We start from the raw sequence: 144,179 nt of genomic DNA, 5'->3' as shown, positions 1-144,179 counted from the left end.
CGTAAATAAAGAAAGCAATCCTTAGTCAGTCAGGAATCAGCGCTCGACTAAGAGCCCCTGCAAGAGTTTAAGAATATTAAAAATTATATCGAAGTCCCGAGAATCGTTATTTCTTACGATCTTTTATTCATTGGAATACTATTGGAATAATATTGGAATACCACTGGAATCCTATTGGATAAGGAAAATATATTGGACCTGCTTATTGAATTAATTCGAAACCAGTGATAAACTATTAAAACGAACCTAACAATACCAAGGACCTAGAGAACAGAGTGAGTACTTTTGAGCTCTATCCCCGATAAGTTGAATTCTCTTCCTTATCGTTACTTTATAATCTCTCTCTCTCTCCGCTCTTATACTACTAAGCATAATCAAGGTTGCCTCTTGGGCGAATCCACGTGATTGTGTACCGGGACCAAGTGTTTAAGCGCCACTCGCCGCGCGAATATTTATTTAATAAACCGTAAAGCACGGAATAATATTACTAGAAGTGTCATTAGACGTATTAAAATATATATAAATATATAAACCTATATAACACGCCGGTGTAAGTTCATTTAAGAAAACCGCCGAAGCCCCTTCCCTTTTGCTTACTCAATTACTCCTGCTGTCCCCTCGCGAGCTCGAAGTTCGGATATTATCAGAAAAGACGCTATCCATTCGGTGACACGGTCGGGGTACCGTATCGAAGGTCTAGTCCACCGAGTCAGGACCACTCGGAGCTAAAAACGGTCTAGCACGTGCCCATTTTGAAAGGATATCAAAATTAGCACGTAACACCTCCTGTGCACCGAGAATTTATATTGGAGAAAATTAAAAAACGCTTAAGGGAAGGAATAATCGAAGAATCTAACTCATCTTATAACTCGCCGCTCTAGATTGTCCCTAAAAGCCCGGCAAGTGATGGTACACCAAAGTGGAGGATGGTCATCGACTTTAGAGAATTAAATAAAAAGACTATTGGTGATGCCTACCCTTTACCTAATATTGCTGATATTCTAGATTAGTTGGGAGGTTCGATGTATTTCTCGACATTTGATTTAATCAGTGGATTTCAACAAATTCCCTTAAGAGTTGAGGACAGGGAGAAGACGGCATTTTCAACTTTTGATGGACATTTTCATTATATCAGAATGCCGGAAGGACTAATGAACGCTCCAGCGACCTTTCAACGAATGATGAATGCGTTGCTGCGAGGACTGTTGAACGTAGAAATGTTAGTGTATTTGGATGACGTGATAGTTTACGCTAAGAATTTACACGAACATGAAGTTACCGACGCAGGATTAGTCTTACAACCGGACAAGGTAAATTTCCTACGTCGAGAAGTAAAATTCTTGGGACACATTGTTAGTGCGCAAGGAGTTCACCCGATTGATTGAAGCCGTAAAGAAATTTCCAACGCCCAATGGAGTGAAAAGTGTCAGATCTTTTCTTAGACTCTCCGGATATTACCGTCGCTTTATCCAGGACTACTCGAAGATAGCCAAGCCTCTCAGTGATTTAACGAAAAAAGACCAAGCACATAACTGGGGACTGACACAGGAAGAGGCTTACGAAAAGCTGAAGCGGATGCTTTGTGAGGCTTCTATACTAGCTTTTCCTGATTTTGAGAAGACCTTTAGCTTAACCACAGATGCTTCGGATTACGCAATAGGAGCGGTTTTCTCACAAGAAGTGGATGGTCATGAAAGGCCTGTAGTATATCTTTCAAGGTTGTTGAATAAAGCGGAAAGAAACTATACTACCACGGAAAAGGAGTGTGTTGTAATTTTATACACAATGAATCAGTTTAGACACTATCTCTTATGCAAGAAATTTACCCTAATTGCTGATCATGAACCTTTAAACTTTATGCATAATCGCAAGGACCCAGGACAAAGGCTAATGAGGTAGATGTTTAAATTCACAAACTACCAATATACATTCAAATATAAACCCGGAAAATTAAATTGCAACGCAGATGCACTCTAAAGGAACCCGATTAACTTGAAAGAGTATTTAGATGAAAAAGGTTCAGAAAGAAAAGGAGCTGAATGAAAATATCCTGAAGATTCAGGTAATGATGCTAAAGCGTAAGATTGGAGGAAAAGAAACAGATGAGAAAGAGAAAGTAGAGCCATGGGAATCGATTGGTAAACGAAAGAGGGCTCATACTATTTCGAATGAACCAAGGACGAAAGGAAGGCCTATTGGGGCCAAGACGAATAAAGAGAAACCAAATTTAGATCACAGTACCATTGCTGAAAGAACTCGAAGCAAGAAGTCTGTGAAAACCACAGGAAAAACTCTCCGACTACCGAATGAACCCAGACCCGGCACATCTAAACTTAAATTGGAGGTTGAAAAAGGGACCAAATTAGACAAGGATAAACCCTTACCCAAGAGGTTAAAAGCGTTACGAAAAACTACATCGGATGCGGCAATAGATGATTCCGGATTGAAAACTAGTAAATCGGACAAGGAAACTTCGCCTAAAGTACGGATGACAGACCCCCGCTAGAAGATCCGCGACATAGTAGGCTGAGAAAGGAAACCGAAACTGAAGGGGACAAGCGATGAAGTTCAGAGTGATAAATCGGAATTTACTGACCGAATAGAGCTAGAAGTTAGTGGACCTCAAACCAGCAAGAACTCTGGAGAAGACGATGAATTAACAGAAAATGGAAGTTCTACTAAAAGATGCGAAGAACGAGCCCCGGCACAGAGGACTAGTTTCTCGGCAAACGAAGTGTGGGAATCGGCAGAAAAATTCGAAGCCAGGTTGCGAAGACATAAAAGTTTAAATAATGAATCGTACTATTGGGACGACATGGGCCTTGCGCGAGACAACCGAACCATAGAAATGCCTTCTCATTTCTCAGATGGAGACGACCCCCCCCCCCCACCCCTGCCCCCGAAGAACTACAAGAGACACTATGGAGGCTTGAACCATATGATGAAATAAATGATTCTGATGAGGTAATGACGAATAGAATAACGAAGCTAGTGGAAGATTCGCAAAAATTAATGGAAACTCACCTAGAACACGACAGTGGCTCGGACACAGATCGCTCGGATGAAGATGAAAATCGATGTCTATCGGATAGGACTAAAAAAGAAAGTCCCGAAAGAATTAAGGAAGCTGAAGAAACCTTAAGGCAGCCACGATATCGAGAGATATCAGTAACCCCAACTATTAAAACAGGAATACCGGGAGCCAGAAGTACTCCTATGGTTAAAGGACCTCGACTTATGGTAAGATTCGAAGGGCTTGAGGACATACCCGAAGAGTCAGATCCTAGAAACAAGAGCCCTGTAGAATTACACTTTTCAAAAACACCCATAGATGATGAATTATTCTTCTTATTACCGCCGACAGGACCATTTAACCAATATCGAAGCCTGGAAGACTATGAGAACCTAAGCTCAAGCAGTGAAACCGGGAGTAGAAATTCTTCAATAGGACCTGCAAAATATATCTTACAAAATAATGTAAGCACGAGCCAACAATGTTTAACCTATCGACGAGATAATATTGTACATTTTATATCACGAGATATATATGTAATGACCAAACTGCTATTTTGAAATTATTAAGTGAAATTGGGGCTATAGACCTACGCAATATGAAATCTTTGAAACCTAAGGTCGGATAAATACTAACAACCAAATATAAAAACCATAATATTTTCTCTATAGTTATAAAAGACAGATATAATGACTCCATTACTATAGAGGCTATAAAAGTCGGACTTATAAATTTGAAGAAGATACTGATTAAAAGAAATATAGTAAGTTTCCGGATTGCTAGACGAGGGGACTATACTGATGACCTTGGACCTAGATTACTAACAGAAATATTAATAAGAATTTTTGAGAAGAGTCCTATAAAAGTAATTGTTTGTTATGGAAACATGGTTCTCCCACCGGCAAACCAGCGGACGGAAATAATTATAACACTACATGACAGCCTAGTGGGTGGCCATAAGGGTATATCCAGACATACCAAAAAATTCGATTAAGATATTATTGGCCAGGACTACGAAAGGACATTAAATTACGTACGGAAATGTCCGAGTTCTCTTGAGAAGAAAATTGATCGTCACAAGACTAGGGAACCGATGCTGATTACGGACACACCAATTGAGGCGTTCGACAAGGTATCGATAGACACCGTAGGAAAATTACGAACCACTCCTAGTAGAAATTCTCACCTGTTGACCATGCAATGCAATCTGACCAAATACTTAATTGTAGTGCCAATAAAGGACCTTAGAGCAACCACTATCGCTGACGCATTAGACAGACACTTAATATGCCAATTCGGTGCCCCTAGAGCAATATTGTCAGATCGCGGGACAAGCTTTCTTTCGGAGATTGTAGAATCACTATTACACTTATTCAAAATTCATCATTTAACAACTTCCGGATATAGACCTCAGACTAATGGGTCTCTTGAGAGAAGCCATGTACCATTAATAGATTTCTTACGGATATATTCGAAGCGTTTTGACGACTGGGATTGGTTAACCCCCTTTACGGTTTTTACGTATAATACAAGTATACATAATGGAACAGGTTACACCTTCTTTGAACTAGTTTACGGACGAATCGCTCGTTTCCCCATGAAGATACCTAAGGAGGAAAAATTAGGGACCTACGAGGGTGGTCCGATAAGTACTTAGCCTCACCGCCCGATGGCGCCACTCTCGCAAAAGAAATATTCTATCACGTAGTACAACCTTCTCGATGGTTACTGTCAAGATTTCAGCCGGATCGGAGTTGTAGTTTATTTTTGAGAGCGTGTGAAAGCAAGTGTGTCCGTTGATTTTTGAAAAATGGAAAAAGAGCAGTATCGGTCGGTTATTCGATTCTTGTTTTTGGAAGGGAAATTGCGCAGCGAAATCAAAAAGCGCTTGAATGCTGTGTACGGTGATTCTTCTTCTTCGATGGCGACCGTCAAAAATTGGTTTAACGAGTTTCAACGTGGTCGCACGTCGATTTTTGAAGAGCCACGTCCAGGTGCTCCGAAAACGGCTACCACGGAGGATAACGTGACAAAAATTCACGATCTCATATTGGCAGATCAACGACTGAAGGTGCGCGAGATAGCTAAGATCGTAGGCATCTCAAAAGACCGCGTGGGTCATATCCTGCATGAAATTTTGGGCATGAGAAAACTGTCGGCGCGATGGGTGCCGCGTTTGCTCACTCTGGACAACAAGCGCAACCGTGAGACAACTTCAGAGCAATGTCTGACGCTGTTTAAGCGCAATCCAAAGGAGTTTCTGCGTCGTTTCGTGACAGTCGACGAAACATGGATCCACTGGTATACACCAGAGACCAAGGAACAGTCGAAACAGTGGACTTTACCCGGTGAAAGTGCTCCGAAGAAGGCGAAGACTGCCCCATTGGACGGAAAGGTGATGGCCACCGTTTTCTGGGATTCACAAGGTGTGATCTAAATCGACTACCTGGAGAGGGGCAAAACGGTCACAGGGCTATACTATGCCGAATTATTGGGCCGATTCGACGTCGAATTGCAGAAAAAACGGCCCCATTTGGCGAAGAAAAAAGTGCTCTTCCACCATGACAACGCACCGGCTCATACCTCCGCCGTCGCCATGGCCAAATTGGTCGAATTAGGCTACGAACTGCTGCCCCATCTAGCGTATTTTCTAGATTTATCCCAGTGCGACTTCTTTTTGTTTCCAAACTTGAAAAAGTCACTCGCCGGGCAGAAATTTGAGTCGAATAAATTATTATTAATTATTAATTGACCTCGAGGAAACGTATTTTTCAGGCGGGTTAAAGAAGTTGGAGCATCGCTGGGCCAAGTGTATCGAACTAAAAGCAGACTATGTTGCAAAATAAAACGCCACTTTTCCAAAATTTTTGTTTTTCTTTTGTACGCTAAGTACGAGCATTGTAATGTTTACCTATATAATTAATGGCGCACCTTCAGTCGTTGATCTGTCAATACGAGATCGTGAATTTTTGTCACGTTATCCTCCGTGGTAGCCGTTTTCGGACCACCCTCGTATAATCAATACCTAGGCGATCTAGTCTTACGTTTGATAGAACTAAAGATAGCGGCGGGTGATAATCAAATTCGTGAAAAGGAAAAATCTAAAAACCAATATGATAAACATGCTAGACCCTTTAAAGGGAAAGTCGGTGATTACGCCTGGATATTAAACGAACCTCGGGTAGGAAAAGCCAATAGTTATTATAAAAAAACCCCTAAAAATCGTCGAAATTTTAAATCATAAAAACGTTTTATTAGAATTACCCAATCGAAAAACAATACGGAAGCATATGTATAAACTTAAACTTCAGGCGTAGCTTTATAAATTCAATTACTCACTTATTTTATCTGTTCTCTATTCTTCGTCTATACTATTTACTTTGTTCTGTTCTTTCAGGTACTATTTCTTTTAATATATTTCCTTTCATTTAATATGTATCTAATCTTACTTTCTTTTCTCTCCTTATTCGCCCCGTCTATTATGGACCCCCAAGCTTATTCTATAGAAAAGTTAGACAACAACCCAGGAATTTACTACGAAAGAATAGATCCAATGAGAATAAAGAGGGCAGATTGGAAAGTATACATATCCATCGACTTCAATTTGTTCCTGGCGAAGACCACTGCTATAATTGACCTGCGGTCACTACTACAAAATTGTACTGGGCATCTCAATGAGGAAACTTGCAGTAATATAATCGGCAAGGATCAAATTGATCTGAAGACAATCGTTCTTAAACAAATACGAATGAAGATACAAGGAGCTATTGAAAGCATAGAACATATTCAGCTACCCGATTTCCAAGGACCTAAAAATATCAGGTCAAAGAGATTGTCGTACCTTTTGGAGGCATAGGAAGACTGAGTAATAGTTCATTTGGATTAGTGACCATTGACGACACTGATAAAATAGAAACCAACATAAATCAATTATATGCAGACCAAAAAGATATCATTAAACTCTTTAATGATAGGACCCATATAATTACCACAGGAATGGATAAACTATATAAAAAGATGGATGTCCACGGGGACAGAATTTATAATTTAAACCTCCAAGTGCGACAAAAATTCAGGAAATTAAAAAATGAAAATGCCCGACTGGAATACATGTTTTCAGTACATTCACTTGGAAGAATGCTAGAGGCAAAATTAGATCATTTTATCAAAAGCTCGGAAAAACTTCTTGAAATTATTCATGCGCTAAAAAGGGGCAAAATACATCCGGACCTTATAGATTCTAATATGTTGCACCAGATAGCAAACGATATAAAATTCATGGTAACGGACCTTAATTTCCCAATTCCAACTGAACACCTCCGAATTGAAGAAATTATTAAAATTTTCAGCATTAACGCGATTCAACGAGAAAGGAAGACATATATTGTTATTCATTTACCTCTAGTTGACAGAAATTACTATAATCTATACCGTCTGCACTCAGTATTGATACCGCAATCACCAAGCTCAACTGGAAAATCTGCATACATTAGACACGAATACCCGTACTTGGCATTAAATTCGGATGAAAAACAGTATATACAGATGGACCACCATTCATTGCAAAGTTGTGCGTAATCTAAATAGTAAATGCGAACTAGGACTGCTACTACAACCATCCAGTCATGAACTATACCATTGTGACATAGTTCTGAGAATACAACAAATTACCAGTTGGAATTATATATTAACGGATGGGTCATGGATATACTCAGCCAACCAACAAGATACAGTCCGAATTGTCTGCCCGAACTAAATGGACCAAAAAACCGAAATACAAGGGGTAGGAATATTAAGAATTACCCCGGGGTGCATCAGTTATACCAAGGATGCGACCTTGTTTACGGAAGTGGGCAAAGACAATACAAATGTTTACCTATATCAACCAAACTTAACCCTTAACCTAACGAATCTTTACCCGACACTAACCTACTTATCTGAAACAGATATTAAATTGGAAGAATGGACCCCACAAGCTGAAATCTGGACCAGCCAAGAAAAAACATTAAGCGACATCATGGAAAAGACGCAAATGGATAAGAAATCATAAAAAAATCACAACAACGCAATCAGGACTGATTTATGGAGGATTCAGTATTAATATCCTAATCATAATAATTATCAGTATAATTTATAGATGTTGCATCGTACGCACAAAAGCGTTAAATAATACCATAGTACACGAATCGGCTCACGTGCATACACCGGATCCTCGACACAGATCAATTCTTCATAGCCTCGGACTGATTACGAATAAGCACACGCCTGCTCGAATATCTGAAGAACGATCTAAGAAACAAGCTCAAATTGAAACCGTTCACATTCAACTCTCGAAGAAACCGAAACCCTCCGCGACTATACCTAATCCGTTGATAAAATCCGAAAATTCTTCGGGTTTACAAATCCAGACAGCGGAGTCTAAATGAATTTTTTTTTAATCAATAAATTATTGATCATTTGTTTCAGTACCCAATATCGTCATGAGTGACATGTCCGACCACTTGATAATAGACCTGACTTGCATCAAGATACGGTACTTAAAGCATAAGCCGCTGAGCGAACTCTTGACACAATTAGAGAGTATCGGACACATAGAGGAGTTTCATTCACTACAAAATCTCATAAACGACAGTACAAGAATTATTCTCTGCAAATTTACTAGGATTAAATCTGCAGTTGAAGCAAGAAAAATGAAAAATTGGAACATAAGCGCGATAAATCGTGCCCGTATTGGAAAACCGAAACCATTACGAACAAACGATTCTAGGCCCACGGAGAAAACCCGACTATTTTGTCGACTTCCCTGCACAATTAAAGAGAGTTATAGGGAAATCTCATTTTTCCAACACTTCGTACAATTCGGACCCTTAGTGTATCATAAAGTGGTGCGAGATAACAAAGGAGCCCTTGCTATAGGCTACGCTCAGTATTACAAAGCTGCTGATGCCGCAACAGCCTTAAAAGAATGCGACCCTATTTACGGCGCTAGATATGCTGACATAAGGAAAAGAAGATGGGACCACAGTGATGAAACTAGGCACCACTGGCTTTGCGACGAATGGATAGACGCATCAATCTATGAGGAACACGATACCACCTGCAAGTGGCAGCACCAAAATAAACTCAGGGAAGGAAAAATGAAAAAACAATACCCTAAATCAGAAGTGAGAAGAGTGTATAAGGTGAATTCTACCGAAACAAGCCGACCTAACATAGGATTAGACAAAAATGAACCCTCTAGAGATCTTGTTACGCTCACGGAAATTAAATTAATGGACTACTCCTAATCCACGGGCAACCTTACAAAAAGCCCGACGAATTGACCTAACGGAAGAAGACGTGATAACAGGAATTGACCCTGAAGATAGAAGATACTTCGAATCAGCTGTATAAATTATAAGTCATAGGATAAAAAAATTATTGAACCATTCAATTATATTATTATTATTTTACTTAACGGACCCATAACTCTTTAATCTTTGACCTATTTCTTTACTCGTATTTATGTCTAGTCTTAAATCTTTGTACATTTTCTCTTCTCTCGACCACGCAACTAACTGGACCATACTTCTACCTTAGGATGAAAGAAATTAACGGAATTCGCCTCCGAGCTATGGCACCAGTAGATGACTCCTCCACTGCAATTCGAGTCAAATTTGATGTCCCTCAACAAGAAGCTGCGGTCACCAAATTATTTAGTACTGTGGGGACCATACGCTCTACTACAACAATAGCAGCCCCATTCTCCTCACATTATGGAGAAATCATTATAGAATTTCTTCTAAAGGATGATTACCTTGCGGCAATATTAAGATTCTTCCCGTGTACCGTAGGGGAATGGTCACCTTACACTTCAAATGAGCACTCTTCGGAAAACGAAGACGAGGAAACAACGGACCCAATTGGGTTCACGCCGCGATCGACTACACCAGCCTATGCGAAGGAGGATGACGCCGACCGACGATTGCATTTCCTCATACCGCACCGCGATGAACAGGGTAAACCATGGCCAGAACAGCGGGTCCATGACGACTTCATGCAATTTGGACCAGTAGATTATATTAAAACATAGCAAAGCTCTTGCGAGCCTATGAGAGTAATCAAATATGTATTTAGTTGGAGTGTTACTTCGGCATTAAGCAACTTAAATAAACGTTATAAGGCGAAACATTCGCCACCTCGACATCTGACAGTCAAACTCCGGAACAGGTCCATGTACGTTTATCATGGTGCTTGCAGACACTATGTTACCAAGACAGAATTGGAAGCACATAGGACCATTTGCCAATACCAAAACAGAAATGTGCTGAGAACGCATTGGTTCTGTGGAAGGGCAGTGTATCTTTCCGATTGGGACCAACATTTACAAGACTGTAATCTAGAGACCTACGATTACAACGAGTCCCCCTTTGATAGTATAAACAAGCTGACCTTGTTTTTGCAAATTCCCTCAGCCAAACGAAAGGACCAAATTTTGTTACTCCAGGACCAAACTTCCTGTCTACAAGACTTAGAGGGGCTAGATCTAACAACCGGACAGGATAACCGCCAACTTGCGTTGCGCAAATAAAGATTGGACCAAATTGACGAGCTTTTGCCTCCTTCTATTAACTATTTTACGTGTATATCAATAAAGAGGACCATTTATATTATTTTACTATTATTATTTATCATTATTATGTATATTATTATTTTCTTCTTGTACTACCCTAGTTGGACCCAAAACGTCGAGGACGGCAACGATTCTAAGGGGAGAGGGATGTTACGTGACGTTCCATTATGTTATAATTATATTTTACGATTAAGATTTCGCTCTCGAGAATTCCGTTCGGACATAGTAATAAAACACTATAGCTAGCAGTATTCGTGTGCGCGACTCGGTGGGAATGAGCGGCAGAGGCTGATTCACGCTGCTGCAGCATGCTGCAGTCAGCGTGCTTAGCTAGGTAATACGAGCCGATACGAGAAGTGTAAACGTCTAAAGCATATGTGCGAGAGAGAGATGGAATGCGAGTGACAAAGAATATATAATAAACCGGTGAAAACAATGAAGAGAGATTAGTCAGTCAGGACTGAGCGCTAGAGCAACTAGGCCGCTATATATCCGAATTCAAGGTTTATATTGCCAATTGAAATTTAAATTTAGTTTGATTTGTCCGAGTTATCCGGTATTATTCTTTTACTTAATTAAAAGTTGAGTTCAGTTTGAGTGTTAATAAAAGGCAAAGAAACACAGCAACCATACAGGCAACTTGTTCACGCCGCTAGGGCCAAGGAAATATATATTAATCCACAGTATTATTTGGACATATACAAGTATACGTGTACATTTGACGGACCTTACAATCCGTTTAAAAAGAAACAGAAAGGAGAGAGGACCAGTAAAAAGAAAATAATATATAAGGGACCGATTGTCAATAACTGTATTTAAAAAATAAGTGAGTACCATATTGTTTATAGATAATAGACAACGCGAGGTGAAGAACACGCGTCTATATATATATATATATATATATATATATATATATATATATATATATATATATTTATTTATTTATTTATTTATTTTCGCTCTATCATTTATTCATATACTTGAGCTTTATAAAATAAATTTTATAAGTACTATTAAACGCGCTTGAGTATATCCATATGCTTCCCCGTTATTGTTTATTTTATATATAACCGATTACGGATTGATATACACGAATACGTCCGATCGAATATCTCACGATCGCGGTATCGGGAGCCCGGATTCAAATCTACGAAGATTTCGTTATTGACGTGCGAACGGGACGGGGTGCCCGAGAGCCTGATTGCCGCCCGAGTCAAAGGTCGCTCGGCTGTTGAAAAGCCTTCGTACGGGACAAACTCGCCTCGCGCGAGTTGTCACCCATCATAAGGGTTGAACTGAATAAATATTATATCTAAAAAAGATGCGCGTTATGGTAAGATGGTTATTAGAACAATCACTATTTGATTTCCTATAATAATAACTTACAAAATCGATTAAAACCTATTTAATATTACGGATATTCTCTTAATGTTTTCTTCATTTTCTGACTAAAATGGTTTTTAGAATAAGAATTCGATTATAGGTTTCAGGAAGCTATAATTATCTATTAATAATTGAAATAAGAAAAATTTCCGATTCTCAATAATTTTATTTTATTCGATTTCAATGGTAAATTTTTATGTTTCTTAGAAAGAGAAAACTTATTAGGGAAAAAAATAGATTGTATTTTTATGGCCCTTCCTCTTATCAGCGTGATAGCGCTTCAAGATGTATACGCCATGATCGTAGAATCCTGTCAACGCATGCGAGTGGGACAAAGTAGGATAGAGCAGTGATTGTAAGGTCGGGTACGCAGGCTTATACCACTATCAAGTTTTATATAAATACCTTATTTTCGATGTGTTTTCATCATGGGAAATCTTAACTGCGACTTTCAATCCTGCTCTTTATATACTATCTTGAAGGTTCTCATTATGTTTTTTTTTTTTTAATTTTTATTTACTCCTAAGGTATTTTACAATTAGTCTACACGAAGACAATAAGTAAATTTTTAGAACTGTATGATTAATTTACATGGATACACAAGATTACCCCAGTGAGTATTCTTACTAGTTTTTAACATTATCGAGAGACATTGTACAATAATCTGTTTAAACTTTCATTATTTTATGTTTCTTGAGTCTGATGTTTTGATTGAATCTTTGAGAAGTTTGCTGATAAGTTCGTTTTTGTGGTTTTGAAGTCTAGTATTGTATTTTGCATAGAAATTTTTAACTTCTTCTTTTACTGTTGGAATCTTTAGATCATTTTGAATGATATCGTTTGGGACAAACCAAGGCTTGCGTACAATATTACGAAGTACTTTCTATTGGAATATTTCCAGAATTTCAACGTTCGAATTTGAAGAAGCACCCCACAATTGAATGCCATATGTCCATACTGGTATGAGTATAGCTGTGTATAGTAAAAGTTTGTTTTCGATTGTCAGCTCCGATTTTTCTCCTATGAGCCAGTATATTTTCTTTCATTTTAATCCTAACTATTTTCTTTTTGTAAATATGTGCTCTTTCCATGTTAACCTTCGATCCAAGTTGCTGTTATAATGCTTGGGGACTTTAGTAGATCGGACGTGTATAGCAGGTATAGTGTTGGGCCTAAAACACTTCCCTGTGGCACTCTCGCTTTTATTGCTTGACGTCACGATACCTTATTATTTATTTTAACTTGGAATGACGTGTTATGAAGATATTTATTTATTTATTTATTTATTTATGTCCAGAGTAAATATACATTAATAATAATTAATGATATACAAATACATTACATTACATGTAATCCAGCAGAGGAATTTCTTCCTGTACGCTGGTCTGGCATGTTTAATAAACTAAAACTAATACTTAAAACTAATTAATAATTTGTATAAAGATATTCCTAATTTGTTGTTCTAATCCCATGTTCTGTTTAGCATCTGTCTAGCTGTAGTGAAATATCCTGGTGTTGCATTCTTGGTTCTTCTGTAGATGACACGTTCTGTGCTTGTTAATCTTGCTGGACATGTTAGTCCTATTGCGCAAGTTTCTCTATAGTGTGGAAAAATTTCTTTGTGTTGTTTGCTCGAGACACTTTTGCAAGTTGAGGTGAACACTATGTCATCGACAACTACAATGTCTAGGTATTGAGGTTGATATTTTAGAGGTGATGCTGAGTTCCTGAAAATTTGTGTTCCTTGAATACCTCTGTCAAAGTTTAACAGGGCTTTATTGTTGCCTAGATAGTTTATGTCTCCATAGGTCATTCTGATACAATTTGGTTGTTCTATCAGTTTTCCAGGGGCTGGCATCGGTTTTCTTGACAGTGCTCTATAGTTATTTTCATATGCCATCTCATCAATGGCATCGAAAACTGTTTCTATGGACATTTTGTTATTACTGTTTATGTTATGTTCTTCGAGTGTGGACTTGGTAAATTTTATTCTGTTAATTTGTGTAGCTGTCGTTGTTTTCATATTATTCAAGAGGCTGTTAGCTAGCTTTGTGATCCTGTTGATGTCTTGTGTTGATCCTTTCAGCATTTTTTCATAGTTATACTGAGTGATTCTTTTGTGTGATCTTATATGAGATAAATTGCAATTATTATTTGCACAAATAAATGTTCTAATATCTAGTATTAATTTGTTATGGTCTACTGCATCCTCATGGACTTCCGATGTCGGATACAGAGTACCATAGAGATCAATTAATTGTTTTATATTTTTGCAGTTTAATCTATTTGCCATATTGGGTTTCCTTTGATCCATTTTTTAAGTTTGTTTTTCCTTGTTGTCGTGTTGCTAATTGTTTTTAAGTCATTAGGTAGTTTATTGTATAACATAATTGCTCTTACATAACTGTTTTTTATGCTGATAGTTAGTGTTCTTTTTGGGTGTTGGATTGAGGCGAATCTTGTTTTTCTTTCTTTTCCAATATATTTGTCCTTAAAAGTATCATAGTGGAATAGTAGAGATTCCAACGAAAAGCATTGATCTAAGTTAAGTGGGTATTCATGTGTCACAAATTGGTTTTTATAGATTATTTTTAGTAATTTGTTTTGTAAGTTTTGTATTACTTTAATTCGACCTGTGTACGCTCCTCCCCATGCTATAATTCCATAGGTCATTATGCTGTGAAAGAGTGCGTAATAGATCATTTTTAATGTACTAGTATTCATTATTTTTGATAGCTTATATAGGACAAAAGTTAGATATTTTGTTTTTTGGTATAGGATTTGTAGATGTAAATCCCATTTCATATTACTGTCAAAAGTAACTCCAAGATATTTTATGTTTTCGACTCGGTGTATTGGATGTCCTAAGATTTCAATTTTCAGATTTTTTGGCGTACTGTCATGATAATTTCCAAATTCCATGTACGATGTCTTGTCTATATTCAAAGATAGTTTATTAAGAGCAAGCCAAATTCCCACTTTTTTTAGATAACTGTTCATATCAGTTTCAGCTTTTTTCCAATTCTTACCTTTAGCTATGATTGCTGTATCATCTGCAAAAGATAGTATGGATTTTTCTGGTAGAATCGTTAGTAGATCATTTATGTATAGCAGGAAGAGTAGCGGACCCAGTATAGTTCCTTGTGGAACACCCATTTTTACTATTTGTTTATCGCTACTTGCATTATTTACCTTCACACATTGTTTTCTATTTGTTAGATAGCTTTTGATAAGGTTATAGGCACTACCCCTAATACCATAGTTGTATAATTTTTGTAACAGTATCTTGTGATCAACTGTGTCGAAGGCTTTGGCAAGATCCAGAAAAGTTATTGCTATAGGTTTACTTGCATCTAATTGTTCATAAATGTTGTTTGAAATATAATTTAGTGCATGTTTTGTGCTTCTGTTTTTTCGAAAGCCAAATTGATTTGTGGAAAGCAAATTACAGTTGTCAATGAAAGATTGAATTCTTCTATGTATTATTTTTTCAAAGATTTTAGCTATGTTGGAGATTAGAGAAATAGGTCTGTAGTTATTTACTAAATGTTTTTCTTTTGATTTGTGGATTGGTATAATATCCGCTTCTTTCAATGCATCAGGCCAAGTTTCATTAATAATGCACTTATTTATAGCAAGTGCAAGTGGTTTAGATACGTAGTGGATTAATGATTTTAATAATAATGAATTAATTCCATCAACTCCTCCTTTTTTGTTTTTTAGTCTGCCAATTATTTTTTTTACTTCTTGTTCATTTGTATAATTTAAAAATATTGTTTTCGGGTTTATTTTTGGAAGGTTGAGCGTTGCATTTCGCGGTTGTATTATATTATTGCTAAGTTCCGTTCCGATTTCACAAAAAAATGTGTTCATTTTGTTTGCAATTTCTTCTGGGTTGGTGATTCTATTATTTTTGTCCGTGATGTAATCAATAGTTTTGTTATTCTGAGTATTTCTCCCTAGTTTGTTGTTGACAACTGACCATAATTTCTTAGGATCATGTTGCACCATTTCTATGATTTTTTTATCGTATTTTTCTTTTGCTATTGCAATTATCTTATCTAAAATTTTGATAAAATGTTTATAATTATTTTTTTTTAATTGTATCGTGAGGATTATTTTTCCATTCAATATATAGGTTTTCTTTAGTTTTACATGAGTTTATTATGCCTTTGGTGATCCATTTTTTTCTTGGCTTCAAGCTATTAATAGTTTTGCTTTTGACATTTTTCTTTTCTGCCTGTTTAAGGCAATATTGAATTTTCATGATTAAGTTATTGATAGATTTATTTGTATCATTAGTTTCACTATTTTCATTCCAGTTTATAGTTTGAGCTATATGTTGAAGTTTTCGGTAATTAATTTGTTTTTTATTATGTGAGTGATTTATGCTTTTTGTTTTGTTCTGCAACGCCATTATTAGAGGATAATGGTCATTGAACGGGGTGTTGACGTTGAAAGTTTTGTATGCGTGATTTTCCATTTTTATAAAAAAATTATCTATGCATGTTCCACTGTTGTTGTTGTCCAGCGAAGGTCTGGTAATTGTATTAAATCCTGGATGGTGTCCTTTTTCCATTAACATTTGCAAGAATTCTTGATCCCAAGGGTCTTGACTTAAAATGTCGCAGTTGAAATCGCCTATTAGTATTGAATTTTTTTTTTTATGTGTTGAGTTATGTATGTTTTGATTGATTGTATGAATTGTGGTTTGTGTAGGTCATGTGATCTGTATATAGCCGCTAACAGTATAGTTTTTTCATTTTCTAACTGTATTGTAGTTTGTAAAATTTTTAAATTTTGTATTTGAATTATTTCTGTTGATTCAATTATGTCGTCTCTGATGTAGGTCACAACGCCATCAGCCTTGTTAATACTACTATTGTTATAGTACATACTGTATCCTTCAATATTGAAGACTAGGAAATGTTGTAAATTCCATGTTTCAGTACATATTATAACACTTGGTTTTTTTTGTAGGTTGTTTATAAATGTTAGAAGTTTGGTGTAATTGGCATTCAAACTTCTGATATTGACACAGATAATAATTTCCTTTTCTGTTATTATGTGCTCATTTAATTCGTCAGTGTTATTAATAATAATTTCGTTGCTAATATTTTCATCGATGCGATGCATTTTTATTTGTATTTCGTATTGTTGTTACCATGTAAGTTGAGCGAGGATATGGAGGCTAATGACGCTAATGATGCGCCGCTTGATAGAGCAGGACGCGCGTTAATTGTTGGTTTTTCTGCAGCCGAGCGTTCTATTTTTCCGAAGTAGCGTTGGTGTGTTGGCATTATCGGATAGTCTGTCATTTCAATGTATTTGTTTATTTTTGTTTTTAAAATTTCACAAGATTGGCTGTCAATTGCACTGTGTTGAGTATCAAATTTAGTTTTGTATTTAGTATTGTGGTATGTGCAATTAGGACATGTTTGTGTTTTATTATTACATTGACTACCAGTGTGATTACCGCCGCATTTGTAACACGTGGCTTCATTTTTACATCGGCTTCCACTATGTCCAAACCTAGCACAGTTATAACAAGGGCTTGTATTTATAATGTCATAGACTTTGCAGTTTTGGCAACCAACAAAAAGTCTGCTTTTATTCTCTCTAATGTGTTTGTACAAATTAGCTGATACCTCCATTATAACTGTCATAGTTTGCAATTTCTCATTAGTGTATGAGTGTATTACTTTACCTTTGTCATCATAATTGTGGAAATTTCTTTGGTTTATATCTGACTCAATGTCTCGCATATTTTGAGTGAAAGATTTGCTGATGCCAGTAATTTTAACAGTTGGTTTCCTAATTTGCTCTTTTTCAATTTTAGCAAACGTGTGTATTTTTTTGTGTAATGTTTTTTCTATATTGTTAATACTCTCTTCATTCATGCAGTTAATTATGATAGTATCATTATTTACTATTTTAATTTTTTTTGTTTGTATTGTTTTATCTTTGATCAGATAATGAGCTACGGTATTTTCTAAATTAGTGGTATCATTTTTATTAGTTCGTTTGATAATAAGTCTTGGTACTTTTTTTGGCTTAGGCTTTGGTAAACTCAATGTTTCAGCATATGAATTTTTAAATATGTTATTTGGTTTATTTTTCTTTTCTTTTGTTAATAACTCATTCCTATTTTGCTTTTCTTTGATGAGTAATTCATTTAGTAATTCATTTTTTTCCTTTGTTTCTTTGTAGAGTTCTTTTAATAAGTTATTTTCAGCTTTTAGTTGTTGTATTTCATCTAATTCACTTACTTGTGTTAAATCCATATGTTCATCGTTATCATTCATTATTTGTTTCTCATGCACGAGTTCATTTAGTATTTCTTGTTTTATTTCCTCTCTGCTTACAAGTTTGAACTGTGCTATGAAAGCACTTGCTTGTTCACTCAAGTTACCATATGGTAAGTTTGAAGTTAGTGCAAAATTTGGATGTTCCTGGCATATTATGAACGAACTATTTATCAATTTAATTGCATTTCCTGCATTGATTTTTGTTACTATTTCACTCGTATGATAGAAATTTCCACATACTAGACACACAACTGCTCCTACTTTTGTATTTGGGTGACACTTGAAATGCTTATGTAGCGATGATGCGTCAGGCGGTTGCACCTCCGCACCGCTTGACGGCGACATCGCGACTGATATGCTTTTAATAACTTATAGTGACGTTCAGAAAACATTCCCTTGAGTTTACACAGAAGCTCATTGTGCCAGACTTTGTCAAACGCTTGGGCGACATCGAGAAATATCCCTGTGCAGTACTGTTTGTCTTCAATGGTTTTTCTCGCAACGTTAAAATTCTGTTAACTTGTTCGATCATTGAATGATTGTATCTAAATCCGAACTGATGATCTGGTATAAGTTTTTTATTAACAAGAATTAATTGATACTAGTTAGGATTAATTTTTCGAAGACTTTTGCGAGTATTCGTAATAGACTGATAGACTGTCTATATGAAGTAACAAGTGTCACTTTTTTACCGGGTTTAGGTATTAATACAATCTCTGCTATTTCCCATTGAGATGGAAAATAGCAAAGGCGGAAACATGCATTTAAAACTATTGTTATATATCTTATTGTTATTAAGGATAGTTTTTTTGAACATTTTTCCTGTAATTTTATCATATCCGGGAGTTTGTTTAGCAATTGATATTGTTGATTATTTGTAATACTTCCTTTAATTTCACTGTTTTTAATGGAATATCTTCTTGAATATCTGAGTTTTCTAATAGAATTTTTTCTTCTTGTTCAGTGATTTACCTTTGATTAGGTTTAAAGACTGAGTTTTGCGAACATTTCTGTTTTTTCCTCGTCAGATCTATCCCAATTACCACAGTTTTTTCTGATAGGTGGTATAAATAAGGTTGGTCTCTAAAGTCGTTTAGTTACTTTCCATAATGAGTAATCCGTTATTTCTGTTGGACTGAGAGCTTTTAGACTATTTTGCACATGTTTATTTTTGTCTTCGTATAACATTTTCTTTAAATCTTTAATTGCTATGTTTAGTTTCTTTTTGTCTTGAGTCGATCTTGTTATTTGGTACCTTTTTCTGAGTGATCTCTTTTCTTTTATTTTTTTAGCAATATTTTTCGGTATGATTTGCTGTATTTTTTCACTATTTGTAGCAGTGGAGCACAAATAGCTTCAGTTAAGATTGATTTTAAAGTTGTAATACTGCTTTCTATGTCAGTAGCTGTTTTAAATGGAACATTGCATGTTAGACGTTTCTCAATAAAGAGAGTGTAGTTATTCCAGTCAGTTATTGTGAAGTTGTTTTTATTTTTATTTACTTGCAAGTGGAGAGTGATTAATACTGGAGAGTGATCTGATGTTAAGTTTAAGTATGAAGATGTTTCAAAATATTTTTTATTTATACCTTTTACTATATTATATACTTATTTAAAGTCAATTAAGTCCGGTAGCTTGTTGATATCGGTTGGCCAGTATGTTGGTTGATATTGGATTGATATTGGAAAACAGTTGCTTTTTGTATAGCATCGTAAAGTATTCTGCCTCTATATGTAGGAGTTGATGATCTGGATCGCTACCACGGGTGCTTTGCATTGTAGTCACCTCCAGCAATAAAGTGATTTCCTAATGTTTTGAAAAAGTCTGCCCAGTTTTCTTTTGTTATTGCTTTATTGGGAGGACAGTATATAGCTGATACTGTTAAGGGGCCATTGCTGTCGCGTATGATGATACTAGTTGCTTGAAGATAAATTTCATTTGAGTGTGCGTGAACAAAATGTTTTATTTTCGTTTCAATTAATATCGCTGTTTCTCCATGAGCTTTGTCGAGTGAATGATTTGTGTTATGTACAGTGTAATTTCGAATATGTAGGTAGTGTTTGTTGGTAAAATGTGTTTCTGTTATTAACATGATGCCAATATCTTCGTAGATTAAAAATGCTTTTAATTCTAGAAATCTCTGCATTAATCCGTTTGCGTTCCAGATACTTATTTTCAGTGAATTCATTAAGCTAATTTACTCACTAATGTTATTAACAGATTTAACATAGTGTCCATCTTTTGCATTAGTTATTCCATCATGTGTTCGAATTTATTTGTATATTCTTCTTTTATGTGATTATTTGTTTCTGACTGATTGTCTGTTTGATTTGATTCCTCTGTCGTATTCTGTTTATTTTGATTTGCCGTTACTTGGGCATATGATATGTTTGATTTCACTTTATTTTGGTTTGTATTAAAATTAGGCTAAGCTTGGCTAATGTTTTTTGTAACCGTTTTTACTCTTAATCTGGGAAATAATTTTTGTTGTAACTCTTTACGAATTGGATTTCCTATGTATGTTGCTGATTGGTTACCTTTACAATATACACATATTACTTCTTTAATTTTTTCTTTGATTGAATAATCCTTTGTTTTGTGATTTTGTGCACATTTAACGAAACCGCTCTTTTATAGCAGTAATTTTTTGTGTACCCGAATTCTTGGCAGTTTTGACATTGAGGATGTCTCTTTTTACGTTTGGTGGTTCAAATTTAATCACTGAATTTAATAATCTGTTAATTTTATATATTTCTTGGCTATTGTGGTTATGTTCAATTTTAATAGTAAATAATGGCATCGGAAGTTTTGTAACTCGGTATAGCATATTGCGAATACTTATCACTTTATGTCCGTATTCTTTAATAGCTTTTTTAATGTCATCAACATCGACTGATGGGTGCATACTTTTCAAGATGACTCTGAAACCTTTGTCCTTTTTGCACCGATAGGTGTAGAATTGAGTATTTTTCTCTTTTAATGCGTTCACGGACGTCGTCGGTTGTATTTTGACTTTGTTGTTTGTTAACTCTTTCAAAGTGTAACTGTCCTTAGCTACCGTGTTAAGAACGTTTTCTAGCGGATGTATGTTCTCTACGTAATAGATAAAGATCGAGGGTGCTTTGTTTTGTGTGATGTTATCTTCCTTGAATTTTGCACGATTCTCTCCCTGACTTTGATTTTCATTGTCAATTTGATGCAGTACAGAAAATTTATTTATAGATTGGCTTAAGCAGTAATCTATTAATTGCGTTTATTTTTTATTGAGAGTTTGTTCTCCTGAGCTGGTACATAGCCTTTTATAATTTCCGCGTATCCATTTTTCCGTTAGGTTCGTTGTTGGCGTAGACATATCATCCCCTGGTTTTTTTTACATTTTTGACTGTTATGCCCCTTTATTATGAGGTTAGCGGTTTGTGTAGTCTCTACACTTAATTTGCAAACTATCACTTCATTTAGTTGGCTTATAAGTTTACTTTCAAGAGAGCAAAGCGCAAATAACACGTTTGGCCTCCTTAAGGTTCAAACGTAAACTGATTCTGTTTAATATTAATTTCTATTAATTAATTAGGATTAAAAAAACTAAATTATGGCCTGACGTCACAATTGATAACAATAGTAACGAAATTGCTATCAATAAAACGAATTCTTACTTATATTTCTAAGATTCTTTTCTCTAGCTCAGATCTGCTTTATTTCAATAATTAATATTTGCAAAGTTATAAATAAGTAAAGTTCATATATTAAAATTCAATAATATTCAAGGATTTAAAGTATTTGAGAACATGATAATATTAATCCATGTTCTAAAATTTACATAAAAAATATTTTGGTTCATTGAAATTAGTAATAATAATGCATTTTCATTGAATAATAAAAATTGGCATATCTGTAAAGTGTGATGTCACGCTCCTTATATGGTTATGAAATTTGATTCTCACTCTAATACAATCATATAATACGTGAGGTAGTACCGTTCTATATGCTAATTGATAGATATAGATTTGCGAGTGGAGCGGGTTGCCGTAATACGGGGGTAGTCCGATAAGTACTTAGCCTCACCACCTGATATCGCCACTCTCGCAAGAGAAATATACTACCATGTAGTACAACCTTGTAAATGGTTACTGTAAAAATTTCAGCCGAATCGGACTCATAGTTCTGTTGTGACCGTATGTGGAAGCGTGCGTGTTAAAAATGGAAAAAGAGCAGTATCGGTTGGTGATTCAAATGTGTGATCTTTGTAGCCTGTAGATGTGAACTAAAGAGCCTTAAACCCTAAACCTCTAAACAATAAATAGGCTAGATGCCTGTGCTTTTCAACCAAGCCACCTCAATTTCCTAAATTTGTAAACAAGAAAATTCTGTGTGTGAAGCAGTTTTATAATTTCCGTAGATATTGTTATCAGAATGTTATTGAAATTCCTTTATTGTAAATTTAACTTATAATGTATTTTTGTTTATAATATTAGAGTAGAACAATAATAATCTACAATCTTTTATCTATTGCCATAGTGGATTTTTTGTATTGAGCATAAAATATATTATTTTATGAAGTTTTTACAATAATGGTAGTCCTCATAAAAGTGTTTAAAGCACAATACTTTTTTGCACCAACCACATCATACAATTGTAATGTTTCTGCACCCTTCTATTTCACAATGTGTTGCACAAGACTTTCCAAAACTGAAATTTATAGGATTATCAAATTTATCTAGTTTTTTATTCAAGCAAAAATACAAAAGTTTATTTATTCATTTTATATGAAATGTAATAATTACTGAAAAGATGTTCAAAAAGTGAATAAAATACTTACGTATTTTTAAAATAATCACTTTTAAACTAATTATTTTTAACTTTTAAAATTTATAGAAACTTTTATTCACTTTGAAATTGAATAATGTAAATCTATATAAATTCATTAAAGAAAATTTTTTACAACTGTATAATACCACTGACAAACAAAAAAACGTACTATTCGTACTTTCCGGCATCGAACTAGAATACCCACAAAACTCACTCACTGCCGAAAAAATAACACAGGCTGCTGAAGTAAACACTCGATGAAAACAATCTAAAAAAAGAATATAATGATTCGCACATATTGTCAACAACTTTTATTAATGAAAGGCATTTATCTGTGGAATTATCATTGAATGTATGATAACATTCATTAAACTAATGAATGTATATACAATTCCCTTTCAATAACAACATATTCTTTAAATGCAAGTGAAGTTCGAGTATTAATATATTTTTATGTATTTTTACCAATAACAAAAATTATCATAGTAATATAATAATAATAATAATATGACCTTCTGGCCTCACATACAGAAGACAGCCCGAAAAGCGGCAGAGAGGATAGCATCCTTGAGCCGCCTGATGGCAAATACGACAGAACCGAGACCAGGAAAGCGGCGACTGGTAATGGCGACAGCTCACTCGATCTTTCTATACGGCGCGGAAATATGGGCAGATTCCCTGAAGACAAAGAAGTACTGTAAGACAATGACGATGGTACAGAGACAGGGCGCTCTGCGAATCGCTTGCTCCTACCGAACAGTCTCTGCGCAGGCTGTTTTGGTGGTGGCTGGCGTAATAACCGTAAATCTTCTGGCCTTTGAACGCAAAAGGATCTACGAGAGCAGCGCGGACATAAGACGAAAAAACGCGGCAATCGCTAAGCGCGACATTTGGCAAAGCCGATAGACAGAGGAACGAGGTGGTAACTGGACGAGACGATTGATACGGGACTTGAAGCTGTGGCTCGGAAGGAAATTTAGTGATGTGAATTTCTACGTCACTCAGCTCTTGACGGGCCACGGGTACTTCCGACGGTACCTTTACAATATGAACAGACTATGAACATCCGACTGTAAGTACTGTGGACACGAACGGAACACACGTTTTTCGCGTGTGACCGCTCGACATGACTCGGACGGGAACTGGAAGAAACGGTCGGCAGCATCACCCCCGATAACATCGTGGCTCTGATGCTACGTGAACCCGAATGGTGGCGCTTAGTCGCTACCTATATGGAAACTATGCTGAGACGTAAGAACGCGGACGGCTGCCTGACAAATGACTCAGCAGATGAAGTGACGCTACGTAACGAGATACGGAGGAACGACACGTACGGACGAACACAGACAGAACCTCCAGTCAGACGTAATATCAACATAGTCCCTGGCTGGGAGAAGGACACCAAGGAGATGGCGGTTTAGTGGGTAGGCCTATTTTTTTTTCTCGGGGAGTCCTACATAACCCCTTAGTCAGAAAGACTAAGGGGAATCCGCAAAAAGGATTCCGCAACTCCTTGTAAAAAAAAAAATAATAATAATAAGAATAAGCATAATTGCAATAGCAATAATAACAGTAATACTGATAATAGCAATGATTATGAAAAATAATAATAATAATGAGAATAATATTTATTATTGAATTTAGATTTTTTGATAAATTCATTAAATCATATCAAATAGTATTATTATGGAATTCTAGACTGTAAATATTTTATTATAGATAGAATAATCATTACTTCGAGAATTTATCTAAAAAACTTTTGGCTTAAGAAATAATTGTAACAATGAAAAACTCCTAAGTTTGAAAACATTAAAATTTATTACAAAACGCAAAAGAGGTTGATAAACTAATTTTATTAACCTATGTTTTTTCTTTTTCAAAAAAGTGTGGACTTTTTGAATTTATAAAATTATGAAATTTATGAAATACTTTATAATTTATGAAATTACTTTTGAAATTATGTTAATTTATAAAAGCAGAAAAATAAATAATCTTTGATTGAAACATAAAACGAGACGTTATTTGGCACATACAAAATGATTGAATAAAATATCCATAATATGTCTATACTCGTGTCTACGGGAAAGTATAGGCCTTCGGCCTGTCTGGAGGTTAGGGGTTTGGAGTCGTTTGGTTAAAAAGGACAACTATTTAGCCTATTTGTTGTTTAGGGGTTTAGGGTTTAAGGCTCTTTAGTTCACATGTACAGGCTACATAGATCACACATTTGTAAACAAGTTGTTATGAAAGTTAAAATTTTTTTTCGACATTTTCGTCCACCACATTAGTTCCGCCATTTTTAATTTTTAAAATCTGATATCAGATTTGTAAAGAGCGATCTCGAAAACCCCTATATACAAACCTTCTACAAAATATTATGGATTGAAGTATACTTATAGTTATTTTGTGTTAGGGGTGGTTTACCCCCCTTAGGTTAAAGGAACCCTTTATTTATTAAAACACCGAAAGACGTTACCTAAATTTTGTTATTATGGATATTTAAACATTTTTTCCAATTTTATTTTAGTCGGTTTAAATTTTTTCAATATAAAATTATGCCAAAAAATATATGTTTTTAACCCCTAAAATATAGGAGATGCTACCTTTACTCTTCGAATCACCATGAGATATTTGCTTCTTTTGTAAGAAATAACCTCCAATTTTTTTCACTGAAAAATATTAATTTTAAGCCGAGATATTAAAAAAAAACGCTTTTTGGGGGTTATCTTTGGGGGAGGTTTTTAACCCTTAAAAGTGTAAATTAGCCGATAAAAAAAAACACGTGTCTCTTATTTTTTTATGTTCTATAATATGTATCAAAATAATCAAAATCGGTGAGATTGGGTTGGGTACCTTTTCTTGTTAGAGGGATTGGACAAACGTTATGAACAAATTAAAAATTGTGAGTTTCTAATAGAAGAGATTCAGAAAGGTATAGAATTTTTATATAATAACACATATTTTGTGTTCAACAAAATTTATTATAAACAAATATTTGGAAGCCCGATGGGCTCACCTATCTCTCCTTTACTGGCTGATATTGCTATGGAAGACTTAGAGAAACATTGCCTGAGCGTGTTGCGGAATGAATATCAAATTAATCCTGTTTTCTATTACAGACATGTTGATGATACTTTGATGTGCGTTCCGAAAGATAAAATTGATTTAGTTATCGAGACGTTCCATTCTTATCATAATAGACTACAATTTACATTTGAAATTGAAATGAATAATTTTATTCCATTTCTGGACTTAAAACTGATCAGAAATAATAATAAATTAGAATTTTACTGGTTTAGAAAAACAACATAAAACTGACAGAATTTTAAATTTTAACTCAGAACATACAATTCATCAAAAAGTTAATATAGTTTCAAATTTAATTGACCGGGTGTTTTTACTTGCTGACAAAAAATTTCATTCCAACAATTTAAAAATGATTACTAATATTCTGAAAAAGAATAATTCTCCATCTCTATTTATCAAAAAGCATATACAACAACGTATCAATAAATACAAAAAAGGGAATAACAATTTAAAAAAATTAGAAAATAAAAAATTACCTACAGTCTCTATTCCTAATAATTGCAACATCTTGATAAAATGTTCATCTGTGTTAGAGAAACATAACATTATGCCTATCCCGTTATTACAAAAACCATTACAAGAGTTTATCCGTTTAGGAAAAGACAAATCTGATTTATTAGACAAAGATCCTCCATTAAATAAGTCGGAGAGATCAATCACCACACGCTGAGTTGTAACGCTAGATTTTGCTTGAAGATAAAATGCCTGAAATTCTCCTTGACAAATTCAAAACTAACTGATTCAATTTGTTAGTCGTTCCGGCCGAGATCCTCCGGCTCATGGCTCGTCTACGGCCGGAGATACTTCTCGACGTGCTTGACGACAGGAACGTTCAGCGACCGGTGGAAAGAGGCAAGGCTCGTTCTTACTCCAAAAGGTAGGAGCGATCCTGGCACGCTTTCGGCCTACCGACCGTTGAGTTTACTTGATACGACTGGTAAACTCTGATAAATTACCGAGACCGAGACTGATGGACGTGATACAGGCCGGAGGGGGTTTCTCAGGCTTGTAGTTAGGTTTCAGGAGGGGTCGATCGACGATTGGAGCGATCCAAAAGGTTATCGACTCTTTCCTGGAACTGGACAGTCAGGGGTCGATACTAGGACCTGACTTCTGGAATGGTTTATACGATAGCTTGCTTTGGCTTGGGATGCCGCTAGGAGTGACCCTCGTCGCCTAAACTGATGACGTGATAGTGATCACGGAGAGTTCCCCCGAGCTGGCGCAGCTGACGTTGAACCAGACCATGAGTTGCGAACTGCAACTCGCAACAGAAAAGACGGAACTGACGTTTCTCACGAAAAGACGCATAAAGATGATACAACACATAAGGGTGGAGACGTAGGAGATGGAGACCAATAGGGAAGTAAAGTACCTTGGGGTAATCCTCGATACAAAGATGACCTTCTAACCTCATATACATAAGACAATCCAAAAAGCGGCAGAGAGGATAGCACCCTTGAGTAGCCTGATGGCAAACACGATGGGACCGCGATCGGGGAAATGGCGACTGTTAATGATGACAGCTTACTCGATCCTCCTATATAGCGCGGAAATATGGGCAGTCATCCTAAAGACAAAGGAATACTGTAAGACGATGATGGTACAGATACAGGGCGCACTGCGAATCGCTTGCTCCTACCCAACAGTTTCTGTGCAGACTGTTTTGGTGGTGACTGGCGTAATACCAGTGGATCTTCTGGTCTTTGAATGCAAAAGGATCTATGGGAATAGCGCGAACATAGGACGAAAGAACGCGGCAATTGCCGAGCGTGACAGGTCAATTGACATGTGGCAAGGCCGATGGATAGAAGAACGACGTAGTAACTGGACAAGACGACCGATATGGGACTTGAGGCTGTAGCTCGGAAGAAAATTTGGCGATGTAAATTTTTACGTCAGCCAGCTTTGACGGGTCACAGATACTTCCGGCAGTACCATAATATGAACAGAGTACGAACACACAATTGTAAGTACTGTGGACACGAACGAGATGAGACGGAACACGCGTTTTTCGCTTGTGGTCGCTGGACAAGACTCAGATGAGAACTTGAGACAACGGTCAGCAGCACCCCCTTAGTCAGCAAGACTAATATAAGGGGAATTTGCAAAAAGAATTCCGTAACTCCTTGTAAAAAAAAGAATAATTTCTTAATCAATTACTTATACAAAACAATAATTTAGACTTTATCGGATCACAAAAACTTAATAATAATAAGAAATTATTAAATTAATTAGAATTCATTACAACTTATATATGAAAACTCTCCATCATAAGATAAAATATAGAAGGAAAGATTAAAGTAAAACTAAACAGAAGTAACGAATTAATTTTTTTATAAGTGTACATGTAATTATTAATAGATATTGTAAAGGAATTGGGATTTTGCGAATAAACGTTAACATTAAAATCAATTTGAGATATATTTCGAAATTTATTAATAAGTGTAATTTAAGGCCATTCTAAATCAATGTCCATCACGTCTAAGGCTATTATGTCGATTTTATGACCAAGAATAGTACAAAGATTAGGAAACGACCTTCCGAAATCCCCATGAATAAATTCTTTAATATATGTTCCAGCTTGTGATTTTATATCAAGCAATAAGAATGTTAAATTTTCAGGTATGTGATATAGTTTCTTGCGAAAATTTTTTATCTCTGATTCAGTAAGATGTCGCCCTCGTATTTCGTGTATAATGCGTTTTCTTGGAGATAAAGCCCGTCTATGAAGAACCCTTAAGGGCGTATTTTGAATAATTATTAAATTTCGAATGCATTCCAATTTTTTAGTTACATTAACATCAATTTTCCGTTCAGAAATACAAAGTGCTCGATATGTTTTTATTTTCATTTCCTCCCCTTCTTTTAACCTTCGTAGATTACTCTTCTTTAGAATTTTTAAATTTTCTTGTATTTGAATAACATCAACACTATTATTGATAGAATAATATAAATCACTTAGTTGGTTCTGTGATAGTTTGGTAACCTTCGGATTAACAAGTTCCACGGCAAATGGTCTTCCAGTTCCTAACATTCTGACATCTACATCTTCTCTTCCCGATGATAAAAATTTTGATGCTAAAAAATTAGTTTGTAATAAAATATGAATATAGAAGAAGATTAAGAAAATGTATTACTACTTACAATCACTCTGAGTGGATTCAATGATACGTGAACATACTAACTCTTGAACGGAATTTTTTAATTTGAATTCACCTTCAATAAGCCAAGGAGTTTGGCACAGGCGGCGTGACAGCTTGATATATCTTCCTGTGAAATTTGCAATATTCAAAGTTATTTACTTGAACCGTAAATATTAATTAACATATTAAGATTTTTCAATTTCATACACAAAATGGAATATATTGAGTCTACAAGAATAGTTGTTAACTTGTTTAATATTAATAATGTAAATTATTTGATACAAATAATATGTGAATTTCGATTGGATATATTCATTTGAATGTAACAAAATTATTGTTCAGTAAACTATTGTGTAGAATAAAATTGAATTACGCTTTCTTGTTATATTTTTACGTGGCACTAGACAATTACATTTTTGTTTTGCAGATTGTAATACGGCTACGATCGTCTAATTAATTTCCTATTAAGATACATTCTACTTGTCACAGGGAGTTCAATTAATAACCCAGCCCGACGTAAAACATGCTTAACATACTGTCTTGATTCCCTTATAGTTTTCTTAAATGATAAAATTTGTAATAATGGAAAGAAGGAAAATAGTGAGAGCTGGAAATTTACTTAATTTTTAATTATATTCAGCAAAGTTTTGTCAGCACATTTGCTGATCTCTTCAGGCTTTATTAACAGAAAAACAACAAATTATCAACAGTATAGTTTCAATGTAATTTTAATGGCATATAATTATATGTACATGTCGCGATGTCACCGTCAAGCGGTGCGGAAGTGCAACCGCCTGACGCATCATCGCTACATAAGCATTTCAAGTGTCATCCAAATACAAAAGTAGGAGCAGTTGTGTGTTTAGTATGTGGAAATTTCTATCATACGAGTGAAATAGTAGCAAAAATCAATGCAGGAAATGCAATCAAACTAATAAACAGCTCATTCATAATATGCCAGGAGCATCCAAATTTTGCACTAACATCAAACTTGCCATATGGGGACTTAAGTGAACAAGCTAGTGCTTTCATAACACAATTCAAACTTGTAAGCAGAGAGGAAATAAAACAAGAAATACTAAATGAGCTCGTGCATGAGAAACAAATAATGAATGAAAACGATGAACATATGGATTTAACACAAGTAAGTGAATTAAATGAAATACAACAACTAAAAGCTGAAAATAACTTATTGAAAGAACTCTACAAAGAAACAAAGGAAAAAAATGAATTACTAAATGAATTACTCATCAAAGAAAAGCAAAATAGGAATAAGTTATTAGCAAAAGAAAAGAAAAATAAACCAAATAACATATTTAAAAATTCATATGCAGAAACATTGAGTTTACCAAAGCCTAAGCCAAAAAAGGTACCAAGACTTATTATCAAACGAACTAATAAAAATGATACCACTAATTTAGAAAATACCGTAGCTCATTATCTTATCAAAGATAAAACAATACAAACAAAAAAAATTAAAACAGTAAATAACGATACTATCATAATTAACTGCATGAATGAAGAGAGTATTAACACTATAGAAAAAACATTACATAAAAAATACACACGTTTGCTAAAATTGAAAAAGAGCAAATTAGGAAACCAGCAGTTAAAGTTACTGGCATCAGCAAATCTTTCACACAAAATATGCGAGACATTGAGTCAGATATAAACCAAAGAAATTTCCACAATTATGATGACAAAGGTAAAGTAATACAGACATACACTAATGAGAAATTGCAAACTATGACAGTTATAATGGAGGTATCAGCTAATTTGTACAAACACATTAGAGAGAATAAAAGTAGACTTTTTGTTGGTTGCCAAAACTCCAAAGTCTATGACATTATAAATACAAGCCCTTGTTATAACTGTGCTAGGTTTGGACATAGTGGGAGCAAATGTAAAAATGAAGCCACGTGTTACAAATGCGGCGGTAATCACACTGGTAGTCAATGCAACAATAAAACACAAACATGTCCTAATTGCACATACAACAATACTAAATACAAAACTAAATTTGATACTAAACACAGTGCAATTGACAGCCAATCTTGTGAAATTTTAAAAACAAAAATAAACAAATACATTGAAATGTCGGACTACCCCATAATGCCAACACACCAACGCTACTTCGGAAAAATAGAACACCCGGCTGCAGAAAAACCAACAATTAACGCGCGTCCTGCTCTATCAAGCGGCGCATCATTAGCGTCATTAGCCTCCATATCCTCGCTCAACTTACATGGTAACAATAATACGAAATACAAATAAAAATGCATCCCATCGATGAAAATATTAGCAACGAAATTATTATTAATAACACTGATGAATTAAATGAGCACATAATAACAGAAAAGGAAATTATTATCTGTGTTAATATCAGAAGTTTGAATGCCAATTACACCAAACTTCTAACATTTATAAACAACCTACAAAAAAACCAAGTGTTATAATATGTACTGAAACATGGAATTTACAACATTTCCTAGTCTTCAATATTAAAGGATACAGTATGTACTATAACAATAGTAGTATTAATAAGGCTGATGGCGTGGTGATCTATATCAGAGACGACATAATTGAATCAACAGAAATAATTCAAATACAAAATTTAAAAATTTTACAAACTACAATACAGTTAGGAAATGAAAAAACTATACTGTTAGCAGCTATATACAGATCACATGACCTACACAAACCACAATTCATACAATCGATCAAAACATACATAACTCAACACATAAAGAAAAAAAATTCAATATTAATAGGCGATTTCAACTGCGGCATTTTAAGCCAAGATCCTTGGGATCAAGAATTCTTGCAAATGTTAATGGAAAAAGGACACCATTCAGGATTTAATACGATTACCAGACCTTCGCTGGACAACAACAACAGTGGAACATGCATTGATAATTTTTTTATAAAAATGGAAAATAACGCATACAAAACTTTCAACGTCAACACCCCGTTCAATGACCATTATCCACTAATAATGGCGTTGCAGAACCAAACAAAAAGCATAAATCACTCACATAATAAAAAACAAATTAATTACCGAAAACTTCAACATATAGCTCAAACTATAAATTGGAATGAAAATAGTGAAACTAATGATACAAATCAATCTATCAATAACTTAATCATGAAAATACAATATTGCCTTAAACAGGCAGAAAAGAAAAATGTTACAAACAAAACTATTAATAGCTTGAAGCCAAGAAAAAAATGGATCACCAAAGGCATAATAAACTCATGTAAAACTAAAGAAAACCTATATATTGAATGGAAATATAATCCTCACGATACAACAAAAAAAAACTATAACAATTTTATCAAAATTTTAGATAAGATAATTACAATAGCAAAAGAAAATTACGATAAAAAAATCATAGAAATGGTGCAACATGATCCTAAGAAATTATGGTCAGTTGTCAACAACAAACTAGGGAGAAATACTCAAAATAACAAAACTATTGATTACATCACGGACAAAAATAATAGAATCACCAATCCAGAAAAAATTGCAAACAAAATGAACACATTTTTTTGTGAAATCGGAACGGAACTTAGCAATAATATAATATAACCGCTCAACCTCCCAAAAATAAACCCGAAAACAATATTTTTAAATTTTACAAATGAACAAGAAGTAAAGAAAATAATTGGCAGACTAAAAAACAAAAAAGGAGGAGTTGATGGAATTAATTCATTATTATTAAAATCATTAATCCACTACGTATCTGAACCACTTGCACTTGCTATAAATAAGTGCATTATTAATGAAACTTGGCCTGATGCTTTAAAAGAAGCGGATATTATACCAATCCACAAATCAAAAGAAAAACATTTAGCAAATAACTACAGACCTATTTCTCTAATCTCCAACATAGCTAAAATCTTTGAAAAAATAATACATAGAAGAATTCAATCTTTCATTGTCAACTGTAATTTACTTTCCACAAATCAATTTGGCTTTCGAAAAAACAGATGCACAAAACATGCACTAAATTATATTTCAAACAACATTTATGAACAATTAGATGCAAGTAAACCTATAGCAATAACTTTTCTGGATCTTGCCAAAGCCTTCGACACAGTTGATCACAAGATACTGTTACAAAAATTATACAACTATGGTATTAGGGGTAGTGCCTATAACCTTATCAAAAGCTATCTAACAAATAGAAAACAATGTGTGAAGGTAAATAATGCAAGTAGCGATAAACAAATAGTAAAAATGGGTGTTCCACAAGGAACTATACTGGGTCCGCTACTTTTCCTACTATACATAAATGATCTACTAACGATACTACCAGAAAAATCCATACTATCTTTTGCAGACGATACAGCAATCATAGCAAAAGGTAAGAATTGGAAAGAAGCTGAAACTAATATGAACAGATATCTAAAAATAGTGGGAATTTGGCTTGCTCTTAATAAACTATCTTTGAATATAGACAAGACATCGTACATGGAATTTGGAAATTATCATGACAGTACGCCAAAAAATCTGAAAATTGAAATCTTAGGACATCCAATACACCGAGTCGAAAACATAAAATATCTTGGAGTTACTTTTGACAGTAATATGAAATGGGATTTACATCTACAAATTCTATACCAAAAAACAAAATATCTAACTTTTGTCCTATATAAGCTATCAAAAATAATGAATACCAGTACATTAAAAATGATCTACTATGCACTCTTTCACAGCATAATGACCTATGGAATTATAGCTTGGGGAGGAGCGTACACAGGTCGAATTAAAGTAATACAAAACTTGCAAAACAGACTACTAAAAATAATCTATAAAAACTAATTTGTGACACATGAATACCCACTTAACTTAGATCAATGCTTTTCATTGGAATCTCTATTATTCCACTACGATACTTTTAAGGACAAATATATTGGAAAAGAAAGAAAAACAAGATTCGCCTCAATCCAACACCCAAAAAGAACACTAACTATCAGCATAAAAAACAGTTATGTAAGAGCAATTATGTTATACAATAAACTACCAAATGACTTGAAAACAATTAACAACACGACAACTAGGAAAAACAAACTTAAAAAATGGATCAAAGGAAACCCAATATGGCAAATAGATTAAACTGCAAAAATATAAAACAATTAATTGATCTCTATGGTACTCTGTATCCGACACCGGAAGTCCATGAGGATGCAGTAAACCAGAACAAATTAATACTAGATATTAGAACATTTATTTGTGCAAATAACAATTGCAATTTATCTCCAGCAAGATTAACAAACATAGAACGTGTCATCTACAAAAGAACCATGAATGCAACAACAGGATATTTCACTACAGCCAGACAGATGCTAAATAGAACATTGGATTAAAATAACAAATCATAAATATCTTTATACAAATTATTAATTAGTTTTAAGTATTAGTATTAGTTTATTAAACATGCCAGACCAGCGCACAGGAAGAAATTCCTCTGCTGGATTACATGTAATGTAATGTAATTGTATATTATTAATCATTATTAATGTATATTTACTCTGGACTTAAATAAATAAATAAAATAAATGTGTGTACCTGATTTCTCTCGTGGTCAAATTATTATAGGCTAAAACGAATAGCTCGTAGTCAGTCATGTTACAATAAGTAAGAAATCAAGTATTTCAACACACATATATATTATATATATTCTTCATCTATTGTCCCTTCCTCATCGATCTTAATAAAGGCTTATAGGTTTGACTAAGATATTGTATATCCTCTTTTCTATTTAACGTATTTTTATGTAAGCCAATGTGTAACATTTCGGATATTCTTCGTTTCTTATAATTCTTTTCATAATCCAATATCTTAGCTTTTTTCCAGTCAAATTCATGTGAGAACGTTCTTCTATGTGTAGCTACTACTGTATCTGAATCAATGTTTTTTTTGTGTTCGTTTAATCTACTTTTTAATGAACGTTTACTTTCACGTATATAGATCGCTGAACATTGTTTGCAGTTAAAACTGTAGACAATAACAGTGTTGCCTAATAAATTAGATTTGTCTTTTCCTAAACGGATAAACTCTTGTAATGACTTTTGTAATAAAGAGATTGGAGTAATGTCAAATTTTTAACACACATTGTTTTTCTGTTAATAAAGCCTGAAGAGATACAGTAGTCGCTGCACATAGAAGAACTCTCTCACGCGAATTTGACTAGGACAAAACTAAGATATTGGATTATGAAAAGAATTATAGGAAACGCAGAATATCCGAAATGTTACACATCGGCTTACATAAAATCACTTTAAATAGAAAAGATGATATAAAATATCTTAGTCATATCTATAAGCCTCTATTAAGATCGATGAGGAAGGGATGATAGATGAAGAATATATATGGGTAATTCCATAGAATTTTTAACATTCGCAATTCCGGGGGGTCACCGATCCTGCCCGAGGCCTTGATTTGTTGTTGTACATGCAAAAAAAGAACTTTTGGCTATCTCAGTTTTTTTTAAAATATATATAGCCAGTTATGTATATAAATAGGTAAAAAAAGAGCCTTTTTTTAGCCATTTTTGAAGGATCGTAACTCCGCGAGTTTTTAAGATACCGGGACAGGCGACCTCGCATTCGATTCGTCTTTTCACGTACTTCTCCAAACATTACGGTCCAAAACCTGCAAGAACAGTTCCCTAAGCGCCCGCTCAATGTAAACGAATGGTATCCGGCTACGGTAATGGTCATATTCAAGGACCCGTAGCTCCGTCAATTTTGATTTTTTCGAAAAACGGCAACGGACTTTTCTGTTCGTCTTGAAAAGACCTTTAACTTGCGATCCCGCCCATTTCGCTAGCTTCATTTAGATCAGAAATACAGCTATTTGAAATTGGCTATTTTTCCAAAAATAGCAAAAATTCAAATTTTCAAAGTGGATTAAAAAAAAACCTATTTAATTTTTCGTATATATTTTTTTTAAATTTATAGTGCATAGTACGTAGAACGTCCTCCTAAAATTTGGCGAGGGTACTTTGCTTTATTTTCGAGAAAAAAATGTTTGAAAATCTCACTTTTTTAATTATCGAAAAAAACACCATTTTCCAGCCCACTCATCTCTGGTTCTAAAACGCCCAACAAAAGTCTGAACAACGAAATTGAAACTCTTATGAAAGCCAAAGAACTTCTACTAACTTCATTCAGAAAGACTCAAATACAAATAACTTACATGCATTGAAAGTTGTTTCCAAAATTATGTGATTCTGGCCGTCTATCGAATCTTCTCGTAACTAGATCAGGCATCATGTCATATCATACACAAGACTATTTGTTTTCGAGTTTAATTTAATTAGATTTATAATAGTTTCGATTGAGCGAGAAATCACATCTAAGACTAAAAAGAGAATTTTTCAATATGCGTCAGCGTTGTCACTGAATAGATGATAGACAATGTCAGATAATTTTTTATAATTATTTTGAAGTTATCAATGACAATGACTGATAAATACAATAAATACAATTATTTATGTACACTATATTTTTTTATGTATTTGAATTATTTTGACATTTACGAAAGCCTAATATAATATTCGCGATCGAAAAGTTGACTGCAGCACTGAATGCTTTCGATAGCAGCGGATGGTTAAAACTACTTCAACAGCATGTTTGCTGCTGTTAAATTCAGTCATTTTCCCATGTTAATTGAATGGGCTGGCGAACGAAGCGCCCCCTCGATTTCATTGCGATCGCGAATAGGACTCCATCTTGGTAGTTACATGACTTGTCAACAAGACTGTGTATATTGTGTAGTAGCCAGGAAAGTTTTTGTCAATTACACACATTAAAAGATAGCGCACAAAAACGTCTAATGAATTTTTGAAGTAGAAGATTAAAAGCACTATTGAATGGTGCAAATGGTTTTTCAAATATTCAATTTTATTGATTTTGAGGTACTGACATCAGAAGTCCTTTTTCCACCTTGTAAAGTAGACCCGTTTAGTTGTTGTTGCCGCTGTTGCTAAGTAGCTAATAAGTATTAGTCATAACAAAAAACTGTATTAAAACATGAAATATGAAATACCACAAAAGTAATTGACGAACGATTGTTAGAAAATATGTCAGTACATACTACGCCTTTTTTAACTTTTTAAATGTTCGGTTTATATGTTGATATAGACTTTTGGTGTGACATGATAATCCGCTTGTGGGTAACTTGAAAGTATAATTCTGGAATATCATTCTGAATTTGCATATAGCATTAAGGTATAAATAAATTTATCGTTATATAGTCAGCAAATATATTACATTTTATGAAAACACATTTTTCTTCATTTTTATAGAAAAACATCTCTACACATTTTAAAAAAAATATTTCTGTAAAGATAGATATTATATATTTATTCTTTAATTTTTAGAAAAATATTAATGTAATTCGAAAAAATATATCTATGTCATATATTGTCTGTCTTGTAATTTGAATACTATTTCATGATCTATTATGTTTATTTATGAAAATTATCATTTTGTATTTGACTTTATTTGGATGGTGATTATGCTCAAAAAAACTTTCTCATTATTACTAAATAATTGTCGGATCTGACAAATACTACAGCTCTGACTGTTCATGTTATCAAAAATTTATTCAAACCACCAAGACAATTAAATTCCTTTGAATATTATACGTTTAAGGGATCTAGCCATTGTTAAATCTGAAATTCGACAACAGTTAAACGAAAAAAATAACAAAATTTTCTAAATTTCTTTAAAATTTATAGACATTTTTAGATTCTCAGTAATGTAGCAATACGGTTATGAATAATCCTTGAAAATTTTGCCAAACGCTTATTTGTATAAATTTTATTAAAACCAACAATTTCATATCTCTCGGCATGTTTTTTGAAAAACTTCAGTACTTTGTTCAGTTTATTCTTATTGAAATTCTCTTACTTGAAACCTGTCAAGTGTCAGATAAAATTTATGAAAAATCACAATTTAATAATAGCATTATAAAAAATATTAGAGATACTTATTCAAAAAAAGATAGGATGTTTTTTTATTGAATTTCTTTTCTTGTCCACTTACTCTTTTATTTAAGGTTTCAACAAAACAGAAATATCACTCATATACAATCGGTATCAAGTTTACACAGAACTGAAGATAACAATAAGTATCAAAAACCAACAACCTTTATTGGTACTGTCATTCACTGTGTCATGACATTTGATTTACACTAAATACTTTTATACAAGTCAAATCAGATATGAGATTATTTTGTATTTAGTCTTTGTCGCTCAAACATAATTTTATTTTTGTTATCATAATACTTTTTTAATAATATGTTATTTTCTTAGTACAAATATATAAAATGTAAAGTTTAGTTTCAAATGGTTGTAAAAAGTTAAAGAATAAATAATTGTAACCAAACAATGAAAAATCTTTTACAACATGAGTTAATACTTTTAGAAAATAAAAGTAGCTTACTATTTGATGACAAAAATGTTTATGAGCCAAAGAGAAGTGAAAGTTGGTATTTTACAAAAAATAGCGTAAGAAACTGTTCTACAATGATGCGTATAACTGAAGCACTGGCTGGTCCTCAATATAATTCTGCGTTTATTACAATTTTTTACATTAAATTTACAAAAAATATGATGATATGTTCAAATTCCAGGTTTTATTTTTGAAAGTATAAGAATCTTACGACTATTCAAGAATTTGTCATTTTTATTCAACATGGATAATGAAAGATGCTTAGTAGGACGTTTATTAGATACTAAATGTGGAAATAATTTATTTATAAAAGAATCAGTTAATCTGAAAGACTTGTGCGAGGAGGATTTAAAAGCTCTTCAATATCGAGTGCCAAACTTTCCACCAAATCCAAGTGGAGTAATTTGTCCTTTGCACAATAATTATATGCTAAAAAATTATGCTATGTACCAGAAGAAATGTTTTGATCCTTATGAAAAACATAAAGCTATCATTAAAACTTGTTTGAAAGAAATTTCTCTAGAAAAATGTGAAGATTTTTATAAAGCCAGTAACATTTTAATACCACCTGGCAACAAAGTGTGTGCAAAATGCGGAATATTAATTTCAGAAGCAATTACAAAGTGGGAAAACGAACAAAATGAACTCATAGATAAAGATGAATCTGTCTCTTTTACTTGTACTGAAAGTGAGCCGGATTCACAAGTTATTTCGGCAATAAGTAGTGTAGGTGATAATAGCAACTCGACTAATACGCTGACTAGTACACCGTCTACATCTGGAGGCAGCTTAGGATTTCAACCTGAAAGCCAAGAGCAAATGCAAAAAGAGCAAAATCTAAAAAGAATTCTTGATGCTGTAGAGTTACCTTTGCCAAAACGACAAAAATTATCCGATGTAAGTCGAGAAAACTTGACTCTGGAAATGGCTCATAGTGTTTGTGAGCGGGTTGTAGATCAAATGAATGGTGTTTTTGGTACAAATGTAGAAATTCCAGAATTATCAAAGTTGCAAAAAGATAGTAAGTCGCTTGAATCAATATTAGAAAATATAAAAGATGCTTATGATAAACAAACTGCAAGTCGGGAAAGAATAAGAATTTTAACTTTATTCCCAAAAAATTGGACTCATGATCAAGTTCAACAACATGTTGATTGCTCTAGTTATATGATCAGAAAAGCTAATATAGTACGAGAAGAAAATGGTAATTTTTTTTACTAGTAAACGTTTATAATTTATAAAGATTGTTAACTCTTACTTGACACACTTCTGTAAATTCCCGATATCGTGCAAAAATTTTTATAACAAATCACCGATTGCGTATTTTCAAAAATACAACTTATACAATTAAAAATGAAGACTTATGTACAGTGACAAAATCAAAATATGTATAAAAAAATGAGTAAACCATATTTTTTATAAAAAAATTGAAACTTTCCTGGTTTCTAGTGTGATGTCTATAGTTTGAAAGGGCAATGGATTTTTTTAAACTTAAGTGCTTAGATTAACTGGAAACATGGCTTTCAAACCTTGGGTTGATTAAAGTTGAACGGTTGATTACCCTAGTGTGTCAAACAGGGGTTGATATGTATTCACCTATTGATGTAAAAATTGATAAATTAATTAATGCACGAATACATTTCTTTGCTTGAACACTAAATAAGATTGTTATTTTTTAAATTTCGACTAAGTATTGATTTAAATATATTTGAAGGTGTGCTTGGAGATCCTGGGCGTAAAAAACCTTGTCATTATTCTGATGAATTGATAGATTCTATTCAAGATTTTTATAGAACAAATAGTAGAATGTGTGCTGGTGCTAAAAAATATGTCTCTATTTTGAACGAAAAAACTAATAAGAAAGAAAAAGTACAGAAAAAGCTTCTTTATACCATTAAAGAATTATATGACAAGTGGATTAACGACAATAAGGACGACCTTCAAAAATATCCTGGATTTTCATATTTCGCTAGTTTGAGGCCTAAGGACTGTAAAACAGCAGGTGAGCCTGGTACTCACTCTATTTGTGTTTGTGGTGAGCACCAGAATGTAAAATTAAAATGTAGAGCATGTTCAATTACTTTGAAATACAGAGTATTAATGGCATTGTCAGTATGTTCTGTTGAAAATGAAAGATGTATGCTTCATGATTGCCCAAACTGCCTAGGTCCAGATGCCATTCGAGAGTATTTAGAAGAAAACAATTTAATCAAAATTAGTGGCTCAGTAAAGTATTATACTTGGTTGTCAGTTGATATTAATAACAAAAGGGACACAAAGTAACAGTCGCGTAACACTGCAATCAGTGACTGAAGATGCAGATACATTTTATGATAACTTGATTATGGATGTATGGAACTTGAGGAAGCACCATTTTGTTAATGAATGCCAGAAAAATTATTTTGAATACACAAAGAACAATTTAGAATATGACACAGGTCTTATTATAATGGATTTCGCAGAGAACTACACTTTCATAGCTCAAGATTCCACCCAGGCATTTTACTATAATAATAGCCAAGCAACATTGCATCCATTTTTGTTGTACTACAGAGATAGCGATGATAAACTATAACATGCAAGTTTTTATGTCGTTAGCGACTATTTAAAACATAATGCTTATGTTGTTCATCTTTTCCAACAAAAAGTCATGGAAATTTTAAAAGAAAATTTTCCGTGGATTAAAAAGCTCATATACTTCTCTGACGGAGCTCCAACGCAATACAAGAACAAGTATGTAATTTTCTTGATAGAATTTGAAATAAATGAATTTATTTGAAAAAAATTTTGGTAATGTTAAATAATCTCAAATGTTACAGAAATAATTTCGCCAATACTTGTACACATGTCAAAGATTTTGGTATTGAAGTTGTGTCATACAACTTTTTCCCCACGGCCCATGGAAAAGGACCATGTGACGGCACTGGAGCTGTAGCTTCTTTGAGGCTGCCGCCTGAACAACAAATTGTCACTCCCCTGAGCCATGTATGAATTTTTGAGCGAGAACATGATTTCAACAAGGTAAGTAAAAATAATTATGATATTCATACACTGTTGAAATTAACATACTTCGAATTATCACAGATTTCTATGGGTCAATAATACAGAATGTGAACAAAGGGAACGAAAATTGAAAAAACGTTTTGACTCAGCATGCACAGTCGAAGGTACTAGAACATATCACTGCATGAGGCCAATTGATGAGAAACACACAGAGTTCAAAATTACCTCACTATCTGAAACATCAAAAGTCGAAACTGTTACGAAATAATTAAAATTTTACTTTGAGTTTCTTTTTTAATGTTCAAAGATTTGTTAAATAATAGTGACAGTAATAAAATTTTAATAAAATAGAATTTTTGAATTATCCAAACCTACGTTTGAAAAATAACTTTACAACAAATAGTACAACAATATTCCCTATTTTGGTGCGAAAGTTACCTTTGAGAACATGTAGCTTTATTGTTTTCAAATTTAATTAAATGATGCTTGATCCAGTTACAAGAAGATTTGATGCTTTATCTAGAGGTAGTTACGAGAAGATTCGATAGACGGCCAGAATCACATAATTTTGGAAACAACTTTCAATGCATGTAAGTTATTTGTATTTGAGTCTTTCTGAATGAAGTTAGTAGAAGTTCTTTGGCTTTCATAAGAGTTTCAATTTCGTTGTTCAGACTTTTGTTGGGCGTTTTAGAACCAGAGATGAGTGGGCTGGAAAATGGTGTTTTTTTCGATAATTAAAAAAGTGAGATTTTCAAACATTTTTTTCTCGAAAATAAAGCAAAGTACCCTCACCAAATTTTAGGAGGACGTTCTACGTACTATGCACTATAAATTTAAAAAAAATATATACGAAAAATTAAATAGGTTTTTTTTAAATCCACTTTGAAAATTTGAATTTTTGCTATTTTTGGAAAAATAGCCAATTTCAAATAGCTGTATTTCTGATCTAAATGAAGCTAGCGGAATGGGCGGGATCGCAAATTAAAGGTCTTTTCAAGACGAACAGAAAAGTCCCTTGCCGTTTTTCGAAAAAATCAAAATTGACGGAGCTACGGGTCCTTGAATATGACCATTACCGTAGCCGGATACCATTCGTTTACATTGAGCGGGCGCTTAGGGAACTGTTCTTGCAGGTTTTGGACCGTAATGTTTGGAGAAGTACGTGAAAAGACGAATCGAATGCGAGGTCGCCTGTCCCAGTATCTTAAAAACTCGCGGAGTTACGATCCTTCAAAAATGGCCAAAAAAAGGCTCTTTTTTTACCTATTTATATACATAACTGGCTATATATATTTAAAAAAAAAACTGAGATAGCCAAAAGTTCTTTTTTTGCATGTACAACAACAAATCAAGGCCTCGGGCAGGATCGGTGACCCCCCGGAATTGCGAATGTTAAAAATTCTATGGAATTACCCATATATATATATATGTGTGTAGAAATACTTGATTTCTCACAGTATTGTAACGTGACTCACTAGTGGAGAAGACACCACTAAATGGACGGTCTTGAAACAGATGCTGTATGGCGTTCTGATTCTGAGGCCTAGATGAACTATCGGTGGACATACTTGAGAACTGGAATTTTAGATTTCAGGTGGGGGTCGGAAAGATTATCTTCAAAGTACTATGCCAATCTCAGATCAAGGAGGCTGAAGAAAAAGTCGAGGCGGAAGTGCAGTAGCGGGTGGATAATAAATATGATTCTTACCTAGATACGCTTTTTTTCAGATAAATTTGTATCATTCCAAAAGCGCCTCTGCAATTTTAGCAAGTAGCATGGAAAAGGTGCAGACATATATAGCACTAATACAGGAACCATGGGTATAGCGGGGCCATATTAGGAGGCGGATGACATAAAAGCAAGAACTGTTTGTTTGAAGTAATGACGGGAGTACGCGAACATGCATTTGTATCAAGAGTATAGTATATTATTTTCTGATACAGAAATTAAGTTCCAGAGACTGCCCAACCATCAAGATTGAGCTACAAGATAACGAAATATTAACAAATAGGATAAAAAAGGTGATCTAATACTGTCGTCATAAGAATCTTGACCTGGTAATTGGGTGTGATGTCAACGAACATCATGCGGTATGGGGAAGCTTCGATATCAATGGAAGGGGCGCAAACTTACTGAAATAACTTCAAGAAATACAATTAGACATAGAAAACAGAGAAATATAATTAGACATTGAAAACAGAGGAACCAACTTTTATTAATTCAATTAGAAGCAAAGTTCTAGACTTTACTGTAGTTTCAATAAATATTAGAAAAAATACTCATAGATGAAGAGTGGAAAACGAACCATCCATGTCAAATCATAGGACCATAACTTTCAGGATTAAGGTTCTAAGGTCCATCAGGGTACCTAGGAGGGAACCCAAGAATACAAACTAGGAAGAATACAGGATAGAGCTAGGAAATAAACTAGCTCATTTAAAGGATAAATATGGCAATAGAACGGATCTGGACGAGACTGTGGAATTTGTTCAAGATACCATGGTAAAAGCGTATAAGAACAACCGTTCATTTAAAACAATTACACAGGCTGGTGATACGCCATAGTGGAAAAAATACATTGAAATAGCAAGAAGAGAGGCTCGGAAAGTATTTAATAGGACAAAAAAGGTTAAATACTTTTGAAGGATGGAAAGTATACAGAGAAACTTGTGGCAAGAAAAACCGCTTAGTAGCGATTACCCTGTCGTCTTTCTTCTCTCGTTGTCTATCGTTGTCTTGCTATCGTTAAGCTGGGCATCGATGTGATTGCATTATCGCAATACCCAGTTTATATAATTTAAGGTGTGGATTAGCGACTTAGGGCGGATGAGCTGCGCAATTTCTAGCAGGCTATGAAGACGAAGAGGCGCGAGGGGCAGGAGAGGAGAGAAAATATAAGAGAGCGAGAAAGGAGATAAAGAGCAAGTTGGATAACCGAATTCTATTCGGAAAGAGGGCGGTGGTACTAAGAGAACGGCGAGTATTCAACTATGCGTTTTCATTTTGTTGGCTATTGGTCTGGAAAGCAAGGTCGTCCCCGGCTACTGCAGCAAATTCGTCGACGTTTGTATCATCGCCACCGACACCCGAATTTACAATGAGAGAAGCTGCACCAACTGGGCATGAATAGCGACAATGTGAGTTTTTTTTTCTCTCTTGCCATTTCTTTCCATTCAACACTAATGCGCACATGACGATGGCGATGTCGTGGGCTCTGGACAATCTGATACTCCGCGATGAGCAAAAATGCAACCACTAAGTGACCTTTAATTGTCCTAGTTCGTCAGAGAGGCTCACCACTACATGTTGTTATTCGATTTATAGTTCTTTTCCATAGTCATATGTCATACACGTGTACTCGTCGCACACGCGATCTGAGCGCAGTACTAATAAAAAATATAAGATACGAGGGTGGTCCGATAAGTACTTAGCCTACAAAAGAAAAAAGAAAATTTTGGAAAAGTGGCGTTTTATTTTTCAACATAGTCTCCTTTTAGTTCGATACACTTGGCTCAGCGATGCTCCAACTTCTTTAACCCGTCTGAAAAATACGTTTTCTCGAGGTCAATTAATAATTAATAATAATTTATTCGACTCAAATTTCTGGAGAATACGATGGATGGTGCAGCAGTTCGTAGCATAATTCGACCAATTTGGCCATGGCGACGGTGGAGGTGTGAACCGGTGCGTTGTCATGGTAGAAGAGCACGTTTTTCTTCGCCAAATGGGGCCGTTTTTTCTGCAATTCGACGTCGAATCGGACCAATAATTCAGCATAGTACAGCCCTGTGACCGTTTTGCCCCTCTCCAGGTAGTCGATGTAGATCACACCTTGTGAATCCCAGAAAACGGTGGCCATCACCTTTCCGGCCGATGGGGCAGTCTTCGCCTTCTTCGGAACACTTGCGCCGGGTAAAGTCCACTGTTTCGACTGTTCCTTGGTCTCTGGTGTATACCAGTGAATCCATGTTTCGTCGACTGTCACGAAACGACGCAGAAACTCCTTCGGATTGCGCTTAAACAGCGTCAGACATTGCTCTGAAGTTGTCTCACGGTTGCGCTTGTTGTTCGGAGTGAGCAAACGCGGCACCTATCGCGCCGACAGCTTTCTCATGCCAAAAATTTCATGCAGGACATGACCCACGCGGTCTTTTGAGATGCCTACGATCTTAGCTATCTCGCGCACATTCAATTGTCGATCTGCCAATACGAGATCGTGAATTTTTGTCACGTTATCCTCCGTGGTAGCCGTTTTCGGAGTACCTGGACGTGGCTCTTCAAAAATCGACGTGCGACCACGTTGAAACTCATTAAACCAATTTTTGACCAATTTTTGACGAGTCACCGTACACAGCATCCAAGCGCTTTTTGAGTTCGCTGCGCGATGTCCCTTCCAAAAACAAGAATCGAATCACCGACTGATACTGCACCTTTTCCATTTTTCAAAAATCAACGGACACACTTGCTTTCATACGCTCTCAAAAATAAACTACAACTCCGGTCCGGCTAAAATCTGAACAGTAACCATCGAGAAGGTTGTATTACGTGATAGAATATTTCTTTTGCGAGAGTGGCGCCATCGGGCGGTGAGGTTAAGTACTTATCGGACCACCCTCGTACACCGAAATAAACAAACCACATGTACGTGGAACATATACACTAGGCCGAAGATGAAATAGAGCATAGATGCGTAGAGATAACCGCTACCCTAAATAAATAATTAAGCTACACGCATCTCTCGGTTCCCAGGACACACTTGCTCTTAAAGGAAGTGATAAGTACATCTCTTCTAGCACTGACGGCAAGTTTGTGAGACCCCGAGAGGGACAAGCGTAGGCAGTCTTGTACATGATTTCGCCATGTAAAGATAACTTTCCGGAGTTCTGCCATTTCATAATAAGAACCGCGAGACTATAATTCTCTACTATCTTATCCCGGACTATAATTAGTACGATGGGGGTGCTGATAGGATTCCTGGACCGACAGGCGCCACATTGTGGTCAATAGGTTCAAAACCATTTAGATGCCAGAAATCTTGTTCAAACTTTATAATTTTTGGTGATGATCTTTTTTAAACTATATGGAAGAGAGCTACGAAGCCTATTCTCCAAACTCACAAACCCAAAACCTCAAACCCACAAACACCAAGCCTCAAACCCACAAATACAAAACCCCAAACCCAATACTCCAAACCCACAAACCCAAACCCCCAAACCCCAAACCCTCAAACCCACAAACCCAATACTTAGTTTTAGTTTTCTGCGCATCTTCAAAATGAAATTATCTTCTGCATTTTACAAAGAAAATGTATTTAGAAATAAAAATTGCCAGTGGTTATCAGAAAATGGTATTATTGATCTTAAAGAGGATGCCCCAAGTGGTGGCAGACCATCATTAGATAATTACGAAGGTAATTCTAAATCTACTAAGCGCAGAAAAATACTACTTCTGTCTGAAAGTTATTCAGAAGAAGAAATAAAACAGGCTTTTTATAAAAACTTAAGAGATTCTGGAAAGAAACATTTGATACATATTATTGAATGCCTTTTAAACAATGAAGAATGCAACTTACTTACATCCATCTTACTTACATCTTACAACTTACTTACTTACCGAAACTGAATCATTAGCTCTTATTGAGGATACAAAGTTATCTCGGTGGCAGTATGATACGATTCGAAAACGATCTAAAGAAAAGAATGCAGATATTTTTATACCTTATTAAAAGCTTGCAGAAGCAAAAGCAGAATGCTATCCTGTACCTTCAAGTATATTAATAACTGAGAAACACGTTTCCATTGATTTGCAAGCTTTATTAGATCATACATGTAAGCGGTTACTACAAATACCTACTGTTATTTCTCTCATACCTAAAAATGTAATTGAAGTATCTCTTATAATGACTTGTAAATGGGGATGTGATGGTGCATCTGATCAGAGTGAATATAAATAAAAATTTACTGATGGCACTACATCAGACAGTAGTATTTTTATGATCTCTAGGGTACCGCTTACATTAGAAGAAAATATACCAAATTTAAGAAAAAAAATTTGGTCTAATCCACAATCTGGCTCGACTAGATATTGCCGAGTTATCAGTTTCGAATATATCAAAGAAACACCAGAGAACACTCGTGATAAAGTAGCTCGAATAAAATCTGAAATCAACGCTCTATCACCAACGTCACTAGAGATTGCTAGTATAAAAATTCATGTAAAGCACTCGCTGCATCTAACTATGATAGATGGAAAAGTCGTACAGACATTAACAGATACACCTTCATCCGCATCTTGTGTAATATGTAAAGCAACACCATCACAAATGAATAATTTGAATGAGTTATCGAAAAAAACTGAGATACTTTATAATTTTAAATATGGCTTATCAAGTTTGCATGCATGGATACGATTTATGGAATGTATTCTTCATATAGCATGTAGATTAGATTTCTGCAAGTGGGCTGCAAAATCGATTGAAGAAAAAGAACAAATGAAATTAGTTAAAACTAGGATCCAAAAAATGTTCAAAGATACAACATGTTTACTTATAGATTACCCAAAACAAGGGACAGGATCTTCCAATGACGGTAATACTGCAAGAAGATTTTTTCGTGATCCTGACTTGGCATCCCAAATAACAGGTGTCGACAAACAATTAATCGTTAGATTTGGAATCATATTACAAACTATTGCATGTGGTATAAAAATTGACACCATGAAATTCAAGTTTTATGCGAAAGAAACTTTACAATTATATATAAATTTATATAATTGGTACTATATGCTAGCATCTGTGCATAAGATACTTTATCATGGAAATAAAATCATTGACCATTTTGCACTAATTCCAATAGGTTTATTATCTGAAGAATCTCAGGAATCTCGATACAAGGACGTGAAGCATTACCGAAAGTTCAATACAAGAAAGTATAGTAGAATCGCTACTAATACCGATTTGATTCATAAATTACTTATTTCATCTGATCCATACATCTCTAGTTTGAGATACAAAATGAAAAACACTAAACTTGAAATAGATAAGGCTACAAAAAATATGTTAATATTGAAATAATAGTAAATTATGATTACAAGAAGAACCTTTTTAGTTTTAATCAAGCACCCCAAACAGTGAGAGGCAAGGGGACTCACTTTAATCAAGCACCCCAAAGGAAACAGTCCTTACTACGTCCACGTCGTTGTTTCTAGGTAGCGCTAAAAGTAAGATTAGCTCATTTAAAGCAACAGCTTCTGAGCACTTGTGAAAAATGAAATTTTAAAGTACAATTTCAGACTTAAAATTTCTCGCTCTTTTCGAATTCGGTGTCAAAATAGAGGTTTTCTATTAAAAAATTCTAACATTCAAATGACCTTGAAAATTATTCTAAAGTCAAATATATTTGCATTGACAGATGAGTCTGATTATCCTAAATTTATTTTGCCTAAAACATGTTCTGGAACCATGCTTAGGAACGGATATGAAGTGGACATATATATGTTCGACTATATAGCTAAGGGGTTATGGATTTGGGGTTTAGAATTCATGGTTTTAGGGCTTAAGGTTTATGATTTACAAAAATAACGCTTCGTAGATCTCTGACGAATTGCATTACCAATAATCTCGTTCAAGAAATTTTTAATTCCATCAAATATTGTTTCATCTAGGTGGTTTTGAACCAACCCGCCTCTATAGCTCCAATGTAGGGCGGTGCCACCGGATCCGTCAAGACATACGCCCACAGAGGATCCAGTTCGGAATGGGGAACCCTCGTTCCGAGATGTGACTGCAGACCTTCAATCACCCCATACCGCGATGCCATCAGCACCAGCTGGAATTGAGGCACCGCGATCTTGAGAGCATCATAACTAGATGACTCGTGAGTGAGCGTGAGTTTGCAGATACGCAGTGGGACGGAGGAGTGCACCAAATTCTCTAACTGAAGGATATTAGACTGATAAGGGAAGGCGGGGAGGTGTCCGTCACCGATTTTCTTTAAACTTTGCATACGATTAGAGTATCGAAAAATATTGGACACATATTTTTTTGTAGCGGCCCATACGGTAATTTAGGTGGTAAAAACAGGGTTGCCAATTCTAATTATCTACATACGCTTGAAGTGCATAAGTTGGTGAGACGCTAAATTCAAATTATCATATCTCGGTGAAAGAAAAAGATATCTGAACGATTCAAAATTCATTTTGAAGGGAAATACACTTACTTTAAGATATATTAATTAGTTTAACCGAAAAAAAATTATCTTATAATCTTACATAACCTCAGTTATGTATAAAAGTCGTGTTTTTTGCATTTGAAAAGATTTATAGTGTTTCTTTTGTAATGTTTTTCGTTTTTTCAAATGGGAAACTCAGTTTTTTGGTTCCAATTCCAAGAATTGGCCCAAATCTGGCTCAACTTAAAAATTTCAAATGGAAACTACTGTTGCTTATGGCAGATTCGAATTATGGGGGAAATTACACGTTCAAACGTGATATCAAATTTTACCGAAAAAATTAGTATTTTGAGTCCCAAAGTGGCAATGAAAAAACATTTTATTATATATTTTGTTTGTTATAAATATTATTTATTTTTTTTTAATAATTACATTCATATACATATTAACATATATAAAATGCAACTTTCTATTTATCTCGTACATATGTTTGATATTTTTGTAACGGTGCCGGTGGATTTTACCTGCACCGTGTGTCTCCTATCTCTCTCTACCATCGGCGTGGACTCATGGCAGACCTATAGCGCATAATTTTCGTGCCTGATGCCTGCCTTTTATGTTTTCAGCATCGCCACCGCAACGAGTAAGGAGAAGGAAGATAGAGAGAGAGGCAGTGGCATTGGTCGACAAGAGCGCCTGTTACTATGCGCTCTTGTAAGAGAGAAAGAGAGAGAGTGAGAGAAAGAGAGAGATAAGAAAGAAAGAAAGAACACGATTAGTGCAGGGAGGCGCGTGACACTAGCCGCACTTGGCGGTGCCGCGTGCCGCCGATTAGGCAAGTGAGTGGGGAGAGCGTGAGAAGCAGTCTCTCACGCACTCGGAAGTGTACTCCCGGCGGGCAGTACAGAGTGGCCATTAGCAGAGAGAGGTGCACGGACCCCCTGCAGTCAACCATAAAGAAAGATAAGAGGAAACTGAGACGGCATCAGTATCGGCCCGGATCTAGCCTATCTTTTGCTGAGTTCTTCCGACCACGGACAGATTTGCCTGCAATTAGACGCCATTACCATCTTCGGCGAGGCCCTGCATCGAAGATCTTCAATCGTCAGGTCAATTTCTAATCTCTCTCTCTAATTCTCACTCTACGGCTACTTACGGCTTGTGCGCTGTGCCAGGCTCTCACGGGCCGGCACGGCTGGTTCGGTTATTAGCATAAGTTGGATTGTATCGAGTCGGTATCGAGATGGCAAGGCGCTAACGTGCCGGCCATCTCTTTTAGCGATCGTAGATTGTAGTATAGATAAGTAAGGCGCGCGATTGAATGTCCGAACTGTATGCTCAGGGTAGCATGGTGTAATAAAGGGATTTATTAATATAAGAGGAATGATTATTGCGTCCACCTTTCTCTTTACCTTGTCAGGAGCAATATACCGCCTCCCTTACCTTCCCCCTTCTAAATAATTGGTAATAGCGATAGATTCATCGGCGTTGTAAGTCGACTCTATTACATTTTTGAGAATTATTTTATATAATTATAGTATATAATTCTTACAATATTGATACTCTGTAAAAAAATGATTGAAGCATAACTTTGTTTTACACCAACTACAAATTATAATTGCAATGTTATCTTCGTAGGTACATACAGGTTCTTCTTTTATAGCAAAGCAAAATTCAACGAGATTATCAAATTTTGGAGGTCTATCAATATAACCACTTTTGAAACATGCATACTTAAAAGTATTATGATACCTCGGAGAAGATAACTGATTATGTACGAAAGATTGTATTTTTATGATAAAATTTCTTTCGTGTAAATTGATATTGTATCGCATTAAAATAATAAAATCAGATAGCTTTCTTATAAAATTCTTCCAGAATCGAAAACCATAAACATCCAAAGGCTGAATTTTACTTGTAGTGCCAGGCGGTATTGTCATTACCATTAAACTTACTTGTTCCGGTACAACTTCTTGTACGGTATTATTACATTGCCCACTCCAAGAGTCTAAACGTAAGACCGATGAATTCCCAGTATTTTTTAAAAATACTTCTTGCATCCACGTCTGAAGCAGATGCTTAGAAAGCTTTCCAGATGTAGAAGCTCGTATTAATACATTTTCTGGTGTAATAATGTGTGTCTAACTCGAGGCCCAAAGTCTCCACTTGCTTCTTTCAATACTAAAAATAAAGGTGAAAGCAAATTACCCTCTGCTGATATAATAGGTTGAATAGTGTAGCTGTGTGTTAAGGAAGACAGTGATTGTGCTATGCTCTGAATTTCTTTCAGTCCTCTATAATTTAATGTTCTACCACTGTTAATCTCCAAATTAAATCCGCTCTGATCAGAATTATATACATTGTTTGCACCGTATCTTGTAAGCAATTGTTTAATTTCAACTCTAAAAGTTTCACATTGATTTTCAATTTCATCAATATTTTTCAATGAATCTGTTGTAACAAATTTAGTGATTTTTCGAGATACTATATTATGTATTTTTTTAAATTGCCAGATCCACCAATTCGATGCTTTGAACAAAGGCATAGCTATTTCAGCTTTTTTTTGTAAAGCCCATTTTTTCAAATCAATATCATGTACAGTCATCTTCGATATCATAGCTTCATTAAAATTATTAAAAACATTCTGATATCTTGAATAATTTATCATATCTACTGCCTCCTGATCAACTTGCTGTTTCCACCGTCGTAACTGTCGCTCGCTAGTTACTTGTTTGTATTTGTGCTTTACAATATTAAATGAATAAGGCTTACCTTTTCCACTTAACCAAAACTTTACTGCTTCTTCTTTATATTTAAAGTCAATTTTTTCTTGCTCACATGGATTATTTAATTCTTCTAGAAAATCCTCAGATTATTCGTTTTCCATGTAATCAATAGCTTCTGGATAAATTTCATTGAAGATTGATCTGAAAAGTGCATACCTACAGGTAACTCTAGCAGCGGAGAGCAGGAAGTATATAAGTTTCGGTGCTCCAGAGTGTGGCTTGTTGAAATCAGATGATTTCCAGTTTAGTGAATGCACCTACAATCTTTATGGGGTTAATGGATACGTTATTTGATCTTGAATTCGAGCCGCACGTGTTTAAATACTTCGATGACATGATAGTGGTAACCGAGACGTTCGAGAAACACCTAGTTTGGTTGAAAAAGGCTCTGCGGCGTATGGTGAATACTAGTTTGGAGATTAACGTCGCTAAGAGCAAATTTGGATGTTTCAGGGTTACGTTCTTGGATTATCAGCTGGGTAATGAAGGTTTGCGCCCAGACTCCGATCGTGTGAAGCCAGTTTTGAAGCTCCTCGTTCCTAGGAATGTTAAGCTACTCCGTCGTTTTTTGAGCATGTGCGGGTGGCACGCTCACTTTATTGAGCACGAATCTGAATTATAGGTGTCACTAACGATGCTCCTGTATAAGCACTATCTGAAAATGGAGTCAGAAGGAACAACGAGCATTCGAGCTTTTAAAAGTTGCGTTAACGAAGGCCTCAGTCTTAGCTCAACCGGACTTTAGGCCTCCACTGCGATGCATCATCTTATGCGCTGGGCGATTGTTTAATGAAGCAAGACGACGAGGGCCATAATCACCCAGTATGCTATGCTAACCGCATGCTAAATTAGCATGAACGGAATTATTCTGTTTCAAACTTGGAATGCCTAGGGTTGTTATTTGGAATTAAGAAAATTTCGACAATCCGATGAAGGAGCTTATTTCATAGTGGTTACTGGTTATACTGCGCTGACTTGTCTCCATAGCAAGAGAGAACTAACGGGGCACCTTGCACGTTGGGTGCTCGAGTTTTAACAGTGAAATTTCAAACTTGTACATCGAAAGAGTGCGTTGCATCATGTTCCCAATGCTTTGTCTCGGGGATTTGAGGGAATGGAGGAAGTTGCGACAATTGAACTCATTGCAGACCGCTGGTATTTGCAACAATGGCAGAAGATAATTGCAATCGAAATTCTAAAATCGGAGGATTGAAGATGGGATGCCGTACTGCTATTGTCGTGACAAACTTTTGGACCTGGTAACGCACCCGGAGAAATGCTGGCGCTTGGTAATCGCGCTGGAGCATCGCGAGTGCGTGATACGTTATGCGCACCTGGAACCTTCAAGCGGATATTATAGTCGGGAGAAGATTATGATAGAACTTATGATAGAATAACTCGTGAGTACTTGTGGTATGAAATGTGGTATGACGTGCAAGAATTTGTGGTCATGTGCGCAATGCCAGTAGTATAAACAGGAGTAGCATGCGCCGCAGGGTTTGATGAGTAAACGCTTGGTTGAGTGATCGTGGGCAGTTACTCCGACGGATATAATCGAACTGCCGTGCAGTAAAAGCCGATTCAAGTATGTCATTGTTTTTTAAGATGTTTATGAAGTAGGTGGAATTAAAACCTTTCGTATCGGCGATTGGGCAGGCAATAGCACGGGCATGAAAGGAGTTGATCTTATTTCGATAGAAAGTTCCGGATCACCTGGTGAGTGACAATGAAAAGTATTATTGTAGAGTGGAATTCACCCAGGTATTGAAGGAATACGAGATCTAGTACGTCCTTTGCCCACCATACAATCAACAGACGGATTTTTGTAAGCATACGATCGAAACTCTAAAAACGGTGATAGTGATCTTTGTGGATTATGATCATCGTGACTGGGATAAGCAGCTTCATGAGCTCCACCATGCAATAAACATCACAACCCAGTCAGGTACCCTCGTTCCTGAACTTTGGTCGTGAGTCACAACCCGCCAAGAACTTGCGCCGTGAACTTGAGAAGTAAAGCCCTATGCTTCAACTTTCGCCTGAGGTATAGAAAGATCGATGCAGTGGCTTAACGCTTAACGTGACTTGGTGGTTTGCCACATCGAGCAGGTGCAAGAGATGCAGAAACGCCATTATGACAAGGGTCGACGCTACATTCAGTTCCAAGAGGGTGACCTTGTGTTGCGATAGTCGCATTCGTTGCCAAACACTGCGGTAGGTAGGAATTCAAAACTTGATTCCATGTATATCGCCAATATAAGATTCTGAAGGTGATTTCTCTGGAAATCTACATTTTAACGACCGATAACAAGAAACAAGTTGCCCATGTCCACATAAAGGAAGTGAAACGATATGTATCTTTGCACAATGGATGGATGGGGGATCGCTTTATGTGACCAAGGAGCGCGTTAGTAGATTAATGTGGTGGTTGGTTCGTGATCATGATATCTAGATGATGATTTTGGTTAAAATTCTGGAATTTATTCTGCCTATTTTATCTTGTTTTTTTTAATGTTATCTGTTATTTATTTTATTTATAGACCGGTTTGCGATGGCGTTCGGGGCAGTTGAAGGGAGGTCAAGCTCCACTCCTGTTATTAAAGAATCGAATGCTTGCGGAAAGTGTGGCGGGGAAAATCGTTTAGTAGTGATTTCCCTATCGTCCCTGGCCTTTAGCTGACTGCGCACGCTATTGTTAAACCAGGCATCGATATAATTGCGTTAGCGTATTACTAATGCCCGGTTTGTTGAGGTGCAGATTAGCGGCTTAGGAAATTGAGGATGGGTAAGCTGCGTGACTTAATGCAAAGAGGCGCGTGGGAAGGAAACAGGGAAGAGAGAATAAAAGAGAGCGAAAAAAGAGGAAATAGCACAGTTTTCGCAAAGTTTTTGAATAGTTTTGATGCAAAGATTCGGCTCGGTCAATCATCGATGGTAGCAGCAGGAGTGGTATCGCTGGATTCTGTTCGAAGATACATTGAAGGTACGCCGAGGATGACGATTTCTCAGCGCCGCTGATTGCTGCAGAAAATCGAAGAAAAAAGAAGATGCGCTATAATCGTGATATATAACAATGTGGGAAATCAGAAGGAAAATAGAATTCTAATGATAGAGGATTTCAGCGCCAGGGTTAAAGAAGACAACGAGAGAGAAGAACATGGATATTCAAGAAGGTCAGAAAACAAGAAGAGGAGCAAAGGAGAGAAGTTTTTAGATCTATGCAAGGAGATAGGAGTGAGGATAAAGAACGGAAGAACGGAAAGGGAATGGAAAGGAAACATAACGTATATATGAGAGGAATGCAACTCGACACCAAATTTCATAATTGAGAGACAGGACGAAAGAGCATGATAAGGGTTGAGAATAAGCCGGTATCGGACTATCTACCGGTATATTTTGAGATTGAAACAGAAGAGGAGTCAAAATCTGCAAAAAGAGAGGCTGACGACAAGAGCTGGAAGGGGGTCATAGAAGAGTACGTGATCAAGAAAAGATAGAAGTTTTTAGGGAATAACTGGAAATACTGGAAGATAAGAGATCAGAAAATAGATAGAAAAGAATGAGAAAGACACTGGTAAACGTTGGAGAGAAAATAAAAATGATAAAAATGGTAGGAAGAAAGCAAGAAAGGACATAAGCAGACAAGGAGTGGAACGACAGGGAATATAAAGAACAGAGTAAACTAGTATGGAAGAGGTTGAACAGCTATTTGATAACGAAGAGAGAGAAAAAAGGGATAGATAGAGAGAAGAGAAAAAAAGGATCAAAGAATTGGAAAAAAGAAAAAGAGAGAAATCGCTACAGAAAAGTGGTCAAGAATAGAGAGAAGCAAGAAAGGGACCGAGTTTTGGAAGACATTGAAAAGCTTTAGAAGGAAAAAAGAAAGGTACGGGTTTCAAAGGAGAAATGACTGAAACACTTCTACCCCAAAGATAGATAAAACAGAGAAAAAACGCCGGGACAGACAGAGGAATGAATGAGAGAAATCAGGCAAGGAAAAGAAGTAGAGGAGAAAGAAGAGAATACTAAGAATTAATAGTTAAGCGAGCAGAACGTAATGAGCAAGGTCTTAAGCAGAGGGGAAATAGACGAAGTAATCGACAGAATAAAAAAGAAGAAGCCAGCTGAACAGAATAGAATTTAACTAAAGGGTAACTCGAACGAGAGGCAGAAAATTAAGGCAGAAAATTACAGAGTAATATCGGGATTAGAGGTATAACGAACAGCTTTATCTTAACGAGAGGAGTGAAGCAAGGATGCTCCCTATGCCCAACGCTTCTCAACCTATACCCGATTGATCGGGATAAAATATCAGAGAAGAAGAATGAAGGAGGCACAGGAAATGAAGTACATAAAATGCACGATCTGAAATTTGTAGACGACATAGTGTTGACTGCGGACAAACCGAAGGAGATGCAGAAAATAGTATGGAGAAATATAATAAAAGGAACGCGGTGGTGCTAAATGTGAAAAAACCAAGGTAATAGTGATAAGGAGAGGAGGCAGGTTAGAGAGAAGAGCTGTCTAGTTCTAGGGGAAAGAAAAGTTGGAAGTAGTAAGCGAATGTAAGTATTTAGGATTTTGGTTCACGACGAGAGGGGTTACGAAACTCACATTAGAAGAATGCAGCAGACAGGGCAGAGAGTGATAAATTGCATGCGGAGGTTGTTGAAAAGGGTGAGAATCAGCACGCTAAGCAGAAGACTAATCATACTGGACGCAATCGTGAGGACAGGATACTTATACGGAACGAAAATATGGGGGTGATCATGACAAGAAGAAATAGAAAATGGAGGTAGAATTGGAGAATTTGAACATAGAAACAATCAAAAGAGCGAAAAAGTACTTAGGAGAGGTCATGGAAATGAAAAACGACAGACTAACCAAGATATGCATAAAAAAGGAACTAAGAGGGCTGAATAATAATATTCCAATTAAGTAGGGAGAGGAATGGAGGAGAACTGTTCAATTATCAGGTAATGGCGAGTTAAGAGAGATGTGAAAAGATCAACAAGGACAAACTACGAGAGACAATGGAAAAGATACTAACGACCTGAAAGGAGCAGGACATACAGACAAGATGGTGTAGGACAGATAGAACGAAGTATTGGAAACTCTAGAAAAACTGAAAGGAAATTTACGAAGAGAATAATACTGGGAATATAAAATAAACGACGAGCTACTGAAATAAAAATAGACAAGAATTAGATGTGACAGTATTAGCATTGAGAGAGAGAGAGAGAGAGAGAGAGAGAGAGAGAGCAGAAGCATGGAGTGCAGAGTATGCAGAGAAGAAGAAGAAAATTTACAACATATTAGGACTTGTGAGCAAGAAGATCTACCAAGAAGGAGTGGTGTTAAACGGTGGACAAATGAAGAACTGCTGGTTGACAAATTAGGAAACGTTTTAAAGGGGAAAATGGATACAGCAACATGTTATGTTAGAGCATTAGAGAAGTTAGTTTCGCGGGTGCAAAACAGAGGAGGAGAGGGAAATGGAGGAGGCAAGAATACACAGGAAAAGAGAAGAAAGAAGATTGTAGATTTTTTGCACATATGACATAGGTGTACTCAAAGGAGAATATCAAAGAACGTATCGAAAGCCCGGTGACTTGACGATTTTGCGCGATATACCTAGGTTTGGGTTAGTCACACGTTTAGTATGGGACCCGTTACATCTTCTATATGTTGATAATCAAAAAAAATCTGCTTTTATCAATAAAATATCCATCAACTAAATTATACGACAAACAGTAAGCTCCTACATCTGCACGGCTACATGCAATAAGTATGGAAATATCAACAATTTCGTCAATTTTTATTGTAACTCGGCCCTGTCGTATTAAAAGATATCGTGAGTGACGAAATATATTAAAATTTTATATTTTTACACACAAGTGTTACGATGCTTAACGATATGGATTATTAGATGATTTTAGCGTAGTTCGCAAGTTTAAACAGTTCGCAATGTGCATCCCTCAAAACTCTTTCTCTAAACTCAAGCAGTACCACCACGCGTCAACAGTCCTTGCGATTAATCACCGGATCAAGCAGGTGATCTCGTATGTATCGGATCAAATTTCTTTGGTCTTTGGAGAACGTCATTAACACGTTGAAGATACCATTTATCCTGAATCTTATCAATGCACATTTCTTCAGCTCATCCTTGAATTCTCGCGAATGTGCATCCGGTACATGTGTAATAGCGTTGGCCGTCCTTAGCCGATAATCCTTTCCCGCTATCACCAAATTCTTTAAGGGGGAGGTAAGGGACGTGGTGTATCGCTCCCAGCAAGGTAGAAGAGGAAAGGCGATCGCAATAAACATTCAAACTTTTTACTAACCAAATACATTTATTATAAAATCGCTACCTTGAGCTATGACGAACTAAACAATCTATCAAACCTTAACCTAATATACAATAACTTATTACCACTAAATGAGATGACCGGCACGTGAGCGCCTTGCCATCTCACACCCGACTCGATACACAATAAAGAAAAAAAACTTGATCACTAATTCAGCTGTGCCGGGGGTTGAAAAAGGGATGAAACCCATTAAGGAAGAGAAACGAGAGGAGAGAGTATGACCTGTTAATTGGCGAAGTCCTCTGGGCTGGCGAGTTGATCGTCTTTCCGCCGGCTGGTGACCTCCTTGGTTATGGCGTGACTGGTTTACAAAGGACTGCTCTCGAGAATACTTTGCTGGTGCGTTAGCTGGTATGCTCTCGCTCACGGGATCACTTCCTTAATGCTCGCGAGAAGCGACGCAATAGTGCGTGAAAGACTGCTTTTCACGCCCTCCCCACTCACTTACCTAATCAACGGCACGCGGCACCGCCAAGCGTGGCCAGTGTCGTGCGCCTAGCCGCACTATAGTTTCACTATAGCAACACTCTCTCTCACTCTCTTTTCTCTCTCTCTCTCACTCCCCTTTTCTCTCTCTCTCTCACTCTCTTTTCTCTCTCTCTCTCACTCTCTTTTCTCTCTCTCTCTCACTCTCTTTTCTCTCTCTCTCCTCACTCTCTTTTCTCTCTCTCACTCTCTTTTCTCTCTCTCTCTCACTCTCTTTTCTCTCTCTCTCTCACTCTCTTTTCTCTCTCTCACTCTCTTTTCTCTCTCTCTCACTCTCTTTTCTCTCTCTCTCTCACTCTCTTTTCTCTCTCTCTCTCTCTCACACTCTCATCTCTCTCTCTCTCTCTCACACTCTCATCTCTCTCTCTCTCTCTCTCTCTCTCTCTCGGTGAGTAACGACACACTGGTCTTTGAGGCTCTCTTCTTTAATAATCATTTTCTCAATTTTGCCACTTCCTCAAGCGGCATATTTTTGCAGTTGAGTTCGTCCAGCTGGCCACTGCGCTTCCTGCTAAAAATTCTTGGCTCTCAGTCAATTTTTTGGCCAGTGGATGAATAAACCGCCTGCCTGGTTACAACATAACCTTCATCAAATCTCCAATTTTGACGTGTTTTGATCTATACACTTCTACAAACAACACAAACAACAACACAGCCTCCACTCCAAGATCGCTACACCCTACACACTACACACTACACATCTCACCGAATGCAACACTTCCAACATTTTTGCTGCTAAGTACCAGTGTCAACTATTTTTACCGTTATCCACATATTTGAATCTTCTCGGAGAGACTCCTCATAGCCGGTGCTATTTCCTAGCCGCATCACTACTCTTCACTTAATTTGTTCTTGCGCTTAGTCATCGCGATGGCTATTTTAATTTTAAGCTTATTTTAATTTATATTTATTTTACAACATCTTGTTTTGTTTTATTTAGTTTAATACTGTTGTATTTTCATTTTTAATCTTAATTTTAATTTTATTCTATCGACTGTGTCAAATCGCGTTTACTTTCTTACTTTTTCACGTAATTTGCAATGTAATTTTTCTGCGTTCGCTTCATCAATCATTTTCTCTCATTTCATTCTTGTGTCTAAGTTACTTATTTATTTTTGCGTTTTAATCATCTCTAGGTTAATTTGCGAATTCCCTTACCGTCTCTTGTAAATGGCATCATTTTACTCCCGTGTCTCCCGCCAATTTTTGATCCTTAACTAACTGAGCTGGTGCCACTGAGGCGCCAATTTTCAAATCTTTTAAATCCAGACTTTTCACAACTACCGTTTATGACTGGTCAGTGACTCAAATTTTCGCGCGAAATTCAAACTGCTCAATTTGTCGTGTCGATCGGTCCTTTAAACTATCTTACTTGTTACAGTTTCTTGCGTAGTTTTGAGATCCGGAGAGGAGATATGGTTAACTTTTTGACACAATCTATGAATTTTTATTTTTTGTTTTAACTAGTTTTTAAATTTTCAAACCTTTCACTTTTATCAAATGGTCTTGTCTTCATGCGCCGAGTGTGGTGAAGCGCTGAGTTATCTGGGTGCTAATATCTTGCAGTGCGAGTCCTGTGACAGATCTTTCCATCGTCACTGTTTCCATATAACCTCAAATCCTGATCTTGCGACCTTTACTTGTCGTGCCTGCTCTTTTCAGTCCGCGGTTTTAGCCAACTCTCGTTAGTCCGGTGGCGTTTTTTTGGAATCCCCTTCTTCCACACAATTTGACTCTGCTTTTTGCTGGTACTTTGCCTTTTATCGAAACCTCAGACCGTAAGAGACAGGCATCTCCTTACGAGCTTTTCCCATCGAAGACGTCGAGAGTGGAATCCCAGAGTGACTTCTATGGTGCTGACCGATCGGCCGTCCTTCCCACTATTTTTCCCTCCAGTGCGGACCAAACCCACCTGTTAGATAGTATGGCATTTACCACGGGAGACAAATCACCAGCATGGTTTTCTGGCTTCGTGAATAATGAATTCACTGAATTTCGGAACGAGATCAGAGCCACCCAGACCTCCATTCTGACCAAAGTCAATCGTGTTGCCGACGAGGTGAAGAGCCTCAAGTCCGTGGTGGGTCTCAAGGATCGTTCCGAGCTCCTTATTTTGGGCCTACCGCAGGGGTTCCGGGGTTCGCTGGAGGATGCCGCCAGGATGCTTTTTGAGGCGATTGGCTGCCCAAACGCTGGTGGTCGCATAGTAGCCACCAGAAGATGGACTGCCACTCGTTCTCGTCCAAATCCTACCGATACTACGTCCACTTTCGTCGTGCATATCGACTCAACGGTGTTGCGTGATGTCATACTGGAGCGCTCGGGCAAGCTCGCTGGGAAGACGGCGAGGGACATTTTTAAGTGCGGTCACGGAAATCCCGTCTTCATCGGCCAGCTGTTACCGCAGCCGATCCACAATCTCTTTGCTAATGGCACTCGCGCGCAGTCGTGAGCTGGGTTTCGCGCGCCCTTTCGTCTCGGGTATGGTCGTCCATATGCGGGAGAACACACGTTCCACCCCGATCCCAATTACGTCGGAGAGTGACCTTGACACCTGCGCGCCGTTGCCTCCTGGTCAGCCTCCTGCCCAGGCCGCTCCGCGCTCTGGTGCCATGTCAGTGGCTGCCACTCCGATCGGCACTCGCAGACATGCACCACTCAACCTTAACTTCGCGCCCCAGGTTGTCAAATCGCGACCTACTGCCTCCATCCCAATAAACCCGGCTCCGCAACTTAGCAAAACAGACGGTTGTTTCAGCCCGACAGTGTCTGTCTTTCCGGCCCAGCTATCTCAAACCATCCCAACTTCATCTCCTCCAGTTTCTGGTCCATGATGCCAACTAATCCGGGACCATACCCCGCCCTCTGCTTCCTTCGTTGTCGGCCACATCAATATTAACAGACTAAATTCCCCCTGTCACTTTGCTCTTCTCGAAGCACAAGCCTTTCTACACATTTTGATGTCATAGCCATTACTGAAACTTTCCTCTCACCTGATATCTCTGACTCCCACCTCTCTCTCTCCGATTTCAATTTTTTCAGGCTTGACCGAATTGGAAATTAGGGTGGCGGTGTTGATCTGTACGTCAGTTCTCACCTTAAATTCAGTTTCCTTGCCACTTCAGATCCAGTTTTTGATAACACGCCTGAATTCATCCTAGGTGAAATAAAGTCCGACAACACAAAGCTTTTGATGGCGGTGGTATACAGACGTCCCTCTGCTTGCTCTCCCACACACTTTTTCAACTGCTTGGCCACTTACCTCCCTCTGTACGGAAATGTCATCATTACCGGTGACTTTAACGCGGACCTAGGTTCCAGCTTCCTGTCAGACGCTCGAGCTTTGAAATCTCTCGTTGACTTGCACAACCTCCACTTCGTATCCACTGCTCCCACACATCACTGTCTTGATACAAATCCCCCTTCCCATACTACTCTTGACCTCTTCATAGTGAAAGACCCAAATGCTATCCAGGCATTTGGAAAGTCTGGTACTCCTTTTATTGCTGGCCATGATTTCATCTCGCTCACCTATCGCTTCACTTCTAACAAGCATATCACCAGAGTCATTAGGTCCCGCGGTTTGAATCGGGTGGACGAAGCGGCCTTAAATGGGACCCTCAGCGGCCTTCTCTCGTGTCTGGTTGACAAATCTTCAACACGACTGCAGCACTCTTTTGACCCCTCGATCGAAGCCGACGTGCATTGCCTTGACAACTTGGTGCACTCTTTCACTGAAGTCCTCATAAAATCCTTTAACGAGGTAGCCCCTCTCAGGTGCATCAGGTTGTCTTCTAGGCGTCAACCCTGGGTGACTCCAAGCATTCTTGCTCTTATGAAAAAGCGTGACGCTGCCTATGAACTGGCACCCTCCTCCCGCTCGGGCAGTGACGTCGCTGGGTATCGAAGACTACGCAATGATGTCTCAAATGCCCTCGACTCTGCAAAAAATTCGTGCATTTCAGGCAGACTGTCTTCCGCAGCCACCAGCAAGGCCAGATGGAGAGAGTTACGAAACTTGGGAGTCACAAGGCGCGCTCTTCCATCCCTGTTTCAATTTTTTTCCCCAGCCGTACTAAACACCCACTTTGCCAACATAGTCAACTCGTCCCCTCCATTGACACGTGACTTTTTGGACGCCCTTTTAGCGAGTCCCTCAAACGCTCCTCACGTCCACTCCCCATTCAATTTTCGTGAGGTCACTTGCCGGGAGGTCATGGATGCACTAAACTCGTCCACATCCAGAACATTCGGTCCTGATGGTTTGTCTGTCAAGATGCTTAAACTCGTCTCCTCTTCTTGTCTCTCATCTCTCACGCATCTTGTCAACAAATCATTACTGTGCGGCGTCTTCCCGACCTCCTGGAAACGGTCTCTCATCGCCCCTCTTGCCAAAGTACCTTCGCCCGCTCTTTTATCGGACATCAGACCGATAGCAAGGTTATCTGAGGTATCAAAGGTGCTTGAGAGGCTCGTTTCATTTACAACTCTCGTCTTACCTGGACCGCCGCAAGCTGCGTGATCCACGGCAGGCGGGTTTCGTGCGGTTTCACAGCACCCAGACTGCTCTCCTGGGTGTCCTGGATGACGTCCGCAGGGCTATTGAGGAGCGTAAAATTACAATCCTCGTCCTTCTGGATTTCTCCAGGGCTTTCGACGTTATCCCCCATGGTCGTCTGATGGTCAAGCTCAGGGACCTATGCCTGTCTGACACTGTCTTGGGATGGTTCTTCAGCTATCTTCTTCTGCGCCATCTGCATCGCTCCAGTCGTTAGCTTAGCCCGTGTTCAGGACCTCATAAATAAAAGGTCCAAGCGTGAGTGTGTGTACCAAACGCACACACTCTCAGCCTGGCGCGGCGCACGGACATTTGCGAGAGCCAAACGGACGAGATCGGCTTAGCCGAGATTCTCCGTCACAAAATTCAAATCTTGAGTTGGTGCTTTAGCAGTAAATGGAGCACAGAGCCAAGCTTGAACGTAAACTTTTATAATAAATATGCATAGATCTCTACATTTTTTTTCATCAACCTTGTTATTGAGAAAAATTTGTTCTCGGAAAAGAAACATTTTCAAACAGTAAAGAACTTTTGACATAAATCGTGCATGATAGATTGCACCAGGTGGGTGAAAATCTACATCATATGGTAATTGTCCTCCAAGAAAAATGATCACGAGTTCTAAAAATTCTCACCTCTAATCAAGTCCTTATTCAGAAATTCTAAACAGAAATCTATAATTTTTTCCTTCACATCTTGAAGAGATTCACTAACGAAACTATCTTTGATACCTTCCTCATATTGTGTGTGATCGAAAGATTTCCACAAGTCACTAAAGTTTTTAAATATTTTCACTTTAGGACCAGTAGAGCTTTCAAACTTTATTTCAAAGGTACCATTATAGTAATTTCGTATACATGGTGTCTGCAAATTAACCAGAGCAGTTCTCTTCTAATTAATTTTTCCAATAAAATACATGCACCATTTTTGCAACCAGTGTTGCTAGATGTTGAATCACACCCGAGAGCTTCAAAGGTATCTACTAGAGACCAGTTTGTCAAAATATCAAATATTTCTTGAGATTGATTCTCTCCACTACCCGTAGAAAGTTTCGGCACGTCCAAAAGTTGATCTACTTCGCTACATGTGATCATAACAGCTAGTCTATCGGCAGTTTCGTTTCGTTCTAATCCTGGCAGAATTTTTCCCAATGAATGGTACTCGGCAGACCAAATAAAAAACATCTGGAGCCAGTTTTTTGATAGGTTCGTACCGTTGTTTGCGGAAAGTTTTACGATCTTCATGGATAGATATAGTATTCATCTTGAAATCACGCACATCGACACCGAATGCTTCAGCCACTGCCATTAACAAGTGCACTGCATCTCTCTTACTAACTTTACATTTGTCTAATGGCTGATTCCACCTCAAATCATGCAGGGCACCGGGTGACCGGTAACGAAACAACATCAAAATACTTGGATAATGTTCTAGGCCCAAAATAAGACGACCCCTATTTTTTCTTTTCCCCCCAAGATGCATAGGTGCATCAACAACGTACTTGAAAGATGCACTTTCAGAAAACAGACTAACAAAAAAAAATATCGTATTCAATTTCAATCGATTTGCGCATGCTTATTTATCATCGGAATCGAATAAATCTTTTTTTATACGATAGAGAAATACAGAGCCTTCAAATCTATGCATTAAAATAAATGCACTAATGCATTTCCGAGAAGATTATGCACTTTTTCCAAAAAAATGCATCTCATAAAAAACTCGATTTATTTAAAAAACCCCAGTTTTTTTTACGCTCATAATTTTTATGGAGATTCTTTGATACGCTACCTTCAATCTAGTATAGGTCCCATTTTCGGTTTCTACTTCGTTACTGAGAAAAAAAAAATTTTTCAACTAGAAAAATTTTTGTGTTGACAATCATGCACTCATACTCGCAAGCTTATGAATAAAGAAGTACAACAGCTTTTTATTGATTATATCACATTTTTTTATTGTTTGTCTTGTTTCTTTTTACGTTCTTTTTCTTTTTAGCCTTCTTGACATTCTTAGGTTTCTTAGACATTTTTCCAGCTTTAACCGAAACTTTCTTTGTTTTACGTTTCTTTTGATTTTTTTCTTTTTATTTTTTTCTATTTTTACCCAAGAGTGAACAGCAGTGCGAGCTATGAAAGATGTCGATTTACCTTCAGATATCACTGACTTCCACATATGACATCGTTGAATACCTTCGAATTTGTTTGACACCATTCGTTCTGCCATTTTCTGATTACGAAAGTTTTGAACCTCAAATGCTTCCATATAAATCAATTTAATCGACGTAGTGTACTTTTGAACATGTTCAACGAAGCACTTCGAATCTTGAATGGCTTCAAGTTCAGAACTACATAAATTATGCACTGTGGCATAGTGCTTCACCAAACCTCCTATATCATCAACAGCACCTTTACCATGTCCAGTCGCAGAAAATAACCATTTCTTAAATATTTTTGAATTTTTGAATTCGTGCATTTGAAAGCGGTTTTTAAATGACTCGCAGCTCCATCAGATACTATACTGATAGAATTGATTGAACCACCATTAATTTCCTACATTTCGCTAATAATTTCGATAATTTTTTGCATCCCTAGTAAAGCGTGGGAATAATCGTGCTTTAAGTCATCGCTTACTACCACAAAACTTTTTGTGACATTGCCTACATAGCAGACAGCAGTGAAGAGAGAGACTTGTTTATTTACCTAGTGATTGCCTTGAACTGGATTTTTTGAAATCACTGACCAGTTCTCAGCAAAATCTATATGTATTAGCAAATGTTGGAGATATAATTTTACTCTTTCTTTTTCATTTTTAATTGCTAACCGCTGTACTTCTTTGATTCGTAAATGTGATGTTACTGTAATTTCATGATTAGTAAATTCTTCTTTGAACGTAGCGACGGATACTGTTCTAGTTTCTAAGTTTCCTTTATTCCACAGCGCAAATGTTATATTATTATCATTCTCTGTTTCATCTATATGCAAAACGTCAAATGTGACACCCGCAGCACCTGGACACAACTCGCATTCTTGATAGTAACACGTTTCTTGAGGTGCTGGACATACTACAGAAGATAAAACTGTCGAACGTAAACGGCAAACGTCAACACTACTTTTACCAATAAAGTTTTTCAATGCAATTAAGTACAGCTCAAAGTTGGCACAATAAATACATAAGCTTACGTCATTCATTGGTTCGATTAGAACATGCTTTGGACGCATGGAATAGAACTTAGATTTGCTAATTTTTATACCCGGATTCTCTTCTTTCAAAGTGTGATATACTTCCTTTAAACTTCGGGTTAAAAAACGCTTGACTTTTTTAACTTTCGTGCCATTTTCTCTTACTGTTATAACATCTGCTTTATTAGGACTTTGTCTCGAACAATTGAAGTCATCATTCAAATAATATTGCACGACAATATCGCCTGTTTTTTTATCCATTGTACTGCTCTGGTTTAGTATAAATACCTGGATTAGAGATAATATAACAATAGCTATAAAAATAAAACACGCAAAAAAATTGAGCATTGATTGTTATTACATAACAAAAAATTTATATTTTTACCTTGATTTGAAACAATTTTTCTTGCCTTATCAATCATGTAAATAGTAACTTCAGGAAATAACGTCAAAATTTTGAACTTTGTTAACAAAGGAACGATAATTGTTAAGAGTTTGATCACCTCTGAAAAACATGAGCAATTACTGAAGGCCTTAGAGAAATTTTCTCTCAATTCTTGAGGGAAATAATCATTTAACTTTTTTACAGGCTCCTCAATAGGTACATCATAAATCTTTTGTAATTTACAATTTGTAGCTTCAGAGAATGATGATACAAGCTCTCTCTTTTTTTTCATAACATATTTTTCAACACTTGTATTTTTTATGTTTCCTTTCTTACGCAAAGGAGATACTGGATTTTCTAAATTAGCAATTATTTTATCATTAAATTCATCCATGAAAATTGAGGTGTCTATAAACTTGTCTTCTTCGTCATTCCCTTCCATTGAAATATTGTCATCTGACATTGTTTCTTCTTCTTTTTCTGCTTGTATTGCATCGCAAGCTTTAACGATACGTTTATAGCAGTTACTACACACACTGTCACTAGCTTTTATATCAGGATTTGTAAATTTTCCTTGTAAAAATACAGCATAGTCACCAATTTTTTGAAAATTCACTTTGTTGCTATTATACACCACTTTAGTATGTACTTTGAAATAATTGGGGAATTTTAATCTTTGCGTAGAATATGTTAACATAGCTGACATGTTGTCAAGCAGAAATTCAAACACGCACTGTCGCTACTTACTGAATAAATGATAAGACTATTTATAAGTATCATGGAATTTGTATACACAAACAGGACTACACACATAAAGGTCTATGACAACAGCTGACATCATAACAAGTCAATACTCGCCGATTATCATGTTATTTAAATGCTCGTGAGTGTGAATGCATGATTGTCAACACAAAAATTTTTCTAGTTGAAAAATTTTTTTTTTCTCAGTAACGAAGTAGAAACCGAAAAAGGGACCTATACTGGATTGAAGGTAGCGTATCAGAGAATCTCCATAAAAATTATGAGCGCAAAAAAAAAGTGGGGTTTTTTAAATAAATCGAGTTTTTTATGAGATGCACTTTTTTGGAAAAAGTGCATAATCTTCTCGGAAATGCATTAGTGCATTTATTTTAATGCATAGATTTGAAGGCTCTGTATTTCTCTATCGTATAAAAAAAGATTTATTCGATTCCGATGATAAATAAGCATGCGCAAATCGATTGAAATCGAATACGATATTTTTTTTTTGTTAGTCTGTTTTCTGAAAGTGCATCTTTCAAGTACGTTATTGATGCATCTATGCATCTTGGGGGGAAAAGAAAAAATAGGGGTCGTCTTATTTTGGGCCTAGAACATTATCCAAGTATTTTGATGTTGTTTCGTTACCAGTCACCCGGTGCCCTGCATGATTTGAGGTGGAATCAGCCTAATACAGTTACAAGATTTGCAGTCATCATCACTTCATAATCTCGTCGCTTTAGAGGCGCACTTTGGGAAAGTGGAAATTCGGATTGTCCGATAAACTTTTCTACCAATTCTGTAAAAAAAAATTTTGAATCAATTTTAAATCAAAAGTCAATTGGAAAAAAAATAAATTAATGTTAATTAGATTTGAAGAAAGATAAAATGTTTAAGAAATGAAGTAGAATTTAATAAGTTGAAATAGTTCACTTTGCCTCTATTAATAATAATTTGGTTTAACCATCTAATGAAAAATATATACCTTTGTATGCTATTTCAAGAAGGTTTTTTTTTGGCGATATTGCTGAAGGGTCGATGAACTTATCATTGCTAGCGTTGATCGAAGTGTTATCTGTTTTATCATTGGACTTTTTATCCTCTATTTCCATTGGCAAAGGTTCAATTTTACTTGCATCTATTAAACTAGAACTTAAATTGTCAGGTTTTAGAAGTTCTGAAAATAAATATATTATTTATTAGAATAATAATAATTGAGAGTGAAACCCGTAGAAAAAGACCTCATTTAAGCCTTTTGCAAGAAAGAAAGCATAATTACTTCTTTGATCAAATAGATACTACTTGTTGCTTTCATTTTTCATTATATTGGAGGCATTTGCATTAGCAATATCAAATAATTTATCAATGCCTTTTTGATATTCTTTGTCTTTCTGTACTTGAAGATCTGATTTACGTGCAGAGTTTTTTTGTATTTGTCTATGACGTTTACTCAGCTTCTAACTTATCAATACACTTATCCAATGTTTGTATGGGTATTAAATCTTTTTTCCAAATAATAATACACTCTTCAATAACTAACTTGGCGGCTTCGTGTAATGTACTCGACACTCTTCGAAGATTGTAAAATAAAACAGCTATAACTTGTCTGATTGTTGGTAAATTATCAGTCGCTACTATCTGATTGATAGTAAATCCAATAAGATCGATCTTCTCACGTAGATTATAAGCCATGATTGAAAATGTTATCAAATTTTTAGTAAAGACCACATGCTTCTATCTATCAATTGATAATATTCTGACATCTGCAGAAAGTGAAAGTAAAACTTCAATGAAGAAAATAAAATAGTTTTTGAAAATTTTTAATTAATTATTTATTCATTGAGTTGCTCTTGTATAATTAGCCATAATATCTATTTTAATGAGATTAAAATTTCCTGTTTAACAATTTTTCTTGGTTAAAATAACTAGTTCTACGTGTAAAGTTTCATTTTTTTCAAGGAAACTGACATTTGTATAAGTTACTAAAAACTTTCACAGAATAATTAAAGGACAACTCAGTCTTTGTAGTCAGCAAGATATTGTTTCTTTTATTCTTTTTCAAGGAAACAAAATCCTGGATAATAAGGTGCGCTAGTGAGATATATCAATTAGATTATGTTTCAGTGATGAAAAATGAATTGAAGTGTTTAAAAGTTTCAGAGTGATTTTCAGACACTATTGATTTTCATCAAAGTTGACACATTTGCTGCAAGATTCTGAAATCAGCTTTTAATGTATAGAGCTGAAATGTTGATCCAACATTCTATGATAAATATAGATGATAAGTAGAATGTAGAAAAAAGATTACACGTCAAAGTATTAAGTTTAAAAAGGATGTACACGAAGTAGAAAATACTCGTCAAAAGTGTTAGTAGATTTTTGTAAGATCGGGGTAAAGAGTTTTAGGATACTTCTATATTGAAGAACTTTAATCGCTAGAACTTATAATTTTTTAGTTTATATCATTGACACTGACTGGTCCCTTCAATGGATCATTGGATAAAATATTATGAATGATGATAAGAATATTAAAATTATAAAACATACCTAAAAATATTTCATCCAAATTAAACATCAGAGATAAACACAACAACCATCTACTAATCTTGATAGTTTGCATACTTAGATCAATTTATTAATTATGTTGATACACACAATGAAAGAGTAAGAGTACAGAAATATCTTTGAAAGACACTTTGAAAAACATAAAAAATATATTTATGAAATAATAATCACTTGAATTACATTTAATACAACGGTAGTCAATTCAATTAATCGATCCGTTCGCGATTCTGTTACTCGCGTGTTAGTTTGAACAATTAAGAGAAAGAGAAGGGGCGCGCGAGCATTTGAAATATTTACGCCTCAGCTGTTTTTCGCGACAATACCGCTAAATCATTATTGCACTGTGTTCGCCGTGTTTGTTTTACAAAATTTTGCTGGATCAATTTTGCGTGCGCGAGTGCAGTAACAAAAGCAGCTAGCAGCAGCAGATTAGCAGCAGCAAATTGCAACCGATAGGAGAGCGAGGTAGCGCAGCTGATTAATTGCAGGAGCATCGGCAGTTGATTGTCTTCATCAACAATTACGGCTGATCACCGTAATTGCACCGCAGGTTAGGTGCACCTCCTTTTTTTATTGAATGACAAAATACATTCGGTAGTATTTTGTCAACTGCGATATCGAATTTTTTTTGTATTCGCGTCGAACGTTAGTTTCGCGATAATTTTCAAATCTACTTTCTCTCTCTCTCTCTCTCTCTCTCACCGAATAGTAATAATTCATTGTAAATCCTATTCACGTGGCGTTAGTCTTTCGGCCCATTAAAGACTGTAGTTTTTACTAATTAAAGTTAGTTGATTTTATTCGCCGATTACGTCATTTCATTTCCTATTAGTTTGAGCGATTTAGAAAGGCTTAGGTTTTAATCCGATTTCATTTAGGGGATTAAGCGGATTAGGCATAAAGCTACTCACACCCAAGATACATCGAGTGTCACAAGTCAAGTGACTTAAGGTGAGTTCAACTGAGCTAGAAAGAAGACTCTTAAACGAAATCATTTGACGTAAAGCCGGATACACGTACAATTATACGTGTTTAACGAAGCGGCGGTTAGCTATGCCTCGTAAGAGTTTGTGCTTAAATAAATTTTCCATTTTGTTAGATGACCTCCCCCGTTACAATAAATGCATAGACTTATGAGCTTATGAGTTTCATCATTATTTCAAAGTAAAGTTATTTCCTAATCATGTCATGACTATGACTTTTGATCAACACACATTCAGTTACAATTGTCTTGTAAAAGATTTTTCAATATAACACATTGGAGATTAAATATTGTTTACAATTTTTCTCAAACCATAACCATTAATCGTAGAGAGACAAGTGACATGACTCGATGATAGAAACCTTTTCCAGTCGAGAAATGAATAAACGAACAATGATGGTCTTGAACTCCGAACAGTACGAACTGTCACAGTGGTGAGATTCAGCGCCCCTATCGGTCAAACTCATAAGTCACAAGTCAGGTTTTAAGGCCGCTTCGCCAAGTAAATACCATTATATTTATGGATATGTCATATAATAATAAGAGACTATTTAATAGCTCGCATGTTCACAAGAATACATGTTCTCGAGAAAAATAACTATTTTTTCTTGCTGAATAGCCAGGTTGTAAACAAATTATCTGCTTTTTCCGGTGGATGTTTGAATTTTTCCGACGGTTATGGCTTGTAACTTTGATTTATCGCGTAGCTAGCAGAAAACGAATAATACCACTCGATTCAGTGACTCGAAATACATGGAAACATATATTATTGAAAAAAAAATTGATCGTTTTCTGCCGTCATAAATTTGAAAATTCTCTTTTTTTCGCAAATTTTTGGAATTTTTCGAGAAATATCGCTAATAACTTTTGTTTATCGCTACCTAGAGAAAATCTACAGACACCATTCGATTCTGCAGCTCAAAATATACCAAAATACATGTTAATGAAAAAGGATTATGGATTCTTTCAATTTTGTCAGATAATGATCTGCATTTTTGACTGATTTTCCAAGTTTTTAAACGATTTAGGCTTATAACTGGTGATTATTATAATTATCGCTCAGCTGGTCAAAAATTAATGGCACCATTCGATTCAGCGGCTGAAAATACATGAAAAAATATACTGCTGATAACGAAATTCATTAATTACGGCCATTAAAGGTCAGCTAAAACTCCTTTTTTTACTCATTTTTCGGATTTTTCGAATATTTTTGCCTATAACTTTTTTTGATCGCTAGCTAGACAAAAAACTGACACGGTCATTCGTTTGAGCGACTCAAAATACATAACAAAATATTGTTTTAAAAATGAAAATCTGAAATTTAGACTAGCTTTTGTGAGGACGAACAAACTTACTCATTTTTCCCATTTAAAATACATATGTAATCTTAAGGGGCTTTGAGGCACGGGTTAAATCAATGTTTAAGTTATAAAATATTCTTCCGCAGAGTTTTTATAGGTAATAGAAGAGATTTTTGCCCGGAGAGGGTCACCGAAGAAAAAAAAAATTAATTTCCACTCTAGTATCCACACCATCAAGTCAGAAGCAATCCACGATATTAAGTCAGGAGTAGTCCGTACCATCAAGTCAGGAGCAGTATATACCATCAACGCATCAGAAAAATCCAGTATCAATCCAGTTGTTTGATCAGAATTCGTTAAATGATCTTGTTAGAAAAATGGGGCTTCCAAAAGATTCGGCTGAATTTCTTGCTGGGGAATTAAAGAATTGAGGGATGACGGTTCCGGGAACTATATCTTCTATTTACAGAAATAGAGATCAAAATTTTATAAAGTATTTTGAAAAGAATAGTTCATTAGTATACTATATAGATGTCTGCGGTTTGATGAACGAATTAAAAAAAAAGTTTATAAGCCAGAAGAATGGAGGCTATTTTTAGACTCATCAAAACATAGCCTCAAGGTGGTACTGCTACACAATGGAAATAAATACGCTAGTATTCCCATTGCTCACTCATTATCACTGAAAGAAAACTATGAAAATATCGAATACGTTCTACAGAAAATCAAAAATACTGAGCACGAATGGCAACTTTGCAGCGATTTAAAAATAATATCAATCATTTTGGGGCAGCAAGCAGGGTATACCAATTTTCCCTGTTTTATGTGCTTATGGGACAGCCGTGACCGAAAGAACCATTACAAAAAGAAACAATGTCCGACAAGAGAGATACTTAATTCAGGAAGTCACAATGTGGTACAGCAACCTTTGATCGACCGTTCAAAAATACTACTTCATCCACTACATATTAAACTTGGTTTATTGAATCAGTTCGTTAAGACTTTGGATAAAAATGGAAAATGTTTCCAATATCTAAAGAATTATTTTCCAAAATTGAGTGATGCAAAAGTAAAATAAGGCATATTCGACGGGCCTTAAATCCGAAAAATGTTGGCGGATGAAAATTTTATAACGACTATGACAGATATGGAAAAAGCGGCGTGGTTAAGTTTTCGTAACATTGCTCTAAACTTCCGGGGTAACCCAGAAAGTCCAACATATGAAGCAAATGTTGCAGAAATGTTAACAAGCTATGAACGCTTAGGATGCTTAATGAGCGTGAAAGTCCATTTTATGGATTTTCACTTCACAAGTACTTTCCTGAAAACTTGGGTAATTACAGCGAGGAACAAGGTGAATGCTTTCATCAGGATTGAAAATTGTTTGAAAAAAGGTACCAAGGTAGATGTGACGTGAATATGATGGCAGGCTATTGCTAGATGATAAAAAGGGATGTAGATACCGATAACACTAGTTTGAAAAGAATCCGCAATCTATTGCATAGATCATTCGAAACAAAAGAGTACATTACAAACGTAAAAAAGAATGAACATAGGAAACTTCTTTAATATCAGCAGATTTAATTTATATATACGGCTCACTTTAATGGAAAATACGATGTAAGTAAATTGTCTCCGCTATATATATATGTATATACATATGTATGTGCGTTTTTTATCTACAACATTTTCTCGTATTTCGTGCATTTTACGTTTTTTACTAAGAAAGGATGGATCTTGGACCAAAGTTGACATCGGTGTGCCTGGGCAATATATATATAACGTGCACATGTATATATATATATATGTATATATACATGTATATGCACACCGAAATTTAGCAACTAAACTTATAACCTGTTATTTGTACGATTTTCCGTTATTTGGTTATTTTATTCATTTTACGTTTTTAAGAAGAGGACATGGGCCATGAGTCGAATTGGAATGTATATTCGTCTTCAGTGACTCAAGTTATATAGAGAAAGCTTCTATCAGATGGAAAATTCGAGTTTTAAACTTGGTAAATAGCATAAAAATCATGAAAAAAAGGCGATTTTTTCGACTTATTTTAGCATTTAAAAAAAATTAAGGGTGATGGCTTTAATGTAACTGCAGATTCGTTTTCAGCAGGTCAAAATACAAGAAAAAAATGCATTTCCAATACAAAATTATTCCGTAAACTTAGTAAATATCGATAAATTGTAAAAAATGCCCATTTCTCGGTTGTACTGATCAATATCTGCTATTAAAAAAAAAATGAAGGGTGATGGAGCGATTCTGGCTGCAGATTCGTTTTCAACGAGCAAAAATACATAGGAATATATGTGCCGCGTGTCTGGGTCAGAAACTTTGCTTTTTTTGTGTGTCGGTGTAATATTTGAATAATAATTGATTTTCGTATTTTTTCAAAATCTTATAATGTAAATATAAAATCGTTTAATTAAAATTAATAAATTATTATAATGTTGTCATTATATACGGAATTAAAGCTTTCGATTCATATGCTCTTATTTGTTTAAATAAATTATTAACTGTTTATTTATTGATAACAATAATAATTAAGTTCTTATCAAAGAAACGAATTTTTACTCATGTTTATAAGATAGTTATTTAAGGTAGTCATTTTAAGATAGTGAATAGATTTCAGAATATCCACTTTATTACAATAATTAACATTTACAAAGTTATAAACAAATTAAGTTTGCACATTAAAATTCAATACGGATGTGTGAAAAAGGGAGAGGACGACGAGGAAAAGAGAGTGCACGCACACATTCCCGAACACGTGTTGTCGGCTGGAAAGAAAAACACAAAAACTTGACTAAGAAATACAACGGAAATGCATATTAGCGGTATATGCAGATCCGTTGCACTCCCAGACATTGGTTAACACGTAGGAGCGAGGGCGGCTATCTGGAAAAGCGATATAGACTAAGCGAGATCGCACGAGACAGACTGGACGAGAGTAAGGGAAACAGACTAAGCGAGAGCGAGCTAGACAGACTAAACAAGAGCGAGTGAACTAGAATAAATACCATACTAATTCAAACGCAAATGCGATGATAAGGGCGCTACGAAGCTAAAATCGACATACAATTATTATATCATTGCAAAATATTTAGCGATGCGATTTAGAACATGGGAACATACTAAAATAAAAATTAGAAAACACTTGTATGCGGCCACAATAATCCCTCAAGAGTATTAATAAGCGGCAAACAACCTGACAAATTAAATTAATAATTGATTGATGAAATTTGAATCTTTGATGAAATTTGCCGGTGACATCACGACCAATAAGCGAATTAGAATAAATTTGATTTCCTTCCGTACCGAAAAAAAATAGAAGTAGGGGTAAATCTTTCTGATCAATCAATGCTGAACGACTTAGTGGGGAGTGACAGAGGGTAAGTAGCGATGAAGTAGGAGATAAAACGAGGGCGCTGTTACTTCTCCAATTTACATATTGACCACTGACGAAATATTCAGAGGGCGTTACCGATATCCGAATTAGCATAATAATAGGATTTCTTCTCGGAAAGAGGAGAGGAAAAATGATCTTTGACCGCGAAAAGTCGTTTCTTGCCCATTTTGTCACTGATCGCTATCGCTGTAGGAAGCAAATACGAGAGTCGCTCAGAAATATTTCGAGTTTGCGGAGTTTCTTCAGTCGTAATCTGTAAGTAGGCAAAGTGTCAATCACTAATACTAGTTGCGAAGTGCGGTGCGTTATTTCTCGTGCGAATAATCCCGTCGCAACGCGTGGATCCGTCAACGCCGGGAATATAGTGGTCCGATTGAGTCGCGCTGACCATCGCTCTCCCAGGGCGCCGAAGGTTGGCATAGCCCACTGTCTTTCACTCCTTCGCTTTCGAAGATACTTTGGAGATCCGAAAGTCAAGTTTGCTACGACATCCCTGAGAGATATTTAGGTACAGTGTGAATTACAATTACGAATTCGGAGATCGAGCATATTAGACCGTCGTAGATTTGATTTGCTGTAACGTGTGGATTTGCTTCCGCGGTGCACTAAATCGCGTCAAGACGCGCTGACCATCCGCCATTCTGACCGTAGCTGTACTTTAGCCGCACAATAAAGGAAAGTAAAGTGTGACCGATTTTCATTAATTTACGCCTCGTTAACCATTCCTTCCCTGCACGCTGATATTATTTTCAGTCGCGGATGGTCGATAGCGAAGATTCTTTGGTTCGCATTTCTGGTTCCCAAACATTAGGTAACTTACGCACGAATACGTCATATCCTGAGCTGCCGGTCCTTCAAGGACGTGAGAGGATGAATAAATCAACGATTGTTGGGGACCATCGGCCTGATAAGAGGAAATCGTTGTGACGACGTCAATCTGCCCACTCTGCACAGTCGCACCGTGGGCAAACCGAATTACGCCGCGATTTTCAGATCCTACTTCCGACGATGGCGCCCTTATTCTTAGTCGGGGGAAAACGGGCCACTTAGGCTTGGTGGCGAAAGTACTCACAGTACGCGGCTGAGATCCCCTGAAGTTCCCCGCTACAAATTAAAAAAATGAAAAAAATATGTTTGTAAGTTTTCAAAATTCAAGCTTTGAGGAAGTGGTACTCAAAAATACCCGAAAGGTCGGGATTAGGACAAGTCAATCCTTGTTTTGGGTACCATAAGGAACATTTTCCACCTAATAGCGAGCCCTTTGGCGGTGAACACCGGAGACCTTCCCTTGTAAGTGCTCATAGATAGGACTGTTACAAGATATGGTATTATTCATTCAAAATAGATATTCGCGGAGGTATTAGTCAATGCTGCAATAGATTTTCAAAGGCAAATAATAAATATATATATTTTATTTATAACTTATGTTAAATTTTGGTTTACATTTCCTACTTCACTATTTGTGTGTCGTGTCCAGTTTTTGTAGTTGCTAATGTAAGTGTTTTGTGTGTGTATGTACATGTGTGCGTGTCTTTTATGTGTATGTGTGCGTATATAGGTGTGTCTGCAAATCTTGTGTCTTCTGCGTCTTCTGTCTTCTGCGCCTGCCTGTTCAGCCTTTCTTCCCATTTTTCAATTGCTTAATATTCTCTCTCACTCTCTCTCTCTCTCTCTCTCTCTCTCTCTCTCTCTCCGAGATCTGCCTTTTCCACTCTTCTATTTTTCTCTTTCTTGCTTATTTTCCTTTCGACTTCTTCCTTTGCTACTTTCTTTTGCCTTTCTTTTGCTTTTGCTCTCTTTCTTGCTCATAATCTCACCTGTCTTTCCCCTTATTAGGGCTTCGACACATTTTTCTCATTTCCTATTGCTCCCTCTGTCATTCATTTCCTCAGCCTCACTTTTTTTCCTTTGTGACGAGAGCAGGCCGTGTGCCGGTCTCTCGTCTGCGTTCTCCCTCCTCCACTCGCCAAAGCGTGTTGGCCAACGTTAGGCGCATTAAAGTATGCGCCTAACATTTGGTCTTTTTGTTTCAGCGCCAAGGACGGGCCAGCGCAGTTGAGCGCAAGAAAAAGTTGAAGAGCGCGGAGAGAGAGTGAGAAAGAGAGAGAGAGAGAGAGTATTAGGCCCATGCAGGGATTGACAGGCGCGCAACGCGTGACCGATAAGCGGCACGTCGCGTGCCGCCTAACTAATAGGTCAAGGTAGGGAGAGGAGCGAGCGCCGCTGAGCGGCTGCAAGACGAGCGCAAGAATTAGTGCGTGAGAGAGTCGAAGCCTAGTCCTACTAGAGTGCAGTAGTCCTACAGAGAGTGCAGTTTGGGATAGCTGGAAGATCAACCCTACCGGCAACGGCTTTGTCCGCGACTGCAGCCGACCCACCTGCTAGGAGAGTCAACGTCGCCTGCGGATACCTGGATCAGCGATAGCAGCCAGCAGCTACCAGCGATCTGATCAGCGACGACGCCCGGTACTTCTTGCGGCAGCGTATCGCTCAGAATTCCCGACGTTGCGAGGAACAGGAGATAAAAGGTCAAGCCTTCCTTTTCTTCTTTCTCTCTACACTCTCTCTCTGGTGATGCGACGGCCGGTGCGCGTTGAAAGAGATAGCCTGGCACTCACGTGCCGGCTATCTGAAGGTTCGCGGTAATTTTAATTTATAGTGATGTAAGTTGCGACTGGTGAATTGTCCAGGCGCCCACGTGCCGGGCAATTTATCCGGTATTAGTTCGCGTAGTTTTTAAGTAAGTTTGTAATAGGTTAAGTACGCGATTATGTATTAGGATGAAATGCGAAATGTTCATTTGTGATTATCTTAAGTAGTTTATTGTTCTATTTGTAGTTTGTTGGTCGGTAATTTATATTATGTTATGCGCGCGTATGTTTAGTGTGAATAATTATTAATAATAATAGGTTGTAAGTGAGATTTGATTCCTGTCTTTCTATAATTCATTTATCAGCCTCTCCTCGTTTTCTCCCTCAATTGCCTTGAGCGAAAGTGCCTCACTTACCCCGCAAAGAATTGGTAACAAAGGATCGAGGCTTGTTACATGGCATTCCTTGTGAGTTTGGCAATTGAGAGACAAATGAGAGAAATAGTTTGATAATGAAATTTAGAAATAACGGTTAACTGATTTTCTTTGTGTACTAAAGGCAAAAGAGTACGCGTAAAAGAATTTCGAGTTTTCGGTATTTTGAATTCTTTGTTAGTGCTTGCCAGTGACCTTTCTTAGTAGCGGTGTCGGATGACAACGGTGCGTCATTGAGTCGCTTTGACGCTAGATGACTGCGTTCTTTCCTCGCTTTAGTTTTTCTTTGTTTTAAGAATTTTACTAAACTGCCTATTCAAAAATTACGGTAAGTAAATTTTGATAAATTATAATTTCTTTCCTTAGACGTAAGCAAGGCAATTTCTTGCCGGCTTATAGCTTGGAAAGAAATAAGTTAGTAAGGTATCAGGTTACACGGACCGGTCGAAACTTGCTTAGCCCCATAAGCTCGCGTCGTAGTCAAGTTACGGATTTTCACTTTTAGAAATAACAATGTCGCTAGCGTGTAGAGATAAAATAGTGAACGGTGAAATTGCCGTGGCTATTGCCGATAAGCAACAGCCACAGGCAAGAAACCAGCCTGCGAACGAAGCCGCGCCTGCTCGTCTGAGCGCGCAGGCTTCGTTGTCCCCGGCTGCAGGTGTAGCCCCTAGTCTGGTCTTGCAGCAGCGCAATCAGGGAGGTAGCAACTTAAATAGGTCATTCACGGGGGCTTGCCTCAATTGTAACGCGGTGGGACATAGGAGGGCGCAATGCCCGATAGCTCAGGTTAATCCGCGGATAGTTTGTTATAAATGCCGATAACCTGGGCATTACGCTAATAACTGTCCAACGCGAACTTCAGAGCCGACATTATATTGTCAGGTTTGTGGAACAATCGGCTACGTTTATAGAGATTGCCCCACTTGTAATCAAGTGAAGCAGGGAAACCTCAGCGCGGGAGCCGTCGACCGCTCGACGACTCCTGCCTAAGATGGATTGAGCGGGCCATTGAGGTAGAGAAAGTACTTCGCGCAAAGAGCGAAGACATCGTAGAAGAAAGGAATAGAGTTGAGGCAAAATGGGAAGGCGAAAACAAGGCAGAAACTGCCAGTTCTGCGCCTCCTTTCGTGAATTTGGTAAAAGAGGAAGGCGAGAACAAGGCAGGAACTGCCAGTTCTGCGCCACCTCTCTTAGACGAGGTAATAGGAGAATATTTGAAAGTCAAGGCTAAGGTCAAGCGTGCAGTATTTGTAGAATATGAGGATTCGGAAAAAGGGAGTAAGGAAATCGTTGAGTTTAAAAATGTGTTTAAAGGCGAGTTTAGTCGTTCGACATTGAAAAAAGTTCAGGCGCAGAGTGACGAGGGCGTAAGTTTCCCTAGTAGGATCAGCAATGAACCCGAAGAGGCAAATAAACGTGATTCGTTACAGCAGGACGCGGAAAGTCTTCAAAAAGGTCGACACACTATCTCGCGGAAAACTTTGCTCGATAAGGATATGCATGATCCGATAGGGTTTAATAAATTTTGCGCGATAGTTAGCTCGCCTGAGAAGTACCCAGTGAGGCAAAATGAGTTGCCATCGTTGCGCACGAACACGAATGAGGCAGGTTCGAGTATTTCGCCCACGGTTGGGCAGGCTTCGGAAAAGGCCGTTGCTTTAGAAAATCAGGCTGAACCTGTGAAAGAATCTGTTGGTAAGGAAACGAGCTCAGGCGCTGCGCTCCCGTCGGAGCGGGCTGCGACAAAGGTCATGGTCACGCGAGCGCGGCGCGCGGTCGCGCGGCGCGTTTCAATCTATCCGCGTGTAATTTTGAGAGGCCATAGAAGTGGGCTTGTTGATAGCAGGGTTTTGTTGTTTGGACGTTCGGTCGTCGGTGCCGACACACCTTCCGTTTTAGTGAGGGGAGTGTCTGAGTGGAACTCAGAAATCCCGAAGAAAACGGCAGATGAATCAGATGCAGCGTTAGTCGCAGTAGTAGAGAATAGGTTCTTTATTAAGGTCGACATAGGCGGGCAAGTCTATACAACGCTACTAGATTCAGGTGCTCAGGTATCGGTAGTAGGACCGAATCTTGGTTTACGTTTCAAGGACCGGTTAAAGCCGCCTACGATTTTTGTACAGGGCATCTCAGGCGAGAAGCCGCAAACGTGGGGCGACTTGAGGTTAAGTATTGAAATTGGCTGTAGGACGAATTGGTTAATTGCGACGGTAGTATCTACGCTTAAGCACGACTTGAATTTAGGAGCCGACTTTTGGATAGCGTGGAATATAAATATTAGCTACGGTAATCGCGCTTGGCGGGCAGGTGACCAAGGCGATTAGTATTCGTTAGCAGAGCAGAATAGTAACGAGATAGTTGTTTTTGCGGAATGCGCAGGTTTAAGCAGCTACGAGGAGGCTCAACGAGAGACAATCTTGACGCTCGTTCGCCGGATTGTCCCGGAGCCTGGTGAATCTCCGGCGGTTACAAAAGTTATCGAGCACGTCATAGATGTAGGCGATGCGCGCCCGATAAAGACGCCGATACGCCGAATGTCGCCTCCTATATTAGCATTTACGCAGGAAGAAACCATGCGGCTATGGAAGGCGAAAATAATTAGGCCATCGAACAGTCAGTGGAGTAGTGCGCCGGTAATCGTACATAAACAGCACGGCGGCTATAGGTTCTGTCTCGATTTTAGACCAGTAAATAAGGTGACAAAAGTAGACGCGTATCCGATGCCTAGCATTGACGCTATCTTAGACAGGTAGCGCGGAGCAGTCAACCTGTCGAAAATAGATCTGCGAGCGGCGTTTGGGCAAATTCCGCTTTCAGAGAATAGCAAACAATATACGGCGTTCGCGCTCCCAGGTCTTGGTTTATCGGAGATTGAGCGAATGCCATTTGGTTTGGTAAATGCGCCGGCTACTTTCACGTGCCTCATGGACGCACTCTTCGGTCCAGAGTATGAGCCGCACTTTTTCCGGTATCTTGACGATCTGCAAGTAGTTAGCGCAGATTTTAACAGCCACGTGATTTGGCTAGAGAAAGTTTTGAAGCGTTTAGTAAGCGTTGGCTTAGAAATCAACTTAGAAAAGTCTGATTTCTTCTGTACCGAGGTAACTTACTTAGGGTACAGGTTAGATAGCGAGGGTCTGCGTCCGGACGACGACAAGGTGAAGCCGATAGTAGATTATCCTGCGCCGAATAACGTAGCTCTATTACGCCGATTCCTAGGTATGGTAGGGTGGTATGCGCGTTTTATCGAACACGAGAGTGAGATAAAGGTCCCGTTGACCAAAGTCATCCGAAAGGACCAGCCATGGGAATGGAAGGAGGTACAGCAAGTTGCATTTGAGAGGTTAAAGCGCGCATTAACGGAGGCGCCGGTACACGCGCGCCCTGATTTTACGCGCCCCTTTTACTTGCACTGCGATGGCTCTTCCTTAGCGGTTGGCGCGTGTTTGGTCCAGGTATTCGACGACGGCGAGCATCCCATATGCTACGCCAGTCGGATGCTGAATGCGCACGAGCGAAATTACACGGTGAGCGAAATCGAGTTTTTGGCAGTACTTTTTGCGGTAAAAAAGTTTAGGCCTTATATAGAAGGCTCACACTTTGTCATCGTTACGGATCATAGTGCGCTCACTAGGATTCTTAATAAACGCGAACTTACGGGTCGATTGGAAAGATGGGTACTAGAATTTCAGCAGTTAGATTGTGAAATAGTACATAGAAAGGAAGCGCTACACCATGTGCCGGACGCACTTTCGCGAGAATTTGAGGGCGAACTCGAGATTTGCGCATTTGATAAGATACAGGATGCTTGGTATCTACAACGCGTGAAAGACGTTCTTCAAAGACCGAAGAAATTCGAGAATTGGAGAGTAGAGAATAACGTCCTGTATCGGTTCATGCGCGATCACCTGCTCGATCCGATAACTAATCGCGAGGAATGTCGGCGCATGGTGGTGCCGCTGGAGTACCGAGAAAGGGTGTTAAGAGACGCTCATTGCGAGCCATTTGCTGGACATTTCGGCCGTGAAAAGACTTACGATCGGATTGTTCGTAAGTATTACTGCCCAGGAGTGTGGTATGATGTGAGGACGTTCGTAGATGAGTGCTCTCAATGTCAAAAGTACAAGGTAGTCCAGCAGGCACCCCAAGGTCTAATGGGTAAGCGCGTGGTAGAAAGACCATGGGCCGTAGTAGCGACTGACGTCGTAGAGCTGCCCCGTAGCAAAAATAGGTTTAAATACCTGGTGGTTTTTCAAGACTTATTTACTAAGTGGGTCTAGCTGAAACCACTGCGATCGGCGGACGGTCCTGCTCTTGTTGCCTCGCTTGAGGAGTTGATCCTGTTCAGGTGGAAAACTCCGGAATATATCGTTAGTGATAATGCGAAGGCATATAGGAGCAAAGTATTTCAAGACAGGTTGCGAGAATATGGTATCGAACATATATTTTGTCCTGCGTATCATCAGCAAAGTGACCCGGTTGAGCGCGTAAATCGTACGCTAAAGACGATGATAGCGATGTTTGTAGATGCCGATACAGGAGCTGGGATAGGTACTTGCATGAACTTCGTCATGCTATCAATACGGCGACACAGGCGTCTACAAAAGTATCGCCGGCGTTTCTGAACTTTGGTAGAGATCGGCGTCCGGTAAAGAGTTTAAGGCGCGAGATCGAGGCAAAGGCCCCTATTGTTAAGATAGATACGAAGACGTGGGAAGATAGGCTATCACGTTTAAATGCATTACGCGACTTGATAGCTAGGCACATTGATGAAGCTCAGGAAAAGCAAAAGAAACACTACGATAAGGGTAGGCGTCAGATCCTTTTTCAGGTAGGTGATTTGGTTTTGCGCAAAGTGCATATGCTTTCGAGCGCAGCGGATGGTAAAAACGCGAAACTTGATCCGAAATTTGACGGACCTTTTGAAATTATTTCAGTAATTTCGCCCGAGATCTACGAGCTAACGACGAACAGTAAGCATCGTACAGCTAGGGTACACGTCTCGGAAATTAAGCGATATATACCACCGCGTAAGGTAAATAAATAGTGTGCGAAATAGGACAGGTGTAATAACTGAATTGTTCTGTTTTGAGGTACAAGAGGTTCATCGACGTCGGGTGATGATGGCTGAAACCGAGGAGTCGGGCCGCATCGCTCAAGTCGCCGAGGCTCAAACACCTACAGGCGACGTGACCGCATCGGTGAACTCGGTGGGAATTGCTGAGGCTATGGAGGTAGACCGAGCGTCGGAGTCTGCCGCCCGGTTTTCAGGCCTTGGGCAGGCGGCCTCCTTTGACGTCGAGGTTGCCTCCTGTGTTTCACAGTTGACACGGGCGTCGGTTGGCGGGGACAGTGACGGGCAGGCGAAGGGATTTCCTTTGCTGCCGCCTTTGCCTTCGCCCCCGACGCCGTTCGTGAGCGACCGGCGAGGGGTCCGTTTGCTAACGGGAAATCGCCGTGCGGGTTCGATAATTCGTCTGGCTGCGCCCACGCGTACATGGGACGAGGCGGTACGTCGCAGCGCAGCGTTTCGGCTCACGACGCTTTGCATACGCGAAGCATCCGAGAAGTCGAGAGTTATCGCCGCAAAAGAGGGAATTGTCTTCTCGCAGGCGGGCACGAGTAGCCAAGGCGAGAAATCGCCGGGCTCTCGAGCTGCCGCGGGAAGATATCTCGCGGGTAGGGCGGCAAATCGGAACCGTACCACGAGGGCTTGTATTGGAAGGGGAAGCTGGAGTCCCACAAAGCGAGGCGTCACCAACGATATACTGGAGGTGGTGCTAAGCTCGAGCGACTCCGAGGATGAGGCGATGCCGGTGCAGGAGCTGCCTCGAGTGGCTCCACAACCACACGTCCATCCTAATCTCCCTTTCAAACCGCTTACAGAGGCTAGACCCCGCGTACCAATTCGTCCGCAGGGGTGGGCCCGCGCAATTCTACCCAGCGGGGTATATGGAGGACGAGAGAAGGAAGAAGGCCGAGGCTCGCCAGAACGCGGGTAGGAGGAAGCGCACGATGCGTTTCAATCTATCCGCGTGTAATTTTGAAAGGCCATCCGCCGGTTCGACGCCAACTCTACCCGAGATGGCGGAGGGAGCCGTTGCTGAGGCAACAGGCGCCCTCCAGCCACCGGTTTCATTGGCTGTTGGCAAAGGGAGAGCCTCGGGAGTTAGTACGAGCACAGTCACCGAGAAGACAGGAGAGGCAGGCACAAGGATGGAAATGGTGGTGCCGCCGACCCCACGAAGAGTGGAGCCGGTTGTGCCGGAGCGACCAACCCTTAGGAAGGTACGAACTGTCCCGACTCCTCAGGTAGCGAGCCCGGCCTCGTCCTCTGCGTCGCCGTGTTAGGTCGACGAAACAGGGTTTCGGTTGGTAATAGGTAGCTTCCTGCTAAACCTGGCTCCGGTCCTCTGGGATGAGGAATTGGACGTGCCCTCGTTCCGCTGCTTCAATTGCAGAACGGGGTCACATCCCAGGTCGGCCTGCAGGAACCCGCCTCTCTTGCGTCCGGTCTGTAGAAGCTGTGGGCGACTCGATGTCCGTGTGCAAGACTGTCCGCGTTGCCGCGACGTCTTCATGGCAGACCAGGCGCGCGCTTGATCGGTGGAGGAGGTAAGGGTTCGGGCTCGCCCGGGCGAACCAGTAGAGCTTCCGGCGACGCAGGCAAAGACTGTAGAGCCGGAGCTCCAAGTTTCTAGGTCAATGCCCGAGGTAGCCAGCCCTGAATCCTCCGTCGGGGAGCCCAAGGCGAAAAAGCCCAGGCACCGATATGGCAAGCGTTTTCGCGCTAAGCTCGCGCGTAGGTCACAGGCGCTTGCGACAGAGGGAGCCGGGATTGAAGTCGGTTCGGCTGAAAATACGGGGATGGAAGTCGCGCCGCGGACGGAGCAGGCGTCGGTTCCCGCGGGTGAGCCGAGCGATCGGAGTGCCGAGGTAATTGGGTCCGAGGCGACTGATGATGCCAGCCAAAGACTCTCCGGGGCAAGTGCCTCGTTTCCTTCGGCGGAGGAGCTTCGAACGCTCAGGCTCCGGTATTTGGAGTCGTTGGAGCGGCAGTACATGGTAAGATTCTTGGTCAAATTGAGTACTGAGATAGTCGCGATCTTGGCGCAGTGGATTAGTCGGCTTGCTATGACGAAAGGTTATGCATATCACTCGGATTGGACTATTGGATTTGTTAGATTTTGCTCTTAGTTGATCTGGTTGTTACCAACTTAGAATTAATTATGATTCAAGCTAAGTTTAAGATATTATTATATAATTTTGCGTCTATCGTTGGTTGCCACTGCCGGTCGACAGGGAGATAGAGAGGAAAAAAACGGAGTCAGGCCGTTCGCGGGTGCGAACTTTGGCCTTGCAAGGGGGTGTGACGAGAGCAGGCCGTGTGCCGGTCTCTCGTCTGCGTTCTCCCTCCTCCACTCGGCAAGGCGTGTTGGTCAACGTTAGGCGCATTAAAGTATGCGCCTAACGTTGACCAACACGCTTTTTGTTTCAGCGCCAGGGACGGGCCAGCGCAGTTGAGCGCAAGAAAAAGTTGAAGAGCGCGGCGAGAGAGTGAGAAAGAGAGAGAGAGAGAGAGAGAGAGAGTATTAGGCCCATGCAGGGATTGGCAGGCGCGCAACGCGTGACCGATAAGCGGCGCGTCGCGTGCCGCCTAACTAATAGGTCAAGGTAGGGGAGGAGCGAGCGCCGCTGAGCGGCTGCAAGACGAGCGCAAGAATTAGTACGTGAGAGAGTCGAAGCCTAGTCCTACTAGAGTGAGGGAGTCGAAGCCCAGTCCTGCTGGAGTGCAGTAGTCCTACAGAGAGTGCAGTTTGGGATAGCTGGAAGATCAACCCTACCGGCAACGGCTTTGTCCGCGACTGCAGCCGACCCACCTGCTAGGAGAGTCAACGTCGCCTGTGGATACCTGGATCAGCGATAGCAGCCAGCAGCTACCAGCGATCTGACCAGCGACGACGCCCGGTACTTCTTACGGCAGCGCATCGCTCAGGATTCCCGACGTTGCGAGGAACAGGAGATAAAAGGTCGAGCCTTCCTTTTCTTCTTTCTCTCTACACTCTTTCTCTGGTGATGCGACGGCCGGTGCGCGTTGAAAGAGATAGCCTGGCACTCACGTGCCGGCTATCTGAAGGTTCGCGGTAATTTTAATTTATAGTGATGTAAGTTGCGACTGGTGAATTGTCCAGGCGCCCACGTGCCGGGCAATTTACCCGGTATTAGTTCGCGTAGTTTTTAAGTAAGTTTGTAATAGGTTAAGTACGCGATTATGTATTAGGATGAAATGCAAAATGTTCATTTGTGATTATCTTAAGTAGTTTATTGTTCTATTTGTAGTTTGTTGGTCGGTAATTTATATTATGTTATTCGCGCGTATGTTTAGTGTGATTAATTATTAATAATAATAGGTTGTAAGTGAGATTTGATTCCTGTCTTTCTATAATTCATTTATCAGCCTCTCCTCGTTTTCTCCCTCAATTGTCTTGAGCGAAAGTGCCTTCTTCCTACTCTCCTGCATTTCATCATCTTTGATTTTCCTACATTTAACTCTAATCCCCTTTCTTCCAGGTATCTTTTTAATTTTTTCAGCATTGCTTTCATTCCACTTTCACTCTTTGCCATCATCACTATATCATCTGCATATCCTAATGTCCATATTTTCTTCCTTCCTATCACTACCCCTCCTTCCTGCACCTGCTTGATCTTCACTTCCAGGTCCACGAAGGCAAGATTAAATAGCGTGGTGCTTAAAGGGTACCCTTGCCTTACGCTTTTGTAAGTCTCAAACTGCCCAATTATTTCTCCTCCAACTTTTACCTTACTCCCCGTTTTCATGTATATTTCTTCTATTCTTTTTCTAATTTTTCTATTTATCCCTTTCTCTTTCATTGTTTCCCATATTTTCTTCCTCTTTATCTTGTCAAAAGCGGCCTTCATGTCGACAAAGAATATGTACAGTTTTCCTCCTTTTTCCCTTATTTCCTTACCTATTATTATTTTTAATATATATATATTGCGTCCATTGTTCCTCTTTTCTTCCTGAATCCCATCTGCGTATCGCTTAGCGTTTCTTTTGCTTCTACTTCTCTTTCCAGTTTTTTCCTTAGTATTTCCATATATATTTTATATCCCGTGTCCATAACCGTTATTCCTCTGTAATTTTTTACTTATTCTTTTCTCCCTTTCTTATATATTGGTATTATTATTCCCTTCTTCCATTCTTGCGGGTATCCTTTTCCGTTCCATATTCCGTTTAAGCATTTTGTCATATCTTTTCACAAGCCTTCCGTGCATTCCATCCACGCTTTATTTGCTATACCATCTACTCCTGTCGCCTTTTTCTTTTTCATTCTTCTTATTACCTCTTTTACTTCTCTTACTTTGATCCCTTCACCTTCCTCTTCTTCCCTGTCTTCGGTTTCTTCCCCTTTGCTTTCTTCCTTTTCTTTCTCTCTCAGTTGTCCCTTGAAGTGCTTCAACCATTCTTCTTTTCCTTTATTTTCATTTAATCCATTTCTTTTCTTCCTATTGCAATTCACATGCTCCCATAATTTTCTACTCGTCTGATCTTTTCTTATTTCTTCTGCCACTCTTTTCCCCTCAGCTTCTTTCGCTTTTCTTATTTCCTCCTCTGGGCCTTTCTTATCCATCCTTCCACCCTTATATCTTAATTTTTCTATTATCACAAATCTTTCCATCATTAACCCGTACGCCTTAATTCGTCTCTCTAATTCTGTTCGTGATTCCACCTTTATTCCGTCTTACCTTTTCTCTCTCCGCCTATACTTCTTACCGTCCCTCCTCTCTGCCTGCCTTTCCTGCTTCTTGATTTTCTCTCTTAACCTCAACTTTTCTTTTTTCATCATTCCTCTCTCTGCTTTTTCCTGCTCTTCTCCAAACCTTTCTCTTTCTCTACTCCACTTCTCTTCCGCCTCCACCCTCTTTCCACCTCTATCTCTCCCCTTGAACATTTTTCCTCTTTAACTTTCTCACCAAAACGTAAATGTAGACAAGCCAAATTTTTTCAATATTGCCACTGACAATGACGTGGGTTATATTTTAGAGGTAGATTTGATTGAGGTATGATCATATTAGTATGTGTATGATCCACGCACGTGGGTGCATGACTGTTTGTGAGCTTATAAGCATGTGTTTCTTACTCTATAAAAAAGTAATCAAGTACAACTGATTTAGTAGTTGAACTGGAAACATTTTTAGAAAGACTACAATGAGAATTGTTTTAATTTGGGTAAGGCTACGATAGTACATAATGTAATATTGATATGTCGACAACTGCATTGGATAAACATGAAAATGTTCGCGTTATGTGCCAGTGTGTTTATATTTACTTACCGTTCGATGCTACCAGATCGACATCCAATCATTTATGCCCGTAGTTGGCTTTGTATCTCTCACCTAAGTGTCTCACACACATAGGTTTTTGACGCCACAACACTATACTATATTCCACCGAGTCACATAACTTCCACAATACCGAGAAGAACATATTGATGCAAGCGAATGTAGTAAACTAACCGTTAGATTTAATTTTGATAATTAGGTTCGATAAATGTGAAGTTACCGGTACTTCCAATTAATAGTCTTTTACATTGAATTAAAAAATTTCATTAATGTTTCTATTAATTTTGTACTTAGTCATTATGCTACATCCATATTTGTTTTACTCGATTATTTTCACGAATTCTCATTAAAATTAAACATAACTTATGTTATTTAAATATTTAATTAATTTATTGTTGTCATTTGCGATATGTATGACATTATGAAAAAATTGCTAGAATATAGAATCAGTATTGTAATCCATAGTGGGAAACGCGTTAAGCACCGCTTCACCTGTTGATTAGTATGCGCACGTCGATCTCTCTTCTCTGTCGCGACTCGCTGTCACGCAGCCCGTCGGCCGTGGTCAGCCAATCATTGGCTAACATTCAATCTTGATTATCGAATGATCTAATCATAAAAAAAAAAATTTAATTGCGTTATCTTATTCAATTTTTTAAGACGAATCCAATGGTACCAAACTCTTCATATATTTCAGAATCACCCTGTAGATACAAATCAATGTGTTTTTTCTCTTTCGAGATACTTTCTGCCAAGAATATATTACGTTTAAGGATTATTAAAAAAATCCTGAGGATTCTTTCAAGAATTCATTATTTAGTATTTACCAACGTTATGATGATATAGTTAATCATCATTATCAAGGCTGCAAATACTGCAACGGTAGTCGATTCAATTAATCGATCCGTTCGTGATTCGTATATTCGCGATGTTATTTCGAACGACTAAGAGAGAGAGAGAGAGAGAGGGCGCGCGAGGTTTTGAAAAGAGGTAGTTAAACCTCAGCTGCTTTCGCGAGAATACCGCCAGTTTAGTTTTTGCACTGTGTTTCGCCGTTATTTGTTAAAAGTTTTCCTGGGGTTTGTTTAATATTCCATATTCAAAATGAATATCGAAAGAACATGAGTAAGAATTGGTTTCATTAATAACAGCTTGATAATAACTCTTATTAATAAATAAATAATTTATAATTTATTTAAACAGTAAGTTATATATAGAACGAAAGCGTTAATTTATACGTAATAATGATAGCTTTGTAATTTATAAATCTCAGATAATTAATTTAGTAATTGCGTTATAAGATTATAGAAAAAACCATTATAAATATAAAAATTTATTATAATTCAAATGTTATTAACTAATTTGAATATTTCTTATTAGAAATAACTTCTAAAATTAATAAGCGATAAAGTTAGGTAAAAATTTAATATTGTTCTATTGTAAATATTGTAATATTGCATTAATTAACTTAATTAACAATAGTAGGGACAGCGGGGAGGGATGATCGGAGAGAAAGAGGAAAAAAGATGTGGCAATTTAGATGCGCTTCATGGGAACAAAAAGAAGATATTATGAAGAGGAAAAAGAAGCTGAGACAGAAAAAGATATGCATAGATCAGGACTGGACGTGGATGCAGAGAAAGACAAGAGAGGAAGTAAGAAGGAAAGCGAGAGAAATAAAGAGTAAAGGTAAAGAGGTAATGATAACGGGGTGAAGTCAGAGGAAGAAGAATGGCGTGGAGCGAAAAAGAGCGAACAATGGTAGGAAAAAGGGCGGAAGAGTTTCGAATACAATAGGGAAAAAAGAGAGAGAGAAAACTGAAGGGAGAGAAAAGGAAGAAAAGCAGTAAAGATACTATTCTGGAACGTGGCAGGGGTAAGGAGCATGGTGGAAGATGACTGGGAAAATGTTAGGGAATTCGATATAATAGGGCTAACGGAAACTTGGGTGAAGAGCCAAGGGGCAAAAACTGGGGTGCAGAAGCAACTGAAAGGGTACAACATAGAGTGGAGAGACTCAAGAAAGGAAGGAAGAAGGGGGAGGGAAATAGGGGGAGGAATAATGGCGGTAAGAGAGAAGAAAGGGATGAGTATGGTTGAATGGACGAATGAATGGACAAGTGAGGTAATAGCAGGAGAAATAAAGATCAGAGAGAGGAAATACAAGATAGCAACGGTGTATATGCAACAAGTCAAAAAGGAAAACTATGAATACCTAAGCGAAGAGAAAGAGGAGAACAGAGAAAAAACAATAATTATAGGAGGAGACTTCAACGCAAGAACAGGAAATGAAGGGAGAGATTGGGAGAACAGAAAAAAACCTAGAAGAAATAAAGGCCACGGATAAAGTGTTAAACACAGAGGGAGAAGAAATGATAAAATGGTTAGGAGAATCGGGTTTAGTGATAACGAATGGGAGAAAAGAAGGAGATGAAGAGGGAGAAATAACATATATAGGAGCGATAGAAATGTCAACGATAGATTATGCAGTAGGTAACAAGGAAGGTGATGAGGGAATAAAAAGGGTTTAAATAAAAGAGAGGATAAAGTCGGACCACTTACCTGTAGAAGTGAAATTGGGAGACAAAATAGCAGAAGAAAGAAAAGAAGAGGAAGAAAGAATGATAAACGACTGAAACGGAGAAGGTATAAGAGAGTATCAGAGATGAATAGACGCAATAGAGGGAACAGAAAAATGGAAAGAGATAAAAAATAGAGGGAGGAACGCAGTCGTAAAAAAAAGATAAGGAAAAAAAAGGATCGAAAAAAAACTGGTGGAGAGAAGAATGTAGGATAAAAAGGGCTAGGGTGATGGCAGAGTTAAATAAGGTAAGAAAAGGGGAAGGAGATACAGGCAAATACCTAGAAGCAAAGAGAGAATACAAAGAGGAAATAAGAAAAGCAAAAGAAGCTGAGGGGAAAAGAGTGGCAGAAGAAATAAGAAAAGATTAGACGAGAAGAAAATTATGAGAGCAAGTGAACTGCAATAGGAAGAAAAGAAATGGATTAAATGAAAATATAGGAAAAGAAGAATGGTTGAAGTACTTCAAGGGACAACTGAGAGAGAAAGAAAAGGAAGAAAGCAAAGGGGAAGAAACCGAAGACAGGGAAGAAGAGGAAGGTGAAGGGATCAAAGTAAGAGAAGTAAAAGAGGTAATAAGAAGAATCAAAAAGAAAAAGGCGACAGGAGTAGATGTTATAGCAAATGAAGCGTGGATGGAATGCACGGAAGGCTTTTGAAAAGATATGACAAAATGCTTAAACGGAATATGGAACGGAAAAGGATACCCGCAAGAATGGAAGAAGGGAATAATAATACCAATATATAAGAAAGGGAGAAAAGAATAAGTAAAAAACTACAGAGGAATAACGGTTATGGACACGGGATATAAAATATATATGGAAATACTAAGGAAAAAACTGGAAAGAGAAGTAGAAGCAAAAGAAACGCTAAGCGATACGCAGATGGGATTCAGGAAGAAAAGAGGAACAATGGACGCAATATATATATATATATTAAAAATAATAATAGGTAAGGAAATAAGGGAAAAAGGAGGAAAACTGTACATATTCTTTGCCGACATGAAGGCCGCTTTTGACAAGATAAAGAGGAAGAAAATATGGGAAACAATGAAAGAGAAAGGGATAAATAGAAAAATTAGGAAAAGAATAGAAGAAATATATAAGAAAACAGGGAGTAAGGTAAAAGTTGGAGGAGAAATAATTGGGGAGTTTGAGACTTACAACGGCGTAAGGCAAGGGTGCCCTTTAAGCACCACGCTATTTAATTTTGCCTTCGCCGACCTGGAAGTGAAGATCAAACAGGTGCAAGAAGGAGAAGTAGTGATAGGAAGGAAGAAAATATGGACATTAGGATATGCAGATATATAGTGACGATGGCACAGAGTGAAAGTGGAATGAAAGCAATGCTGAAAAAATTAAAAAGGTACTTGGAAGAAAGGGAATTAGAGCTAAATGTAGGAAAATCAAAGATGATGAAATGCAAGAGAGGAGAGGAAGGAAAGAGGAAGGGGAAAGGAAGAAGAATTTCAATGGGGAGGTGAGAAGATAGAGATGGTTAAAGAGTACAACTACTTGGAATATGTGATAAGCAGAAATAACGGAAATAAAAAGCAGATAAAGAAAGTAGAAAGGAAAATAAATATGGGGCTTGAAAGACTATGGGGGCTAGGAGAAAAGCTATTTAGAGAAAATTGGGAGCTAAGGATAAACCTGTTCGACGCACTGGCGAAAAGCGTGATTATGTATGGAGCAGAAATCTGGGGATGGAAGAGATGTGAAGAATGAGAGAGATTACAACTAAAATACATAAAGTGGGTAGATAGAAACACGCCAAGTTACCTAATACGATGGGAAACAAAAAAACAAGAAATGAAAGAAACAGCATTAGAAAGAGCAATGAGGTATGAAAACGAATTAGAGAAGAAAGAGATGGCTCAATAAAAAAAGAAGCATGAAGAGAACTAAAGAAAAGGGAAAGAAATGAAAAAGATAAAAAGGGTAAGAAGGAGGAGAGAGAGGAAAGGCTAGAAAAAAGTAAAATATACAGAGAGAGGGAAGAAGGAGAGGAAATGAGAAGAGTTTTGGGAAGAAATAAGAGAAGAGCTAAAGAGAAAGGAAGAAAAAGAACTAGAAGTAAAGCTAGAAATGTCAAGATACATAAACGAGTGAAAAGATTTAAAAGAAGAAATGAGAAAGTACAGATTAAAGGAAATTTAAGGAGAGAGGAGAATAAAAGGCCTACAACAAAGGGAAAGGTTTAGGTTAGGTATTTAAACGAGAGGAAGCAGGTATTGGGAAAAAGAAGAAAATAAGAGATGCAGAATGTGTATGAAAGAGGAAGAAAATTGGAAGCACATAGTAGAAAAATGTGAAAAAAGCAAAAAGGAAGAGGAAGAATGGGAAAAAATAATAATAGGAAGCAAAGAAATGAGAGCGTGGATGATGGAGCTAAAATAGAAAAGAAGAAGAATCGAAGAAGAGAAAGAAGAAAAACAAGAAGACGAAATTTTAAGACCCTAAGGACAGAAGGAAACAGAAGACAGAGACGCAAGACTCGCAGACACATCTACATACGCAAACATACACACAAAACACACACACACACAAACATACACATGCACACACACATACACACAAAATGCAAGTACTAGCAACTACACAAGCGAGAGGAAGCAGCTATTGGATGCAGGAGCAAAAATGGAAAAGAAGAAGAATCGAAGAAGAGAAAGAAAAAGGAAAACAAGAAGACAAATTATAAGATACTAAAGAAAATAAGTGAGGTTGAGGAAAGAAAAGGCAGAGGGAGCAATAGGAAATGAGAAAAAGGTGTCAAAGCCCTAATAATGAGACAGACAGATGAAATGATTAGCAAGAAAGAGAGCAAAAGCAAAGGAAAAGCAAAGGTGAAAAGGCAAAAGAAAGTAACAAAGGAAGAAGTTGAAAAGAAAAGAAGCAAGAAAGAGAAAAACAGAAGAGTGGAAAAGGCTGATCTCGGAGAGAGAGAGGAAGAGAAGATTAATCAACAGAAAAATAGGAAGAAAAGCTGAACAGACAGGCGCAGAAGACAGAGAAGCAAGACATGTACACAAAACACACACACAAAAAACACATACATTATCAACTACACAAACTGGACACGAGACACAAATAGTAATGTAAGAAATTAAAACCAAATGTAACATATGAGTTGTAAATAAATAAATGAACTATGTAAAAAATTTTAATTATAATATTGTAAAATTAAATTTGAAAATCCTACATTTTTATCAAGTAATATGTCGGAAAAGTTTGGCTTGAGGAGAAAAAAAAGATTTTTCTTGAAACGCAATGCATACAGTATCTTGCGAGCTATTCAATCCTAACAATGTAGCCTCATTGTAATCAAAGTTATAAAGAGCTACTCTGGTGAATATATTTTATAAAAATGATTTTAAGTGGATATGTTGTCAAACATGATTCTATAGTATACGGCGCTAAATTAACCTTAGCCTTTAGAACTTCGTCGTATGTAATACTTAAGCCGAGACGATTAAAGTTTTCGATTAAAGTTTTACTTTTGTATGTACTAGGAATACTTTGAGCAATTAACGCATGTATAGGAGTTTTTTCTTTGTAAGATTTTAAAATATAGAACAATATTCAAAATAATGATTGGACTTTTAGAAGTTTGTAATCTGAAAATTCTGGGGTTTCCATATCTTTTTTCTTTCTTTTATTACGTAAAATAATTCTGTAAAACACATGAATAAATCTTCCAAAATGTTAAATTTATCCCACAAAGATCTCAGTATATTTACGTCTAAGAATTCATCTTCGAGATCAAAGTCAACAGAAATCAAAGCATTCTGAATCAATCGAACACTTTTCTAAGAATATGTTCGGACCTTAATTTATTGATATTATCCAAATAAAACTACTATCGTAAAATAAAGTCGGTTTCTTTTGATTGGAAGATTCCAAAAAATCTAAAGTTCTATATAATTTTTGGTCAAATAATTTTTTACGTTGATATTTCTAATAGTTAAATTCGATCCCGTGATTCTATGAGCTTCGTCACGTACAGTAGATAGTGTAAAAATTTCTACCTCGTGAACTTTCGCTATAATATTGTTAATGACGCGTGCGATTACATCTATTTTACTCGTTGGCTTATCGATACAGTTATTTGTTTATTCATTACCTGATGCATTATAATTATTTTTTATATTCTCATCACTCGCCAATTTTTCCTGACTAAAAACTGTTATTCTTTCACCATTATATCATATTTTTTCAAATATAATTTACTGCAGTTACCGTGACAATAAATGTCTGCTTTGAATAAATCTTGAGCTTTTTGTAAGTATGAGTAACGAGTATAAAGATCTTTAAAATGCATCATAATTTTCAAAAACTTTTTCGCTCGTTCTATTCCACATATTCTAAATGTTCTTGTTTGTCCGTTATGTTTAACGATTACACAAATAGCACATTTTTGTATATTACTTACCCGCGATATTCGGATTCAGCAACCCCAAAAACATAAAGAACGACTATAAAACAGTGTTCACCTCTCAAAATATACTCAAGTATCACTGGCGGCCGGACTAAATGGATGGCGTGTCGCAAATTAATAATTGCAATATGCAACATATTCGTCTTTATTCCGGTTTCTGAAGTTGAAGCTTTGTTAAATTTCAGTTTGGGATTTCTGGCTTTGAGATTTGTGGGTTGGGTTTGATATTTGTGAGTATGGAGGATTTCAGGTTTGTATATTATAATTTTTATTACTTTTACTAAGATTGAGATAAATGCTTCATAGGATATTAAACACTTCTATCCTGACATCACTCTCTTGATACACCTGTTTTCCGAAATTTCAAAATGCGATATTTCAGCAAAAAAAAGATATTTGAGCAAACTTAACAGTATTTGAAAGAGCAAGACTTCTACTTTAAAGTAACATTCATAGCTTTTTAAGCAAAAAATTAAATTCGGTGCTACATAGCCTCAAAAATAGGAAAAATCGCTTTTTTACTCATTTATAGGTTAGGATCTCTCCGAAACCAGAGCCAGTCCGATATTTAAACCTCAAATTGGGATTAAGCGCAACAAAAACCTTTTGAAAAATATACTTTGATTTTTTGGTTATAAGGTCGACCTAATTTTATCGGCCTGTGTTATCATGGTCTCATTAAAATTCAAAATAAAACTAAGATAACTATTAAACCATTTTTTTACAAAATACTATCAAAAGCAGATTATCTGAAAGTACCATTACTTAATAAGAAGGAGGGGGCAAACAACAAAGAGAAAACTAAAGTGCTAGGTAAAATTCAATATATTACGAATTCTTGTTCAATGAAAATTATAAATTAATTAATATTTAAAATGCTGTTTTAGAACAGTAATGTCATTACGTATTTTATTTTGCTTTTATAATTCTATTAAAGGATTTATAGAGTTATATAAGTTGCATAACAAGATTTACACATTATACTCGTATATTATTAAATTATTCAATCTCCTAATTTTTTTTGTACTTAGAAAAAACTAGCAATATTAGTTATAATTTATAAGACCTGTGTATTGCAACGGGGTAGCTATCCGTTTATTTAATTTATGAGCGCGATCGTATCGAAGAGCGCGCGGAATTATCTACACGTTTAAATTCGAAAACCGGAGAGCAGGAGGGAACGGGTGTCAGTCAACCAACTACCTACTAACGTGAAATAAATACGTCGAAAATACTGTCAATATCACATACGGGATCGTTTATTTCCTCTAAACTATACAATGTATTAGGCCCGCGTGTTTATGTTTATAAGACGCGCGCACGACAATAACATGTGGAGTCGGATCGCTCGCCGCTCTTTGTTCGCCGAGATAATGCATGCACGTTTTCTAGCGAGTACAAGAGATTAGTTATTCGGGAATTCTGTCACGATCGCGAAATTAAGCTGGCCAGCTTACCTTATTAATTCTCGCACGGGAAACAAGTGATACGGAGAAGGAGGCTCTTGCGGCACACACTAGTCTTTCGGCGAACGTTTATATGCGTTTTCAGTTTCGCCCTCGATGGCGAAACTGCTCACTCACGCATGCTAATACGCACTCAGCTCCGTCAGGCTATGGCACAGCTCGTCTCTCGTTATCTCTGCGCTCCGGAAAACTCGGGAAAAATCTGCAAGGTACTCGCTGCACTGCTCGGCGATCGAATTCTAATCCTCGACTGGTTTAGATACGTACGCGCGCGTTCCGTTACGTCTCGTGCCGAATTCCCTCAATGCATTTTGCCCCAACCGGCAGGTGCTGCCCTCGCCGGCAACCTCATAGTTGGGCTGATAGCGCTAATATGACGTTTACCGTCACAGCCCCCTTCTAGTCTGGACCTGTGGGGTCCTCGACGATAATATTATTAGCGCTGTTTCTTTTAAGGTGAGGAGAGGAAGGGATAATAAAAGGTCGTATTCTCTGCGATATTCTGAGCCATTTTATTGCGGGTGTGTGTGTGTGGCCCTGTCCACGGGGGCAGGGATCGTTCACCTGGCTGGTCTCGTCGGTTCCTCCCGGCCTTCTTCGTCCAACGGGGGGCGCCCGCATGCCTCCCATCCCAGCCTCTCCTAGACCAGGTCGACGTGCTGTCTGACACGGGGACACCGATCCGTGCGCTCTTTGTTCGCCGAGATAATGCATGCGCATTTCTTGTCGAATACGAGAGATTAGTTATTAGCAATTCTATCGCGATGGCGAAATTAATCCAGCCATAATAAATCGCCAGCTTACCTTATTAACGGTTGTACGGCAGCAAGACAGAATGCAACCCACTATCGGGTTCTGGCAAAGTCTATAGTTTTTTTGTTTGCGGTTCGAAAACTCGCGTGCATGGTTTCGCCCTCGATGGCGAAACCCTTCACTCAAGTACACCTGCACACACTTATACCCAACGAGAGATAGCTCAGCTCCCGCGGGCTCAGGTCAGCTCATCTCGACACTCATGACAGCTCGGGAACAACAACAACCTCTTGCACTCCCCTGCGATCGGATACCAATCCTCGAAATTACGGTTAGACGTATCGGTAGTTAATCCTCCACTCTCTCAGGCGATATCGATAGCTAATCCTCGACTCGTTCGTTTTTATTCGTGCGCGTTCTGTCGCGTCTCGTACCGAATTCCCTTGTCACATTTTCCCCAACCGGTAGGTGCTAAATTTAAATTTTAATAAATTTTAATTTTAATTAAATCAGTAATTAAAATTTAAATAAAAAAAATATATTTTAATGCGAATTTTTTACTTAAACTATGTAAATAAATTAAAAATAAGTATTAATAACTTTTTATACAGTATTAATATCTTTTTATATATAACTAAATTAGTTATATAAAATATTAAAATAAAAAATACTTCAATAGAGCCCTCAAATACAACGATTGATAGCGGGCGTTAGTTACATATCTACCGCGGCTACTAATCATATATGCATATTTCAATCTCATTTTGATTTATATTTACAAAATGTTTTCATTTTCAAGATTAAATAAATTTTTCTTTGTTACAAATATATATTTCTAACAAATATTTAATTTGTAACTTTACTAAGAGAGATATCAAAGAAGATATAAGAGGTCTGTTCAAAAAGTATCGCGAATTTTGAATTTCCGCGAGCTACGTAAATATGATTTTTGATTTTTTTTGTATCGTTTTGTTGGTACTCATGTCCCTTACTTACGCTGATAAGGTCGGCCATTTTAATTGTTTAGTTAATTTTTGAAAGCTCTTTTGCTTGGATGTGTTTTGATTTGTCTTCGATTTTTGTCTATTCTAAAAAATGGATCAAAGAATCTGTGTCAAATTTTGTGTGAAAAAGAAAATAAAATGCGCGGACGCATTCCGAATGTTAACTGTGGTATATGGTTAAGCTACCGTGCATTAAAGCAACGTTTATCGGCGGTACAAAATGTTCTTAGAAGGCCAAGAAGATGTGAACGACGAACAACGTGCCGGAAGCCCGAGCACGTCAACAACAGACGAAAATATTGATAAAGTGAAGAAAATAGTATTGGCCAATCGTCGAATCACTGTTAAAGAAGTTCCTGTGGATCTAAACATATCGATTGGCTCATGCAATCCGATTTTAACCAATGATTTGGGCATAAGTCGGATCGTCGCGAAATTCGTGCCAAAACTGCTCAATTTCGACCAAAAACAACATCGCGTTAACATTGCTCAGAAAATGTTTGACTCGGTCCGTGATAACCCAACTGTGCTCCAGAGGATCATAACTGGTCATGAATCATGGGTTTATGGTTATGATGTACAAACCAATGCTCAATCATCCTAATGGAAGCTGCCGTATGAGCCAAGACCGAAAAAAGCGCGTCAAGTTCGGTCGAACGTGAAGGTTTTGCTCGCTGTTTTCTTCGATTACAGGGGCGTAGTGTATAATGAGTTCTTGCGACAGGATATTACGGTCAATAAGAAATATTACCTGCAAGTTATGCGCAATTTGCGCGAAGCAATTCTCCAGAAACGTCCGGATTTGTGGAAGAACAAAACCTGACTTTTGTACCATGAAAACGCCTCTGCCCACACATCGTTACTTGTGCTCGAATATTAGACCAAAAACAACACAGTAATGGTGCCGCAGCCACCGTATTCCCCAGACCTGGCCCACTGTAACTTTTCTTGTTCCCAAAACTGAAGAGATCCATGAAAGGACGATGCTACGCCACAATTGAGGAGATAAAAATGGCATCGAAGGAGGAACTGAACATGATCACAAAAAATGATTTTTTTAAGTACTTCGAGGATTGGGAAAAACGTTGGTACAAGTGCATTATATTCGAGGGAAATTATTTTGAAAGAGATAAAATAGATATCCATGAATAAATAAATAATTTTTGAAAACAAACAAAATTCACGATACATTTTGAACAGACCTCGTATCATAAAAAAATAAAATAATCTTACTTCATAATGAGTTTACTTCACAACTGTCGAATTATGATGTTTATTTATATACTTACCTCCAATAAAAATACTACTTTGTTTGTATGTAATATTTGCAATATTTATAAATTTGACTGGTTTTTCTGGTGGAATGGAATAGATTCGCTTGAATATGTCATCTTCAATTGTATTTAATAATGAATCCAGTACTTTTTTAGAAACAGAGCTTGTTTTGGATTTGAGATTAATATCTCTAACAATTCGTGTGTAATCGTCAAATCTGAAATATCAATCAAAATACTGATCACATTCATTGGCAAAAAGGATCTGAACAAAGTATTATATATAAATTAAAGTGTATAGATAAAATAATACAATGGAATATTACATTTATCTAGGTTAAAGTAATGAATATCTTACTTTTTAAAACTTTGAATTTACTATCTATTGATAGTACGATGTTTCGATTCTATTAATAAACCGTCCTCGTGAAATAAGTATACAATGGGCAGTCACAAACAAATATAAAAACATATATTAAGGCTAAAAAATTGAATAGTTTTTTAGTAACGCAAATAAAACCAATCGTATTTTACTACCTAGCATTTGTGATCAGAAGTAAGTAATAATACTGTTTAAATTTGAATGAATTATTTCGATGCACTTATCGTGCTTAAAATTCAGCACACCTGAACAGTCTACAAACATACAGATATTATTTAAATGAAAATATCTTTCGACTAATTATGTAATATTTGAGATTCTAGAAAGAAGACAACTGATTATTATTATCTAAGGTTGGACTAAAAAAAAATAGGTGTAATCATTACACCAAGAAAATTTTTACTCTTTTCTTTCTCTTAATTTTTTACAAACAAGAAATTTGTTCTCGAATACATTTCTCCGAGGTTAATAGTGATTAGATTCAAAAATTTTATCTAATTTATCATGTCTTGTGGAATGAATATTTCGTTACCTTCCTTTTATTTAATTATTTCATTCTTACAATTTTTTTATTTTCTATGGGGATTGTAGAGTAAAAATTCTTTCATAAGCATTACATAGATCTGCAAAATAAGGGGTTATAATTGTTGTTCAACTGAGGATCATTTCCGAAGTAATTTTTTACGTAGAATTCGAATCCTGAGTCAAAATTTATCTATTAAGTCAAGTTTTTAGATTTACTAACCTGAACGGGTAAAACAGGGGGTTTTTTGGTATATTTCACATTCCGTAACATCGTGGAAAATTTTTTTTCTGAAAGCGAGGAAAACCATCTAAAAGGACTATTCTTATTCTTTAAAATGCATATTTAAGATTTGAGATCTTTTTTTTCATCGAGAAACTTTCAGATTCTAGAATAATGCTACAGATACAGATACATCGACGTCGTTGAAAACACCAATGTTATGGCGAGATCCTCCTAGTCACGATGACTGCTATTTTTGTTCAATTAAAACTACTGACTTCAAGTCTAAAAATTCTCATACAATAGTTCACCCAAATGTATCAAGATTACGAAACCTGTGATGGTGGGACCTGATGATATTTCTCCTAACCCTCCAAGTTGAAAGAAAAATGCTGGTACCAATATGGGTGATGAGAAAAGAGTCGACAATCTACAGATAATGATTCTTATGATTCTCAAAATTCTAATTCTCTTCCGATTCTTTTTGATCAAGCTGCTCTAAATGACTTAGACGGAGAATTAAGCTTGCCCCAAGACAAATCTGAACTACTGGTTTCACGGTTAAAAAGAGAAATCTTCTTGCCCCTTATAACGGTCAAAGCAAGTATCGGAGCAGGTTCACGAAAATCAAAAACAGTAGACGAAGAGGACGCGTGACGTCATACGTAAATAGTAGCCAATTTGCATATATGTAAACAACTATAGGTCTTTAGAGGATTTAAGCTACAGCGTGTTTTGATTTTCGTCTTTTAAATTTGTTTTGCATATGATATGAAGCGACGAAAGAGCGTAAACATAGCTTAGAGTACGAAGTGAGAATTTGAGTAGTTGATAATCGTTTAAATAAAATTATCAACGCCTCTAATGTTTTATCAATAAAATGTATCTCGAACTAGCAAAATAGTCTATAAATTTTAGCCATGCTATTAATTTAAGTGAAAAAGAAAAATAATTAAAAATTATATCTAAAATGTAGCGTAAGAACAATGAAATTTCAAAGGATAAATTAATTTGAATAAAATTAACAATTAATTGTCTTATTAACCGTAAGAAATATTAAAATGATAAAGATAAATAGTAAATTATTAAACTATATGCGAGAACTAAACATAAGCAAGGTAATATCCGAAATACTAGAAAGTCCTCTTGCGAATTGTGAAAAGTTTGTGTAAAATATGGTGGGGCGTAGCCGCGAATCCTATAATAATTGCCCATGTATAAATACGCCTGCGTTCACCGCAATGAGATTCTTTCCTCTCCTTGCGCGCAACGTGGACAGTGACTAGTGATTTAATAAACGATTAGAGCGTGCTCTGATCTAAAGTTAATCATTTGCCACAACTTCGCCTAGCGACCATCCTTTCCTAACAGTATCCCAAGGACAACTCATGGGGAAATATATTTCTCTACGAGATAGATCCTTTGGGTGTTTCCTTACAAAATTTACTTAATTATTTGATAGTCTAGAGTATCTGCAGCAGAATTCTCGGCATATGTCCAGGTGCCTCGCCTGACGTTAGGCCGAGTCTTGTGCGGATTGTTGTAAGACGTTACAAGAATATACTCTGTTTGCCTAAACTAGAGATTGCTCTCGTCAAATCAATTAAATAAGGTAGAGAGTGACCCTGAATCAATGTTACGGTACTACGTAGGCTTTTTTACCTACGAGTGTTAACATTGTCTCTGGGACATACGTCTACCTTTGTTAACAGTATCCCACGTTTATTTTAACGTGGGTACCTATTAGCTAAACTTATTCTATTAACTATAGACAATTTCGAATATCATAAGATACTATCGATAAAAATATTCTTTTTTTTTATGTCATTATTCTTTATACAAAAGTAAATGTACTGAAGCGCAAAAACTCAAATTCTCACTTAACATTACATCAATTAATATCGAGTATGAACTATTAAAGAAAATGTGTAAGTTGTAGCCACTTAGGTGAAACTCTACACCTTAAAACTGCATTTTCTTGGTACAGATATCGAGGAAAGTCATATAACTTCGTTCTTTTTCCAAGGTTGTCACGAAAGCAAGCAGCATATTTGCTTTGTGTGTCTCTCTCTCTCTCTCCACTCTTTTCTCGACAGGGCACTGTGGCCAGCGATGGGCGCATATGAGAAATACGTCTAACATTTAGCCTTTTGTTTCCTATCCTATTCTCTTTTTTCTCATTCTATTATTGAGAACGAAAGTACCTGTCTTATCCTCCTATAAAAAATTAGTGGTAAAAGCGCAAACACGCGCATCTCTATTACAAGGTGAGGACTGCATTTATTATAATAATGTTCATGCTTTAATGAAAAATTGTGGGCTGACATATAATCCTGCTGATTGGAAGTTGTTTCTTGACTCCTGTAAAAGAAGTTTGAAAAGAATCCTGTTTAACAACTCCAATATATATGCTCCCTTGCTTATCGCTCATTTCACTCACTTAAAAGAATCATAAGGCTCGGCAGACATCAAACAAATGCTGTATTTCTTAGTATATCAGTTCTGTAATCGCTCCAGTCTCTTCTTCTGACAAATCTCTCTTTTATTTTTTTAATCTTTGTGACGAGAGCAAGCAGTACGCTTGCTCCTCATCTGCCCTCCTTCTCTCTCTCCCCCTTATCGCTCGGCATGGCGACGTGGTCAGCGTTGGGTGCATATATTTATTGCGCCTAACCACTGGCCTTTATGTTTTCCAGCCGCCGAAGATTGCCGAGCAAGATTGAGAGCACCCGAAGAAGCAAGAGCGCAGCGACTATGAGGTAGAGAGAGACAGAGAGAGACAGAGAGAGAGAGAGAGAGAGAGAGAGAGTTAACGAGCATGCTAGAGTGCGCGCCTATGCACGCACTATGCAGGTTTGGGCCGGCGTGTGACGCGCGACCAATTAGCGCTTTTGTCGCACGCAGCCTAATGAGTGGGCTTGGTGGGAGAGCCCGGCGAGAGTACGAACGCTGACCATGCGTCAAGTCGCGTGAGCCAGTTCCCGGAAGAAAGTTAAGGAGAGAAGTTGGAAGTAGCGAAGAAAAGAAGCAGCGCAAAGAGAGAAAAGAAGTACACGTGCAGCAGTGACCAGACCAGGGCGAGACGAGGCTACGTATGGCGACAACACCTGCAGCAGGGCATTCAGTGTCGCCCTCGCCACCGTGCACGGCGACTTCCAGTGGGTTCACCACGGGCTACGCCGAGGAAGACGTCCAGCCAGCGGCCAGGTCAACTCCCAGGCCGGCTCATCGCCAAGGACAAAGGTCAGGTTATCTCTCTCTCCCAGTATTTCTCTCTCTCATGGTGATGCGCGGCCGCGTAGGAACGATAGGTAGCCAGGCAATCACTTGCCGGCTACGCTCATCGTAATGCGGTAGTGAGGTTTCGACGTATTCTTTTACTTGTAAGGAGGCGATTGGTCAAGGCGATTTAGTCGCCGGGCAATTCATCCTCCCGCGTTAGTTTAAGTTATTCTGTAAGTGTGCGCGTGAGGTAAACTTTTATTATAACCGATTTTGTATTTGTTTGTCTGAATAGATTTAAGTTGTATGTTCTAATTAAAGAAAATCATTTATTCATTCGACCTATCCTCTCGTTCCCCGATTGTTAAAGAGCGAAAGTGCCTCTCTTACTCTCCCCTTAATAAATTGGTGACGTCAGTGCCGAATAAGGCGCTGCCCTTGTTGCATGGCATCCCTTGTGGGGAGATTAATAATCGGGTACTAACAGAGAGAAATGGCCGAGCGGTAATAGTTTTTTTTAAGAAAGGAAAAATAATTTGTTAGCTAAGGGCAAAACGCGCGTGCTATGAACTTTCTTTTTTTTTAGAAGGAATTTCGTCGTTGTTCTCTCGGATTGTTTTGTTTTGGGCCTACCGGCGACCTTTTCTTATCGGGGAGTCGGGTAGCCGCGCGTGCGTCATTGAGCCGTTCGAGCGCTAGAGTTCGACACATTTTAAGTTTCCTATTTCTTAGAAAGTAAAACTTTGCCTTGTTGTTTTGTTTTGTGATATTTTCTAGTAAGTGGACACATGTATATATTTACGGTTTCTTTCTTTGGCTTATGCAAGGCGATTCCTCGCCGGCTCAGAGCCTAGAAAAAATCGGTCTTATTATTTGGCAGTAGCGTCGAATTACATAGATCGTGGTTGAGACACGTTCGTTCTTGGAGCTCGCATTTCAGTCTCTTAAAAAAATTAAATTTTTTTTTTTCCAGACGTAAAATGTATTAGCGTGTAGAGACAGAATCGTCTTACGCAGAATATTACGCGATGCGCACGCGAAAAGATTGAAACTTAAAATTGACTCAACAGAGCCGGCCGTTCTGTTAGAGTTGATGCGCTATCGCGGATTGACTTTGCGCGGCGATTTAGAAGAGTTACGGGACCGGTATTTTCGATTTATATTGTTGAAAGAACGACCAGATTTACGGCCACCGTTGCATTGTAATGATTTCGCGTCGGGCCAAATCCCGGACTTGCTATGCGACGAGCAGCAAGAAGCAGCGGCGGACAGAGCGCAGAGCGCAGATCTTGTCTCGCGACGGCTGTGACGCCCTTGGCGACTGAATTAACGCGCGCGAGAAAGCAGGCGACGCAGGTAACTGCTGGTGTTGCCGCTACTCGCGAGCGGGTTCGGTCGCCGGACGAGAGCGCAGCCGCGCCGGTTAACGAAAACGCGTTGCCACCGGCGACTTGCCTGCCGTCGGTTAGCGCGACCGGACGCGCTCGCGAGCAAGAAGCCAGAGATCGGGGCGAATGTAGCACTGGGGCGCTAAGCCATATCTGGGGAGCTTTAACTGCTGTTCCGCGTTGGATTTATAGGCGCGAGGTTAGACAGGGCATCACAGATGGTGCGAATACAGTTTTTAGGGTCGAAAGAGAAGCGATGCACAGTAGGTCGGCGCAGGCCGAGCAGCAGGCTTCATTGCCGTCTCAGGCCAGGCCATCCGGCTACCGTGCGGCGCTAAACGTGCCCGCGGCTGGAACTGAGCAATCGGCACATGCGAGCGCATCAATTAATAGAGCAGGTAGTGCGCTTATCAGCACTGATTTAAGCAAATCAGTGAGCACAAGGTACCAAGCGCCAAGGATAAATTCGTGGGTGGAAAATTGGGAACGCGAAGTACAAACTGCTATTAAAGATGAAGCGCGAATACCAGCTCTGTCGAATAAAGGCTCGGTAATAGAAAGAGAAAGTGTAATTAGTGTAAGGCGACCTAGGCTAAAGCAAGTAAAAAAGATAGAGAGCGTTAGTACGAGCGATACATGCTCGAATTTTTCGGATACGGATAGTGATGATACGAGATTAACTAGGTCGATGAAAAAGGATAAAACAGTTAGAGCAAGGAAAACAGGCAAAACAAGGAGACCTCCGAGAGTTAAGTATATCAACGGTATACCTGCCGACGGAGTAAGTGCCCTTAATGCCTGGTCTCTTCGTTTTTCGAGTAAAGACGGCATGAACGCGTTAAGTTTTTTAACGGGTTTGAGCGATTGCCAGCGCTATTATAGCATCTCAGATAAAGAAATGTTGATATCAATAGGCACCGCGTTCCGTGACAAAGCGCGTTCGTGGTACGAAGTTAATCGCGGTACATGGAAGACGCTGAAATACTTCAAAAAGAGTTTTTCAAGGGAATTCTGCCGCCGATTAAACCTAGAACAGCTCTATGGTGAACTTAGGCAGAGAACACAGGGTGAACACGAGAAAATTGTAGATTACGTCGCAGCGTGCCAGACTATCTTACGTCGTTTCAATCCACCGGTTTCAGTTAAACGTCAACTAGCTATTCTAGTGGAAGATTTATACCCGAAATATAAACGATACCTCGAGACGAAAACGTTTAGAGATTTAAACGATTTTAAAGAGGCAGGAATGGCGTTAGAAGATCGCATGGCAGGCTGGAAAAGGTGGCAGCGGCCGCCAACGGCCGACGTGACCTTGATACCGGAATCCGCGTACACTGAGAGTAAGAAGTCTCAGAGTAAGCAGAAATCGGTTGAGATGATTGAAGGTCTTAGCGACGCGGTTGAAGTGGTTTTAGCAATAGAGCCGTCGAAAATTAAATCGCAGCAAAAGAAAAAGCTAGGTAAAAAGGGCGCAAAACAGGAAGGCGAAGTTGCCGCGGTCGCGGCCGATAGGCAGCAGCCGCCGGCGGCAAGCCAACCTACAAGAAAAGCCGCGCCGGCTCAATTGAGCGCGCAGGCTTCGTTAGCCTCGACTGAAAATGCAGCTCCTAGCTTGATTCCACAACAATGCGATCAGAATAGTGGCGCGTTTAGGAATATTTCCAATAGACCATTCACAGGGTCATGTTTTAATTGCAACGCGATAGGACACAGAAGAGCGCAATGCCCGGTGGCTCGAGTCAATCCACTGGTTGTCTGTTACAAATGTCGGCAACAGGGACATTATGCCAATAGTTGCCCGACTCGATCTACTGAGCGCGCGCCCACGTATCAGGTTTGTGGTACGGTTGGTTTCGTTTTTAGAGATTGCCCTACTTGTAATCAGGCCAGGCAGGGAAACATCTTGGCGGGAGCCGTCGACCGCTCGACGACTCCTGCCTGAGATGGATCGAGCGGGCCCTTCAGGTAGAGAGAGTGCTTTGCGCAAGAGGCAAGGGTACCGTGGTTGAGGCGAGAAAGGAAGGCGAAAACAAGGCAAAAATTGCCAGTTCTTCGCATCTTTTCTCGGATAGCATATTCGATAAGCGTGAAAATGAGGATGTGAAAATCAAGTGTGCATTTAGAGTAGAAGGTAAGAGTTTAGCAGAGGATAGAAATGAGATTGTAGATTCGAGAGGTTTGCGAAATAGAGTAGGAAAAGTTGCGTTTGCGAGTGAGCTGCCGAGTTTGACTTTAGACAGGAACTGGGCGCAGAGTAGCGTAGCCGTAGATTTCCCCAGTAAGACCAGCAATGGTCCCGAACAGGTAAATTCCCGCGACTCGGTACAGGAAGGTGCAGAAGGTTTCTGCAATAGTCAAAATGCTAAAATACAGAAAGTTTTACCTGACACAAATGCGCGAGATGCGATCGATCATGGTAGAAATTCTTTGGTGGGTTGTTTGCTCGAGAAGTGCCTAGCGAGGCAAAGTGAGTTGCCGTCGCTGCGCATGATCGCGAGAGAGACAGGTTCGAGTATTTCACCCACGGTTGGGCAAGCTTCGGAAAAGGCCGTTGCCTTAAGAAATAATGAGGAACCAGGGTTAGAATTGTTTTTCGAGAAAGCGAGCTCAAGCGCTGCGCTCCCGTCGGAGCGAGCTTCGACAAAGGTCGCGGCTACGGGCGGTCCAGGTGAACTTGCTGATGATTTGGTTTTGTTTAATGGACGTACGGTCGTTGGTACCGACGCATCGTCCGTTTCGGCGAGGAAAGGGTCTGAGTGTAACTCAGGGCTTTCTAGCCAAACAGTAAATGAATCGGATGCAGCAACAGTCGCGGTAGTAGAGAATTGGTTCTTTATTAAGGTCGACATAGGCGGGCAAGTCTATACAGCGCTGCTAGATTCAGGTGCACAGGTATCAGTGGTAGGGCCGAATCTTACCTTACGGTTTAAGGACCGGTTAAGGCCGCCTACGATATTCGTACAGGGTATTTCAGGTGAGAAACCGCGAACGTGGGGGGACTTAAAGCTAAGTATGGAAATTGGTGGCAGGACTGATTGGTTGATTGCGACGGTAGTATCTACACTTAGGCACGACTTGATTTTAGGTGCAGATTTTTGAAATAAATGGGATATTAATATCAACTACGGTAATCGCGCTTGGTGGGCAGGTGACCAAGGCGATTGGTTTCAGTTAGCAGAGCAGGACAGTAGAGAAGTAGACGTTTACGCCGAATACGCGGGTTTGAGTAAATACGAGAAGGCTCAGAAAGAGACAATCATGGCGCTTGTTCGCCGGATTGTCCTGGAACCTGGCGAATCACCAGCGGTCACCAGGGCTATCGAGCACATTATCGACGTAGGCGATGCGCGCCCGATAAAGACGCCGATGCGCCGAATGTCGCCTCCAATATTAGCATTTACGCAGAAAGAAACCATGCGGCTATGGAAAGCGAGAATAATTAGGCCGTCGAATAGTCAATGGTGTAACGCGCCGGTGATCGTGCGTAAACAAGACGGTGATTATAGGTTTTGCCTCGATTTTAGATCTGTAAATAAAGTGACGAAAGTAGACGCGTATCCGATGCCTAGCATTGACGCTATTTTAGATAGGTTGCGCGGAGCGGTTTACCCGTCGAAAATAGATTTGCGAGCGGCGTTTTGGCAAATTCCGTTATCTGAAAATAGCAAACAATATACAGCGTTTGCGGTTCCAGGTTCAGAATTATGGGAATTCGAGCGAATGCCGTTTGGATTGGTTAACGCGCCGGCTACTTTTACGCGCCTTATGGATGCACTTTTCGGTCCAGAGTATGAGCCGCATGTTTTCTGGTATCTTGATGATCTGTTGGTGGTTAGTGCAGATTTTGAGAGCCATATGTTATGGTTAGAAAAGGTTTTGAAGCGATTGGTAAGTGTAGGGCTAGAAATCAATTTAGAAAAGTCTGATTTATTTTGCACTGAGGTAACCTACTTAGGGTACAGATTAGACTGTGAGGGCTTGCGTCCGGATGGTGATAAGGTAAAGCCGATAGTAAATTATCCTGCGCCTAGTAATGTAGCTCAATTGCGCCGTTTCCTAGCGATGGTAGGATGGTACGCGCGTTTTATCGAACACGAGAGTGAGGTAAAACTCCCGTTGACTAAACTCATTCGTAAGGATCAACCGTGTGAATGGAAAGACGAACAGCAGATTGCATTTGAAAGGTTGAAGCGCGCATTAACAGAGGCGCCAGTACTTGCGCGCCCTTTCTATCTGCACTGCGACGGCTCTTCCTTCGCGTTAGGCGCGTGTTTGGTTCAGGTATTCGACGATGGCGAACATCCAATCTGTTACGCCAGTCGGATGCTAAACGTGCATGAGCGAAATTACTCGGTAAGCGAAATCGAATTTTTGGCAGTACTTTTTGCGGTAAAAAAGTTTAGACCTTATATTGAAGGTTCGCATTTTGTCATCGTCACGGATTATAGCGCGCTCACGAGGATATTGAACAAACGAGAATTGACAGGGCGTTTAGAGAGGTGGGTACTCGAATTTCAGCAGTTAGATTATGAAATCGTGCATCGAAAGGGAGCGCTGCATCATGTGCCGGACGCACTTTCGCGAGAGTTTGAGGACGGGCTAGAGATTTGCGCATTTGATGGAGTACAGGATGTTTGGTATTTGCAACGTGTTAAAGACGTTCTCCAGAGACTAAAAAAATTCGAAAATTGGAGAGTAGAAAATAACGTCCTGTATCGTTTCATGCGCGATCACTTGCTTGACCCAGTGACTAATCGCGAGGAATGTTGGCGCATGGTAGTGCCGCTCGAGTTTAGAGAAAGGGTATTGAGGGACGCGCATTGTGAAGCGTTTTCCGGACACCTAGGCCGGGTGAAAACTTACGATCGAGTAGCTCGTGAGTATTACTGGCCGGGAATTTGGTATGACGTGAAGACGTTTGTAGATGAGTGCGCTCAATGTCAACGGTATAAGGTAGTGCAGCAAGCGCCTTTAGGTTTCATGGGAAAACGCGTTGTGGAAAGGCCGTGGGCAGTAGTAGCGACTGATGTGGTAGAGCTGCCCCGTAGCAATAACCGATATAAATATATGGTAGTATTTCAGGACTTATTTACGAAATAGGTCGAATTGAAACCGCTACGGTCGGCAGACGGTCCTGCTCTCGCTGCTGCGCTAGAAGAGTTAATTCTGTTTCGATGGGAGACGCCAGAATATATTGTTAGTGATAACGCGAAGACGTATAAAGGCAAGGTATTTCAGGAAAGACTGCGGGAATACGGCATTGAGCACTTGCCTTGCCCCGCTTATCACCAGCAGAGTAATCCGGTTGAACGCGTTAACAGGATTTTGAAGACAATGATTGCGATGTTTGTAGATGCCGACCACAGAAGCTGGGATAAGCATTTCCATGAATTTCGTCATGCTATAAATACTACGACCCAGGCGTCTACAAAAGTATCGCCGGCATTTTTGAATTATGGTAGGGATCCGCATCCGGTAAAGAGTTTAAGGCGTGAAACTGAAGTTAAAGGGCCGATAGTTAAGTTGGATACAAAGGCATGGGAAGATAGGCTATTACGTTTGAATGCGTTGCGCGACTTAGTAGCCAAACATATTGACGAAGCACAGGAAAAGCAAAAGAAGTACTGCGATAAAGGTAGGCGACGAGCTCTTTTCCAAGTAGGCGATTTGGTTTGGTGCAAAGTGCATACGCTTTCGAATGCAGCGGCGGGCAAGAACGCGAAACTTGATCCGAAATATGACGGTCCGCTTAAAATCGTTCTGGTAATCTCGCCCGAGATTTATGAATTGGCCAAGAATAGCAAACATCGTACCACTAGAGTACATGTTTCGGAGATTAAGCGTTACATACCGCCACGGAAAGTAAACGCGTAATCTTCCAACTAATACAGGTGTAATAACGTATGTGTGTTGTCGTTTTTCTTTCGTTGGAGCGACAGCAGTAATGGTAAAGTGTTTCTTTGGTTTGTTGATTTATTTATTATTTTAGAGTTGGAATTGCTATGATGGCGTGCGGGGTTGGTCGATTCTTCGGTGAGAGAAGTTTGTTTATTTTGTTGTAAGGGTTTTAAGTTTAGATTTTGGAGATGAAGAGTTTGCCCTTGGTTCTATCTGGGTGTTATCAGAATATATTTAAGTTATAGAATAAGTTATGATTAAGAAATTAATTAAGGTTATTATTTAGTTTAGCGTTTAGCGCTGGCTGCAAGTTCCCGGTAGAGAGAGGAAAGGGGGGAAGAGAGTCAGGCCGCAGTGATCTTTGGCCTTGGGAGGGGGTGTGACGAGAGCAAGCAGTACGCTTGCTCCTCGTCTGCCCTCCTTCTCTCTCTCCCTCTTATCGCTCGGCATGGCGACGTGGTCAGCGTTAGGCGCATATATTTATTGCGCCTAACCACTGGCCTTTATGTTTTCCAGCTGCCGAATATTGCCGAGCAAGATTGAGAGCGCCCAAAGAAGCAAGAGCGCAGCGACTATGAGAGAGAGAGAGAGAGAGAGAGAGAGAGAGAGAGAGAGAGAGTTAACGAGCATGCTAGAGTGCGCGCCTATGCACGCACTATATAGGTTTGGGCCGGCGTATGACGCGCGACCAATTAGCGCTTTTAGATATAGATCTAGCCTTATGAGAAAAGGCATCAAGCTCAAGAAGGTATAGTAGATCGATACAAGTTGTAAATTCGCCAATTATGTTTGAGTTGAATTTAGTGACACAGAATGAATTTAACAGCTCAGCCCTATATATTGCAAACGATTTCTTCTACGTTTGTGAAAGCTGGTAGATTCCTCGATGATCTGTGCGTTACTATACTCTGGTCCAGCAGTTTAAAATTATCAGTCACGTTTCAAACACTAGTGAAAATATTTTGTCGATTTGACAAGTCTGGAAGGTCTTTTGTTACGTCCTGAGACGTAAAATTAAATCATTTTGAGATCAACGGCAATCATGCGAATTGAAAGTAGCAAAATAAGCACAAAATGTATTTCACCTACTTTTTTTTATTTTACGAAACGCAAAAATTAATAAATCAAATTCAGCAGAAAACTCAATTGAGAAATTGAAACATCAACTTGATTACTCGACAACTAAATGTAAGTCAGTTAGCCAATATATAAAACAGCGTCTCAATTTTTTAGCCAGTTGATTCGCGACTCGCGACAATTCTACTGTACCAGTTGACTCTGCCACTCATTGAGTGAAATCCAATTATTAAATAAAGTGTTATTAAATATTATTAAATAAAGTGTATCAAGTTCATTTCTATAATTTCCATACGAAATATTCTCAATAATAAAGAAACCAATTTAAGAAGAAAATAATATGAAGGAACAAGGAGTAAGATAATAATTTATCAACATCTTCAACAATATATATATAACCCAGGTAAGTCCTGCCATTATACATATTATATCATAATCATACCGTGATAAAATAAATTTTACTCATATTAAACAAATACATGTCACGGCTACGGAGTCGCGACATAACACTTTCTTGAAGGATATTAGATATTATAATTCAGTCAGCTCAATGAGGTTATGGTGGACTGCAAACAGAGCATCAGATTTGCTAAACAGTGGAGAATCCATATCATGCTTGATGATAAAGAGGTTCTGTTTATTTATGTCTGTCATAAAAGAAAATACTGAAATAGAATTCCCTCCTGAAAACAACATAATAGAAGAAACTCAAACATACCAATATATTTCTTTCGATTTAGACAATTTTCCAGACAATATCGACCTAACGGAAAATACAGATTTCAATGTCAATGAAAATGAAATTTTTCATGCAGGCAGTATAAACTTCCTAGGAGAAGAACAAGAAGAATCAGAAAATAATTAATTAAACCACAAAGAAAAAGTCTTCGAAAAAATAAATTTAACTGACCTACAAGGAAATGATTATAAAAAAATGAAAAAATTGATTGAAAAAATTGAAGACATATTTTGGGTTGAAGGCGATAAATTAGGTACCTGCAACATAGAACAACACGAAATAAATTTAATTGACGATAAACCAGTCTATGTGAAACAATTCCCCTTACCACATAAATTACGAGACATCGCAATAGAAGAAGTGAAAAAACTAATATCTCAAAAACTAATCCAAAATTCAAAAAGTGCTTTTAATGCACCAACATGGATAGTTAAGAAGAAAAGCTTGGCAGATGGAAAAACCAGATGGCGATTAGTTATCGACTACAGAAAATTAAATGAAAAAACTGTTCCCGATCCATATTTAATTCCAAACATAACCGAAATGTTCGACCAACTAGGGAAAGCAAAATATTATCACGTCGTTGACCTAAAATCAGGCTTTCATCAAGTAAAAATGCATCCAAAAGATATTTTTAAAACAGCATTCAGTATACATCCTTTAGGACGATTTGAATTCCTTGTTTTACCATTTGGCCTAATAAATTCACCTAGAACATTTCAAAGAATACTAAACACAGTTCTAGGCGACCTAATTGCCAATACATGTTTTGTCTTTATTGACGATATAATTGTTTTCGGAGAAACAGTAAACGAAGTCAACGAAAGATTTTATACAGTAGCCCAAAATCTAAGAGAAGCTGGTCTAAAACTCGAACCTCAAAAATGTGACTGGTTAAAAACAGAAGTATCATTTTTAGGACACATTATAAGCGAATCCGGTATCAAACCAGACAAAAAAAAATACAAGCCGTCGAAGCTTTCCCAACACCAAAAACTACAAAAAACGTAAGAGAATTCCTCGGACTCTGCAATTACTATAGACGTTTTGTTCCGAATTTCGCTGAAATAACAAAACCATTAACTATACTCTTACACAAAAATGTAAAATTTTTCTGGAAAATAGAACAACAACAAGCATTAGACAAATTAAAGAAATTACTATGTGAAGCTCCTATTCTACAATATCCAAAATTTAATAAACCCTACATCGTTAGAACAGATGCATCAAACCATAGCTTAGGCGCAGTACTATCTCAAGGAGAATTGGGACACGATAGACCCATCGCATACGCATCAAGAGTTCTAAGTAAAACAGAACAAAATTATATGACTTACGAAAGAGAAGCTCTGGGAATAATCTTCGCAATCAAAACATTCCGAACTTACTTATTCGGTAACAAATTTACTGTTGTAACGGATCACAAACCCCTACTATCATTAAAATCAGCCGATAACAATAGCAGAGTACAAAAATGGCGATTAAAATTAGTCGATTACGATTTCGACATAATTTACCGCCCGGGTAAAGAAAACGGCCCAGCTGACTGTTTATCAAGAAACCCTATAGAAGCTAAAATATGTGTCACAACGCGAGCACAGAAAGCAAAATCAAAAAATGGAATAATACCAACTCAAAAATTAAATAACAACGAGAAAATAAAAATTATGAATAACAAAAGAATTCAAGAAAAGAACAAAAGAAAACGTACACGCAAGTTCAGCAACACGAATAATAATCAAAACGAAAAAAATAAACACACTAACAAAAACAAAAATAATGACACGAATAGTGATAACATCGTTTACAGTAAAAATTCAATACAATTTCGAAACGACAACATAATTCACATAATATCCGAAAAACACAAAGAATTAGATGAAAACACTAACAGTATACTAATAAAAAAGAACCTAAAAATCAATGAAAACTTATCTATAAACGAAATAGATACATTAAACTATGGAAAAAAGAAAATATTTATTTTATGTCTAAACACTGCTACATCAGCAGAAACAAAAAAGCAAAATCTAACCGAACTGTTCGAAAATTTAAAACACCTTTTAATACAAAATAACATTTCAACAATAAGTATTTCAAAAAATATTAACATAATAAACATATGGTGGTCGGAAATAGAAGACATAATCAAAACAATCTTCAAAGAAAGCAACATTAAAATCATAGTTTGCATGAACCACATCGAATACATAAGCGATCTAGATCAAAGAAACGAACTATTTAAAATATATCACACTTCTAAACTCGGAGGTCATTCAGGAGTAAACCGAACCTACAATAAAATTAAAGAAAAATATTGCTGGGAAAATTTAAAGAAAGACATACAAAAAAGAATTTCAATGTGCCAAGAATGCCAAAGAAACAAACTAAAACGAAAACCAACAAGACAACCGATGACTTTAACAGATGCACCTTTCAAACCATTCGATAAAGTTGCCATGGACATAATGGGACCATTCGAGATTACAAAAAATAATAATCGATACATACGCTCAATTCAAGACCAACTTTCAAAATTTATTACTCTCACAGCGTTAAAAGATCAAACCGCGGAATCGGTAAGCGAAGCCTTTATAAAAAGATTCATTTGTATTTTCGGAACACCAAAAGTAGTATTAACCGACAAAGCTCAGAACTTTAAAAGTAAACTGCTAAAACAAATAGCAAAACGATTTCAATTCGAAAAAATCGAAACAACATCATTCTCACCACAATCCAACGGCTCTGTCGAGAGAGCTAACCATCCTCTCTGTGAATTTATTAAACAATTCACATCAAAAAAATGTGAATGGGATGAACTTTTAGAATTGGCACAATTTAATTATAACACAAGCATTCACACTGGTCATAATTTCACGCCACATGAACTTGTTTTTGCCTTTCCAGCCAAATTACCATCTAGCGTACCGCTGAAAAAATCCGAACAATTACCAACATTTAACGGATACTTAGAAAATTTAATAAAAAACATGAACGAACTAGCACACATGGCTAGAGAAAACTTAATAATTTCAAAACAAAAATCAAAACAATACTATGACCGATTTATGAACCCTATAGAATTCAAAATCGGAGACAAAGTCTGGTTCATGAAAGAACCAAACCCGGGGAAATTGGAGAAAAATAAATACTTAGGACCGTTTGAAATACTAAAAATAACAGAAAAAGGCAGCGTTGTAATAAATTACAACGGGAAACCAAAAACAGTTCATGCGAATAAATTAAGTTTAGTTAAACAAATAAATTAATATTCTTTTTATTTCAGAAAATACAATGGAACAATATTCACTAGTTATATTAATACTAATCACTCTCATTCAAACAAGCAAAGGGCTCATCGGATTTAACTGCGCTTCAACCAACCCAACCATTACAACATACTCCCTTGTGGACACTGGAGAATGTGACTTCCACGAAACAAAAATAAATTCAACACAATCTACAATAGAATTACTACAAAAAACCGAATTTAAATCGATAAAAATCATCCAATGTAAAATAGTAATACAACGTACAGTTTTTCATTGCGGCATGTTTAGCCATTTAGGCCCAACAGAAAACGCACTTCAAGAATACGTTTACGATATATCACACGATAATTGTAATAACATACACCAAACGGGTATTTTCAAATACGATAACGTACACATTATAACAGGACTAAAAATTAACTCTACAACATCCAAAGGATTAGACTTAGCAGGAAAAGTAGAGGGAAAATCTTGCTCAGGAGCAACCTATGCCGATAATTTCGGAACATAGAGTAACGTTTTTGTACAAGGTCTTATAAGAATAACTCTATGGGAAAGTTACGCAGCAGTTAGATTAGAAAACGACAAAATCAAATTAAATTCGGGTACGGTATGCAAATTTTCAGACCAACACTGTATTGATATGGAAGGAGGCCACACTTTTTGGCCATTATTACCACGCGAAAATTGCTTTAAAAATCAATATGATATTTTATATAGAGGCTCGGTCACTAAAATAACCTCACCTAACCAAGAAACAATATTTAGCCTAAATACAGAAGAAATATCTTTTGCATTGTTAACTAGAGGGAATATAAGTTTTTGTAATAGAATCCTAACAAAAACCGAACACCCAAAACTTTTTGTATATGAAAAGTCTAACATCAATGTACTATATGACAATGACATTCGGACAAAGCAAGGGATACTTAATTATGATTTATTCACGTATTTTAATAGTAAATTCGTGTATGTAGAGAAACATTTTAGGTTAGAAACAAAAAACCTTTACTTAAATATTTTAAAACAAAAATGTGAACTGGACAGAAAATTCCTATACAATTCCCTATCCATTGCATCCATTGCACCTGACGAATTTGCATATAGCCTCATGGAGAAGCCTGGGTACATAGCTCGGCTGGCAGGGGAAGCCGTACATATCATACAATGTACGCCAACTGAAGTCCAACTACTTCACACAGACAGATGTTTCGTACAACTTCCAGTAAAATCAAAAAACGAAACATACTACCTCACACCAAAGACACACATCTTACTGAAAACAGGAACAGAAATAAACTGCAATGCAATCATCCCCCAATACTACAAAATTGGAAATCAATGGATAAATCTTACACCAACACCAAGAAAAGCAACTAACGCAGTTTTGACATTGAAACCAAATACTACAATAACATGGCAACCGACCGAACTAGAGTCATTAGCAACCAGTGGCATTTATTCTCAAGAAGATCTGCAACAGTTACAGGACCATATACTCTTTCCTATGGAGAAAACAGCACTCCTCAACGTAATTGCAAGAGGTATGCAAGGCGACGAAAGTATGCAAGGAGGACTAATATCAAACTTGATATTCACTGAAAAAACTCTAACCGATCTAGCAGAAAACCTCTGGACCAAAACCATCAATAAACTCACTAAATTCGGCTCTATAAGTTCCGCCATTATAATGAGTATTATCATATTTCAATGCGTCAAAAGCGTGTTTAACGTGATAATCAGAGGATATACGTTGCATTCAATATATGGATTCTCAACATATTTGCTAGCAGCAGTGTTCAGCTCTATCACACACTTACTGATAGCGTTAAACAAACCACTCGCCAAACAAAAATACAAAGACACAACGAAAAATAATGAATATGAATTGCAGCAAATAGTGATTGACCACCCAGAAACCACCATACAAAAATCACCACCTTTATATCTCCAAACCATACACAAAGAACCACCAAAAATCATACCTGCAGCACCAATTCCAAACGAAATTTCCAAAACAAACAAATATGATACTCCAATCTTCACATTAGACTTGCATTAATAATAATCACAAATTTATATAAATAAAGACCCTAAAATGGAACTCTACTGCACCGTTATACAAAATATTATCATTTTCAGAATATAATTACTATTAGTTTTAAGATAAAATTTATAACCAAGTAAAATTGACGAAGACCTCAAATTGATATAAACGTAACTATTTCTTTCTTTTACGTTGATATCGCATCGATATGCAACTATCTAGCCACGGAGGTGTTACGTCCTGAGACGTAAAATTAAATCATTTTGAGATCAACGGCAATCATGCGAATTGAAAGTAGCAAAATAAGCACAAAATGTATTTCACCTACTTTTTTTTATTTTACGAAACGCAAAAATTAATAAATCAAATTCAGCAGAAAACTCAATTGAGAAATTGAAACATCAACTTGATTACTCGACAACTAAATGTAAGTCAGTTAGCCAATATATAAAACAGCGTCTCAATTTTTTAGACAGTTGATTCGCGACTCGCGACAATTCTACTGTACCAGTTGACTCTGCCACTCATTGAGTGAAATCCAATTCATTTCTATAATTTCCATACGAAATATTCTCAATAATAAAGAAACCAATTTAAGAAGAAAATAATATGAAGGAACAAGGAGTAAGATAATAATTTATCAACATCTTCAACAATATACAGGGTGGCCCATTTTAAGTGATCCACTCAGATATCTAGATTGGAGTGAGTTTTATCGAAAAAAGTTTCAGACAAAAGTTACTCAACTTTGAGGGGGCCATGTTTCTATGACCTTGGATTTGACCTTGGAGGTCATGTTCAAGGTCATTTCAAGGTCAACTTTGTCTTTTTAAATAGGAACCCCCATTTTTGACCCCGGATTCGGAAAGAGCGGGAAATTTTACGTCCAAAACGGTATTTTTAAATTTTTTTTCATGGCCTTGAGAAGGTCGATTTAAGGTCAAATGCTTGAAAAACTGCATAAAAGCGTTTTTTTCATTTTTAAGATATCGAAAAATGACCTCTACAAAATTTATTCAGAACATAGTGGGCCACCCAATGCACCAAAAACCTTTGACCTTTAACCTCATTTTGAAGGTCATTTCAAGGTCGAAGTGTTTTTTGTAATGGAAATCCCTCTTTTTGACCCCGGATTCGCACATAGCGCGAAACTCAACACAATACCTTATCCAAACGTCGGATTTCGCGCTATGTGCGTATCCGGGGTTAAAAAGAGGGATTTCCATTACAAAAAACACTTCGACCTTGAAATGACCTTCAAAATGAGGTTAAAGGTCAAAGGTTTTTGGTGCATTGGGTGGCCCACTATGTTCTGAACAAATTTTGTAGAGGTCATTTTTCGATATCTTAAAAATTAAAAAAACGCTTTTATGCAGTTTTTCAAGCATTTGACCTTAAATCGACCTTCTCAAGGCCATGAAAAAAAATTTAAAAATACCGTTTTGGACGTAAAATTTCCCGCTCTTTCCGAATCCGGGGTCAAAAATGGGGGTTCCTATTTAATTTTATTCTTTTTTTTATCTCTTTATCTTTTCTCTACTTCTTATTTCCTTTTCTATTCTTTTTTTTTTTTTTCATTTTTTTTTCTATTCTTTTTTCTTTTTTTTCTTTTCTTTTTTTTTCTCTTTTTTTTTTCTTTTTTTTATTTTTTTTTTTCTTTTTTATTTTTTTTTTTTTTTTTTTTATATTTTTTCTTTTTTTTTTTTTTCTCTAGTGTAATCATACCGTGATAAAATAAATTTTACTCATATTAAACAAATACATGTCACGGCTACGGAGTCGCGACATAACACTTTCTTGAAGGATATTAGATATTATAATTCAGTCAGCTCAATGAGGTTATGGTGGACTGCAAACAGAGCATCAGATTTGCTAAACAGTGGAGAATCCATATCATGCTTGATGATAAAGAGGTTCAGAGTAGTTTGAGATGGAGAATTCTTATCAATGATATGAAGCGTCGGCTCAACGGATACAACCCTTAAGGCATTTGTGTCAATCAACTCACAAATATTCTCAGCTTCATGCAGAGAAGTGGATGATAAGTCAGTATTAATGTCCCCAGTAAGAATTACCTCGTTATAAAATGGTAGGAAGGTAGCCATTGTGTTAAAGAAAAAGGTTGGCGATGTTCCAGATGAATGACGATATACGAGTACTACTGTAATTAGAAACTTAAACAAGCTTTTATTGATCTCGGCTATGATGAATTCGCGTATGTTAACAAATGTGAGACCGGATAAGGTCAATATCATAAAAGTCTTTAATATAGAAGCCCAGCCCACCGCTTTCCTTGCCCTCGCGATTATGTCGATGAAAATTATAACCTGATAGCATGAGATAAGAATCTGGTTGGTCCTTTTCTAAGAATGTTTCAGTGACAGTGAAAATATCATAGTTCTTTTCTTGGCAGCGTGCTCTGAGTAAGGTAAAATGAGCAGTGGAATTTAGGCGATTTACATTTAAATGAGCTATGGTGAAAGTGGTGGTGACCGGAGTTGACTGAAAAACCAAAGATGGTTTACTTCGATTTAGAAACAACTGGATTTGATAACAATTCTGAAATTGTACAGATGGCCAGAAAATGTCAAAAATATGAATATGATATATACGTACGTTAATCCAACAAGAGAAATTTCAAGAGGTGTTGCTAAAGTGACTGGTCTATATAATACAGATAGTATGCTCTGTAACAATGGGAAGTCAGTGGAAAGTATGACACTTCAAGAAGCTCTACTTTCATTCAAACAATATTTGCAATCATTGTCGAAATCAAAAAAATGTATTCTAGTGGCTCATAAGATGCTTTTGGCATTCGATCGAATTTTTTTTACGACAAATTATGAGTTATAATTTGCTCCGAGAATTTGATATTTGATATTTAATCCAAGATTTGATATCATTACAGGATTTTTGGATACCGTAAGAGTGTTAAAAAATCTACTTCCTAAAAGAAAAGGTCGGGATCAATTCAAATTGGAAGTTTTAGCCAAAGATTTTTCAAACCAAAAAGAATCAAAAAACTTTCATGATGTTCTTTATGGCGTCAGGGTCTTAGAAAAACTTATACATATATTAAAGTGCAAAGAAAAGCTTGTTAGTTCCAAAAAAGCTCATTATGAAGGCTGCAATATGATACTTGAAGCTAATAAAATTGATTACAAATTGCAGTTTTTAAATAAACGAAAGAATGTTCTCTCTCTTATGTTTTTAAAGAAGTCAGCTAAACGTAACATCACTGACAAGGAAATCTATGACAAAACAGAGAACATTCGGTGTAGTTTACTGACAAAATTAAAGACAAGGTAAAAACTATCAAAGACCAAAAAGTTTTAACTAGACTAGTTGAATTTTTACAAGCTGAAGAAACATAAAAAGTTTTTTAAAAATTTATTAAACAATTTTCAGCTTTTCATTTTTAAAATTTATGATATAAATACCTTAGAAATATGTAAGTAAAATGAATTTATAATTGTTGTAACGAATTACATATTTTACAATTCAAATAAACATGTATTCATTCTTTACTTGAATCAGTCCTTCCAAACTTTTTATTTAATCATGTCAATATATAAAAAACACCAACTAAACTAATATTTAAAACATCAAAAAATATTTACAAAATTGATAATTCAAATAAAAGAAAAAAGGATAAAACCATTTACATCATTCGCTTACGCTACGATTGAAACGTACAAACGGTTTGCGGTGTTACCAAGTCATAATGTTTACCTCTGCGCGCCGATTGAAAGATTCAGTCAGTTGCGAATTTCGAGTATGCATAGCATCAAAAATAGTCCTGATACCCATATTTTTTATCACTGCATGTTAATCCTTGTAATCTCTAGAACAACATACTAGTTTTTCAAAAAATTCTAAAGAAAATTGTCTCTACAATCTTAAAAAATATTAAGCCTATCTAATGTGTGTTGAAACTTTGAACTCTAAAGTTGTATTTCTTGCTTTTTGCTTATTTACCTATATTAATCTTTTTACCGCTGTCTATAGGACGAAAAATAGAACTTATTTTCAAAGTTGGAAGAAAATCTAAAGAAAAGTGATTTTTTAAGGTACGTCCTTGATTATCATATATAAATACTACTTGTGCAAAGGAAAGATATATGTAATTTCGAATTTTTATTAACATTTTTTGAGAACTAATAATAATAATTAACTCGTATTCTATTTACCATTTTTTAATGTTATGAACTCGTTATGTCAATATCGTACTTTTGCTTAGCTTTCGATTTACGTAGATAACTCACTATAATACAAGTAATTTAAATTCGATGCGTATGAAATACGTTAAATTTTCTTACCACAAGTTGAATTTTGCTATTGTTACAAATAATTATATTTCTGTTATATGAAGCTACTTCCCGGCTTACACTTCTTTATATTCGTGTATTCAATAATTATTTAAATATGTTGGTATCAGAAACAATTGTTATATGAAGCTACAACTTTCCAATTTACACTTATAGTTTTTGTTACTTTAAGCTACGATTTTTCGGTTTATGCTTAATCTTTCTATTTGTGTTATATTATACTTCAACATTATTGAGTTTATACTCAATCAAATTTTGTTCAATAATTTATTTAAATAATTGGATACCGGAACCAATTGTTACGTCTTAGCTATTAAATTAATAACAATCAAGACGTACCAATGCAAAATTAGTAGGTAAGGCTCACTTTATAAAGATGTTAGCAACAACTATTATTTAGTAAATTTAAAGAAAATATATATTTTTTCTGTCTCAGAAGGAAATGATTTGTAAATAATCAATTGAAGTGAATAATTGTTTAATACTGTATCTTGCAGAATCAGCAATAAATGTGTCTACAGCTCAGGTCAGGCGTTATTAGAAGAATACAATAACACTAACACTTTATAATAGATTTAAAATAAATTACTAAAGATTATATAAGTTATTTTTTACAATGAAATTAAGAATTGAATAAGTAAGTATAAAGTAAAGATAGAAGTACAAGTACCTAATTGTCAAACTGGCCTGTGCACGGAGCTCTGAATTCAAAACTTTGTGAACTGAACCAACTGCGAATGCGTATGATAAGCTTTATATTTTGTCGGTATTGCACTGTATCATCATTGTGTTTTGAAAATATGTGGAAAATAGCACGTACTTGCTTCATTGTATTTTTTTCATGACATGAATCGATCTCTTTAGGAGTTTAAATTTCAGAATTGTACAGGTAATGTTTAAATTTGAAAACTTTGCAAAAAATACGTTGCAAGACGTAACATAATATAATATTTTTCACGCGTAATATAAATGTCAATTAATACATGTTTTAATATAAAAAATAAAAATTTAGGTGGAGCTGAGACAATAGAACGTCGCCTCAAAGTAAAAATTTTTCACTGCACTATATTTTTATACATTATTTGATTTTTCATAATAGTAAGAAAATATAATTACTTACAACGCTTTACATTCTTCTTCTTCCAATAAATATGTCATTTGTATATCAATCATTAGCGTAGGTTCATTGAGAGAAGCATCAATCATTTTATTGGTCAAGCTCTCAATGAAAAATGGCGATAACCATTTCCACACATCTTTAATACTTGGAATATTTTTTATATCGTAATTATATGCTGAGTGATTCAGTTCTTGTAATAAATATAATAAAGATGCCTTTTCTCTAATTTGAATGGCTAAAGGCATGCATAGAGAAAAAGAAATCACGTCGCAATCGTAACTAAGAGTCTCCTTATCACGTACTACCTAAAATGTTCAGATTAATAAATACATATAATATTCTGAACAAATTGTCATGCTGTAAGAAAAAATAAATCGAAATTTGGATGATAAGAAAATCTAGAAATTTAGTATCGTATTGGTTTCACAATTTGAAATAGTTACAGTTAAATAGAAAATGGAAATATTTAAATAGGAAATAGGAAATTCATTTACTAAATAAAGTCCTCGCTGTCGAGTACTGAATCTGGATGAAAATGCAAGAAAAGCCCAAATACAATAAAAGGAAATAAATGTATGCAAATCTTTTTTTAAAACAATTATGATCGTTAAAGTGAACGCATTTTGATCTTGATCTGATTGACTGAAAAATAGCCGCCTGATTAGGTCTTATGTATGATAGTATATATGCGTTGCGTACTCTCATGAAAGATTCCTGCAGATTTTTGTAGACGATTAAAAGTTCGAAAAGTGTATCAGTATGGTTGGCATGAATTGATTAATATAAATTGATTGTGTTACATCCGGAATTAACAAAATATTTACTTTCCCTTTCTAATTTCAAGTATTACCGTAATTTACTAGGAAAATCGATCTAGAGCGACCGAAGCTAGACAGAATTATCGAAAAGAAAAACCTGTTGTAGCGGGTTACCCTCCGCAACTTTTGACTTGTAGATTCTCCTGCGATTTGTCGAACTGCTGTGCGGCGGTGACAAGAATAGTAGAATGTGCCTAAAGCACCACTCACAGTCAGTCACACTTTCAAGGATTGGCAGAATGTTTTGGTTCGAGTTGTAATTTTACTGATTTTTATGGTATAGATTTCTTTATAACTATTATACAGTTAATCTTACAAGAGAGTTAAACGTTTCGCATAGTTTGTTATGGTTTCGCTTGCGATCGCGAAGTGTGTATCCAGTCTTCTCCGCAATCAAAAAAAGGCCGGCAATGGCTCGCCCACTGACGTGATAATTAATATCAATGGCCAATGGGCTAATTGTTCATTAAGCTTCACGAGTTGTTCCTTATCCTATTTAGTAACTCTTGCGAGAGCGTGAGAGAGGAGAACTGTATATTCCCCACTTTTGCGCTTTTGTCAAAAACGCATATTAGGCGAAGACTATCCGTGTTTCTCACTCTCCGTGAAAAACGGCATCGACTTACATGCACATTTCGTCTGGAGGTCGATCCGTACCGAAACTGCCGAGATCAAGGAACCGCGAAGTTAGTCGTTTGCGTAAAAAAGACTGAAAGTCACACACAAAATGCTGTTTTGGCAACATTTCAGCGTCTGATATCTGGCTTGCTTGAGACGTAACACCTCTCCTGTTATTTGAAAAAGTGTGAAGCTTGTTAAAGAAGCTTCCACTTTCGAAGTGATGAATATTGCAATGAGCTACTTCAGGCACTGAGATGCGTGCTTTTAAATGAGATAAAATAACTTAACAAATCTATTAATCTCCTGTGTATTTATGAATGACCCGAGTCGGATACCATCCGAAGTCGCTGTCTATTTATCAGCTAACGACAGTGATGTCCTGAACGAGTAGTTCTCTGTGTGTAAAGATTTTATGATAATATTAAACTAATTGTCAATAGTACGCTGGTAAATATAATTTAATTATGTTTACGGAGTTGAACATGCCTTATTATTTGTGGCTTTTAGTTTAGTGTGTAACTCTTGTAGTTATTCGTTTGGTTTCTTCTCATCTTCATTCTTGAAGGTGGTCTTGGTCGGTATGCTTCTGTAATGGACAAATTGTCTTACAAACGTGGCCCGCTCTTTTCGTGGTAATATTGAATTGTAATCTCTCGCGATTCCGTGTGCTTATAATATATGTGTTTTTGGTCTTACGAAGAATTTTTTTTTATTACAAATGACTGGTAATTTGTGGTAACAATTTTTAGTATCCCTGAGACGACATTCCGTGGGTTGGTACTACATAATTTGTGCAATTTCGCCAACTGCGACTGCTGTGTATCTTGGTTGGCGCCTGATTATCGTGGTAAATTCATCAGGTGCAGTAATGGCATACGCCAGTGAAACAGAATTTTGAATTACTTGTCGTTCAACTTCACATCTGTATTTTATTATACTGGTATACTTGAGTAAATTGAAGTTTAACGTGCCGTGCTGAGTAAGTAATTTTTATGTTAAAATACGCCAATAGAAGTATATCTTCGACATCGATTCTCTGTTTTGCGGGACAGGAACGGTTTGGTTGTGTTTCTACTACGACAATCTGACTAATTCAGTGGAAATGAGGCGGTATCCGCATAGATCAAATGAACTGGTTGAGTTGGTGAAATACACGTTTGGAGCATGTGTGACGTTATCGGACACTTTAGTATCGTATCCTTGATGCAACACCTCATATGTATTAAATTTACATTGAAGTTCCGGGTTTATATCTCAAAAAGCATAATATTCTTCATTAGTGAAATAGTGACCATCAGTATACGTAAGTACGAGGTGTGTTCAAGAAGTAAGGTGACTTTTCAAATTTCACGGGCAACGTACTTTCGATTATCGATTTTTTTGTTTTGTTATGTTGGTACACTCTTCCCGAATATCTGTACCAAGTTTCAAGTGTATAGAATTTTTGGTTTGGTTGTGAGAGGCGTAAAGGTTATAAGTGTTTTGCGAACTCGGCGATTTCTTGCTATCGAAAAATATGGATCAAAGGATTTGCATCAAATTTTGTGTAAAAAATAAAATAAAGTGCTCCGAAACACTTGAAATGTTGACGGTGGCATACGGTGAAACTGTTCTGAGTAAAAAAAATGTTTACAAGTGGTACAAACTCTTCCAAGATGGCCGGGAAGATGCCAATGACGAGCCTCGCTCTGGACGCCCAAGCACGTCAACAACTGATGAAAACGTTCAAGCAGTGAAGAAAATTGTTCTGGAAAATCGTCGAATCACTATCAGAGAAGTTGCTGAGGATGTTGGTATATTGCTTGGCTCGTGCCATGAAATTTTTTCTAACGTTTTGGGCATGAGACGTGTGTCAGCGAAGTTTGTTCCGAAATTGCTAAATTTTGACCAAAAGAACCGTCGCATGAGCATCGCTCAAGAACTGTTGAATGACGTCAACGACGACCCAGATTTACTCAAAAGGGTCATAACTGATGACAAATCATGGGTATATGGTTATGATATCGAAACCAAAGTCCACTCGTCCCAATGGAAGAGCCCAGATGAGCCAAGACCGAAAAAAGCACGCCAAGTTCGATCAAATGTCAAAGTTTTGCTCACTGTTTTCTTCGATTACCATGGCGTGGTGCATCAGGAGTTCTTACCATATAGACGTACGGTCAATAAACAGTATTGTCTTTTCAATAATTAAGTTATGCGCCGTTTGCGAGAAGCAATACGAAGAAAACGCCCAGAATTGTGGAAAAACAATTCATGGCTTTTGCATCACGATAATGCCCCTGCTCACTCATCTTTGCTTGTGAAAGATTTTTTGGCCAAAAACAGCACCACAATCATGCCTCAGCCACCATATTCACCGGATTTGGCCCCATGTGACTTTTTCTTGTTCCCAAACACGGTGGGTTTTAAAATATTTTAATTTTTTTGAATACCACCCCGGAAATTTTTATGAATATCTATTGCAGGAGGTTTATAGAACTAGGAAAAACCAACCCCGAAATCGTAGAACCTCAACTTTTCGTTTTATTCACATTGGAAATTTTTTTTTACTCTTTTGGCATTATAATCATTTTAAAAATGTTAAACTTAGAAAAAAATCAAATTAAAATTGCTCTTGTTTTAAACTATATTATATTTATTACAAATATATACATATATACTGAAAATTATTTTTTTTTTCAATTATGACATAATTTTTCAATGCATTTTTTAATTCAAACACAGTTATAAGCATAATCGTGTAAACATATACGTATTTATGCAATATCATATATGTGTACGTGTGTGTATTATGAAATAGGAAGAATCAACCTCGTTCAATAGTCAATTGGTTGCTGGTACTCATGCTATTATGATGTAAACAATATCAAAGGTCGCGCGAGTTTTCAAATATAACGTATGCCGCGGAAAATATGTTGAAGTATGTAGAAAGTGGGGGAAGTTGACTATAGATTCGACCGTTTTCGCGTCAGTTAGCTGTTATCAGTCTACACCTTTCTTTCGTGTTGCTACAAGTTTTGAAAATTCTCAGTGATAATGTCGCAACTTAATCATGCAGCTTCTCACGAAGAGAATAGAAAAAAAGTTTGTGTAGGTTGTAAAGAAAAAAAGAAAGGCATGAAAAATATTGGATCTGAAATGAAAAAAAAACTAGATAAAGTTTCAAATTACAGTGATACAGACGTTCGTCTACCTACATCAATTTGTACATCGTGTCGTGTGAAGGTTTATGAATTAGCCAGAAGTGATAACAAATTTAACTTGCCTGATTATTCTAACTTTACATTTCCTAAAAAAGTTACAAGAACAAATAGTGATATGATTTGTAATTGTACTCTATGTGACTTTGCGCGAACTGATTTGGGATTTGTTGTGAAACGTAAATCTGAATTGAAAAAGAAAGGTCAAAATCTATCGAAAAAATGTGCCAAGTGCATATCTACATTACATAAAGGAGTACAACACAATTGCACGTCATCAACAAAATATAAAAATGTTAAAGATATAGTACAAAGTTATTTACCTGAGAAAACAAAAGAGCATTTAACGTGTGAGCTTATAAAAGGAAATGTTGCTGAAAAACATAATCAAGGAAGTATTGAATCAGCAGGTAATGTTATTTCCTTATCCCAAAAGCACGGAAAGCCTCTTAGAATAGAACTGTTTCCCAAAGACAATCGTAAAATAATATCTGCGGAAGATATGTTACAGTTACAAACAAAATATGGATTGAGTACTAATAAAATTTGTGGAATAGGAAATTTGATTCGCATAGCGCTGAAAGATAGGAAATGTATCGAAAATGATTTAAAAAGAAAATTGAACTCTCTTAATCACCGGCTTGATGACTATTTTTCAATCGCAGAAGCCAAATTCTCTAAAACAAAGGGCAAACTTAAAACAACAGAAGATAAGCCGTTTATTTTTTGTAATAATGTTGTTGAACTATGTCAACTTATAGAACAAGAAAGATATGTAACTAACTGTTCTTACAAAGTTGGTATTGATGGGGGTGGCGGTTTTCTAAAAGTTTGTATTTCTTTGATAGATAGTAGTGAAATTGATGCCAGAACTGAAAATAAATCAAAAAAATTGCGACAGTCATATAAGGATGGTATAAATGTAAAATTTTTGAGTTCTAGTGTAATGAAATTATTCATCATTGGTTTAGTGGAATCAACTCAGGAAAATTTTGAAAATATTTCTCTGCTATGGACATTATTGAAGCTCGATACATTTAATTGTACAGTGGCCACTGATTTGAAATTAGCAAATATTTTAATAGGTATTATGACACATGCCAGCAAATACCCTTGTACTTGGTGCACAGCTTCAAGTGATGAATTACATACATGCGGTGTACTCCGAACACTCTCTAATTGCCTGAAAAACATGGAAGCTTGGGAAAAAGATGGAAGTAAAAAAGAAAATGCCCAACGCTTCAAAAACTGCGTGAATAAACCTCTCTTTAACTACACAAAAGATAAAGAAATTATAGACCTTATTACACCTCCAGAACTGCACTTGTTACTCGGTGTTGTCAATAAGTTGTATGAAAGCATGGCATCAGAATTCGAAAATGAAAGTCAAGCATGGGTTACAGAATGTCATGTAGATCGAGAAGTATACTATGGAAAACCTTCTTTCAATGGCAACTCTTGCAGAAAATTACTAAAAAGTGTTGACATTTTACGAAGAATCTCTGAAAAATATGTAGGAAGATGTATGAAATATGTTCAATGTTTTCAAGACTTCTGTCATGTAGTTGATTCTTGCTTCTCAAATAAACTGGACCCTCAATTCAAAGTGTACATAAATAATTTTAAGAAGAGCTACGCAGTTTTGGAGATTAGTATCACTCCTAAAGTGCATGCAGTTATTGAACATGTACCATATTTTTGTTCTAAGTATAAAAGAGGACTTGGCTTTTATAGTGAACAAGCTATGGAATCAGTCCATGCAGATTTCAAGAAGACATGGTGTAAATATAAACTTAATAAATCACATCCTGAATATTCACAAAATCTATTAAGAGCAGTTTGTGAATATAACAGCAGCCATATTTAAATTAAAAAATGCATTGATAAATTATGTCATTATTGAAAAAAAAATTATTTTGATCCATATATGTATATATTTGTAATAAATATAATATAGTTTAAAAGATGAGCAATTTTAATTTAATTTTTTTCTAGTTTAACATTTCCAAAATGATTATAATGCCAAAAGAGTAAAAAAAAATTTCCAATGTGAATAAAACGAAAAGTTGAGGTTCTACGATTTCGGGGTTGGTTTTTCCTAGTTCTATAAACCTCCTGCAATAGATATTCATAAAAATTTCCGGGGTGGTATTCAAAAAAATTAAAATATTTTAAAACCCACCGTGCAAAACTAAAGAGACCTATGAAAGGACGGAGATTTGCAACGATTGAAGAGATAAAGACTGCATCGCTGGAAGAGCTCAAGGCTATACCGAAAAGTGCTTATGAGAACTGCTTTGAGGATTGGAAAAACCGTTGGCATAAGTGTATTGTATCTGAGGGGGATTACTTTGAAGGGGACAACATAAATATTGATAAATAAATAAATATTTTTTCTTAAAAATAAAAAGTCACCTTCCTTTATGAACACACCTCGTACATTGCGTACCAAGAGGAAGATATATTTCGTTTTTCTCTCTCTTCGCACTCACGTAAAATTCCTGAACTGTGGTTGTAAGTTCTGAGTACTCGTATGCATTTTCGTACTTAATGACGTTTATTACGAAACGAATGGCTTGAGATTTCCTTTCGCTGAACAACGAGTCATGGCTAGTGACAGTTTCATGAGTAGTTGCCTTTTCTCTGATGTTTCTTATGACGGTTCATCCAAGTTCGAACTCACCGTATCGTGCCATGTCAAAGCACTTATCTGATAAACCTTTTTTATGTAATTTTCAACACCGCGTTCAACATTAGAATTGTGCGAAAACATGCTACAGTGATGTGCTGTACATTTAACTTGGATTTTACACTGTCTTACAAAGATCTTTTCGTATTCAATTACTTGTAATAGTTAAATGTATACATATGTTTACGTTGGCTTAATGTCTTCGAGATCACAACATCCAACATCGACAAGAGAGACGATCATTATGTTAGGTTTTCCGTCTTCACACCTGTAAGAGGTGAGTGTGGCAAAAGTGCTGATGACTGCCAGGAAGATAAATACCAAAAGGATTTCCATGTCATCTCGTTTCTTCGTATTTCGTTTGAACTCTAGATCGAAAAGAAACAGTAAAAAAGAAGAAAAAGATGAAAAAAGTAAATACTTTTTGATATTATGTGGTGTATTAAGTTTCCACATCAGGTTCTTGTTTCGATTTGTTTCGCTTATGCTTCATATTATCGTAATAATTTTTTTTTTAATTGGAATGTTAACTTTATACCGTTATTTTCTAGTCGATACTAATAAAAAATGCTTACATTTACAAGTCGCTTTATTTCTTCGCTTATCATCCGTTATTTGTATTAGAACTGTTCTCGCTATTATATTTTTCGGTGGGAAGTTGTTTGAGTTTTCTTCATGGCTGGGCAATGTACAAGAACTATTTGGTACTGTAGTGCTGATCTCGCTACACCTTACGCGAGTTAAGAACAATGTAATTGGGTGGACTAAACAGGTGCTATTTTTATACGCGATTTTGATACTACCAGTTTCATTTTTTATTTCTAGAATTTTAAAAGGGCCTCGATATAAGGGGCTCTAGAGGCAAAACTAAATGTTCCCGTCTCTGGCTCTGAAATCCTCCTATAGCGTATTCGAGGCGTCACTGGTTACGAAAATTCGTTCTTCAAAATTTGGGTGTATTTGTATCAAGATTGGTGCAGACGTCAAACAATGTTTTAAATAATCGAAGGAATTTGGTGGTGCTCGCTCTATGTAAATAGGACGTCCTTTTTGAGTAGATCTGTTAAAAGTTTTACAATTTTGGAAAAATTGGAAAAAAAATAAGCGGTAGTATTCAGAAAATCCGTGAAACAATTTCACAGCAGTTGGATTTTCTAGTAATAGAAACTTTGTTATTGCTTCTGTTTTCTTTGGATCCGAATTTATTCATCCCGGGGTTAGCACATGTCCAAGATAGTTTGCTTCCTTGCGATAGAGCCTGCACTTTTTGGGGTTGAATTTTATGTTTGCCTTTATAAATATTTCAGCTGTTAAAAGAAATTTCTGATTATGCTTATCAAGGTTTCTGGCACAGATATTAAGATCGTTGATATTTGCAAATACAATTTTTTTCTTGAACACCTCTTAGTACATTATATATCATGCGTTGGAGTGTAGTGGGCGCTTTTTTCAATCCGAAGGACTTTTTGACGAATTGGACGTTCAGAATATAAGTTAGTGGATTTCAAAATTGTTGTTTGAGGGTTTGAAAGTTTGAAATACAAGGTTTTATGAATATCAGTTTTGTAAAATATAGGTCAAGGGATTTAGGGTTTTTAAACTGTAGTATATGAAGCTAGGCTACAAGGGCTTATCAGTTTGTAGGATTAGGGTTGGTAAGTTAGTAATTTAAAATTTGTAGTTCAAAGGATAAAGATTGTCTACGATCGGGATTATAGATTTAGGAATAAGAATGATAAAAAAAGGTTAAAGATTTATGAATTTTGAGTATAAAATTTAGAAGTATATGGTTTAGGGACTTATAAGTTTAGCTTTTAAGCTTTTTTTATTTATTTATTTATTTTTTATTTTTTTTTTTAATATGGGTTTTATGGATTTCGATTCCTAACTATAATCAACAATGTATCGAACAAAGTTCCATATGTGAAACAAAGGTAATGAGATGCGACCAGGATTATCGGAAGTAGTTAAGTCAAAACAGACGTTGGATAACAAGAAAGAACTTTGAGTACTCAACTTCCTCGTAAATTCCATTAAAGCGAAAACAATAATTTATAATTATAGTACATATAAACTATAGCTATGAGACCGAAAGGAGAGAAAGTATTGCAGGGAGAGTTGGGTTAGTTTTATTACTCTATTTTCGAAACAAAGTATCTAACTTGTATATGAAGTTTAAGCAAAGAACGTATAATATTTCAGTAGTATAGCAATGTATGTTCGAGCACACCGGAAGTCACACCTGCGGGGGGTATTGTTAATAATTGTTAATGTTAACAAATCGGAAGTCACACCTGCGGGGGGTATTGTTAATAATTGTTAATGTTAACAAATTGTTAATGTTAACAATTATTATTAACAATATTCGTGGGGGTCCCTGGTTTAACCCTTTGATTCCCTGGCCTAACGCTTCAGTGTTAATTATTATTAATGTTAATAATTATTTATAATTTTTTGAGGAAGGTTTCTAGGGCTCCTAGTCACTAGGGCTCCTAGTCCCTAGGGACCCTAGACCTAGTGCTTTCAGTCTAATTAAATAAAAATTTTTTTTTTTAAGTTATAAATATATATTATTGACAATTTACTTGCTACATTGAGAATGAAATGAATAGAAAATAGCGACGATTTTTTGAAAAAAATGAAGAGACAAACCGGAGAATCGAACCGGAGTCCTCTGGGTTGGCAGGCTAGCGTTCTACCACTAGAGCCAATGCCACATGTACCTTAGAGGATGCATATTGTGTATATTAGCTACACACGCATACGTTTGGTATTGGGCCTGAGCCTGCGGACGAGGGGGAGGGCATGCTGTCTATAGTTCTAAATTGAGGATGCGTGCTCTCTCTTTCTCTCTCCTACGCTCTGACTAAGCGTGGACCACAGCGCGTGGAGGAGGAGGGGAGCGCATATGCAGTTATGCTTACTACCTATCCTCTTATCTTAAGTTAACTATGTCTATCACAAATGTAGATCACAGCTGGTTTGAGGATGATCAAGCTTCTGCACTACTTTCCGGAAGAGAGAAAAAAGAGAGCAGCTATGCTTTGCTACCAACCCTCTTTCTTTATCTTATACTTCATATTGTAGAAAAATATTATCTGTTATTATTACAAGCGTTCGGTATGATTTTCGACGGTCAGTCTCAAGGCAAACATCGATTTGGTCTAGCACATTGTGAAATTAGTTTTTCTATTTATTTGTATAAAAAATTTGTGTTAGTGAAAATGGAAAGTATAATTAATGTTTGTCAGCTTCTAGAAACCGTAAGTAATCATTTTAAAAATTAAGAATAATTATATATATATATATATAATTTTATTAATTTTTAATTATAATTTACAGAATACTAATGCTATCCCACGTGAGCTGCTGTATCGGCTGCTCATTGTTGTTTTAAACGTAGTAAGGTCTTTTTATTTATATTATTTAATATTTAATATTTAAATATTTATTTATTTATTTATTTTCAGTTGCTTAGGTGTGCAGGCAACGCACAACACGTTGCCCAACTCACCCAGATTATTGCGATTGTTCGTAAAGTAAGTATATTAATATTATTATTTAATTCTATACATGTACTTATATAGATTTTTCATTTTTCTGTGGATCAAAGAATCAATGACTGAAAGACTGGTCGCACAACAATTGGCCTATCAGATTGAGAAGACCGTAGAAGAGCGAGTCAGGGCGCAGCTATGTCGCTAGAAGTGCGCAGAAATAATGAGAAAAAAACAAGAATTCTCACGATTAGAGCGTAAGAGAAAAGCTGAGCTGGCCAAGACGGTGCAGGATGAATTAGCGGCCAAAATAAAAAAAAGATTAGTTCCAGCAGAATCATCGACATCAGCGTCGCCCTCATCTGCATCATCTTTAGTATCGGAGACGTTGTCATTGTCGTCTACGTCAGTATCGTCTACGTCTGCGTCATCCAGGTCTGCATCTGCAACATCATCGATGCCTTCGCTCGACATTTTACAACAAGATGAGGCAATGGATTTGTCTACTAAGGTAAGAAAACACTTATATTTATTATAAAATTTATATATTTTATGCGTTTATTTTAAACAAAATTAATTAATATTTTTAATATTTTACAGAGAACTGTGCCGAAGAAGCCACAAATCAAGAGTAGTGAGGCTATTCGGCGTAGAATAATTATGATTCCAGCTGAACCGACAACGAGAAAGACGACTCGCCCCCTCAAGGTAGTAGGAACGTATAAGAAGAAAGAAGACAAAATAAAATAAAATAATATTGTTTTTGTAATTATTAATATAAATTTTGAATAAAATAAATTAAAATAAATAAAATGCTTAATTTTTTTAATTAGAGAGAGGGAGAGAAAGAAGTGAGAGAGTGAGAGAACTAGTGGTAGAGAGATAGAGAGAGGGAGAGAGAGAGAGTTACATATAGTAAGCTTATGCTGGCTAAGTTTGGACCCTCGGAGAGGGGGTAGCGTCTCTAGCTTGCAAGGTGCGTACGCCGTTTAGTGTGGATGCTGTTCTCTCTCTCTCTCTCTCTCTCTCTCTCTCTCTATGATTATAGGTAGTTTGTATTAAATTCTAACAATATATATAGTGTATATATATATATATATATATATATATATATATATATATATATATATATATATATATATATATATATATATATATATATATATATATATTGTAACGGGGTATTACCGTTTAATTATTATATTCGCGCGATTACATTAAAAGGACGCGCGTAATTGTCAATGCTCACTACATATCCGGGAGAGCACGAGGAAGTATGCGTCAGTCAACCAATAATTGTTAATAACCTATACTAAAATGAGTGGAAGCTATGAGGTAAAAGCGGATCGAAAAACACTTGTTAGTAATATGAATGGTATCCTTTATTATTCCTCAAAATTCACAAAAGGTCTGCCCGCGCGTTTGTTGACATGAACGCTCGCTCGTCGACAACACGCTTTGCCGGTACGCTCGCTGCTCTTTGTTATTAGAGCCGTTGCATGCACGCATCGAATGTTAGCATCAAATTATTATTCATATGATCGCGATCGCGAAATTAAGCTGGCCAGCTTACCTTATTTGTCGGCGATCGGAGAACACAAATACCTCGCACAGAGCGGAACAGTTTTTATTGTTTTTATTGTTCTGCTCGCGGGTCGCGAATGCGCGCACACAATGGTTTCGCCCTCGATGGCGAAACCTCACAAACACACACTCGGCTGGGCCTCGAGTTGGTAGCTGGAAGGCTCCTTGGCGGCTGCAGTCCTGGACCACTGGCTCTCAGTTGAATATCGCTATTTCGGCGAGTAATCGTCAAAGGCACGTAGATCTGCGGTAACGTTAACGAAAAGCGGGTAGACACTATGATGGTCGATGCTTCACTAGTTCGAATTCTATCGCGCGCGTTCCGTCTGCTCGCGTGCCGAATTCCTTCGTTACCTATTTCGTCCCCCCGGGAGGTGCTGCCCTCACAGACAGCAATTAAGTTAAATAATCAGCGCTAATTTGACGTTTACCGTCACAATATATATATATATATATATATATATATATATATATATATATATATATATATATATATAAAATTTTATTTTTTTATTGAAAAGCATTGTGTACATTGATCATATAATGTCTTGTTAATTTTAAACTAATTTTTTAACATCACTACTAATTGGATTATATTGTGCAATACGATCGTGTAATATTAAGCAGTAGGCTGCAGTATCTTCAGGAAAATCGGTCCGAGCTTCAAATTCTAGGCGAACATCGACTGGAGCGCTTTTTAATGTTTCATTTTGTTTGGAGCAGTTTATAACTATTAACGGCACTTTATTAATGAAATCCTTTTTAATGAGTAACGGCTCGTTTTCTTTACCATAGTAAGCGTTTTGAAAATTAGTATACATATCGTAGAGAACAGCAAACTGATTTTGATTGATATTTAAATTGAGATTTCCATACGGATAGCATTGTGAATTGAGGAATAGCTTCACATTACTAATATTACAATGATCAAAATTACTAGAATTGACACTTGCTGAACTTTTACGTTTAGTTTGAAAAGCTAAAATAACAAAGCGAGGCTTTTCCAATTGATTGGAAGTCTTAACACTCCAAACATGCTTTGATGTACGAGGTAATTTTGGATACTCATACATTTCCCAAGTACGATAACTCATAGTAATTGCACGATCTCGTCCAATCTAATTGAGTAATTTGATTTTTTCTTTGTCTGCAACCATCACATATGGCATCAGCCATTCAACCTTAGTTAAAGAAATTTTTTATTTTTCTGAAGCATCAGAATTCCATACTGGAATACTTAAAATAGCATTCAAATCATCTTTTGATCTTGTGAGAATAAGTTCATGCTTGACATTGACTACAATTTTCCGATCATCTTCAGCAAAGCCCAGCAACGTACTGAGAGGGATAGTCACATCAAAAAAACCTTAAGCGTTACATATTAAAACTTCATTGTTATCACCATTCCATCCGGCATTTTCAGCGATAGAGCTTTGACATGGATTGAGTGAAAGCCAATTTTTCACGAGGCTCGATAAGCCTACATTTTTCACTTTATCAATTTCAATAGCATTTATTTCATATCATATTTCCTCGAACAAATGACAGAGGGCGTTGTTGACTAATAAAGTGTTCTCCACTGGCGTAGTACCGTCCGGCTTGGTCAACCGACCACAAATATGAATTATACTGCGTGATGGAAGCAGAGATAAATCTTGATATTGAATTGCTATATGGCTTTCATCACTATTATTGAAATATGATAATGAATAAGGCTGATGCGTATGAACTTCATAATGAGCTATAGACTAATCGAAAGCGACACCTGAATGAATGTCTAGAATTCCCTCCATATTGTTGTTGTTGTTTTATACAGCACACTAATATGCACAATATTGATTTCCACGATTTTCGACGACTTTCAGTCTCAAGCTTTTCAGGAATTGTCTGTTCTGAGGTGTGAGCGGTCTGATAGCTCGCTGTTGACTGGTTGTTGATTGACATTTTTGTCTCTTAATATAGCCTCGACCGGACTTTATATTGTAAATGATACCCATTACTAAGATATAGTCTTTATATGTACTCGCACTATGATCACTTCTCCTCGAAAGTTAACTAGGTTTCCGTCTTGATCAACTATACGAATTTGAAAATAATCAATGCTCCTCACAGCGACTGGAAGGTAAATGACTCGAGAGGGAACTTCTATAATCTTATATCCAGGTGGGACTGCTGGGAAAAATCCATGTATAGTATGTACTTTGCGATCGTTTATGTAAGAGCCTGTAGTAATATTACACTCTACACGTAAAGCGTTGACTTTGAGAATAGCGACGGGTAAGTCAGAACTATGTGTTTCGTTTTCAACGAGCACACGTCTAGTGAAGCCTAAAATTGATCCAATAGAATCTTCTGGTTCAAAATGTATTTTTTGAGTGCACTGAATGACACTACGTAAAGTATTATTATTTGGTTTCAGACTAAACGATACACCTTTAGATGCTAATGCTTCTTGGAGAAAGCTTTCAATATCTTCTATTTCGTAGCTACCAGTTGGTAAAGTGATAGCTTCTTGACCTTCAATGTAAAACTTATTATAACCAACGTCAATGTTTGGTATTGAATTAAATGTTAATAGCTCAACTAACCAAGAACGTATTTTTTGTTTGGTATCAATGCGATCGGTGGAAAATAATATGTTTCGAGTACGGATGATGTTCCTGAGAGATTCAATGTCAGTGTATTCTCCATGACAGATTCATGTCAAATGATAGTCATTCTTTGAATGAGTATTTTATATACTAGTCGTCTTTTCTATAGTTTGTTTAAAAGAAATTTGAGACAAAGATGGCCGCAATTATATGTATTAAAATCTTGATATCTAATATAATTATACCTGATTCTATTAACTTTGAGATAAAGCAATAGATCTATAGGCGGTTGCAGATTACCAAAACTATCAAAACATATAACCTCATCACCTTTCTTTTTGTATGCCACCCAATGAGTACCTGGTCCACGTTTATCATCTAAATATACAATAGCTGTATCTTTATATCGTGGTCCATCAGCTGGCAGAGCATTAAGCATGAAAACACCTCAAAAATTTGCAATTTTTAGTATTTTAGCATATTTTCTTATATCATGATCTGTCAGTGCTCGATTAGGTAAAGTTATTTCGAGCTTTTTTTTTAAACCTTTTCCACTTGAATATGGTTTCAGATGAAGACCATAACCTTTACGATATGGTTTCAAATAAAGTCCTTTACCAATAGCAATAGCTTCCATAGTTTTATTATGTCTATGAGCTTCTTTCAATTAATTTTGAGCAGCCTTAGCACTGTTAACGGCTTTTGCTATTGAAGCAGCTCCTCCAGCTAGAGCTCCAGTGGCGCTTAAAGCAGCAAATAATGGAATTAAAAAAAGAAGCGCTCCACCGACTTTACTGGGAATAGGTAAAATACGGGGTATATTTATTTTACTTCTACCGCCAGCCTTTTTCACAGCTTCTTTGGCTCCTTTTATAGCCGAACGAATAACTACAAGAGCTCTATTGTTAGGCACACTACTTTTCGAGACCGTCTTAATAATTTTATTCAATGTAACTGACGGCTTTTTGATTTTTCTACATTTCTTTCGTGCTTGGCGTTTTTTAAATCCTCTACCTCGTTTTTTACTACCTTTCTTCATAGCAACACCCATACCAAGCTTACTTTTAACTTTCATAATGTTGGCTACAGTGAAGGCAGCTGCTTTCTGACCAAAACTGCTATCTTTAGCTTGAACTCTTTCCCAAGCTTTGTTAGCTAGAATTTCGTCAGCTTTATTTCTTGTCGCAATATCCCCAGATTTTGCGCATAAGCAATATCGGGTTCTTTACAAGCAACGTCTAGTGGATTTTTACCAGGATCTCCACGTGCCAATCGTTTGTTCAATTTTGTACCAGGACCACAATACTGATATCCAGGTAAGTGAGCTTCAATAGGCAAGTTATTTATAATCTTGTTCACTAGATCACCACCAGTCTTTCTTTTATAGTACGTGATCATACTTCTTCGAAAGACAGCATGTTAATGAAATAAAAGATATATAAGCAGACTTTTGATACCAAACAAACTCATTCGTTGAGGTGTCGATGATGAGTAAACAACATGGATTTCAAAGAACAACCTCTTAAGCTTCAAGTTATTAATTTCGATAGAGTGGTGGAGACGGAAAAACAAGAAAAAAGACATGGTGAACTATTGCCTAATAGTATCCGTGCCGTTTTCTGCGGACCTAGTAATTGTGAAAAAACTAATTGTTTATTAATATTAATCACTCATCCTAATGGTCTTATATAAATTATTCTTAATTTTTTCTACTCCTGATGTTTGATAATTTAGGGATGACTCCTAAGATCAAGATTACTAATATAATTATATTTGAAAACGTATATGTCTACTCAAAATCCCTTAATCAGCCTAAATATACATTTTTGAAAGATTTATTAGAGCCTATTAATGATATAGAGTATCATACTTTCAGCGAGCATGAGACAGTTGTTTCACCAGATAAAACACGACCAAATTCTATCATGATTTTTGACGATATAGCCACTGAGAAGCAAGATAACGTAAGAGCATTCTTCTGTATGGGTAGACATAAAAAAGTAGATAGTTTCTATCTCTGTCAATCGTACACTCGCATTCCGAAGCATCTCATTCGAGATAATGTGAATTTACTTGTTTTGTTTCGACAAGATGGCGTGAATATTATACATATATTATTATTATATTATAGGCGTGAATATACATTTACAATGATCATGTTAACTCAGATATATCTTTTGAGAAGTTTAAAGCAATTTGTTCAAAATGTTGGAGAGACGATAATCATGGGTTTTTGGTTATCGACAGAGACAGACCAATAAATCATGGACGATATAGAAAGAGATTTGATTCTTTTGCTATAAATATAGATGAGTGAGTGGATGAAGATTATTTAACTTCAGAAATTAGAAGCGTAAACATGGCTGACTTTGAAAAAGAAAAGAAGGTGCTCGATCAATTATCCATGGCTCGTGATGCCATAAGAGGCAAGTATCAACTAATAAAACGCGGTAAAGCTGATTTAGAAAAGATATTGCATGAAACTTTTAAACCTATGGTTGATCCATTGAAGAAACTCGTAGAGGCAACTACTGATAAAAGTAACGCTACTACTGCTGAACAGCCAACGAAAAAGAAAAAGAAAATCGAGTTCGATAATGTTTTCAAGTCAGAAGTAGCAACTGACACTCCCTAAAAATCTAGATAATTCAATAGTACTGCTAATGAATTAAATTCTACATTACAACCGCTTGATACTACATTTGAGTCTGCTATTTCTATTGATGATAATGATGATGATCATGATGAATCATCACTTGATACAACTGCTATAAATTTGAACAAAAGTAGTTCAAATGTAACTACAGAACAGAGACAACAGCTATTGAATGATTCGATTGTAGGAAACTATGTTCGACTATTGCATGAACCTCAGCAGAAAAGTAATTTAGACAAGGCATTTGGTGTTCGCTTACATGAAAATACATATGTCATAGGCAATTCTCCAATTTCCTTCCAAAACGATAACGTGACTGCGAATGATAAAGCATACAGCAAGACGCTTGGTTTAATGGAACTTCTCTTCCGTAAAGAACCTGATTCTAAATTAATCAGTTCATTGGATATTGAAAATTATATAAAAATTCTTGAAATCACTAACGCTCATCGAAAGAGATACGAAACAAATGGAGAATATCGCAATAAGCATGTAAATAAATTCAAAAAGTATATTGGTCCAAATTTATCTTTGAGCAGTAGCGCTAAGAAGCGAAAATCGACTATTGATGGAAGAGGTCTTTTTCCTAACTATAAAATAGCTAGAAAAGGAACGTTATTTGATTACGTACAT

General features: G+C 37.1%; 1 protein-coding gene across 1 annotated transcript; it reads right to left on the bottom strand.

The window, feature by feature from the left end:
- Positions 1-28,642: 28,642 nt before the first annotated feature.
- Positions 28,643-126,191, bottom strand: LOC131673778 (tRNA pseudouridine synthase Pus10). The gene is made up of 4 exons (XM_058952053.1): positions 125,891-126,191; positions 101,688-101,890; positions 29,357-29,482; positions 28,643-29,290 (listed from the first exon to the last, which is right to left on the bottom strand). The coding sequence occupies exons 1-4, from the start codon at positions 126,133-126,135 to the stop codon at positions 28,662-28,664; spliced, it is 1,203 nt and encodes a 400-aa protein (XP_058808036.1). The 5' UTR covers positions 126,136-126,191; the 3' UTR covers positions 28,643-28,661.
- Positions 126,192-144,179: the final 17,988 nt, after the last annotated feature.

This window comes from Phymastichus coffea, unplaced genomic scaffold (assembly GCF_024137745.1).
Source record: "Phymastichus coffea isolate CEN01 unplaced genomic scaffold, Cenicafe_Pcof_1.1 PCOF00195, whole genome shotgun sequence".
In the NCBI taxonomy this organism is placed as follows: Eukaryota; Metazoa; Arthropoda; class Insecta; order Hymenoptera; family Eulophidae; genus Phymastichus; species Phymastichus coffea.
The sequence above is the reverse complement of the archived record's forward strand: the minus strand, read 5'-3'. Positions and strand labels throughout refer to the sequence as shown.

What these genes read in the sequence shown, in the direction of transcription:
- LOC131673778 (XM_058952053.1), bottom strand. Translation starts at nt 126,135, where the DNA reads ATGCCTTTAGCCATTCAAATTAGAGAAAAGGCATCTTTATTATATTTA. An exon ending in GAAGAAGAATGTAAAGCGTT is followed by an intron (nt 101,891 to 125,890) that starts GTAAGTAATTAT and finishes TTGATATTTCAG; the next exon opens with ATTTGACGATTACACACGAA. An exon ending in AAGTAGTATTTTTATTGGAG is followed by an intron (nt 29,483 to 101,687) that starts GTAAGTATATAA and finishes CAAATTTCACAG; the next exon opens with GAAGATATATCAAGCTGTCA.